At 37.8% G+C, this 126,126-nt stretch overlaps 7 protein-coding genes and 1 pseudogene across 12 annotated transcripts; 4 read left to right on the top strand and 4 right to left on the bottom strand.

The window, feature by feature from the left end:
* Positions 1-9,830: 9,830 nt before the first annotated feature.
* Positions 9,831-13,667, top strand: Dlish (Dachs ligand with SH3s). Its single transcript, XM_067776331.1, has 3 exons — positions 9,831-10,027; positions 10,301-11,418; positions 11,481-13,667. Exons 1-3 carry the CDS (start codon positions 9,982-9,984, stop codon positions 11,643-11,645), a joined length of 1,329 nt encoding a protein of 442 aa, XP_067632432.1. The 5' UTR covers positions 9,831-9,981; the 3' UTR covers positions 11,646-13,667.
* Positions 13,154-16,560, bottom strand: Snx16 (sorting nexin 16). Its single transcript, XM_067776330.1, has 3 exons — positions 15,111-16,560; positions 14,913-15,049; positions 13,154-13,920 (listed from the first exon to the last, which is right to left on the bottom strand). The coding sequence occupies exons 1-3, from the start codon at positions 16,278-16,280 to the stop codon at positions 13,863-13,865; spliced, it is 1,365 nt and encodes a 454-aa protein (XP_067632431.1). The 5' UTR covers positions 16,281-16,560; the 3' UTR covers positions 13,154-13,862.
* A 2,567-nt stretch (positions 16,561-19,127) lies between these two features.
* LOC137245521 (uncharacterized) lies at positions 19,128-54,598 on the top strand. The gene is made up of 9 exons (XM_067776324.1): positions 19,128-19,562; positions 20,181-20,596; positions 20,676-21,636; positions 24,319-25,361; positions 33,091-33,726; positions 43,305-43,559; positions 46,555-47,574; positions 48,759-49,814; positions 50,395-54,598. The coding sequence occupies exons 1-8, from the start codon at positions 19,424-19,426 to the stop codon at positions 49,431-49,433; spliced, it is 5,145 nt and encodes a 1,714-aa protein (XP_067632425.1). The 5' UTR covers positions 19,128-19,423; the 3' UTR covers positions 49,434-49,814; positions 50,395-54,598.
* On the bottom strand, positions 26,422-27,811 carry angel (protein). The gene is given in 2 exon segments (XM_067776329.1): positions 26,422-26,924; positions 26,927-27,811. Coding segments are annotated over 2 exon segments (1,185 nt in total). The 5' UTR covers positions 27,693-27,811; the 3' UTR covers positions 26,422-26,505.
* Pal2 (Peptidyl-alpha-hydroxyglycine-alpha-amidating lyase 2) lies at positions 53,806-63,723 on the bottom strand. Of its 3 annotated transcripts, none has more exons than XM_067776325.1 (8): positions 63,570-63,723; positions 63,268-63,498; positions 62,864-63,201; positions 62,544-62,742; positions 58,656-58,769; positions 58,465-58,552; positions 57,104-57,203; positions 53,806-57,000 (listed from the first exon to the last, which is right to left on the bottom strand). In XM_067776325.1, the coding sequence occupies exons 2-8, from the start codon at positions 63,475-63,477 to the stop codon at positions 56,697-56,699; spliced, it is 1,353 nt and encodes a 450-aa protein (XP_067632426.1). In that variant the 5' UTR covers positions 63,478-63,498; positions 63,570-63,723; the 3' UTR covers positions 53,806-56,696. The 3 variants fall into 3 exon arrangements, with proteins under 3 accessions (XP_067632426.1, XP_067632427.1, XP_067632429.1); XM_067776326.1 differs by having other exon boundaries at positions 63,268-63,484; XM_067776328.1 differs by having other exon boundaries at positions 63,268-63,517; positions 63,570-63,721.
* Positions 63,724-68,035: 4,312 nt separating this feature from the next.
* On the bottom strand, positions 68,036-76,359 carry LOC137245519 (uncharacterized). Of its 2 annotated transcripts, XM_067776323.1 has the most exons (5): positions 76,057-76,359; positions 75,783-75,955; positions 75,582-75,695; positions 73,705-73,787; positions 68,036-69,861 (listed from the first exon to the last, which is right to left on the bottom strand). In XM_067776323.1, the coding sequence occupies exons 2-5, from the start codon at positions 75,789-75,791 to the stop codon at positions 69,774-69,776; spliced, it is 294 nt and encodes a 97-aa protein (XP_067632424.1). In that variant the 5' UTR covers positions 75,792-75,955; positions 76,057-76,359; the 3' UTR covers positions 68,036-69,773. The 2 variants fall into 2 exon arrangements, with proteins under 2 accessions (XP_067632424.1, XP_067632423.1); XM_067776322.1 differs by having other exon boundaries at positions 75,783-76,359.
* A 20,221-nt stretch (positions 76,360-96,580) lies between these two features.
* Positions 96,581-100,335, top strand: l(2)efl (lethal (2) essential for life). Of its 3 annotated transcripts, none has more exons than XM_067776319.1 (4): positions 96,581-96,728; positions 99,458-99,558; positions 99,650-99,942; positions 100,008-100,332. In XM_067776319.1, exons 2-4 carry the CDS (start codon positions 99,458-99,460, stop codon positions 100,181-100,183), a joined length of 570 nt encoding a protein of 189 aa, XP_067632420.1. In that variant the 5' UTR covers positions 96,581-96,728; the 3' UTR covers positions 100,184-100,332. The 3 variants fall into 3 exon arrangements, with proteins under 3 accessions (XP_067632420.1, XP_067632421.1, XP_067632422.1); XM_067776320.1 differs by having other exon boundaries at positions 96,599-96,728; positions 99,333-99,558; positions 100,008-100,335; XM_067776321.1 differs by having other exon boundaries at positions 96,622-96,728; positions 99,347-99,558; positions 100,008-100,335.
* An 8,535-nt stretch (positions 100,336-108,870) lies between these two features.
* LOC137246143 (sulfotransferase 1 family member D1-like) lies at positions 108,871-112,638 on the top strand (annotated as a pseudogene).
* Positions 112,639-126,126: the final 13,488 nt, after the last annotated feature.

Genomic DNA, 126,126 nt, shown 5'->3' with positions numbered 1-126,126 from the left:
GGATAAGCAAATTTGAAACACTTCCTTTATATAAATTGATATACACGCAGTGTCCCTAAACACAGCCTTGTGTCTTTTGTTGATAAAATTTTACTTTGAATTTTTATAATATCTTAAATCATCGAATGGGAGAGAGCAGTTCCCGAGCATAGGTGAATAATTACTTAAATTCCGTCGAGATTGGTTATTCGTAGTAAACAAAATACTAAACGGCTCTCATTGATCTCTAGGCCAAATTGAAAGTTCCAAGATTCCATCCCGCCAGGAAACTACTTAGAAACCGGTCCAAAGATTCCTAAAATTGTTGCTGTTATAGCAATGCTTAGCGCCATCCAATGGGTGCAACCACTCATTAATTGTTATCAATATCCTATAAAGGGAGTCCGAGGAAACTAGCGATTTCAACAGGGTTAGACCAGTGAGATTAGGGTGTTAGAAGCTTTTGTTCTACAGAGCAATTGAAAAGATGATTAGTGTCATGTGAGGATATGTTATAAGCGGGACATACATTGGATATGTCAAGGTTGATTCTGGATAAGTAAGAGTCTAAATTGTTACAGTATCTAGATCGAAGTTGAGCTAGTAACGCGCGTCTACCTGGGGAGGTTTCTTTTCTCAACTGCGACTTGAGGGTATTTGTCTTAAAGAACGAGGTTCGCCCTATCCTAAAGTCGTATTTATCTTTTAGTTATCTTGGCGCGTGTAGTACTTAGCGGAGATTTGCGTCCTCTTAGCATCTCTAAATACCATGTCTAGAAGAATTGATGAATTTTTTATCTTAAATATAGCATCTTTGTGGGGTTCTCTACCTTGCTTACGATTTGAGATGCCTAGGTTATCGGAAAGTTACTTAAAATCCTATCTCAATATTCCTTATATTGTATGCATTTTTTAATTGGACCTGTGCGCCACCTAGCGAAATGTTTTCTCTCTTTGTTGAATTTTCAGCCCCATCTAGAAAAATTGTTTATCCTCAATATTGCTTTGCAATACTTTTCTAAGCTATGATCAAAGCTTTAGGTCTTAAGTTTATCGGGAAGTTACTCAAAACTTCACCGCAAAATTTCCAGTTTCGGACGAGTTTCGTAATACCACGTTCGCAGCGCCACCTAGGGACAGTTTTTGCCTTCATGTTGAATTTGCATTGGTTTCTGAAGTCATGGCTTTTCATCTCAATTCGTAGAGCACACGACTGTGATCCAGAATAGTTCGACTCGAAATCTGCCGGGGAATCGCACAATTTTTCTACTTTTTAAATACAAGTATATGTTTCTCTGGCCGCCGTGGTGTGGTGATAACATGCCACACTGAAGGTTCTGGGTGCAAGACCCAGGATAGAATAGCAAAAGCATTTCCTTTAGCCATTTAGCCATTTTTATACTCAGCTGAGCAGAGCTCACAGAGTATATTAATTTTGTTCGCATAACGGTAATCCGTAACGGCATAAACTAATCGAGATAGATATAGACTTCTATGTATCAAAATTATCAGGGCGAAAAAAAAAATTCATTTAGCCATGTCCGTCCGTCCGTATGTCCGTTAACACGATAACTTGAGTAAATTTTCAGGTATCTTGATGAAATTTGGTATGTAGGTTCCTCTGCACTCATATCAGATCGCTATTTAAAATGAACGAAATCGGACTACAACCACGCCCACTTTTTCGATATCGAAAATTTCGAAAAACCGAAAAAGTGCGATAATTCATTACCAAAGAAGGATAATGCGATGAAACTTGGTAGGTGGGTTGACAATTTTAACAAAAAATTTAATATCTTTACTGTATATAAAGTAATGATATGGTGCAATAAAGTACAAAAATAAAAGAAATATGCAGAATGGGCGTGGCTTCGCCCTTTTTCATTTATTTTATCTAGAATACTTTTAATACCATAAGTTGAACAAAACATTACCAATCCTTGTGAAATTTGGTAGTGGCTTGATTCTAGGACGAGGACTGTTTTCTGTGAAAAAGGGCGAAATCGGTTGAAGCCATGCCCAGTTTTTATACACAGTCGACCGTCTGTCCTTCCGCTCGGCCGTTAACACCATAACTTGAGCAAAAATCGATACATGTTTATTAAACTTAGTTCACGTACTTACCTGAACTCACTTTATCTTGGTATAAAAAATGGCCGAAATCGGACTATGACCACGCCCACTTTTTCGATAGCGAAAATTACGAAAAATGAAAAAAAATGCCTAATATGAAAAAGGGATGAAACATGGTAATTGGATTGGTTATTGACGCAAAATATAACTTTAGAAAAAACTTTGTAAAATGGGTGTGGCACCTGCCATATTAAGAAGAAGAAAATAAAAAAGTTCTGCAGGGCGAAATCAAAAGCCCTTGGAATCTTGGCAGGAATACTGTTCGTTGTATTACATATATAAATAAATTAGCGGTACCAGACAGATGATGTTCTGGGTCACCCTGGTCCACATTTTGGTTGATATCTCGAAAACCCTTCGCATATACAACTTAGGGCCACTCCCTTTTAAAACCCTCATTAATACCTTTCATTTGATTCACATATCTTACAAACACATTATAGAGTCACCCCTGGTCCACCTTTATGCCGATATCTCGAAAAGGCGTCCACCTATAGAACTATGGCCCACTCCCTTTTAAAATACTCTTCAATACCTTCCATTTGATGCCCTTGTCATACAAACACATTCCAGGGTTGCCCTAGGTTCATTTTGCTACATGGTTATTTTACCTTATTTTTTCTCCAAAGCTCTCAGCTGAGTATGTAATGTTCGGGTACACCCTAACTTAGCCTTCCTTACTTGTTAACGTTATATGAGATTCAAGCCGTGGCGACCTACGTAAATTGGCATTTTGGCGTATATCTAATGTCAGGGCCAGTCAACCTTAGCGGGGAGGAATTTCGCTCAGAAGACATCAAGATATTCACAAAGATTTTTCACAAATACTTAATGATATCGTGAGTTCTACTTTTCTGGCCTCGGTAAAAGGGAAAACAGTTAATATGGCAGTGAGCTAAGTCGTGACGAAGTACTTGCTGTCATCAAAGAAATAATCTGAAATGAAAACTGTAAAGGTCATCGTCTTTTGGGAGCATGTATTAACATCGAAAACGATGGCAGCCTAGAAATTTTAACTCACGCTCTGTAAGTCTATTATTACGCCGTATCCCTATGCATGGCCCGAAATATGGATCGGGTTGCGAGAATATGTGGCTTTCCTTATTCGTGAGAAAACTTCTCCATAGGTTAGGTTGGTCTTCCCCGTGATGTCAATAACGTCTATGGAATGCCCACAATGTCACACAAGTGTGAACATAGTGCAATGAGTGAAAGCCTGCAAACTTCACAGGTTCGTTAATGTTAAATGATCAAAACGCTCCAGTCCAGAAGTATTACTATCGGTACCTGTATTAGGCAACAGAGGAAAGGGAAGAAATTCACTGAGTCGGCAAAGACAGAAGAAGAAAAACTTCATTTCACAATTTGAATAAGTGGACGAATGGTCATGATAGTTTGACTCTTAAGTCTTTTTGGTCTTTTGGGAAAAAGCAATAAGACCATGTTAGGCTGATAATCCAGCGTAGTGCTACTTAAAACGGAGTAGGCTCTAAGTTTATTACGAAAGCTAGCCACGACATTACTTAGTAAGGCAAGATAATTATCAAAGTTAAACTAACTGATCTCAAAATCATACTCAGTTAACTATAAGAATATTTATTTCACAAATAAATAAATAAATACCATTTAAGTACAATTGTCTATTGCCACGAAGCAAAAGCTCAACACCTAGGCTTATTTGCATTCTTACTGCACCCCGCCCCTCTGCTGTCATTGGCGTATCGCCAGTATGCTGTGAACATTAGACATACTTAAAACAAAACAAAAAAAGTTAAAATAAATGCAAAAAAAATGTAGATTTCCGCCTGCAAATGAAAAATGTTGGCATTCGTGTGCAAACTTTAACGCTGCCAGTATAAATGTATGTAACTTTGACCACCACAAACTGAGTTCCCAATGCACTATGGGTCAACGCACTGATATATGTTTAGACGAAATGCCAAGGCAATTTAGCGGCAAACAATTGGATTCACATGATCTGTTAGCGAACACAAACAAAAGCATAAAGACAAATATGCAATAAAATAAATTAATGTCTACTGCACATACATATGCACATATTTACTACGAGATGAGTACATTAAGACCGTCCTAGGTACATCCTTCAGCTTATGCACCCTCATCATCATTGATTTGGCCGTTAGATAACACCGATAGTTGACGCTGATTGGGAGGATCAAGGGAGATCGAGTCTTCCTCCACCTATTCCTCCCAACTCATTAATTGAAACTCGTTCTTGGCCGGAGCGTCTTCGTCTATTCGCAGAACATGACTTCGCCAGTGAAGATTTTGGACTTTTATAAGTTGCACTTTGTTCATATCTGCGTAAAGCTCAAACAACTCATAACTCTACCTCCTTAGATACTCGCCGTCAGGATATAGACAGGACAACGTATTTCTTTCGAACACTACATCAGCACAGGTATTTTGAGAGATTTATAGAGACTGATTTTTGTTCGTCAATTTCCTGCTCAGTCCAAAGTAGCACTTGTGGGCAAGACTAGGTTAGGTTAGGTTGAATTGGCCGCTCAATAAAGACCTCGCGTTGACTGGATGTATCCACAGTGTTACCCGAATTTATTTGACGACCAAACATAATAGCCCCAATCAGGTGCCAGTACTTATGTTATAAAATTACTACGTTCTTGGCAACTCTGGTCGGAGCAGGACACGAGCACAGAACAGGTTCAACCGTTTCTTCCTGTAGTTCGCACTTCCTACATCTGCTGTTGCTAACAAGGCCTATCTTATCTTATAAGCATGTGACGCCAGAAGGCAGTGTCCAGTCAGTATGCCCATCGTGAGCCTTAAGCATTCTCTCCTCAGCGATATGAGCCAATTTGTGAGTCTAATATCGTTGGATTTGCACATGTTCTTAGAAAATTTTGCTGCCCTATCCACGCCCTTCGTGCTTGATGTATCATATGCATTGATTTTTCCCAAATGTGTGACATCTACCATCGATTCAGCGACACCCTTCTTTACCAACTCATTGGCCTTTCGTTACCTACTATCCCTTTACGACCGGGAACCCTGTATAGATGTATGCTCCGGCCAGAGCAGTCTACCCACTGCTTCTTTGCATTCCAAGACACTTTTTGATGAAGTACTGTGTATGGTTATTGCCTTAATCGCCGCCTGACTATCAATATATCTGTTGACGCTACTACAGCAGGCACGCTGTCTACAGAATTTCTGCAGCTTTCTACACGACTAAAAATCCCGCATGAAAGACGCTGCGGTAGGATCTACTTATCTGAATCGACACAGTAAACAGCAGACACGACCCCTTCCGTCAACTTAGACCCATCGGTATACACGTGTATAATAAGTTCTGCCATCTCTGCACCCTGGCGCCAACCCTCCGGTTACATTGTGCCACAAGATCTCTTTCGAAGCTCAGCTCAGGACCCATACGGCTAACGCGATATTTTTAGCCATTAGGTCTGCAGGCGGGATGTTTACAATGGCATGCAATACTGATATCGGTATAGTTTTTAGTGCTCCCGTTATGCCCCCCTCAATTTTTTTGATATACGTACTTGTTTGTGTGGCTGCCCACCAAACAAGGACCCCATGGTATAGGTTTGCCAAATGCCGTAAATGAGAGAGTTTGGGTGATAGACCCCACGTGCATCCTAACATCCTATTGCATACAGTGCCGTGGAGGCTTTCTTCGCTATCTCCTCCGCATGGAGTTTCAACGACAACTTACTATCTAGTATAACTCCCAGATATTTTGTATTACTTTTATTTTGTAGGATTACTCCTCCATATCTACGGCTTAGTCCAATTAGTGAACTCATATTTCCTCATAAATAGTGCTATATAAGTTTTTTCCGCGTTGGCGGCTTACCTGACTGCAGTACTTTGCTTGTGTCACTGCCCACTTGGCTGCTACAAAGTAACGGTCTTAGTCACTATTTCCTTCTCTCGAAAGTGCCCACATCCTTAGAAACTGACGCCTTCGATAAAGTCAATCATCGTGAACAGGCAGAGAGATATTACATCGTAGAGGCTGAATTTTTCTACGGTGCAACCAAAGCGTTTTTGAGCGTTTTACAAGTACATATTCAACCTCCCTCACTTTTATATGTATATTGATAGACAGACTTCAGCACTTGGAACGTAATTTGCTATTGGATATAAGCTGCCTCCGCCAACAGCTGGCTGTATAATGAGACAACTAGACAAAGTGGCACGTTCATGCAAATGGTTGTTTAACTGATAAATACCAGAAGAAGTAAAGAAATAGATGCGTTGTCTAGATGCAGATAGACTGAAAATTTCCAAATCTTGGCAGTCACATGATCTGAAGTTAAGTGAATATAAGCAAACTGGAGACTATGCCACTGGGCCGACCATTACTTATTATTGATAACTGACTCCAGTTGGAAATAGCATGGAAGTCCAAGTCCACTTGACCTTCATTTGTTATACATGGCCTAATCACCATAGCCGCAGAATGTAGGTGATGTTCAGGGGTCATAAGGAGACACCCCATTGCAGTTCTGATTGCAGCATTTTAATGGGCCTGCAGCTTTTTCCAGTAAGATGTTAATGCTAGGTTGTGCGAGGTGAAGAAACTAGACAGACTGGGGAAATAGCTGTTTATTACAGAAACTTATCATCTTTTGAAGCGCAAGGTTCCGTTGCCATTATCGTAAAGTCGATAATGATGGGCGGCTAGGGAAGGTTCGTAGTGAAATTAAGATGGTTTCCAATGTCTTCACAACCTACCAGTTAAATAAAACACAAGGGCGACATCTGCCTATCACATCACATTTGTACAAAAATATCACGACCTCTCTTTCTTAAGTCTCCCAATGATCCAGAGCATTCTCGGAAGAATTGAGCGTGATACGGAGCTAGAAAACTCACTGGATGATAGCTATTATTATATTAACACGAAATATATTTATTAGTTTGATTTCGGTCTTTAAAGCTTCGATATTTTTTTCAACATATCCAGGGGCCCTATTCAGTAACTGTGAGTTTTAAAATGTACACTTTTTCTTCATATAATTTGTATGAAAGAAAAATGTACATTTCAAAACTCATAGTTACTGAATAGGGCCCCAGGGCCGGTGAAACATACAAAATTTGGGTGGGTAATTTTTCGAACCGGAAAATTTCCCCTTATTTTAAAATTTTCTGTTATTCTTATAAAATTATAACATTATACTGTTTTCAACCAACTTTATTCATCACTTTAAGTTACAAAAAATTATTTTCGTAAAACTACAATTTAAGCTAATCTCATTGTTGAGGCGTGAATATGCAGCTTGCTTCCAATTTTTAGAAATAAATTTATTCATGAGAATTTCACGATTAAGCTCATCAGGTTCCTTTGAGTACGAACGCAGAATCGCGACATGGTTCAGTCGATCTTGCGCCATAGTCAATCTCAAATAATTGTTTACTCTACGGAAAACAGAGAAACTTCTCTCGTTAGAGCAAGTTGACCCCGGAATAATAGTGAGCAATTGTATAAAACATAAATATTAAGGAACAAGTCCTCTAAACCAATTATTTTCTTTCTTAAATTGCACAATATCTTTCAATGCTTTTGGGAATACTTTTGTACGTTTCATTAAATGTAATGTCACATCTCTGTCACTGACTAACCTGAACTCGTCAAAATCACATTTATAAAACAGGATGACTTTTTCCACGTCATCTGTGTCACCGACTGCAAATTGTTCCAATCTTCGAAAAAATTTGGCGGAATCTGTGTCGAATCTACAAAGTACTTTTTTTACGATAATATTCTTTTGTAGTGTTGAAAACATGGTCGTTATCATTTTTACTGTCAATTCGCTTTTGAAATTTTCCGTCGACGTGGCAAATTCGGTTTCCTGAATGCAAATTTCTTCGATAACTCTATGCATTTTAACCAAATTGATTCAAATTTGGAATAGCGGCAAATTTCCTTCTATTACTTTCTATACGGTTTTTTGTAATAACCGTTTACTTTATAGTACTATGTAAAGCGAACATGGCAATGCCGGCAGTCAGCTGTAACACAATACTTTTTTGAACTGACAATAGAACAAAACAAATGAATGGGAATGCATTTAAGAAACTGTTGAAACTGTCCAGGACCATGGAATATTAATATGTATTTAATACAGGAGTAACACAATACTCTAACGCTATGAACACAATCAAAGCTACATACAAAAATATATCTCTACTTCGTTTTATCAATTGATGAACCTATTAAAAATATATCCATTTGATTTTTTTTTTTTTTTTTGTATCTTTGTATCCACTCCAAATTGATACAATTGTATCCAAATGTTGGCAGGCAAAGGTAAAAAAATGCTGCTGGTAACCATAGCAACAGGCGATCGGCGGTAATCGTGCTCACACGTACTTGTTGTCGGCTTCACGTTAATGAAAATCAAAATTTTAGATTTTTTCGCTTGACAGCTGGTCTATTTGATCGTGGCCAACGTGATTGACATGCATTAGTGTGATAGTTTTGTGAGAACGTGAAATGAGCAAGTTCGCGGAAGAATAAGATTTTACGTTGCGTTTCTTGAAACCTACGAATGCATAGGTCAGATGGGGAAAAAATTGCCAAAAATCAGATAATTTTCTTAGTGGCTTAAGATTAGCATCTTGTTATATTAAAATTGAGTAAGCTACAAAACTGTATACTCGAAAAAAATCTAAAAATTCTTAGAAAAAAGTTCAAAAATTTTTATGAAAATTCGCAAAATTTACAAGCAGTAAAAAATCGGCATCCGATGACATGTTTACGTCTGCACGCTAAGAATTTTCAATACAACCCTGCAAAAATCGCGAGTACTCCATGCTTGCATGTATGTCCTAGGACTGGACCATATACTCCAGCTCCGCATTACATCAGAGTAATCCATGTAGTACCCACAGTCCAATAAAAATCGTGTAATGATTACAATAGTTAAAAACGAGCAATGATCGGCTTACAATATGATTGTGTAGAAACGTGAGTTGATCCATTGCTGCATTACAGTGGAGTATACTGGTAAGTACTCCTGTGGACTACATGATCCAACGATTTTTGCAGGGAAATGGCGTTTGATGCTTTCTGCTTGTGTGGTGGCCGGGCAAGCGATAATCACCCGATACGCACACAACCACCCGTTGCTATGGTTGCAGCAGCATTTTTTGTGCCGTTGCGAGCCAGCAAAAGAGCAACACTGATTGTAAACATTGTTAAGCTGGAGACATTGGTGTTTTATCAGTAACCGTATCGGTAACCTTTTAACAGCTGATTCGACCAACCTTATGAGAATCAATGCAATCGATTATTGGTGCCGCTAAGGTCGTAACCGTATCGTAGCCAACCAATTGGGTTTTGGTTTACCGTCGTAACGATAAACAGCTGGTTACGTTAGGGATACGGATACAGCGATACGACATACGGCACCAATGACTCCGGCTTTAATCGCAAGCACATACAGTGCGCATCATCTGACTGTGGGTAATTACCCACCTTCATGTCTTCCGGGTGGGTAGTACTAACCACCATACTCACGCCTTCCGCCGGCCCTGAACATATCGTATATATCCCTTTTTTTATTAAGAATAAAGGACAATATGTTCGTATGAAATGCTTTGTCAAAACGCGGTCGGTATCTACAATCAATAAACATAGGTTTACAGAACTACTGTTGGGTCCCACATAATTTAATTTAGTACCGAATTCCAATGTATAGATGTCGCTCTCCTCTATGCACCAAATTGAAAGCAAAACATTCCATTTGTTAATACAAACATATCAACTTTGTGGTTTAAATGCTCTGCAAACGAATAAAATGTGAAGAAATGTATTTGTGATTCAGCTGCATTTAAAAGTAAATTCAAAACAATAACAAAATGGCATTTTTGTGTCCAGTGCGCATGCGGCGCGATAAAAAGAAAGGTAATGGGCCAATGGTAGGCAAACTTTATTTGGGTTTTTAGTGGAAAATTTTCTTCTTTAGTTAAAATGTGCGAAAGTAATAGAAAACGCTAGACACATTTAAGAAAATGTTGGTGTGTGTGGGAGTACAATTTTGGATTTCTTGAAATGAAACAAAAGACTTAGGGCACATACTCGATTTTTGGTTTTTTGTTTGTTATTGTTTTGTTTGCGTTGATTTTTATTTTTATAAAATATTTATAATAACATATCTACCTTTACTCACCGCTAAAGCCACAAATGCTAACATCGAACGCGACTTACCAATAACCGGTGTAGGTCTCGGTCGCATAACAGGCTCCTCCAGCATTGAAACGCTCGTGCGTGTTGGCATCGAGAAGGAACACGGACTAAGTCCAGATTCGAAAATGGTTGTTTTACATGATTTCACGCCTTGCGTAGACGATGAGCTTGAGGTGAAGCGTGGTCAGATCGTCAACGTACTCTATCGCGAAAATGATTGGGTCTATGTGATTGGACAAGACACACGACAAGAGGGATTCATACCTTACTCTTACTGTGCGCCATACAATACACAATTAGCTGATCTGGCCATAAAGAAGAAATTACCACGCGAACAAAATATTAATCATGTGCAGGAGCATAGTAATCAAGAGAGTATGCCACTTTTAAGCGCTGAAAATAAAATGGAATTGATCGAAGATGTGATCACGGGAAATGGTGTTGGCAGCAACACTGGTGGTAGTGGTGGTGTAGGAAATGGAGGCGGTAATGGCGGTTCTGTAGCCGTTAACGCTAATACTAACAACGCACATATGGCTGCCTCTTTAAAGACGTCCGAAGTAAATCAGTTAATAGAGCCAGAATGCACAAATTTTCACAAAGAGCCCAGTGGGCGTTATATTGTGCTCTACACATTCATAGCGCGCGATGAGAATGATTTGTCCGTCGAACGTGGTGAATTTGTGACAGTCTTGAATCGTGAAGATCCCGATTGGTTTTGGATTGTACGCAGTGATGGGCAGGAGGGTTTTATACCGGCAGCATTTGTTTTCCCAGCAGAAAGTGTACTACAAACACAACAAAAAATGTTGAATGTATGCAATACAACGCAGCAAGATGGTGTAGGTGGTGGCACAGGTGGTGGCAATAATGCCGTACACAAAGCACAAGCACAATTAAGTTTAGAGTTGACTGCAGCCAATTTGAATGGAAATTTGAATGCATTGAATCAAGCATTAACCTCATCAGCTGCACAATTGGATGGCGGTTGCTTGGGAAGCTTACAGCAGCAACAACAAAATGCAGCACAGCAACAACAAATTGGTAGTATTGGTGCAGATGATTTGCGCTATCATGGCACTGAGCTGGTTATGCTCTATGATTATAAGGTACGTTAGAATAAGGTTGTACTATCTCTATTTATATTATTCACAACTTAACTTCGTTATAGGCTCAAGCTCCAGATGACTTGAATGTGCGTCGTGGCGATTGGATCTATGCTGATTTGAATAATCAAACGGTTGATGGCTGGTTGTGGGCTTATGCTCCGAAGACACGTAAATACGGTTTTATACCCAAAGCGTATGCACGACCGCCCGCTATGACTAGCCTTTAATGGTGTGCGAGATGCGCTCAAAAACCTGCAATCTTTGCGCTGGAATCCACCGTCTACTACAAAGCATGACCCTCTCACGCTGTGCCTTTTGCTCTCATAACTGCAGCAGTTCAGCAAGTCTTCAAAAAGCCTAAAGCCGTTAAATTCATCGTGTCTACCGGAATTTTTATCTGGTGTTGAAAAATCTGGAGCTCGCGGGGGTCAAATTTCTAACGACGGTTCTCGACTTCGTTGTGATCATCCTTAAGCAATAGCGACATTTGTCCTGGTACCAGTAAAATCCGTAAAGAAGTCCGATATCTCTTTTTTCGCTATTTTAAAAGCACTGTTAACACATTAGCACGTCAATGTGATGCCTAGTATTTTGACAATTTATTTTCCAAAATCTTCGGTCTGCATTTTGGGGGTCATTACAACAACCAGCATTCTCATTAAGTGAAATTCTATCATTCCAAAATTTCTTTCCTAAAATCTAAGGTATATAATGATGTTCAGCACTTGGAACTGCCAAGATATGTCTCTTTGTTGTCATATTGTCACCTGTATTCTTAATGAATGGCGGCCACCGTGGTGTGATGGTAGCGTGCTCCGCCTACCACACCGTATGCCCCAGGTTCACACCCCGGCCAAAGCAACATCAAAATTTTAGAAATAAGGTGTTTCAATTAGAAGAAAATTTTTCTAAGCGGGGTCGCCCCTCGGCAGTGTTTGGAAAGCGCTCCGGGTGTATTTCTGCCATGAAAAGCTCTCAGTGAAAACTCATCTGCCTTGCAGATGCCGTTCGGAGTCGGCATAAAACATGTAGGTCCCGTCTAGCCAATTTGTAGGGAACATCAAGAGGAACACGACGCAAATTGGAAGAGAAGATCGGCCTTAGATCTGTTTGGAGGTTATCGCGCCTTACATTTATTTTATTTATTCTTAATGAGGCACTCTTGCTTAAGGTTAATATTAGTTGATCACCATTCTTAACAAATTGTCTCTGCTGGGGCAATAACCTTCTTGGCACTTCAATTGGTATTTTCGAGGTTATTGATGCAGTGGAAACACACAACCTGTATATTAGGGCAGTCGCTTCCAGAGCATATGATATGAAACCGGCTCGTTCCGGTGCTTCAAGTCGGATGTCGTGGAATCCGCTGGTGTGCCGAGAAGTTATCAAATATTTCGGCGCACTTTCAATTTTTTTATAAGCGCTCGTACTGTTTTTAGGTGACCTCGTTGAACATTGAACAATGAAGCTAAGTTTTTTTTATCTGCCATAAGCGTGAAATCTCTCAACAACTTGCTTGCAATAAAATCCTTAGCAATAAGCTTTTTAGATATATTTAAATATAAATCCCTACCATAATTTTTTTCAAAAATTGAGACAAAAACTAGGTGTATATTGCATTATTCAAATTAACTCCCTTATTCATAAAAAAGAAAAACAAAAGATTTATAAAGCCTTTAAAAACACATTTCGATAGAAACTTACAATTAAACGACCTTAATAAATCCGTACTATATTTTATGAATAAGGGGATAAATGTTAATTATTTCATGTTTGTAAATTTACTTTTAAGAAAATTAAGTGTACTTTAAATGAACTGATTTATGTTTTATTGCCTTTTTAATATTTTCCTAGCTTAATAGCAAAATTACGCTAATAAACTAGACTATATAATAATATACAAATATAATTGACGCATTTACAAAAGCTACATACTTTTTAACTATTCGTTTACATGTGTTTCTATTTCTTGTGTTAGAACATTCATAGGTTTAGTATTTTTTTTATTGTTCTATATATAACTACATATATATAAAATAAATCTAATGTGTACAATATTATTATATCAATCGTTAAACTAAAGCACTTAATGGTTCACAATACAAGAAAATAAATTTACGTTTTAAATTAACAATACCATACAGTTCGAGAAAGAGCGCGGCCGCATCACTGGAACACAATTTCTATGAGTTCTTTGAGCTTTAAACTTTTTGAACAATAAATATATATATTTATATTTTAAACTCGCACCATCATTGAAGTTTTATTATGCAATTATTTCAGCAGAATTTCTTTTTTTATGGTTTTTGTTTGGTAAATGATAAATATTATGCTCTGCATAATATATTCAACCAAATTATTAGCATCCTTGTAAAAAATACGTTCGATTTAGTATTTTGTGTAACACAATTACTGTTGTCTTTGAGAATTGTATTGAAATTGTCCTAAGATATATTATGTGAAATAGCAGCTTCACATCGTGGACAATTTTTGGTGGTTGTTCTGAAATAAAGAAGAAAATATTGTTAGCTTTTTTTATTTTAAAATTAATGAGTAGTAATGTTCCAATTACACCTCTTTGAGGAACTTTATTACGAGGAATGGAAAGGTTGGCACAAATTTTGCAAGACTTCCATTCCAAGAAACGGTGGTGCTTTTTAATTAACGGTTATTATCAACCTTTTGACGCCGAATTATCAATACTGGGAGCATTCAGCTATAACAACATACTGGGAGCGATTCGTTTTCTTTTACATTTCATTATTGTCATTCTTAAATAATGAAAATTATTCTTACTATTATTATTATAAAACTGATAATATTAATTTATTTTAAAATGTGTGCGGTTTTTTACATAGAAGCCAAGGACTGTCTCTCTACCCAATACCTTTGGGCAGTTTTTTATCGCTTTCCAAGCAACATGGCCCCAATTGCCTTCAGAAATTATGTGATCACCCAGAATAATACTAAATAAGTACTAAATTGATTCAAAGGGTTGTGTAGCGCAATTTACAGCTTCTCCAACCCAATTGTCAATCTCACCTACTCTTGGCGATTCCTCTTTCTTTAGCAGCCGAGGCTCTGGGGACCCCAAAATCCTCAAGGATCTATGAGGTGGGTGGGCGGTATGGCCTAGGTTTCACACCAAATCGTTCTGGAGATGGTCGGGCTAGTACCTTAATGGTGAAAAGTTACCGGAACGTTATGGATCTGCATCCGGCAAAGCACCATAAACACCGATAAAACTCTCCAAAGCCCTCGGGGAGTGCCTTTATCGCTACAATAACAGTAACAGAATTGATTTGGGAATTCGGTTGATATGATATTAAAAGCAGCTAAGCCATTCACGATATATCCCTTCCGACACATTTTTGGCGCCGTTTGCTCGGATTCATTCTCAACGATTATACATAAAGTGTAGATAGTAAAGGGATTGCCAACAAACGAAAACAATACTTAAGACATTTATATTATCCTAAAAACAGTCCACATACTCTAACGCTTTTTTTAGTTGCTCCTTTTCCGCAAGTTCCTCACGTAGCTTTTGTTGCAAATTTAATATCATTTCGTTTTTGCTATTGACTTGCACCTTTAAATGTGCTATCGTCTCTTCTTGTGCTTCGAAAATAGCCTGAAATAAAATTGTATTCAAATTAAAATAGTTTATATTAGTAATATTTAAGTATACCTACCCTACACTCCTCCATTGATTCTGAATATGATGGCGGTTCATCCAAACAAAAGAATTCGCGTACCAATTTGCATTTGCGCAAATCATCCTTCGCCATTATGGAATTGACAAAAATTTGAAGACCTTGCACCCGATTATCGAGGAAGACAGCATTGAAGTTATCACCAAAGATTTTTTTGCGTGGTAGTAATAGCGCAACATTTGGAAACAATTGCTTCAGTTTTGTATTTAAACGCACAAAGTCTGTGTAACGCCGTAAGACGAGCCAACAATCATTTGTCATTGGATTCTCCACACGTAACTTATAAACAGTGAAACGTGCACGTTCTTCCATTACTTCATAGCCAATTATAGGCACACGCATTACTGTATTTGGTTCATTTGTGGCGGGATAATTGGAGGAAAGTGTTAAAACGCTGCTGGACATAGCACTTGTACGTTGCGAATATCCACCAGCACTCGAATTCAAGCTACATTCGCTTAAACGCCGACGCGTAGGGGCAAGCGTTACATCATATGTATTGCTATTGTTGGCGTTGTAAGATGATTGTGAAAGGTCACGATGTGAACGTGCGCCTGATAACATGTTACCGGTGGAAGTTATAGCTACAGTTGTATGTTGTGACGCAACTAGTGGTTCTAAGCTCGGCGAACACAAAGTGTTAAATGGTGCTTCGTTTGTATAAGCTGACGATGAAGTGGATATTTGTGTTGTTTGGGTGTTTTCCTGATAACTGTGAGAGGAAATTGATTGCAAACAAACTTCTGATTTGGCACCAATTAAAACACGTCCTGTTGTGTCTGCCGCGTTACCTGTGCAACTTTTTAACAATGCACGCAAGTCTCCATCAGATTTTGTGCGAATTATATGTGCGAGGCTCTCAACTGTATCGTCGTCTGAGTTTAGCGGCTGACGTAGTTCCGGGCTAGAGTAAACAGCACGATCGAGTAAAGTGTATTGGTTTTGTAGGTTGCGTATTGTATAAATGTTGTGTGATTGTTGTTTATAGTTGGTGGTGTTAACTTTTGAACTAATACTACTATTAGCACTACGACTTGCCAGTGGTTTTCGTTGTTGTGGTGAAGTATGAGATTTTTTATAGAGCGGCTGGCGCACGCCAGTTGAGGAAGAAAATTGGTTTTCGCGTTTTTTAATTGCTCGTAAAGACATTGCAGTTGATTGGAGTATTTTGTATAGGAATGTATTGGTATTGGGAGACCTTGGTGTGGGAGCAAATAAGCAGAAGATTCTCCGTGCGTGAAAGCATCCCAACTTCTTTTAAACTGGGCAAAAGTGATAAGAATAAAAGCGTAAAAAACAAGCAATTCCTTTAGTTAAGGCAGCACATTCGATTTCACGTATTTAGCACGGCTGCAAATATTTGGATCAACAAAAAATGTACACTGAAAAAGCAACCAACGGAAGAAAATTGTAAATTTTACCAACTAACGCAACTAACAGCTGATCGGTGAAAATTCGCACATTCACACCCACAGTTCTCGACTCAGTTTCAAAAAAAACTTTAGATTATCTAACTCAAATTTTAAAGTGAGATAATCCTTACGAATTTATGTATATAGAATTTATAAGGCCTTTTTGTTGTTATTAAAACAATAGTTTTATTTATATTAAAGCTTTTATCATTTTTTTTTTAACTTTGAAAAAACTCCGAACACCATTCCTTCATTATATGACATTCGACTGCCTAGTCCACTGCCTTCCACTCTATTCGCAACATAACTTCTATTTAAGCTGCTATCAAGGCGAATTCATTACAGGTGGTGTTATCCCATCAGCTGATTGCTTCTTCTTGATAATTTTCCATACAACGCCTTGTACTGCAACATGTCAGTTAATCGAAATCAATGAAAATTTTCTTTTGACTTGACATTCTTCTGTACGGCGAATTGTTTGAATTCGCTTTGCCACCACCTAGTATGGATTCGCCTTGGCTGCTATATAGTAAACCAAGGCTGCTATATAGTAAACCAAGGCGAATCCATACTAGGTGGTGGCAAAGCGAATTCAAACAATTCGCCGTACAGAAGAATGTCAAGTCAAAAGAAAATTTTCATTGATTTCGATTAACTGACATGTTGCAGTACAAGGCGTTGTATGGAAAATTATCAAGAAGAAGCAATCAGCTGATGGGATAACACCACCTGTAATGAATTCGCCTTGATAGGTAACAATGTTGTCGAAAAACAATGGCATTGGCCAATCTCCGTCAAAAGCGAGGCAGCAAGTTGCAAAAAGCAGTGCTGCCACAGTTCGAAAAAGCAGTATTGCCACACGGGGAGAAACTGAGCTCTGTTCAATATCATTATTACCTATGTTAATACAAGAGCTCTGTTGAAATAACGGGGAATATTTTGATAAGGTGCCCCGATTATCAAACTTTTTTTTTCGAGGGGAGAGGGGGTCCTAAAAATCAACAAAATGGAATCCGCAGCTCTAGGAAACTCTTAGTTTATGAAATATAAGCTTTTTAATTTCCAAATTTAGTAAAATTTCAACTTAAGTCCTGCACTTAAAATTCGGGTCGCACATGTCGATAACGGTATTTTCTATCTCGCTTAAAAGTTATTCGCAGAAAACCCGTCGATACTATTGTCGCTTTTTCGTTATTGCAATTAAACAAACGAAACATATGAAGGTGGTGAATAGTGTTGCCAGCTCAGCAAAAATATCTTTTAATCTTGGTAGAACATTGTAAGGTGGTGGCACGTCGACATAAATGCAAACAAACATACACTATCAATGTGTTTTTGTAATTCTCTGAATAATTTGAAATTAATGTATTTAATTTACCGAAACGCGAGATAAATATTAAAATATTTTATGATAAGAATTTAGAAAAAGGGGCTTAAGCGCAGAATAAATACATTTTTCAAAAAAAAAAAAAAAAAATAAAAAATCAGACTTTATAGAGGTTTTTATGCTGATTCCAACGGTATATTTCTTTTTTGGTGCAAATGAAAAGTTTGGGGGTAATTCCATGTCAAATGGCGAAATTCTGAATTTTTCAAATCAAAATATCTCCGAATGTATATATATGTTTAACTTTTTAAGTCTTTATTTACCAAAAATTTTAAAAGGCTCTTTTTTGGTGGTCATGCACAGTAATTTTGCGTAGAACACCTTCCTGCATAGGTGGCCTTCGGCCGCGCTTATAAAAAATAACCCTGGGCTACGCCATGCCAAGTCCGGGTGTGTGGTATAACCGTGGCTATCGCCAAGGTGATGCCCTCTGCGTAGTTCACCCTTCTGCGTAGGCGGCCATGCACAGTTATTCTGCGTAGAACACCTTTAAGAAAATTACCCTTAACCGATCCGACACCGGCAACAAGAAAACTAACATTAAGACTCACCTCCAAACAAACCCGTCAAAGAGTTTTACAAAATCAAAACACATTGATAGGGTATGTTTGTTTGCATTTATGTCGACGTGCCACCACCTTATAATGTTCTACCAAGTTGAAAAGATATTGTTGCGGGGCTGGCAACACTATTCACCACCTTCATGTGTTTTCGTTTGTTTAATTGCAACAACGAAAAAAACGACAATGGTATCGACGGGTTTTCCGCGAATAACTTTTAAACGAGATAAAAAAAAATATAGTTTCTGCTATCGGATTCTGAATCTTGACGCAAATACGCGTCATTTGATGCCACTATCGACATGTGCGACCCGAATTTTAAGTGCAGGACTTAAGTTGAAATTTTACCAAATTTGGAAATTAAAAAGCTTATATTTCATAAACTAAGAGTTTCCTAGAGTTGCGGATTCCATTTTGGTAATTTTTAGGACACCCTCTATCCCTACTAATCAACAAAAGTTTGAAAATCGGGGTACCTTATATAAAATCCAACCGGAAATAACTTTATTACCTATGTTCCTATGTTATTACCTAATACAAGAGCTCTGTTGAAATAACTTTATTACCTATGTTAATACAAGAGCTCTGTTATAATTACAACCCTGCGTCTTTAAGAACTACGAAGAGCAGAGCAAAGCACAATTAAAAAAAAATTTTGTGATTTTGTGATAACGCCAAGCAGTTAATTGGTAAGCATTTCAAATCTATTTGAATAATACAAGAAAAACTTGTTTAGCGCAAGTGCAACGTGCAGCTAATCAAACACATATCGTACTTAAGCGATAAGCAGTATTGGGGGAATATTAATCTATGAAAGGGTTGCGCTACGGAAGCAACCACTTAGGGCAGTGCAATTGTAAAGTTGTGGTCGTGGAGTGCAGTTGTTGCATTTTAATTTAAGCGGTACATACAAATGCAAATAAGAATTGAAATATGACCAATCCGAAAGTAAGAAAATCTAGTAAAAACTCAAAAGATGTAGCAAATGTGCAACATCAGCAAAACGACAACGGGGTTGGCTTGTTGAATATGTTACATGATTCTGGCGATGGTGTTGAATTGAATTTGGATGGTAAGATTTAATACAAAATGAGGGTAATAGTCTAGTTGAGGGGTCGACTGCTAATACGCTACCAAAAATATCGAGAGAGATGTCAAAAGACGCGTATTAACCTCGAGAACAATAATCTGAAGGCGGAAAAGAAAAATTTTATCTCTGTCCGGAGATATTTGCAGTTGAAGTTGGCGATTTCCATGTGGTTGTTGTTGTGTTTGTACCCACCAAAAAAATTGTGCATCACCGTGGCGGTAGCCACGGTTAAACCACACACCCGGACGTGGCATGGCGTAGCCCAGGGTTATTTTTTATAAGCGCGGCCGAAGGCCGCCAACGCCGAAAGGTGTTCTGCGCAAAAATACTATGGATCCGACCCCCGGTTTCGGAGGTACCCGCGGGTCTTTTTTCGGTTTTTTGTTAATATCTTTTAAACGCGTTAATATTTTTATTTTCCGCCTTCGGATTATTAATACTGATGTCAAGACGCGTCTTTTGACACCTCTCTCGATATTTTTGGTAGCGTATTAGCAGTCGACCCCTCAACTAGACTATTACCAAAATGAGCAAGCATAAATTAGTACAAATATAAGTATGTACGAAAACGTATGACCATGGACTTCTTTTAAAATGTAGACTATTCTTTTGGTGCTACATCCGATACTGAGGACGTAGAGGAAGAGGAGGACGAAGCAAACACTTGCTCATCCTTCAGCTTACAAGAGTGCATAAATGAATTTAGAGCACGCCGCATAAGACGTCTATCCACACAAAGTCGTGAAGTAGCACAAACAGAAGATCTGGCTGGAGCTTTTGCGTCCGAGAGATGCGAAAAGAAGGTACTGCCAGCTCCTGGCGACGCTGATTTAATCAATCAGAATCGTAGCAATAAGGAACAAGAACGTAAATGCAAACCTTGCCGTGATGGATTTTGTTATTGCTTCACTAGCGATAGCGGGGAAGGGGGTGGCGTGTGTGCAGCGGCAGCAGCGAACGCACGTGCCCTTCACGTGCGACAAGCTCGTAGACACAGGCGTTCCGAGAGTCATGAGGTGGTTTTATAATCCGTTTTTTTTTTTGTTTTTAATTTTTTTAAATAAAATATGTATTTATTTATCTCCATTCAAATAGCTTGATGCGCTCGTGCCGCAGTTACATGCCAATGGTGTATCAAACGAAAAAGATAAAAGAGACATGCGACGTGATAGTGTTCCGATCAACTTTAAAGTTGCTGCTGAAGAAGAGCCTTGCCTTGCCTTGCCACAAAACAAACAAGAACACACATTTAAACGTAATTCTAAAGCAGAAGCTAAAACAAACGCAAACGAGTTAACAGCTATAAGCCGATTAGAAACAAGTTCTTCTGATGCGCCTTTAATACACATCATACAAGAATTGCACAACAATTGCGTTATATCTGAAGTGCGTGTAAACAAACACAAGTTACAACCTAGTCGTCAACAAAAACATAGTCATAATTTAAATGTCAATCAACAACCAACCAAATCATCGCCACGAAAGCTACCACAGCCGCATACGGCACGAGATATGCGCGAACCATCTGCACCACCTATAGAAGCTAGTACAGTTGTGCAGAAACATCCATCGAACAAAATAAAGCAGGCTTTTATTGGTACTGTGCTAGATAAGATCAGTGAAATAGATTCACTTTCTGATGCTTTTGCATATTCAACACCACTAAGCAATTCAAGTTTTAAGCAAATTGATAGTGGACGACGTCGCCACAAAAGTGGTGGACGTCTGCTACAGAAGCGTTTAAGTCTTTCCTCAGTACACTCCAAACCGAGGCGTTCATTAGAGCCAGCGCCACCTAAACCACCACGCAGTTATTTATGTTTGGAGGATAAATCAATAGCCTCTTCCACCTCGTCAACTTCGCCTTCATTGCGGGAGGCTGAGCGCATTCTAGATGAATTTATAGCTAGAAGAGGTGCTATTATTCGTGAAAGTAGAGCAGAAAGTAAAGCTTTAGCAATCGCTGAAAAAGTGGACAAAGCAGCACAGGTGGATATGGGAAAAATGGTGTATGCAAAGGAGAGAAAACGCGAACTACGCAAATCTTGCCCGACGAGTAAGTTTTATTGAAAAGTCATATTTAGTCATAAATATAAGATGAATAAGTAGTGCAATAACAATTGGATTTTGGTTTTATTAGTTTTTTAATCTATTTAAAGATTTCTTGTTTTTGGTTTTTTTTAAACATGGGATTGAACGAAATAAAGCAATGTACTCTCAGTTCAAATATATATTTGCTGTAGTTTTATTAGCTGGAATGGTTAATGTGAGCTTTAAACACATAACAGCCTATTGTAATTATGCTGACGTTTCCATTTGTATGCATATTTAAGTAGCTGAAATTTTGCGATTACCAGATAAGCTGTCCTACTTTTTGATTGACCGTCAGGTCAGTTGTACTATTATTTGTATACCTATGTAGTATTGCATTGCTTATGCTTTTCTGTAGTTCTATTTATTGCAATGTTGCTGCCTGGAAGTATGAGAATATATGGTAATAAAGCTAATACATGTATGTAGTGTTTCCCTGTATAGTTTTATGTTTGATATTTGTGTTGATTTGTCTATAATTATATAACAGCCTTTATAGCTAACCGAACTAAGAATTTGAAAATAATTTTTAATCACAAATAGTTTGTTACAGTAGGTAAGGGTCGCATAATTTACCATAAATAATTAACTCAAAATAACTTTACTCAGGGTTGTGCGAAAGGGGGGCGGGGGCCCCTGCCCATGGGCTTACAACGACTGAATTTTTTTCATAAAAATTGGTAGATGGAAGAGTGCATTTGTTGACTGATAGCCAATAAATATGGTAAATGTTTCTCTTTACTCCCGTGTCTATTAATGTTTATCGTAAACTAGTTAGGACAATAACGGATGCTTACTATGAGCTTCCCCGGAATAGGCACATGGTCAACCGAAAATTTCCTAAGTGGCCACTATAGCAATTTTTGAAAAGTCCCAAAGTCAGTTGACCTTATGGCTAATTTAAATGGCTAATTGACCTTATGCCCATTTACTTTGTCAGCCCACCATGAAACTATTGCATCGTTCTTTGATACGTATGCAAAGTTTCTCTTCACCTTATGGCAATGTTAAGTGGTCATAAAGTCAACTGACCTTATGTCCGTTGACCTTATGGCACTCCGGCATTAAATTAATGCATTGTCATTGATTCGTCCTTGATACATGTTTAAAATGTTGACAGACCTTAATTCTGTTAGAAGTGTTCATGAGGTCAATTGATCTTACGTCCACTAACTTTATGTCAGTCCACTATGAAATCATTGCATCGGTGTCCGTGCACAAAGTTAAAATTGACCTTATGGCTTTTGAAGTGGTCTTAAGGTCAATCGACCTCACGTCCGTTGACCTTATGTTTATCCCACCATCAAATTATTGCATTGTCATCGGCCATTGATAAGTGTACAAAGTTTAAATTGAATCTGTCCCTTTAAAGTGGGTCGAAGTCGAGTCCGAAGGAGTCGGCTGCATACAAACATACAGGTGCAACTAATATAAGGGCGTTTAAAATATGTTTTATCAGAAATATCAAGTTGTATGTTGAACAAATAAAATTTCTTAGCACGTTGGCTGCCCATGCAGTTATTAACGGTGATCCAAACATAACAAACCTTTCTACTATTGACTGCCGCATGGCAAGTTTTTGGATATCATGACCATTGATACACACGCATATAGAAAGCATGTTTTTTGTATTCGCTGGGGCTATACTGTCGGAAAAGGTGTTAAATATCGGTACAAAAGATCACATCAAAACATCTGATCTCCTACCAAAGTGAAAATATCACATGAATTATCGACAATATCTATTTAAAATACAAAATTTAAAATAACAAGTCAAAATATCACATCAAAGTTCATATCAAAATATGCGATTGAAGATAGCACCAGAAACAAATATAATATCGAGGTTGAACTGGTCGGTCAATAAAACCCTCACATAGACTGAATGAATAGTAGGATATAAAAATATAAAATAAAAATATCACATCAAATAAAAACGTCATATAAAACTTATCAGATCAAACATAACAAAATATCACATCACACCAAATCATAATATGAATTTGAAACATAACATCTAAACTATCGAAAAAAATAAAATAAATACTTGGAACGATTTATCTCGAGAATACTTTTGCCTTACCTACCTATTTGATGCAGACTCCGAACGGCAGTTGCAAGGAAGATACATTTTCAGAAATACACCCGGAGTGTTCGCCAAACCACTGCCGTAACGACCTCGCGTGGAAAAAATATTTCTAATTGAAGAAAATGTGATGTTGCTTTACAAGAGACTCGAACCAGAAACTTTCGGTGTGGTAGCGCGCTACCACCACATCCAAAATACAAAATTGTATAACTGATATCTAAATGTCAAATCAAAATATCACATATGACTTACATATCTGTCAAATATCTCATCCAAAATATCAGACATCTTAGTCTGTGGATATAGTTTCAAAATATTACATCTGAAATTACAACTTCAGTGGGTGGGGTGAATAAAAAATAAGTACTTTTATAGCTTTAACTAAAATTTTGACGTTCTTCCCATACGTTCTTCTTGAAAAAAAGCTTTCACTGTTCGATTAAACTGTAGGGCAATTGAGCTATTCGTATAAATTATTAACATTTAACACATAAATGAATTTATGTGCATGTCCTCTATTAGCTAATAAACGTGATTTCTTTTTCGTATCCCATTTAGGCTTAAACGATCCAAAACTGCGCCGTCAACCTGAGTTACCCTCCTGCCCTTTATTAAGCGATCTCGAGCGTTCTGCTTTGGACTCGACCAAAAAATATACCAATTATGAGAAAAATATACGTCGAATAGCTGAAAAGCCCACCAAAGAGCTTAGTTTTGGATGGAAAGAACCTAAAATTAGTGAAATGCTTAATTGCGACATCACTACTCAACGTCAATTCAAGTCTCAGGCTGTACAAGCTGAACCGCAACAACTTCCTATAGTAGGTTGGCGTGTTCCACATAAGGTCGATCTGGATACAGTCGATGGTGTATGCTCAAATTTGGCCTCCAATATAGCTACAAAAAATACTCCCGTTAAGTCTGCACCAATTTCAACACCTAAAAAATCACGTGATTCACAAAAGTTCATATGGAGCGAGCAATGGCGTAATCTATCACCATGGTGTAATAAACAATCGAAAGGTGGTGATCGTACCAATAAAAGCAATTTGAAATCCTCTTCACGTTCCCTTTTAAGAAGTTCGAAGAAAAAGATTCTTCGCTTAGTTACACCAAAACGTGATAATTTACGAAATGATAACCATCGTAGCTATACAGCGCATAGCATTGGCGTACAAACATCGCAGGATGAGTTGCAGCATCAGCCGAGTTATGAACCGAGTGGGACACCACAATCACCTCCAGGCAGTTATCATTCGGCAGTACAAACTTCAACGCAAACGACAACAACACCTACTTGTTCGCAAAATACCAACGGTACGGAGGTGGAAAATTTTGATTTTTCCCGTACAGTGCATCCACCGTCCAAGAAGACGCTCCGTGTTGATACGCAACGAAAATTGAATTTTCCACTTGGTGGCTGTGTTGGTGTCACGTCATATGATCATGGTACATTGAGTTCAGCTATGAAAACGAAAACATATCGGTCGTATCATGGTGATTTGGATCAAGATGTTACTCTTTCAAAACTCGGCTATATACTTGGAAACATACGCGCAAAGTTGGAGGCTAGTGATGAACATGCGATTAGAACTTTCCAGGTGAGTTTATATATAGTTTATATTTTTAGCTATAATTTATTTAAAAGAGCCTTCAGGCCGATAATATTACATTACTGCTGAGTTTGAAAAGAATAGAAAAGCGTCTCTTAGAGGAAATGTAGAGTTAGACTGCGTTTTGATGGTGTGGTGGTTGTTGAGAGAAAAAAATAGCCAATACCTGGCATACATACCGTCGTACATCCACATACCCTCAAACTGAGGGTTCAAAAAAGTTGTAGGCATATCGATCTTGAGCGGCGTCTAAAATGCACATACCTTAGAAGATTCTACGTGGATGACCACATATGGATCAAATCATGGTAAAAGTCTAGAACAGAGGTCGACTGATAATACGCGTCCAAAAATATCAGGAAAGGTGTAAAAAGACGAAAAATTTTGTTATCAGAGGGACTTTGCACCGATTAAATTTTGATCCCACCTCATTTGTGGACCGGCGGTATTCTGCGCAAAAATACTATGGATCCCACCCTCGCTTTCGGAGGGACCCGGGGTAATTTTTCGGGTTTTCGTTAATATCTTTTGTGAGGCGTCGTTTGACACCTCTCACGATATTTTTGGGCGCGTAGTAGCAGCCGACCCCTGTTCTAGACTATTACCCAAATGATACCCGAGGTGGCCGGGTTGCGTGTCTGTAATATTTTACATGCCCTTTTACGTGGCGAAATGCAGAAGCAAATTGCAGCGTTGCGTCGGCACTTCCTTCTGAAACACGTGAAATTGTAGATCCGTTCCTGGAAATTTATTGGAAGTTATAACGTCTTTCAGGTTTTTCGATTTGAGTAGTTTGCGGTAAGCATAATAATGTATGCTCTCTTTTAAAATAACTACCACCTTGGACTTAGGATGGTCTGTTCAGAACAACTGTGGGGCACTTTATGATCTGTTTGGAATGCTCATTAGCAGGTAAATCGCCAACACCTTAGTACCACTTCGACTTAGAAGTCAAAAGGACTTATAATTTAGCTTTTTAATTCGACCTCTTTTAAGTATTTACATATGTGCATACATATATTAATATAAATTTGTACTTTTGAAAAAATTATGTTTTCAACACCGTTTCAAACGGATACCGTTTTTTTTTAATTTTAAATTTCGAACTTCAAAAACAATAGAAAATTAAATTTTAAAGCAGTGAAAATTTGATGGCTAACGAATAGTGATCCGATCCAAAATACTTATTGGGTATTAATCCTGTACGTATACAATCATTTATCTTCGGTAGACCATATATTGATTGTATTTGTAGTTTTTTACGATATTCATCCGTAGAATGTAGGACGTAGTCAACAGTAATCCAATTGTTCTGGAATGTTGATGCCGTATCCTTACCGAAGTCAAGTGGTGTCATTTGTAGGCGTTTGATTTTTTCGTCCTCACCACCTTGTGCTCTCAAAAACTCCTTTTTCATATTTTCTGCGTCAACTCTGTCCTCCGTAGCGCCACAATATGACGCTTCACTTTCTTCATGATTTTGCACTGCATAACGCGAACGAACTGGCTTAGACAATAACTTATAAGGAGTTGTTTCAGGTTCAAAATTAAATCGCCAGTTAATACTACAGGCAATAGCACGTCTTTACCATTCTCGTTTTCTACCGAAAAATGTTGCAACGCCCCAAGCAGCTTTTCCACTTGCGCAATACGTACATCTTGACGTTTTGGATTATAGAGTAGATGTGTTGTGGCTATAACAAATTTTTGCTCAGGCTTATTTTTAACGGCGAATTTAGCGAACAAGGCCACATTATGACGATTCAATACTGCATGTTCCTCGGTATAATATTCCACTGGACGTTCTGCTAATAAACGAAATTTACTTTTATCATAAATAATGGCACAACCATCTGTACGATGGCCAGTCTTCTTTTTGAACACATATTCTAATTCGCGTTTAAAACTAATATGCTTTACCAGACTCCTCAAATGACTAAATTGCATTTCTTGTAAGCAAAGGATATCCGGTTTTATGTGTTGTATTTCTTCGGTTAAACGTAACAATCGATGATCCCAACGCAACAATGCTGGCTCTATACCAATATACAGGTACAAATGTTCGGCTAATAAATCTTGTGCAAGTATATTATATGATAATAATGTATAAATTTTATTGCCTTCACGCAATGTTATCATGTCAGCTCCCTTTACGCGCTGCCATGTACGGCTCATTTTTTTGCTTGTTGTTGTTTGGCGTTTGCTCCACCTGCTAATTGCGTACTTCTTTGAATGTACTACCACTTGTTTGAAGTTATTTTCTAGTAATTTCACCGCATACAACAAAATATTTGTATTGATGCTAAAATTTCTAAACATTTCACAAAAATAGCATCCAAATGCAATTTCAGCATGGATATTGGCTCGGTTAAGCGTTTGCTGAAACGATAATTTTATTTTACTTGTTGGATACGTTGGAATTTTCTTATTTTTATGCAATTTTTATTCTGTTCGAAGTTGTCAAAATCAGCTGTATTAACAAGTCAAAAGACAGGGCTGTTATATACTGAAACCCAGCAAGACCTGCAGGAAATTGTCAGTACTCATTTCTGTTGATCGTTATTTTCGAATGTTTGAAAAAGTAGAGAACACGAATACGATGCAATAAAAAATCTCTGTAATGGTGTTTTCTTTTCTACACGAAAATGTTGCCTTCACGCCAACCCTTCAAAAAGTTGTGTTCTGTTGTAAAATCAGCTTAGCCTCAATAGAGAGCAACATTCCCTGCTAGACAGCTGTCAGTCATTTGAGGCATCAATTGACAGATATGGCTGATGGAAATTTACATCACAGCGTAAAGCAAAGTTTCTATCAGGTTGTTAGAAGCGACATGACAAACTTGATGTAAACATTGTGCATACGTGTATGCATACACATACACACCATGGTTTTCCATACGAATAAAAGGAAATATTTATGCGAGTGTATTAGTGTTGTCAAAAATTCTGTTAATGTGTTGGGGTTTCTATCAGCTCTGTTTAGCAGAGTTAAAGCGGAGTCATTGGTGCCGTTTTTCGTATCGCTGTAGTCTTATCCCTAACGTAATCAACTGTTTATCATTACGACGGTAAAGCGCCAAATACACGACACGAACATTTCCGCGAACATTCCGCAATCTTGTTCGCAGCTTTGGCCATATACCATACGAACCATTGGCCGAACATTAGTTCTCTTTCAGACAGCGATGAATACGGACAACAATTGTGCTGCAGCAATATTGCTCGCTGTGGCAATTAAGCGTAAGAAAAATTTATACATTTCAATAAATTCACTCAGAAATTTTTTATTGTCCATTTTACTTTTCCGCGCACGTCTGTTCCGTTCAGAAATTACTACGATTATGAGCTATTTCGCCATACACGCACGAACAGTTCGCGCAAATGTTCGCCAAAAACTATAATATTTTGATTTCTGGCGAACATTTGCGCGAACTGGCAAACACCACCATACACGACAGAAAAGGTCACAGAAACATGACATAACGGGAATGTTCGCGGAAATGTTCGTGTCGTGTATTTGGCGCTTAAACCAAAAACCGATTGGTTGGCTACGATACGGTTACGACCTTAGCGGCACCAATAATCGATTGCATTGATTCCCATAAGGTTGGTCGAATCAGCTGTTATAAGGTTACCGATACGGTTACCGATAAAGCACCAATGTCTGCAGCTTTATCTTTGTCAACAACGTACCCCTAAAAATGGCCAAAAATGCAACATTACTTGCCCTCGCTGCCATTGACGGTGCAGAAAACAGCCCTGTCAATTAGCTGATGAATCACACGAAGCTGAAGCGAATGCTATATATGTATGTATGTGTCGCATCATGCCTCACTCAAAAGCAATTTGCGATCACAGTTGATAGCGAACACGAACACGAACTGCTTTTTTTTGTAAACATGGTTACAATTTTTGTTCTTTTCAAGTTATGCAGGGTGGCACTGAACATTTTAAGTGGCTACAATTTCACAGGGCGAAGTGGGAATCTTAAAAATGTTTGCCCTTGAAAGTGGAAGTGTAGAAAAGAAATCACCATAAGTGCAGAACAAAGGTCGATTCAAGCTAAGTGCAATACAAAAATTCATAGCTTCTCAGTTTATTGTTAAAAAACATAAACTGCCAGTGCTGGTTCAGAATTGCCTGGAGAGGTGTTAAATAACGCGTTTTGATCTTGGTTAAGTATTCTACTTCTGTCAAGAGATAGGTTAGGTTAGGTGGTAGCTGCACTGATAAGGAAAGCTCACTTGGACAACAAGAAGGTCCGTTGTGACACCACAGTCAACAAAAATAACGGTGACTTAGATCGAGCTACTTAGAGAATCGTTGGGTAGCAACGATAAAGCTGAGTCGCGACCGAAGTACTTTCGCCTAGTTCTGGCAAAAGCTGGGCAATCAAGCATAAAGTGATTTGGTGATTCCACCTCATCGTACTCCATACCGTTGCAGCAGGATGGAGTTTCCAGTATATTCAGACGTACCGCATGGATACCCATGGGACAGTGCTCTGTCAAAACCCCAATGACCATTAATATGTGAGCCTTAGTGAAATCAATTATTTCAGCAGACCTCCTGCCATCCACTTGCGGCCAGAAAGATTTTGCTAGCCAGCAAAAGGTGGTGTCCGCCCAACGTTTGCTGAGCTGACTCGAGGCCCAGCTATGGAGGATCAATCCACAGGTGGCCAGCGGAATCCCGAAATCCCTACACCCATCTTCATCCGGTTCAGTTGTACCGTTGCGGGCTAAGAGATCCGCTTGACAGTTACCCGGGATATCACTATGGCCCGGGACCCAGATAATCATTATTGTAAAATAATTCGATGCAATCGCAAGCGAGGCCAGACACCCCCAGACCACCCTCGATCGCACTGTAGTTCAGCTCAAGGCCTCGATAGCCGCTTGGCTATCAGAGTAGATGTTAAATTCCCTAACCGTAGTAGCACTGGATAGCATTTCATCCACCGCATCCTTAATCGCAGCAACTTCCGGTTGGAATACACTGCAGTGATCAGCCAAGTTAAACTTGCGGCTTACATTTAGCTCTTGACAAAAGACACCCCTGAAAGCCCATAGCCCATATCACGAAGCCTGACCAACGACCGGACCTCGGCAGCCTTTTCCGCAATATCTACTGGATATATGTTCAGCATGACGTTCAGTGCCAAGGTAGGTGTTGTTCTGAGAGCGCCACTGATACCGATCATTGCAGTCCGTTGCACTGACGCTAACATTTTGGAGGTGCTCGCCGTGTCCAGTGCTTCCACCAGACCAGCATCCCATATAGCAGAATCGGTTTGACCGCCATCTCAAAAAGTCAGTGTACTACTCCTGGCGAGAGTCCCCATCTCTTTCCGATAGCCCCTCTGCAGCAGTACAAGGCAACCGCGGCCTTCCTGAACCTACCTTTCACATTAGGTCTCCAGGACAGTTTCTCGTCCAATACAATCCCCAAATATTTAACCCTATCATAAAGTACCAACGGTACCCCTCCAATCGAAGGAGTTCTGAAATCGGGCATCTTATATCTCCTTGTAAAAAGAACCAATTCCGTTTTTCCCGGGTTGACCGCCAATCCACATGATTCAGCCCACCTAGCCACAGTATCCAGGTAGCCCTGCAGAATATCGCGCAGGGTGCCCAGAAATTTGCCTCTGACTAGGATAACGAGGTCATCTGAAAAGGCAACCACCCGACAACCATTGGCTTCCCGGCTCCACAAGAAGTTCGTTGACTACCACAACCCACAGTAGGGGAGATAGGACACCCTCTGTGGCGTGCCCCTGCACACATTCCTCTCAATTTTGGCCCCTCCCCACTCCGCTACGACAATTCTGCCGCATAGAAGTTTGCTAATAAATTCAACCAGAGCCGCCTCGACTCCCAAACCCACCAGAGCTCTTTCGATTGCCCCCGAGAGCAAACTCTTTGTGTTCTAGAGATCCCTCTATTTGCTTTACAATCGAATGGAGAGCCGTTTCCGTCGATCTGCTCTTGCAGTACTCATGCTGTGAAGCCGACAGTAACCCCGGGGTATCCTTTCCCATCAACCGCGCAAACGTCTTAAGAAGAAACGACGAGAGACTGATTGGCGTGGTCATACATGAGAGCTTCAGCCGGCTTTCGGAATGAAGATAACCCTAACCGTGTGCCAAGACTTCGGGATATTATAATTAAGTCTGAGGCAGTTAGTGTAGATGATGGCCAACCAGCGGCAGGAAATACCTAAAGACTTTTGAAGTTGCGCGGGAAATAGTTAAGTCTGAGGCAGTTAGTGTAGATGATGGCCAACCAGCGGCAGGAAATCCCTAAAGACTTGAAGTTGCGCGGGAATGATTTCTTCCGGGCCCGGAGACTTATAGGGCTTGAACGACCCTATAGCCCAGGTTATTTTAATTTCCCGTAGTGGAATGGCAAGCACTTCTGCATGGCCAACGACCGCGGACCATGCAGGCGAAGATCCTTGCGCAACTGGGACATCGGAAAAATGATTGTCCAGTAAAAACTTTAGGGACTCCTCGCTACTCATCGACCAGTCCCCACCATTATCCCTCAGATACCCCAGAGGAGCGGAATTCCTAGAGAGTATTTTTCTAAGCCTCGCGGATTCATTGCAGCCTTCTACGTTTTCGCAGAAGCTTCGCCACGAATCTCGCTTGGCTATCCTTATTTCATATTTATAAATCCCCAGACTCACTTTATAGAGCTCCCAGTGCGACTGGACGCTCTTAAGTCGTCAAGAGAATCCGACCACCCCCTGTAAGTTTTCAATGGACAGGACAGTTGAAAGGCGCTATTGCTTGCCGAGGTGAAGTTTTCCACCAGAACGCCTATCTCAGATTCGGACAGGTCTGAGCTAACAGTAGGCGCCGCAGGCAATAGCTCTCCCAGCTTCCTACAATAAAAGTCGCAGTTAGTACTTTTAGGGTTCCTAAAAGATATTTTACCGGGACGTTCTTCGTTCACCGAGAACTGAATATATCGGTGATCAGAGAAGGAGTGCTCGTTGAGAACCCTCCAGCCAGATATTCCACTTTCCAGTTCTCTACTAACCAGGGTGAGGTCCAGGACCTCCTTCCTTACCGCAGTAATAAAAGACGGGTCATTCCCCCTATTACATATACAAAGCCCCTCATCTACAATAAAAGTAAATAAAGACTCACCTCTAGTTTTGGTATCCGAGCTTCCCCAGATGCTATGATGGGCATTAGCATCGGCACCGATGATCACGCCAACACCTCTCCGCCTTGCTTCAGCGGTGATTTCGCCCAGTATCGCAGGTGGTGGTCCCGCTACGTCCCCATGGGGCATGTGGCATGGGGCATGGGACATGGGGCATGGGGTATGTTAGCTGAGACCACCCACATTTCATTACTGCCTCGCTCGAGGCAGACCGTGGTTACGTCAGCATTGCTGAAATTAGAGAGAATAAAAGCTTTAATCTCTTTTTTTAACAAGCACCAAGGTGTTGAATTATCCAGTCCTTAATCCAGAAATCTTTATGCCGTTACTACTCAGCCACGGCTCCTGGACATGGACTATATCCACTCCGCCTTTTTCAAGGAAGAGCAACAAATTTGTGGAAGCCGCCTTATAGTGCTGAAGATTGATTTGACGGATTTCCATCAAAACCGCGCTACAAAGTCGAACGTTTTCTTGTGACTATTGTACTTTAGTTTTAACTCCAAAATGCATTTAATTTTTCCCTTTCAATTTCACCAGGAAATCGAACGTCGAGAACAACACGCAGCCGGTTTAGATTTCACGGATGGCCCATCTCGCCGCCCACAAAAACTGCCAGTGCGAGAACGGATTCATCATCAACATGAACCAATTTATTCTGAAATCGAAGAAGATAGCATTCATATAATGGGCACACCACATTTTGATAACAATACAACTTGCGCCAAGCCAATACCAGCAGCAGATAAACCTGATTTGGAAGTGTTATATGCCAGAGTTAATAAAGCCAATAAAAAGCCCAAATGCCAATATTCGTCACCACCAGCACCATCAACACCGATAGCATTGGGCAAAGTATTGCACGATTCACTACGTAGTTTAATTCCGCCTTCATATCTAACTCAATTGCCAACCTTGCCGGAGCTATCTGGCAGCGATACCTCGTATATGTCACCGCCGCAACCGCACGCAACAGATACATCAATTACCCTATCGCATTGCCAATCGTTGAATAATGTACGCTTGCAGGAGCAACACTCCCCACCCAAACGGGATCGGAACTTGAATAAATCGGATTTGTCGCTTCATCGTAGTGCGATCTTTTTAGATAATCTCTGTCGTAGTGAACTGATAGTCGGTCAAGATGAAATGGAAAGAACGGAGAAAATGAACAATGTAAGTATTAATATAAATTTGTTGTCAGAGAGAGGGAAAGGAGTATAATCATCCCGCCCGAACTAATTTAGCGTTACAAAAAAGTTGATTAGATGGTATGAAGCAAACATATAGACTATAAACCTACCATTTTCGGAGACTATGAGAAATTTTCCTTAGGGTTTAAAACAGCTGCCAAACCTTCTGTATGTATGGACCCGTTACCTGGTGGTATTTTCCCGACGTGGTAAACAGATAACCGAATAGGGGAAACATCAACGGGATGAGAACACCTGCATATTCATTTCATCTTGTTCAATTGTGTGCTCAACAACATTCCGTCTAGGAATCTTAAACTATAGAAAGGAAATATCAAATGTTTTGTATCCTTCTGGCACACAATGTGTGACCTTAAGTAAATATGCTAAGCGGTCTTTTTCTTGCTTCGGCGGATGTTATCTGATCTCACCTAAAACGTTGGTGTAATGAACTTGGAACTTAACCATACTCATCTCCATCTCAATTTAGTTGGTTTATGTATGTAGCGATTTGCCCATGTCTTCAATTTGAGCGAATCCGCCATTGTAATACCACAACTTACGAATTAACTAATAAAAAATATTGTAAAAAGACTAGGTTAGGTTGCAGTGACCGGTCCGGAGGACCTCACATAGACTGAATGAGATCATAGTGTTACCAGAAGTTTGTTCAACGACCAAACTGAAAGTAAAAATACTGACTTTTTATATTAAAAATCCTAGTGGATACCCTATGCCATTATATCTATCCCATTAAATCTATCCCCTGTCCTAACATTCTTGATATAGGGAAGACTCTCAAAAAAGGAGCTACCTCCGTCCATGGAATATTGAAGTGCGACATGTGGTCCTGTCTGCCTGTGCTGAGATATACGACCTTGGTGGGAGGGTACAAGGACTTCTTTGTTTCTACGACATCAATACCGGATTTACGTCGTCCTAGCTCATTGGTAATCGCCTTTCCTAGGACTTTAAAGTCCGAAACGCTATTTAGAAAAACGCTTTATCGGTCGCCATGTCCATTGGTCATTCTTTAAACTGATTAATTAAACTTGACATTACCGTTGCTGAATAGCAAAAATAGAGCATTGTTGCAAAGATTCCTATTTGCACTCTCTAAAAAATTTTAATCTCTTTCAAAACTGAAATGTGAAATCTTTGAGTGAACTCTTTATTCCCTTACTTACATTCGTTCTTTGTAAGAAAATGAATCATTTAGTTCGTATCGAAGGCTGTGATAGGACAATTATGGTTCGTTTTTCTTTTGCAAGATCGCCCAAACTCGTATGTATGCTCTTTCCAGAAACTGGGCTTTATAAAAAGTCTCTCACAGGCATTATCTCATCGCACCACAGACACAGTTCACCTCGACTGCAGTGCATCACACCAGTATAAATAAATATTTACGAGAAAGTAAAGATTGTACAATACAATACAATTTAATTTTTCTATAATATCCAGTGGATTTCCGAGTGAATGGAAAACGGCGGATCCTATTCTCCGGATTCCTGCAAATACTTTAGACCAATTAACCTGCTGCCTGCTTTATACAAAGTATACGAAAATTTACTATCAAAGCAGATAATTGACAATATGCATGACATCCATTTGCTGTCTGAAGTCCAATCAGGTTTCAGAAACGGGCATAGTTGTGCTACATCCGTGTTGAAGATTCTTGAAGATATACGTCCAGCTTGCGACAACAACGATCTTACGTTATTAGTACTTCTAGACTTCTCAAGAGCTTTTGATATGGTTCATTTTAAAATACTACTTCGCAAGCTCGAAAATTGTTATAATTTCAGCCCTTATGCAATTAAGTTAATGCAAAACTATCTCACTGGCCGATTCAGCGAGTTCAGTGCGGTGATAGACTCTGTTCCACAAGGATCCATCCTAGGACCAGTATTGTTTACACTCTTCATCAGTGACATAGTCACCTGTTGCCGCCACGCATCTATACATCTTTACGCTAACGATACCCAACTCTACATGTCGCGCCCGATCGGGCGCTCCGAAGACTTATTTGTTAGGTTGAATAATGATTTAAAGCTCATAAGTAACTGGGCTCGCTCAAATAAGCTACATCTTAATGCGTCAAAATCTAAGGCGATTGCAATATCGAACGCAGCATACGATTTAAGCAGCCTTCCTGAAATTGTGCTGAATGATGATAAGATAGGTTTCCAGGATGTGGTTACCAATCTAGGCTTCAGAATTAATTCTAGACTTACTTGTGCTGACCATATCAGCATTGTGGTGGGTAAAATCTATAACACCCTTCACAATCTTTACAGAACTGCCTACTTACTACCGCGAGACACTAAACTGAAGCTGGTCAAAACTCTTATAGTACCTCAAGTTTCTTACAGTGAACTTATATATGGTAACCTTGATTCGGTATCGTTTAACAAACTTCAGCTGATCATAAATAATGCCGCCCGATTTCTTTTTTCTAAAAGAAAGTACGATCACATATCTTCATATGCCGTGCAAATACTCGGTAGTGACATTTGCAATTTCTTAAAAATGAGAAATCTATGTTTCTTACACAAACTTCTGCATCAATATCCCCCTTACCTATTTAATAAGCTAACCTTGTGTCAGTCCACTGGAACTTTGAATCTGTTGATACCGGCTTTTAAATACTTGACATCCTCTAGAATGTTCTTTGTCAGTACAATCCGTCTATGGAACTTAATTCCTTCCAAGACAAAAGCAATTCGTAAGGCAGGATGTTTCAAACAAGCAGTATTATGTTTCCTAAACTCTTAACTTACCCTAATTTAAGTACATATCTCAAACCTTCATTCTTCAAACTTTGGTCTGGAATTGTTTCTATCACACTATTAACAAGTAAGGAAAGCTAAGTTCGGGGTAACCGAACATTACATACTCAGCTGAGAGCCTTGGAGACAAAATAAGGGAAAATCACCATTTAGCAAAACGAACCTAGGGTAACCCTGGAATGTGTTTGTATGACATGTGTATCAAATGAAAGGTGTTAATGATTATTTAAAACGTAGTGGGCCTTAGTTCTTAGGTGGACGCCTTTTCGAGATATCGCAATAAGGGTGGACCAGGGGTGACTCTAGAATGTGTTTGTGTGAAGGCGTTTTCGAGATATCGACCAAAATGTGGACCAGGGTGACCCAGAACATCTTCTGTCGGGTACCGCTAATTTATTTATATATGTCATACCACGAACAGTATTCCTGCCAAGATTCCAAGGTCTTTTGATTTCGCCCTGCAGAACTTTTTCATTTTCTTCTACTTAATATGGTAGGTGTCACACCCATTTTGCGTCAAAAAACCAATCCAATTGCCATGTTTGATCTCTTTTTTCATATTTGGTACAGAATTATGGCATTTTTTTCATTTTTCGTAATTTTCGATATCGGAAAAGTGGGCGTGGTCGGCCATATTTTATACCAAGATAAAGTGACTTCAGATAAGTACGTGAACTAAGTTTAGATCGTTTTTTGCGCAAGTTATCGTGTTAACGGCCGAGCGGAAGGACAGACGGTCGACTGTGTATAAAAACTGGGCGTGGCTTCAACCGATTTCGCCCATTTTCACAGAAAACAGTTATCGTCATAGAATCTATGTCCCTACCAAATTTCACAAGTATTGGTAAATTTTTGTTCGACTTATGGCATTAAAAGTATTCTAGACGAATTAAATGAAAAAGGGTAAAGTTACGCCCGTTTTGAAATTTTCTTTTATCTTTGTATTTTGTTGCACCATATCATTACTGGTGTCGAATGTTGACATAATTTACTTTTATACTGTAAAGATATTAAATTTTTTTTTTAAATTTGACTTAAAAAAAAATTTTTTTTTAATCATTCAAGGTTCGAATCGAGCTCAAGGCCAGAACAATAATTTTTTTCTAATGATAATTATTGTTATTTTTTAATTTTTCTAAATTAGAAAAATTTTATTTTGTTTTTGGAATAGTAAGTAGAAAATTTTTCAGACAACCTGCCATAGCTGCGCAGATAGATCCATTTCGAAGGGTGCTAAGCCTTCATCATCAGTACGCTTTAGGCATGCTGCGCTAACCATTTAGCTATACAGAATAATTTAGAAAAAAATTATTGTTCTGGCCTTGAGCTCGATTCGAACCTTGAATGATTTATCAATAGGCCGATAAAAACAAAAAAACAATTTTTATTTAGCACACATATAGTAATAGGAGTAACGTGCCTACCAAATTTCATTATGATATCTTCAACGACTGCCAAATTTCAGCTTGCAAAACTTTTAAATTACCTTATTTTAAAAGTGGGCGGTGCCACGCCCATTGTCCAAAATTTTTCTAATTTTCTATTTTGCGGCATAAGTTCAACTCATCTACCAAGTTTCATCGCTTTATCCGTCTTTGGTAATGTATTATCGCACTTTTTCCGTTTTTCGAAATTTTCGATATCGAAAAAGTGGGCGTGGTTGTATTCCGATTTTGTTCATTTTAATTAGCGATCTGAGATGAGCGCCCAGGAACCTACATACCAAATTTCATCAAGATACCTCAAAATTTACTCAAGTTATCGTGATTACAGACGAACGGACGGACGGACGGACGGACATGGCTAAATGAAATGAATTTCTTTTTCACCCAGATCATTTTGATATATAGAAGTCTATATCTATCTCGATTAGTTTATGCCGTTACGGATTACCGTTATGCGAACAAAGTTAATATACTCTGTGAGCTCTGCTCAGCTGAGTATAATAATTATATACATATGTATGTGCTTTTTATTATTTTTATACTCAGTTGAGCAGAGCTCACAGAGTATATTAAGTTTGATTGGATAACGGTTGGTTGTACATATATAAAGGAATCGAGATAGATATAGACTTCCATATATCAAAATAATCAGGATCCAAAAAAAATTTGATTGAGCCATGTCCGTCCGTCCATCCGTTAACACGATAACTTGAGTAAATTTTGAGGTATCTTGATGAAATTTGGTATGTAGGTTCCTGAGCACTGTTGTTGTTGTTGTTGTAGCGATAAGGTTGCTCCCCGAAGGCTTTGGGGAGTGTTATCGATGTGATGGTCCTTTGCCGTATACAGATCCGGTACGCTCCGGTACCACAGCACCATTAAGGTGCTGGCCCGACCATCTCGGGAACGATTTATGTGGTCACATTAAACCTTCAGGCCATCCCCTCCCTCCCCAACCCCAAGTTCCATAAGGAGCTTAGGGTCGCCAGAGCCTCGTCTGTTAGTGAAACAGGATTCGCCGCGGATAGGTGAGGTTGACAATTGGGTTTGGAGAAGCTATATGTTGCGCTGGCAACCTGCAGGGTTGCGCTACACAGCCCCTTGAATCTGGTATTTTAGTCGCCTCTTACGACAGGCATACCTACCGCGGGTATATTCTGACCCCCCTAACCCGCTGGGGGAGTTCCTGAGCACTCATCTCAGCTGTTTAAAATGAACGATATCGGACTATAACCACGCCCACTTTTTCGATATCGAAAATTTCGAAAAACCGAAAAAATGCGATAATTCATTGCCAAAGGCGGTTAAAGCGATGATACTTGGTAGATGGGTTGACGTTATGACGCAGAATAGAAAATTAGTAAGATTTTGGACAATGGGCGTGGCACCGCCCACTTTTACAAGAAGGTAATTTAAAAGTTTTGCAAGCTGTAATTTGGCAGTCGTTGAAGATATCATGATGAAATTTGGCAGGAACGTTACTACTATTACTATATATGTGCTAAATAAAAATTAGCAAAATTGGATGAAGAACACGCCCACTTTTTAAAAAAAATTTTTTTTAAATTCAAATTTTAACAAAAAATTTAATATCTTTACTGTATATAAGTAAATTAAGTCAAAATTCAACTCCGGTAATGATATGATGCAAAAAAATACAAAGATAAAAGAAAATTTCAAAATGGGCGTGGCTCCGCCCATTTTCATTTAGTGTGTCTAGAATACTTTTAATGCCATAAGTCGAACAAAAATTTACCAATCCTTTTGAAATTTGGTAGGAGCATAGATTCTATGACGTTAACTGTTCTCTGTGAAAATGGACGAAATCGGTGGAAGCCACGCCCAGTTTTTATACACAGTCCACCGTCTGTCCTTCCGTTCGGCCGTTAACACAATAACTTGAGCAAAAACCGATATATCTTTACTAAACTTAGCCCACGTACTTATCTGAACTCACTTTATCTTGGTATAAAAAATGGCCGAAATCCGACCATACCCACGCCCACTTTATCGATATCGAAAATTACGAAAAATTAAAAAAATGCCATAATTCTATACCAAATACGAAAAAAAGGGATGAAACATGGTAACTGGATTGGTTTATTGACGCAAAATATAACTTTGGAAAAAACTTTGTAAAATGGGTGTGACACCTACCATATTAAGTAGAAGAAAATGAAAAAAGTTCTACAAGGCGAAATCAACAGCCCTTGGAATCTTGGCAGGAATACTGTTAGTGTTATTGAATATATAAATAAATTAGCAGTACCCGACAGATGATTTTCTGGATCACCTGATCCACATTTGATCGATATCGCGAGAACGCCTTCACATATACATCTAAGGGCCACTCGCTTTTAAAACCCTCATTAATACCTTTAATTTGATATCCATATCGTACAAACACATTCTAGAGTCAACCCTGGCCCACCCTAATGGCGATATCTCGAAAAGGCGTGCACCTATAGACCTAATGCCCACTCCCTCTTAAAATGCTCAGTAACACCTTTCCTTTGATACCCATATCGTACAAACATTCTAGAGTCACCCCTGGCCCACCCTAATGGCGATATCTCGAAAAGGCGTCCACCTATAGACCTAATGTCCACTCCCTCTTAAAATGCTCAGTAACACCTTTCCTTTGATACCTATATCGTACAAACATTCTAGAGTCACCCCTGGCCCACCCTAATGGCGATATCTCGAAAATGCGTACACCTATAGACCTAATGCCCACTCCCTCTTAAAATGCTCAGTAACACCTTTCCTTTGATACCCATATCGTACAAACATTCTAGAGTCACCCCTGGCCCACCCTAATGGCGATATCTCGAAAAGGCGTCCACCTATAGACCTAATGTCCACTCCCTCTTAAAATGCTCAGTAACACCTTTCCTTTGATACCCATATCGTACAAACATTCTAGAGTCACCCCTGGCCAACCTAATAGCGATATCTCGAAAAGGCGTCCACTTATAGACCTAATGCCCACTCCCTCTTAAAATGCTCAGTAACACCTTTCCTTTGATACCCATATCGTACAAACATTCTAGAGTCACCCCTGGCCCACCCTAATGGCGATATCTCGAAAAGGCGTCCACCTATAGACCTAATGCCCACTCCCTCTTAAAATGCTCAGTAACACCTTTCGTTTGATACCCATATCGTACAAACATTCTAGAGTCACCCCTGGCCCACCCTAATGGCGATATCTCGAAAAGGCGTCCACCTATAGACCTAGTGCCCACTCCCTCTTAAAATGCTCAGTAACACCTTTCGTTTGATACCCATATCGTACAAACATTCTAGAGTCACCCTTGCTCCAGTTTTATGGCGATATCTCGAAAAGGCGTCCACCTATAGAACTAAGGATTACTCCCTTTTAAAATACTCATTACCACCTTTCATTTGATACCCATATCGTACAAACACATTCCAGAGTCACCCCTGGCCCACCCTAATGGCGATATCTCGAAAAGGCGTCCACCTATGGACCTAATGCCCACTCCCTCTTAAAATGCTCAGTAACACCTTTCGTTTGATACCCATATCGTACAAACACATTCTAGAGTCACCCCTGGCCCACCCTAATGGCGACATTTCGAAAAGGCGTCCACCTATAGACCTAATGCCCACTCCCTCTTAAAACGCTCAGTAACACCTTTCATTTGATTCCCATATCGTACAACTAGAGACACCCCTGGTCCACCTTTATGGCGATATCTCGAAACGGCGTCCACCTAGGGAACTAAGGGTCACTCCTTTTCAAAATACTCATTAACAGCTTTCATTTGATACCCAAATCGTACAAACATATTCTGGAGTCACCCCTGGTCCACCTTTATGGGGATTTCTCGAAAAGGCGTTCACCTATAGAACTAAAGCCCATTCCCTTTTAAAATACTCATTATCACCTTTCATTTGATACACATATCGTACAAACACATTCTAGAGTCAGCCCTGGTCCACCTTTATGGCGATATCCCTAAATGGCGTCCATCCATAGAACTATGGCCTACTCTCTCTTAAAATACTCTTTAATACCTTCCATTTGATACACATGTCATACAACCACATTCCAGGGTTACCCTAGGTTCATTTTCCTACATGGTGATTTTCCTTATTTTGTCTCCATAGCTCTCAACTGAGTATGTAATGTTCGGTTACACCCGAACTTAGCCTTCCTTACTTGTTAATGAAAATTTTGTATTCATTCTTTATTAAGTTTATTTATATGTAACTTAAATTTTTTGATGTGATTGATGTACTACCTAAAAGACAGAGTCTTACTTGTACAAATAAGTTTTAAATAAATAAGTAAATAAATATTAGGATCAGTCAGATCATCGCCTTGTAGATCCATGCCAAGAGTCCTGGCATCAGCATTATCATTTATTCTCAATTTACACTCGGCAAGTAGGACAAGTTTCGTTAGTATCCTGGTAGATATACTCCTTTATTATTTGGACTTAATTTGCTATTTTATTAACTTAGGCTGGGTGCGAGTTCGCCTAAATTTTAGGTACCTAAACTTATATTCCACTGGAACTTTCCAGCACTGCAATAATATAGGAAAAAGCTGTCAAAACTGTGCGAGTTGATTTGAAAACCTAAATTGTTTATTTCTGCTAAGAAAATAATAACAATACGGGAAATTTAGTATTTTTGATGCGTTTTCACGCTTAAAAAAACATAGGTCAATTAGAGTCCGCAGTAAGTACCTATCCCAAGATAGCAGTTCAAGAAAAAGCAGTGGCTCCGTTTTATAAGGCCTTTTTTCGGACATAGTGGAGCACGTGCACAATGGCCTTTTCCACAATCTCGAATTCAATACTGTGATGTTGGTACGCCTCCAATAACTTCTTTAGGCCAAATAGTGCACTTGGCTGCCAAATATGTTCAGATTGCGGTCCATATTTGAGAAGGATCCAATTCTTGTGTCGCCAACATCAGCTTGAACAAAATTGAACTCACCATCACGTACAGTCGATCGGACCTTAATCGCAGCAGAGATCATCGCTCTATGATCTATGATTTACTTCAATTGAATGGACCAGAGCCATTTATTTACATATACAATATTGGAAAATCAATATTTTTGTTTTTGAAATTTGATATTTGAATTTAGGTTGAAAAGTATGCTCATAAAAATTCTAAATTTTTATTTTGCACTCCCTTACCGACAGTTTCCAGTAATTTAAGTTTTTTCTCTATTTAGGTAGAAATTTAGGCCAACTCGTACACAGCCTTAATTGTGTTTCCTAAATTTTAAATCAATTTTACTTTATTTATTATATTTCTTTATTTGTACGTATATTTTTTCTTAGAATGATTTAAATCAATCATGCAGTTCATTGCGCACCGATTCAATCGGTCAAATAAACACATATCGCCACTTTTCAACATCGACGCCAACACCGAACGATTCAATTTCCTATGATACACCAAATGATGCAGACTTCGAGAATGAATCTCAGGCAGTTATAAATAGTCAATTAGGTTTAAGTTTGACTAACGAATCGATGACTTCTGGTGGTCAAAATTCACCAAAGAAACGGAATGCACCAAAGTTTACAACTAAGGTAGAATTTTTCGTTGATTCATATTAGGCGCATTATACATACATACATATTAAATATATATGTATCTCTATATATATCTTGGGTCCTAGACACGCTTAAATATTTACTAAGTTTAAAGTGTAAATACAAATTTTCGTTTTTATTTTGTTGTTACTAACATTTTGATATTCATGCGCTTAGCGTTCAAAAAAAATTGTTAACTAAATACTGGTTCATATCATTGCTTACTTAAAAAAGATAAAATATATACATAATTGAATTAAATAATCATGCTTCATCACACTCTGTTTATTCTCATTTTTTGGTTAAAGGGCGCTTTCCAAGTACGATTATTTTCTTTATTATTTGTTTGCTTCCTGAACCCTAACCAAACTCTTAATTTAACTATACTTTGTCTTTAATTATTTAATTTTTACTGACCAAAAGATCCATTTTAACCATTCTTCGTGGTTAAAGAGAAAAACAGTAGAGGCTCACAAATTAATAAGGAAGGCAAAAGATCAGGTAGTCCTGGAAACAAGGAACCAAAAGCCAATAAACACTGGTGAAGCAGCAATTAAGGCAATAATCTCACATGGCACAACATCTAAAAGTGTGTTAGCATAGTGTGGGCATATGGAAATATATGGAAATTAAAAGGGTGATGAGCTAGCTAAACAGGGCGCATCCCTCGAGGCCAATCAGATTAAAAGAAGATAAGATGAGACTAATCAGATTAAAAGAAGATGAGAGCTGCACACGATCGACCAAGCAGGAAAGTCGTGTAACCAAGCTCGGTTTTGCAAAGTGTCGAATATCCTGTGTAGATCTCACACTAACAAAATTACCCTTACCAATAGGAAGAAGGCACTGTTGGTTGATGCTGGGTATTCTGTATGTCCCCTTCTGGCTCGACATGCTTTTAAATTAGCCCTTGTCAGTGATAGCAGATGTGCGGGCTGGAGGAGGAAACGATCGAACACGTTTTACGCTCGCCGGGTCAAGCCTCCAGCTATAAGGAGTGACACAGCTATCAGATCTAGAAGTCGCAAGTAGCATAGGTCATATGAAGCTTTTAATATTTGCCAAGAGGAAGGCGTTTTTTTTAACATACAGTACTGGTTTAGATTAGGTTAGGTTGAACTGGCCGGTTCGTGAGGATCTTATATAGACTGAATGAAACCATAGTGTTAACAGAAGTTTGTTTATCGACCAAACTGAAAAACCCTAGCAGAAACCAGGACCTAAGTTTTACAAAAACTCCATCCTCGTGGCAAATACTATAAGCTTTTTTATGACCTATACTATCTGCTGCTTACAGATGTGATAGCTGTGCCTCTAAATATAGCTGGGATCTAAGCCTTGCGAGCACATAACGTACTTCCTACATCTGCACTACAGAAGGCAGTGTCCAGTCAGAATACCCGTCATTAGTCTACAGTCCCCTCTTCTCAATTATGCGAGCAACTTTGCTAGTCTAAGATTGTAAGACCTACACATGATCTTCGACACAGCACCGCGCTTGGGTCTACGCCTTTCCCGCTTGGTCGATCATTAGCAGCTCTCGCCTCTCAAGCTTCGATGGATGCGCCCTTTTTAGCTAGTATATCCGCTTTTTTATTCACATTTAGATGTATGCTTCTCCCTATCCCGATTCTTTCCAGGGATTGATTTCACTCTGAACTTGAACATACTGTTAGATGCTGTGCTATGTGAGACTATTGCCTTAATTGCTGCTCGGTTGTCAATTAAAAGTTGACGTGGCTGTGAATACGCTACAGTCGTCTGGCAGCTGGTAGGATATGTTTATTCCCGGTTTCTGCTAGGGTTTTTCAGTTTGGTGTCATTGTTTATGTGAACTCATTCAGTCTATGTGAATGTCCGTAAGTTCAACCTAACCTAGACTGAACTGACCGGTCAATAAAGGCCTCACATAGACTAAATGTGTCCATAGTGTTCAACATAACTTTACCTAACCAAAAAAAAAAAACACTTACAGACTATTGATGAATACAAAAGTCCTTATTTAATTTTTTTTTCTAATTACGTTTGAAGTAATCATAATTGAGGATGTCTTTAATATTTCTATGCTAGATGGAGCTGTAGGTAAAATTTTATTAAATAAATTTTATGTGGGATTTTATGGACGAAAAGTTTAATTAAAATAGTTGTGAAGTTATTAAAAATAAGCAAAGGTAAAAATTGGGCCCACAATGGCACATATCGCATATCGAAAATTTTTATAGTGTAACGAATTTAGTGCAACCGCTTATTTGCAACCTTCTACTAACGCTCGTTTCAATAAACTGTTGAATAAATAACTCCAATATTTAATAATGCAAAATGATCTTTATTAGACTACTTTAATAACACTTATATTTCGCAATTGATAGCGTGCTTAAATCAAACTGATTACTGCGTACTCAGCTTTAACTCCTTTTATACTCTGTGATGTCTCGTTCGCATACTTCTAGGCGTTTCTTCTTCTAGAATTTACTAATTGTTTACCAGCTATAAACTCACCGTGTATATGTGAGTGATAGATACTTCCACCGATGATTGTATACTTTTGTGAGTATCTCAGATATAAGCATGTGTTTGTGCATATCTCTCCCCTTCTTGTATGTACATATGTGTAGACGTAATGATTGATTTATTTATGTAGATACAAGTGACTGCTTAGTATCGGCTTAGAGATGATAGTATGCCTTAGTGTTGCTAATATTCGTCACAATAGTAAAAGTTAAGCCAGCACATTTTTCAATACCTGCATGTATATATATGTAGATTTATAATCTTATTTATAAAATGATTTAATTTTTGAGCTTCTACTGTTATGTTTTACTAATGTTTTAATAACAAACAATGAAAAAAAAGAAGTTATTTGCAGTTTATTTGTTCCCTAAATTAGAGCAATACAAAAAAAAAAAAAAAACAACAAAACATTTTATATTGGGTTATAGCATTTTTACCATTTAAAAAGATCTATGCTCATATCCATTCCACCAAATTTCAGTCACTTTTAAGCACTCAACGATCTTCAAATCATAATTTATCCGCCGAAAATGCCTTTACAATGCCTTCAACTCGTCGCCAGCTACAAAGCAGTAGTTGTCCAGCTACACCACAAAAAACTAAAACGACAAATTATGGAACCCAACCACCACATACCTCCAGCCTCAGTGAACTGCATAAAGTAACAACAATTGCCAACGTAGAGCAGACATTTAAACCAACACAACAACAGCAACACTCAACACCAAATGCAAGCTTGTGCGATGAAATATTACATCGCCCAGCAGGGACAGCAGCAACTTGCATTGAAAAACATTCGAGCAACAACAATTTTGCACGTTATCAACGTTTAAAAGATGTGTTACGAAAATCTTTTAAATGCAGTAAAAAATTTGTACGTAATGAAACACGTCGTCTATCAAGTTCTTTCAATTTTCCTGCTCCAAATTTAAGTATACTGAGAATCAAAAATAATGCACACAATGAAACCGATCCACAAATGCATGCTGCGTCATCCAGTTATGATTTGGATGCGCTATTCGCTTTGGATGAACAAGCACCAGTTGTAGAGCAATTGGCACAAGCCGTAACGATATGTCGTCAATTGCCGGACGTGGAAATTTCACCAGAGATGGTAGAAGCTGAACGTTTACTATTATTCTCACGCTTACGTCGAGAGACATGGCCGGAGAGGAGATCGAATTTGCATGTGCGCACTGGTGCTGGAGCCGCCACTGAGCATACGCAACGTTTTTATGTCGACAGCATGCGTTTGCCGATCAAAATGGATGTTAATACCGATTTCTTTTTCAACTATTTTTATATAGTCACTTTTGAGTGTGGTGGTGTAATTAAATCGACACAATCGGCAGAATGCCATAATGGTCAAGCGATATTTAGTGAATGTGGTATTGAATTTGTTTGCGGTTTGGCACACGAAGTGGCTGAGATGCATTGCGAGGTGTTCATGCTGCGTTTGCGGAAAGTTTCAACGTTATCGCTGGAGCCGCGACGACCTATAGTAAGTTGAAAATTTAGTAAAGTAACAGATGTAGAGGTAGAGGTGCAGAGAGATAGGTGGCATGAGGCATAGTTAAGGCGGAGGTATTGGTAAAGGCAGAGGAAGGGGTTATTAAAAAAAAAAAAAGAGAAAGAGGTAGGGTTGGGGGAGGGTTAGGCGTGGGGTCGATGCAGAGGTAGAGTTAGAGGAGGTAGGGGAAGAGGTAGAGATATAGGTTGAGGCAGAGTTAGAGGTGGACCTATAGTAAGTTGAAAATTTTGTAAAGTAATAGATGTAGAGGTAGAGGTGCAGAGAGATAGGTGGCATGAGGCATAGTTAAGGCGGAGATATTGGTAAAGGTAGAGGAAGGGTTTATTAAAAAAAAAAAGAGAAAGAGGTAGGGTTGGGGGAGGGTTAGGCGTGGGGTCGATGCTGAGGTAGAGTTAGAGGAGGTAGGGGAAGAGGTAGAGATATAGGTTGAGGCAGTGTTAGAGGTGGACATATAGTAAGTTGAAAATTTTGTAAAGTAACAGATGTAGAGGTAGAGGTGCAGAGAGATAGGTGGCATGAGGCATAGATAAGGCGGAGGTATTGGTAGAGGTAGAGGAAGGGGTTATTTTTAAAAAAAAGAGAAAGAGGTAGGGTTGTGGGAGGGTTAGGCGTGGGGGTCGATGCAGAGGTAGATTTAGAGGAGGCAGGGGAAGAGGTAGAAATACAGGTTGAGGCAGAGTTAGAGGTGGAGGAAAAGACATAGTTAGAGGTAGAGGTTGTTGTAGTAGAGGTGGGAGAGGTATAAGTGGAGGCAGAGGTTAAGGCATAGGTAGAGTTACGGGTGGGAGCAGGGGGAGAGGTTAAGGCATACGCACAGGTTGAGGAGGACGTGAAGGTAGAGGTAGCGGTAGAAGTTGAAGTTCAAGTACAGATAGAGTCCAAGTGAGACGGAAAGGAAAGGAGAAAAATTAAGGTGAGGAAGAAATTGCGTTTGGATGACGTCCAGGCGGCTTTCTATTTGCAACCATAGAAACGATAGATGGGTTATGATTTAGCAACGAAATGAAACCCTTGCGAATAGCCTAAAAGTTTTTGTCCAAGTTTTGCTTCAAAAAATTTCTATTGGCTTTACTTTAGCAAACTTTTAACCATAATCGGAAATATGCCACCCTCATTCACTGAATATCACTGATTTCATTACATTCTCTTTCCAGAAACTACCCACCTTACGCACGCCCGGCACAGCATCCTCCTCCTCATCTGGCGATGAAATTGTTTCACGTTTTCGCTTACATGCCAGTTTTACAATTAATGCTCGGGACTTTCTGCCATATGAGTATGTCGAATGTGAATCACAGACCACGAACAAACTTTGCTTGCGTGCCAAAAGCAAAAATTGTACTTTGCCACTCACACAACGCACCAAATCTACAAATATTGCCACTGAAATTGAATTATGTGGCCGTGCTGAATTGCGATTCCCTAAACAAAAATATAACGGTTTCCTCAATGTACAAGATCCACATACGCTGCATAATTGGAATCGCCGCTGGTGTGTACTGAATGGTATACATTTAGGCGTATGGGCAGATGAAAATCAAAATGATGATAAGCTCTTACTTACCTTGGATATGCGTACGAATGTGCAAACTCTGCCGCTACAAATGGCGCCACGTGAACTATGTGCACGCGCACGCGCTTTCTGCCTGCAGTGTTCGTTACAAAAGGGTGGCGAGGAAGTAGATACCGCTGCTGTCTTTTTTGCTGCAGATACACAGAATGAATTGGAAATGTGGTTGGAGCAGTTAAATGCAGTCTCGCAATTTGTAAATAAGTGGTTACGTCCCGCTGAACCAACGGCTGAAGAAGTATCAGATGTGTCGGAGTGACGTGATGTTGATTTTTTTTTTAAATTAACATTTCGTTTCGTGCTTTTGCAATGAAACGCTATTGTATGCCTTACGTAATGTATATATGTAGATATATGTACCATGTATTTTCTAGTTCGCCTTATTGTAATAGATTCAGGGGAATCGTCTGGGTTTTAAACTATTGTATTTTTTAAATGTAGAAATATATGTAAATTTTTTATTATAAATATAGAAGTTGTTGATTAGCTTTCATGGAATAAGGTTAAGTTAGACCCAATTTAGTTTAGAGGAAGCTAGGTTAAGTTAGGATAATTTAACAAAGACAATTTAGGTTGTACAATTCAAGATAATCTAAATTTGCATTTAAAACTGAAATAGTTAACTCACCTCGAAATTGGTGTGAAGTGTGTTTAAGCGACTTAAACTATGAACATTTTTCGTTCGTTTGTTTCAGTAGCCATTGAGTGTGCTTGTAATTCTCAACTGGTTAGTGAAATATTCTAAACACATAGTTTGAGTTTTTCAATTAAAATCGAGGTTCTTCGGATGGTGTGCTAATACATCAGAGCCAGTGCTCGCCTCCATATCACACTTTGACGGGGTTCTTCAAATAGAAGATGAGGTGGCTCATTAGAGCGAAACCTCAGAGTGCCCAACTCTCGCCCCAAATTAAATAAATAAAGGTGTACTGATGCTATGCATCCTCCCATGACTTAAATACACCAATAACACTAAACCTACCCAACTCAATAAATGGAATACATTAAATCAAAAACCCCATAAACTCAATACAGTCCATTAATAATAATAATTTATAAATTTAAAAAAAAGGAATGCTTGATGGGAGTTGAACCCGCAACCCCGGGCGTTTGGTCGGGTACGTCAGCCACTGTGCCACGACTCATACGCTTACAAGCACATAAAATTACTCATTTATAACTCTTATTAAACTGCTCGCCCTCAATTGCCCAAAGCTTAGACAAAGTGTTAGATAAGTGTTTTGAAGGCATGCATCTTTCACTTGCTAGTATTAAGGCATTATGCCGCCTGGAAACGCTAAGATCTTCTGCCTAAGATTAGACTCTAACCGGTCAGAGAAACTTAAGTATTAATAAAACTGCAATTTTTATGATAAAGGGAGGTGGGACAAGGTTGGCAAATCACATCAGTATCTGCTCAGATGTCTATCGATGCAATGATAACTTTTGTTTCAAAAATCGCTGACTGTCAGAAAGCTTCCCCATCTCAATCCATATCAGAATTATCCACCCTATATTTACTAGGGCTGGTAGATGAGGCCATTTTTGAAAACTATGTGATTTGTAACTGTGATTTCTCAGTGTTGTTGTTTCGGTAACAAACACCATTAAGGTACTAGCCCGAACATCCCGCCCCTCCACACCCTAGTTCCACGAGCAACTTAGGGTCACTAGAGCCTCGCCTGCTTAATATGTGTATGATACATGCATACTTGCAACAGGATTCACCTTACGTGAGCTAAGAATTGCTCGTATCAACCCCTTGAATCCCGTGTTTTGTAAGTCGCAGCGATTTGTATTCACGGCTGTGACTGAATAGTGATAGTAGAACGAAATGATGTAAGTCACAGTTGAAAATCGAATCACTCATACCAGTTATCGTTATCACAAACCCAATCACAGTTCTCGCAGAAAAACTAGCTGTGGTAAGGTAAATCAAGGAATCGGTAATTTGTGATACTGCGACATCTAGCAGTGGTTAGTAAGTCGTAATATAGTAGTGATGTATACCGCTATTTAGTCACAAACAAATCACAGAACGTTGGTTTATACTATCGATGCAAATCAGGCCTTTGACTAGAACTGTTATTGGTTGTGGTTACCACTATTGGGAAGCGTGATTGCGGGCGAGAAGCAGAAATATATACATAACTAGCAGAACCGGCAGACGTTGTTCTGCCCTAAATTTTTGGTCTATCTGGATACATTTTAATAAGCTTTTTCCGTCTAACTCTGCCCTCGCCCCTCTACACTTTTTCCTAATCTTTGTATTCACTCCTCCCTCCGTATTTTTCGCTTCATCTATCACCATCTTCGTCTCATTCTATCTCTTTCTCAGTCTTTTCCTTCTCTCTTTTCTCTTCTCTCAAGTTTTTCTCATTCTTGGTGGTATGTATTTTGTTCCAGTCCCATTCCGAGTCTCAGTCCCAGTCTCACTCCGAGTCTCAGTCTCAGCCTCAGTCCCAGTCCTAGTCCTAATCACAGTCCCAGTCCGTCTCTGGTCTAATTCCCGGAAAAAAGCATCGTAAATACTAATATAGGCAAATTTATATACTAAATTTCAAGCAAATCGAATAGGACGTATTTAAATAGGTATGTGGGTATTATTAATTAATGTCTTTATTTCGGTTTCGCATGCATGTTTATCAGTTTTGCCAGGTTGACGCGACTAAATCGAATATCACAATGAAAATTACTTAATAGCACTCATCAACAGATTTCATTTGATATCCATATTGTGTAAACACATTCTAGGGGTGCCCGGTCCACGTTTTGGCCTATATCTCGAGACCCTAGTCACCCAGGGGTACGAAAAATACCCAGTATCAAATTACTCATAAACAGCTTCCATTTGACACCCATACTCTACAAACATGTCCCAGGATTACCCAGGTCCACGTTTTGATCTCAAGACCCTAGCCAAAACGGGATAAAAAGTATCCCATGTCCGTTCCCTGGTTCTGAGCTACCTCTCCAATTTTCAGCCAAATCGGTTCATCCGTTCTTGAGTTATGCGTAGTGTAACTAACACCACTTTCTTTTATATACATATTTGAATTTTTTCTAAAAAAAAAAATCATAACTCAAGAATGGCTAAGCCGATTTGGGATTTCAAAATCAACTAACCATCATCTCTCCTTCCTGTATCTTTCCTAAAAATTTCATGGCAATCTTTCTATCCGTTCTCGAGTTATGGAGTGACAATCAAAATGTACACTTCTTTTTATATACATATATAGATAGATTGAAAAATGGTCTCAAAAATGATTTCCATGTATTCCGGGTTTAATCTCAATATGAATTGGTCTCGAAATATTCTCAAAACTGTTCGAAAAAATTCGAAAAGGAATTCATACCGAGAATTCGAAAGTATAAGGAACTAATTACAGTATCGAATACTTATCAAAGATATTTAAAACTCATTCCTGAACGGCACCGATATGCACCAAAATAAGTTACACTGCAGGGAACATTTCGAGTTCTAAACTCGTGCCATTCTATTTGATTCGTCATAAATATATTTTGCATGTAGTCAACAAGGTTTACATCCTAGGCCTTGGAGGTATGTTCTGCTGCATAATTTTTTCTATAGTTATGTCTACTATTTCGTAGATTCCAAACCAGCCCAAGTTTATTGTAAGAAGGTTAGAAATTTCCTATATCGTGATGTGAGTAGAAGTCACCATATCACCACTGCAGGTTGAAAAGCTTTGTTGTTGTATTAAACGTCAAGCAAATGATTGAATCTCCCTATCTCAGAATTTGTTTGAAGAACGGCCTATCTCAAAAATTTGTTCAAACATGTGATATCTCAAAAACGAACTAACTTATTTTAAACTGAATACTTTTTCAGCAGGATATTCTTCAAGAATATATTGAGAGAGTTGATCTATGGCATGATTAACTTTTTTATGGGAGAGCGGACCAGAGACCGGTATGTTGGAAAAAATTGTATATATGGTGTCTTTGTGAATTTTAGGTATAACGTGGCACAGCGAACGATTTGTGCATAGAGCTACATTCCCATTAGTTGTTTTTCATGGAAGTGGTCTTGGACCAGGGACCGATTTGGTTCGAGTGTGAGAGAAAGTGGTAGAAGGTGAGGATGATAGCAAGGGGGATCGTGTTATTGGCAGCCTTTTTTTCGAAAAGTAAAGCAGGATCTACTTGAATTGATGTACTTATAGTTCGTTTTTAGAAAGAAAGGGAGAAGAATTAAGAGAGGAGTGAGCGAATAACCGAGGGAACGTGAGAGGTCGGTGAGAAGCGCGAACAAGAGAGAGGTATTTGAAAAGAGTGAAGGACAGAGAGAAAATCTAAAGAGCGAGAGGTAGTGAGAGGGTGAGTGTCTTTATAGTTAATACAACAACAACAACAGGGTGAGATTAAGAGGGAAGAGACAGAAGGGAGGAATTAATGTAAAATGCAGTGGTATCAAAATTGGTGCAAGATAACGTCGAACGTGATATTTTGCTCAACAAAATATTTTAATCAGAGAAACAAATTTTACTTTTAAATTGGTGACTACCAAATAAAAACCATCTAACACTTCTTGTTAGGTATGGTTTGACTATTGATTCGACTTCCTAAATTGTCACTAAATTCTCGTAGCCAAGAAAACTTCGTTTGGATTTTGTGGGGTAGACGACAATTTTATTAGTTAATGTATATTTCTATTTTGATATAAATATGAGAATGGAACGTTTTACTTCAGATAAAAGTACAATAATGCTATGCATATATCATTTCAAAGTATATGTACAAGTGCGTATGTGTGGTTAACAATATATGAACAAATCAATTTTGAATAACAATGTTTATAAAACCAATTAAAAATGCAGATAGACAAGCTTACGAATTTCATTACCACAAGGGAGCACCAAAAAATTTCAAACATGATAGATTATAACTATGTAGATATACAATTATTTTGAGGTTAAGTTAACATTAAGAGGTTAGGGCTGATCACTTATTTCATAATATATGTGTTAGAACTTACATAAATTAAACTTGATAACTTTGCTATTATACATTATCGTTTTTTCGCTAGATATATTTTTATGTTTGTACGCTAAATATTGGCTTTTCATTCACCGCTATATTTTATTAATTTCATATGTGCTATGTAGTTTGGTAAACACATAGTAAATGTAATCTATTTGTTCTATTGTTTTTGTGCTTAAATTATTTAGTATTTAATTTATGGTTTTGGTTGCATATGTATGTTTTTTTAAGTTTTCTATATTTAAGAAGTTTTTGTTTATTGTAATTTTAGTTTTAGTTTTAGCTATAGTGGAAATAGATATATTTTGGTTGTGGTTCATATCTGATTATATGTAGTCAGTGTATCGTAATTTTCTGCACAGATAGATTTTTGTTTATTTTACGAATAAATATAAGGATCATGGATGTTCCTTTTGCAATGGAATAATGTGATATTTATTTATTTTTTTTTTTCATACGATCAGGAAATATGATTTGAGTTTTTTTTTTTTTTTGTTATGCGTTTTCATAACTTTGTGTATACTAAATACGAAGGTAAAAATCTGTTTCTTTTTTAAAGTTTGGAGTTTTTTTTGCATATTTGATATATGTATTTGAATCATATTTGTTTTCGGTTGTGCAAATCGAACGCGTCGCTCGGCTTCTTATTATTATTATTTTTTTCTTTGATTACTGTCAGCTATCAATTTTGATTAATTATATTACTTGCGTATCAACTATATATGTATTTGCTATGATATATCGACGCCTAAGTGGAATATGACCCTATCTCGGCTTCCAGGTGAAAAACGCTTTATCTCTAAATTTCTTTGATGATCGACCGATCCTAGAACCCGTTTCAAAAACGCTCTACATCGCACAAAATGGAATCGATTTATGCTTAGATAGGGCGCTTTTGAACTACATGACGCCGCCATGCAAGCTTCTCGCAATAGAAACATTTCGTCAATGTATTCTGCTTAGCTAACTGTTTCACCACTTTGAGCGAAGTTATGGACGTAGCTTTCGTGAGGACTTACGATCTATTATAGAGTGTTTGATTTTCTTTAAATTCCTTACGGTATCAGACGAATGGCTTTCGATGAGAGTTGGGATCCATTTGCAGAAAAAGGAATGTATAGTGATCGACATACGTCTTTATTCCTAACCAATAAAGAGGCTTAGAATAACTGTCGAAATCAAACATCGTGCTGGGACCCATACAATTATGTCTAATACGGTATCCTATTGCCTTTCGATGACAGTGCGGATCAATTCGCGAGAAACCCAATGCCTTATGATCGACCAAAGGTTTAGAATAACGGTCGAAATTATGCGAATCGATTCCCGAAAGTAGATTTTATAAATTTTTTCTGAATTGATAGTTATTGACGATTTAAAAGAATTTAAAAGATTAAATTAAGTTTCATTATTCTTATACTCAAAATTATAACTGTTTTGTCGTAAATTAATTCTCAATATCTCCGCATCCGTCGGATTCCTTAATTGGCGTAAATAGATACAGAACTCTTTTTTATTCTGTATGCCGCTGTTGTACCATTTGCTTTGAGTACCAACCCACCGCGCCAAAATAGCTGACCCTGGCTATCAGCTTATCTGCGTATGTGGTTATAATTTTTATAAAAGTTACAAAAGGGAAATATAACGGAGACAATTTGTAGGCAGATAAGCTGATAATGAGGTGACGTGAATATCCCAAATGAATTTAATTTTAAATTATGTGGTGACTATTTTCTATATTATTCATACGAAATCGATTTGTTGAGTCATTTGCCGTTTTTCAGTGAGTTTTACAGCTCCGGCTCAATTCTCACGGGAATCATCTGGATCATTGAGAGACTTGAGAAGCAGATGTCGTGAAATTTTCGCACACGTGAAATGTGATAGGCAGATGTCGCCGTGGTTTTTCATTTAACTCATACGGCGAAAGGCTAAGCAGCGACATCTATTTTTGAAAAAGTAGGTATATTAAAGGCCGCGTTGCCAACCTAAATAGAAGTAATTAACAAATTATCTGGCTCACAAATTGAACCATACTTCTATCTGGATTTATCTGGCTCAAATCGTTGTTGTTGCATTTACATGCAAAATTATTTATCTGGCTCAGGATTTTGCCACCGGATGATAGCTATTGTGATGTTGTTGTCCTTAGAGCTATTAGGGCATAGTCATAGTCGAACTAAAGCAGGTGCCAAAGTTAGTGCTAGCTGATTTTAGTACCCACTTTATGTTGGCTATAACTAAGCCTAATTGTTTGGACATCCTTGATAGATAGCACGTACATGCGTCTGTATGTATCTGTATGAATAATGGATCTTTCTATTTAATATTAAACTACGTGCGCACTGGATTATTGTTGGTTTGTTTGCTTTTTTTGAGGTTATTTAATTTAAATTTGTTCGCATGCTTCAACATGCTGATCTCCTATTTAATAGTTCATGCGATTTCTTGAAGCTATTTAACTTTTGCACTTTCTCCTCCTCCTCCTTTGTATTCTTATATCTCTTCCTCCTCTCTCTTAAACCAATACATATTTCCATACTTTATTGGTTTGGTGATTTGTACCGATTTCTGTTACATACAACGCTGAACCATTCACGCACACTGCAATGGAATGTGGATTTTTAAATTCACCCCAATGTCCAATAATCGTTTCCGAACGTGGATCGATAGTAAACCCGCGTACTGGTAACATTGATGTTGGTCCATTAACAGCATACACAATATCACCATAAGCAGCAACGCCATATACGCGTCCCAAATCTGGCTCCTGTATAGTAGCGGCGGGTTGACCTTCACCCTGTGACGATTTCAGTCCGGCTCTGTGAGTATGAGTGTATTGAGCGTGGTGGGAAATATTTAATATATATGTAGGTTAATTATATATTTTTACTAAGTAAAAATATTTGTATTGAAATAACTCACTTTGGACAAACTACACGCATATTTTCACGATCAGCAATACATAAGAGATCTAAGTGTTCCAATAGCGTAACGCCATGCGGTACTTGCAGTGAGAGGAATTCTGTAAAAATTTTAGAGGTATATATATTTTTTTTTAATGTTAACTTGAAGCTTATCTAATAATTACACTATGCGACAAAATCAACTTTTTTCTGGGTATTGGACCAAACCCACTTTTTTGTAGAGATTGAGGCTTAAGTAGACAAAGTACTATCTCCGTTTTTCGAAGTTAGCCTCCAAAAAATAGATATCGGCTTTCGAAGTTCGGAATTCGATCTTTCGAAATTTTATTTTTTTGTTAACGCGTTCAGCAAATTAAAAAATTAAAAATGTGGTCGTGGTCCACTCTTTTCCCTTATGTGAAGGGTTGAATTCTTTTTTTGAGAAATTTAGTATAACAGCTGTTATACGAGGTGAAAGGTCAGATAGTCCCATAATAGTGGCTACTACTTTCATGTCTGCACATACTCTCCACTGGAATTGCTCGTACTGTTGTCCAAGTGAGCTTTTCCTACTAGGGCAGCCACCACCTGGCCCAATCTAACCTATAAGGGGCAATATCTCTTTCAGAACCAAAGTTGCCACTTTTCTATTTTTCGTAAAAGTTGACCAAAAAGTCATGTTGACCCCTAATGTTTAAGTACACATCAAAAAGAACTCTGACTGCTGGACTATAACAATGTTCAGATATAGTAATTGTCTAATTATAATAAAGTGTGTTATACTGTTTTCACACAGACGGCTTATTGAATAATAAAGGCAGTTTTCTACATTAAGATGCTTATTGAGCTCAATCTTCCCTACAAAATTCGAATCTATAATTATTTCATTAGTAGCTAATCGAATGCCTACTGAAGTCAAAAGCACAATGCAACTCTGTTGGGAGCGTTCAGTTTCTTAGTTTTTGGTGTGTTCAGTGCTTAAAAATGTCATTTGTCAAAGTAAATGTCATTGTCTGCATGGCGGAACGATACAATGTGGCCGCATCGAACAGCTGATTATAACCCATTTTTATTTGATTTGATACATCAACTTCCGGCGCAGTACGATTTTGACATTTGCCCATGGAATTTACAAAAACAAAGTACATGGAATTCTTATTTATGTATGTAGGTATGTCACCATGCTGCCACCTTGTATCGTTTCGCCATGATTGGCTGTCATATAACATTGCCATTTTATTCGCTTGACATTTCATCCTTCATACTAATCGAGCAGTTACTTCTGTGTGAAAGCAAAAAATTTACGATTTCACTAGAAGGTGAAATGAGACCATTAAGTTTCTGTGTGAAAACAGTATTATCTTTTGTACTTTTTTGTACCTGGTGGTTGTGGTATGGTGCGTAAAATACGCCCAGCAGCATTAAACTTCAATATTCGGCTATTGCAATAACCATCGGCAACAAAGAACTGAAATTTATATAAGAAGAGTATGCGGCCTGTGAGTAAGATTTTTGTGATGCTTGAAAAAATGTTATCCTCTTCAATTTTCTTCCCTCAGAATATTACTTACCTCGCCAGTTGTTGCGACGGCCACAGAAGTGGGCTTGCAGAGATGGTTAACAGAGGAGCCGGGCTTGAAACGTTTACCAATGGTAAGTAGTGGTTGAGTGTCGAATGGTTTGAACTGAAAGAAATGGTAATACGTAAGTAATAAAAAATCTACTTTATCGAATTTCGATTATTCAGCCTTCTGTCAGGCGGGAAATTTTGTGTAAAAAGCTTTGTGTAACAGCGCGAGTCCCGTCCCACCAATATGCTGGAAAACTTAAAAACTAACACAATGCAAATTGGAAGATAAACTCAGCATATAAGGCACCAGGGCCTGACGATATCTTATCAGAAACCGTTAAGGAAATTGCAAAAATGCGTCCAAAGGTAATGCTGGATATGTATACACATGAACACGGAAAAAGCGGCAGCTATTGTTAATTGGCAAAGAAAAGGGGACCTGAACTCGCCCGCAGCATACCGGCTGTTATGCATGCTCCATACCGCCAGAAAAGGCTCCTTAAACCACCTATCGCTGAAACCGTAACACGAGCTGGAAGACTATCACCCAGGCAACATGGCATCAGTGACCATCATCATTAGTTGGCGAATAACTGCCTGAGCTTTTTTCGCAATAACTGACGCCAATTGAAAGCTAATTTCAGGTCAAGTGTTCCTGTGCAGCCGAACTGAGGTTTTGATTAAAATACTTTCTTAGCCGCACCGTCTTCGAAAAGCGCATAACATGACTTAGCCAGCGAAGCCTTCAGGCTTTTATTCGTTACACTATCTTCATATCTACATAAAGCTCATACATCACATCATTATACCTCCTTCGACATTCGCCGTCGGTATAACGGACAGGACAATAAATCTTGCGGAGAACTTTTCTCTTGTTCTCTCAACACCGTCCATGATTCCGAGCTAGACATCAGGAAAGGTATTGTGAATGACCGTGATTTGTGTACATCGGGAGAAGACTTTACTTTTCTATAGAAACATAGAAGAAGCACGTACAAAGCTCAATCAGGTCTTGATACGCACAAAGGATTGGCTATACACGCGCGAACTCCAGCTGGCAGTAGAAAAAACGTTGATACCTAAGAGAATAGCGCATATCGCTCGAATTTGATTTTCAAACCTTAACAGGTAAAATAACCTCCCTACCAACATACTGGCATCTTTGCTAAGCAGATTGATGGCAAACATCGCAGGACCCACAAAAGCAAAAAAAGCTGCTGATGGATATAACCCTATCCACGTTATTGTACGGCTCCGAACTGTGGGCAAAAATACGAAGAAGAATTGGCGTAAGCTTACATATATAACTTCTGTGCAGCGAATGGAAGCTCTGAGAGTAGCCTCTGCTTATCCCACTTTAGCAGTACAAGCCGTACAAGTAATATCCGGAACAATCTCCATCAAAGTAAGGTTATTAAGCAAAAAAGGAGACTGATCAAGAGCGCATGAAAGTCGTTAGCAAAGAGGGTAGGGGAAAAAACGGCTGTGGCAAGAACGCTGGAAAAATAAACAACGAGCGAAACTAATCATAGATGTTGAAGTATGAAGCACCAGAAGCTTTGGCGATATTAACTAGTACGTTACCCAAATACTCTCTGGACATCGGCACTTTAAAAAAATCCTTAGTACATTTACGGCGTTACAGACGAGGATGATGCTGACACACCATCTCAAATGCTCGCGATGGAACCAGTACCGACAAATGCTCGAATAAAGAGTCGATAAAATCGCTTTCGACAATGTTACAGAAAAAATGGCGCGCTGCCCAGAAGAGAAGGCTCTTAAAAAATGAGAAATATGGAGCTCAACACCGAAGTGGCAGAAATTCGGTCCCGGGGGTGGAAGACGTTTCCAATAGGGGTGTTTTGTAGTAGACTGACACACGGTTGCTCGTACGGATGCAATTATGATGCTTTAGGCATTTTTCATCCTAAATTTTTTATTTCTTGAACTTAAAAATAAAGAAATACTTTGCGCAAATTATCTCCGAGGAGATTAAGGCCGAGCTTCTCTTCCCCTTCTAATTTTCCCTACAAATCGGCGGGACGGGCATCTGAATTTTCACTGAGAAGGTTTTCATCGCCGAAACACACTCGGAGTGTTTGCCAAATCACTGCCGAAGGCCGACTTTGATTAGAAAAACTGAAAAACGAGAACGCTACTATCACACAAAGGCGGCCGCCTTCCGGTGAATATTGCGTGGAAAGGCAGCGGCCCAGGTTGTTCATCAGGTTTCGTGATATCCCACTAGGATTTTTGACTCCGGGCACCACAGTATTTTAACCAACTTCGACTTTATCCCTGCCACGACCAACTATTGTGTGTGGGCAGGTTTCGGCAAGTTATGCGAATACAAGCTTAAAAACAGTCTTTCCCTAGGGAAGCGGAATACGGTTAGAACATGTAATGCCTACTCTGAAGCGGCTTTTAATGTCGTGTGATTTCAAAATAAAAAACTGGTCGTGCGGTAAATAAGAACACGACGAAGTACTTTCGGTCATCAAAAAAAAAAAAAAACATCGCAATTGCGCCTTGGCAGCTGCGTCGCTGTTGAGTATAAAATCAATATCAGCGTACAAATGCTCCTTCGAACTTAGTCGGCAGTGGAAAAGTAAAGTACTCTCTCGACTAACAAAAATCACGCTCTTCAGGTCACTCATAATACCTTTCCTGATGTCAGGCCCGGAATCCTGGACGGTGTCGAGAGAAGATTAGATGGCTCTTGGAGTGTTCGAGAAAAAAGTTCTCCGGAAGATTTGTGGCCCGTGCGGCCGATAGCGGGTAGCGAAGGAGGCTTAATGATGAGTTGTGTGAGCTTTACACAGATATGACTATAGTACAGCGAATAAAAACACACATTTTGCGCTGTCTGCATCTTGTTATGCGAATGGACGAAAGACGTTCCCACCAAGAAAGCATTTCAGTCGACACCGCAGTTTGGAAGCAGAGGAAGGGAGGCCCCTCCACTGAGTTGGGAGAGGCATGTGAGGAAGAATTGACCTCCCTTGGTGATCCAAATTGGCGTCAATTTTTGCGAAAAAGGAATAGCTATCGTGACTTGTTACGAAACGGCCAAAATCGCGTAGGAGGTTAAGCGCCAATTAATGATGATGATTTCATCGAACTCTTTCCGTTTGGAACTTTGTGCTAAGTTTCAAGAGTCTAGCTCACCTACAAGTAGAAACGGGAAAAAATAGCGATCTTAACATTTCGTTCCATTCGCGACCAATTGCATTTTCCTGAAAGCTACTTAAAATTCCATTGAAATATTCCACCCCTTTTGTGGAAGTTAGCAGACTTCCCTAGCGGGTTAGGGGGTTAGAATATACCAGCGGTAGGTATGCCTGTCGTAAAAGGCGACTAAGATACCAAATAGGTTCAAGGGGTTGTGTAGCGCAACCCTCTCAGGTTGCCAGCGCAATATATAGCTTCTGCAAACCCAATTGTCAACCTCACCTAACCGTTGCGAATCCTGTTTCATTAACAGTCGAGGCTCTGGCGACCCCGAGCTCCTCATTGATTTAGGTGGTGCGAGGAGGGGATGGCCTAGAAGGTCGCATATGGTCATAACGAATCGTTCGCGATATTGTCGGGCTTGGCACCGGAACGTACCGGATCTCTATCTGGCAAAGGACCATCAACATCGATAACACTCCCCAATGCCATCGGGAGTGTCCTTATCGCTACAAAAATAATAACAAAAACATGTTAGCAGACTTTATACATAGGTATTTGGAGGAGTAACCTATAACTCTATGATATAAACGAAATTCAATTTTTATCGAAAGCAAGATTGAACCCAAAGACTTGCGATATTTGACTCCTGAATTAAATTAACTTTTTCAAGAATAAGATTAACTTAAATTTTATTTGTCATCACACCACTTACCTTAAAAGCTTGGTGCATTGCGACGTCAGTAATCCAATAATTCCCATGTACATCGATGGTCATACCATGTGGCATATAAAACATTTCCTCACCCCAACCGGATTTAATGGTGCCCGTTTTTGGGTCCAAAATATAAATAGTTTTCTCCTTAATTGGGCCATATTCGATCAAATAGAATATGTTGCTCTCGTTGAATGTACTACAAATAGCAAAAGAAAAAAAAAAAAACGTTACTCAATACGTGTCCTCATACCCAGTTATCACACACACACACACACAACGAAACGACATAACTGTATGCGTAACAGCTGTTGACCTACTTTGCATCCCAATATCTATCGGCGCGATGAAAGATGACCGGATTACCATGTGGATCTATAGCGACTGCAGTAACTTGACCAAAGGAATGGCTTTCAGTGGGCCAATTCTCCACTAGTACAGGGGTGGGCACTACATTTGGTGTCGTTACCACATTCATGCTACCACGGCTACTGTCGCTGTTGCTGATGCTGCCAGCGCTGATATGTTCCAAATTGGATGGTAAGTCATTGCTGTCACTGATGCTGCTACTGCTGCCCCTACCACCATGGCTGTTAATGCTGGCTGCCCCATCACCAATACCCACAACATTTTCGCTTTCCATACGCAATTCTTGTAACTTTTTTGGATGGGAGAAGAAAAAACTATCACTAACAATAAATTTTTATATACGAAAATAACTTACTGCTGCATTTTCCTTGAGACGTCGCTTTATTAGTGCTCGCACATCATTAAAAAAGCGTTCATTTACAGTCAATGCATCCTCCGGATATTCGAGTCGATGATTTGGCAAATGATTGCTTGAACTCAAATCGATGGAAACTGCAACCAAAATGAAAACCAAACCACACAACAATTCCATATATTTTATGCCCATATTGTTGTTGTTGCTCATCCTATGGCTGTGAAGTGAATGCTAATAATATTTGAAAATACTATTCCTGGGTACAGAATTTTGCCAATGTTATCTATTATTTTGGTGCTTACAGCTGGTTCGAATTATTTTAGCTAAAAATCCTTAATTTACCATTGTTGGCTAGAACATAGTTTTCCCTTGCAGTAAATTTTTCCGACAACGCACTAATTTCTTGCAGCTGTTAAATACTTTTGCTTTTTAAATTTGTTTTTGCTGTTAATGTGAATAATAATGTTGTGGTAGATTAAGGTATTAGGCCTAGCGAGTACTTATGCGCATGCGCTTAAAATGCTGAAGCATACAGTGGGATTTGGTGGGAATAGTAGGAATCTGAGTTGGAAATAACAGAAATTGAGAAACAAATAATTCCAGTATATTGATAGCAGTTCTAGAGTTGTCGACCCCATCTCGCAAAGCTTCAAAGTCCTTAACTTCACATTTCCTTTAACCGGACATGAATCCGGTACGCCCCGGCGGCAATAGCAGTTAGTGGTACCAGCCCAGCCACCTCGGAAACTGTTTTTTTTTTAATACATCGTAACCGCGAGTGGATTTAAGTTGCCTCTTACAACAGGCATGGCTACCTTATAGAATTAGGGGGTGAGGAGCGGTATCGCCTAGAAGATGCAATGTGGCCAAATTAAATCGTTACCGAATGGTCGGATTAGTACCTTTACAGTAAATAAGTTGAATGTATTGCATGATAGTGTTTCACCTCGCTTGAAACTTCCCATGGGCATAAATGGATTGGAGAGGTTTTCCTCCTTCTAAAGGGATCTAATTGTGTTGCTCAAAGTACTTAATATGTTCGCGTACGTCAATGCTGCAGCATTAAAATTAATATATATTAATACAATAATCCCTGAAACTTTTGGCGTCCGCGAACGTGTTAAGCATAGTAACAGCAAAATAAATAAATAATAAATAAATAATAAATAAATTATCAATAGGCCGATAAAAACAAAAACAATTGTAAACGGTTCGCAGATGGTCCGAATTCAGACGTAGTCAGCTAACAAAAGGTATTTGGATTCCAGAAAAGTTGTTGACTTCTCTTCTCATAAGTCTTCTAAAAGAATTAGGATATCGTCTTTGGATCGTATTGGAGTTAGAAGCCGTTAACTGACGCTAATTGTAAGCATCAAAGGAGCCACATGGTTCTTCACTTCGTCCTTCGATTGTAGTGAGATTATTACTGTTTTGATACTGAAATGTCATACTTATTATATTTTCGAAACTTTTCACATCAAGCAGTAGAAACCCCCAACGTGGACACAAAGGAGCTTATGTAACTTTTTTTTTTAATATATTACATTACCAAGATTTACATCAGGATGTTCTACCTTCTCTGAATTTAATAAAGAGGCAAAAAAGGGCGTGGTGTTTTGAATGCCGACAGGACTAAGTACTTGCTATCATCCAAGAAGAAAACGGCTCATTCGTCCCTTGGCAGCCTCGTAACTGTTGACGGATATAAATTCCAAACTGTGAGGGACTTTGTCAATCTGGAAACCAGCTTAAACAGAGAAAACAATGTCTGCCAAGAAATGGAACGAAAATTAACTCTTTCTATCAAATGCTTCTTTTATACTGGGTAGGCAAATAAGAAGGAATGCCCGCTCTGGACGAAAATCGCCCTCTACTAATCGTTCATCATACCTCTCCTGATGCATGGTCTGGAATTGTGAACAATGTCGAGAGAACATGAGATGGATGTTGGAGGTTAGCTTCAGTCATTCGTACAATACGCTTAATAGAACCCCAAATGCAAAAATTTGCAAGCTGACTCCGCAGTTTTGCCACTTCCTTTTTTTAGTACCTTGCCCTGCTGAGGTAACACGTCCATTATTATCAAGATTATCTAAAGCAGTCCAATAAAACGGAATCTTTTACAGTGTCGGTCTACAGTGCCTTTTTTGGTATAGATGGATTTGTATCAGATAACACTGAAGATATTTACATTGGGTATGTTCCCACTTAGTATGGATAGATATTAATTTAACGCATTACAGTTTCTGTATCGAAGTAAAAATAAACAGAGTTTCTCCCAGGCAAGATTACTTTAGTCTTCTGCGAAAGATAAAACGGCTATCTTTCATGTATTGGCTGAATAAATCGTTCTGCTGAAAATAATACCTTGTTTTTTCTGGTCAAGTCAAATTAGTGTGTATATAAAAATTTAAATAAATTGTTTAGTGGGAATTATCTTGGCTCTAAATTTAACAGATGCCTTCCTACCACCCAGCACTTACCTTTTTAATAGCGAGAGCTTGAAGGTTTAGAATTAGCGTAGAATGGAAAGCCCATAGGTTATCTAGGTTTTAAGGAGTTTATGACGTTATGGAAAGACGTCGTAGTAGATTAGCAGAACCACTTCTAGATTATTTCCAGCAGACAATTTTGGGAGAGTGGGCATGAAAATACAGTCTAAGCCTTAATTTTCAAAAGCTTTGGTCTAATTTAGGACAACTTGAACATCTGGAAGGAAACATTTTTATGAATGTGCTCGCTTTCGGCAAACCCTTTGAGTACATTTCTCCCATGAAAAGAAAGCTCGGTAAAAGTTCGTCTGCCATCATCTGCCAAGTAGCAAATTGGCTTTCGGCTTTAAATTCCTCGCTCTTAATTTTCTTTTTAATAACTTATCCTACAGAACTAAAATTTTAACATGTTTTAAATTTTCGATATAAATTTTTTTCTCATATTTGTTCCACTGTGCGTTATCTCTACAATTAGAGAGTATTGATTTTCCAATATGTTGCTGACGTCGACGGTCGATAATTATGTGAGTACTGCCTGACAAATGATGATATATTATGTTCTTGATGGATATTTATATTCAATATAACTAACATTGGTAGGTACATACATACAAGCGCATTAGGCCATAACCAGAATTAAAAGTACTTCGTGCAATAACTAACATGAAGTATATCAAAAAGTATATCAGAATACATCAAAAATTACATTTTGTTTTAAATTAAAAGTTTACCAAGTTAAAAAAATGACAAATTAGCGAGTTAAATAAAATTTGAAAAATTCATTACATTCCGACTGACATGGCACGTTATCCCGAAGCATTTAAGAAAAGTTGTTCAGTACTGTATAGCGCGAGCACAATCAACCATTCTCTTACGAATGATTTTATATTTACCATAAATATTAAATTGGATTGAGCATTGGGGCGTACTGTTACAGATCTAAAAGAGTTGCTTATTTGTTATGAAGGACTTCATATAACTCTCCGTGCAATGACTTAGTAAATCTCTCAAAACGTTGCCTACCGTCATCCCCTTCATTTAAAGTTCTTGAGCCCTTTCCGCAGATTCCCCTTTTTTGAATGAGCCACGACGCATTTCCATCAAAAGCACACTTTATGTGCTTATATCACCCTTATGTTAATGGAGGCAAGAAGATTTACTTAAATTTTAATAAAAATTATTTACTTTTTCACAGTTCACAGCATAGTAAAAAATTAATTTTTGCTTGAATTTACTGAAATATGAGTTTTCTACACGAATGTTATTTTCCTAAGAAACTTTCCGGTTTTCCCAAAAATATTTGAGATTTTCGGAAATACATTTCAGCTTTTCTGAAATACGTTTCGCTTTTTCTCAAATACTTTTTCCATCTTCTGAAATACATTTGCGGTTTTCTCAACCATATTTGGTGTTTTCTGAAATAAGATTGTAGTATCTGAAATACCGTAGGCTTTTTCTGAAATACGTTTTGACCTTTTCCGAAATAAAATCGAGATTTTCGGAAAAACAATTGGAACATCTATATGAAAGTTTGATTTTTCTGAAAAACATTTGCACTTTTCTGATATTCATTTGCGCTTTTCTGAAATACAAACGCTTTTTCTAGAAAAGGTGTAGATTGTATTTTTGTATTTCGTTAGTATTTTTGAATATGGTTTACACACTTACACGAATCTCGGAACCTTATTAGAAGGAAGGGTGACAAAAATTACCAAAAAAAAAAAAAAAAACCGGAAAAATCATGACTGTCATATATTAAGGTATAGTTCGGGGTGTACGGTTATTTTTTTGTTTGCATACGGTCTCATGTGGAAGCAGCGGTGCTTAAAGAAAGGATGTATGTGGGTGCATTCAAAGTTACAGCATAAGAATTACTTAATGTTTATAGTCACAACAAAAAGCCGGTTGATTGGTTTTATATACTACAGGCTTTATATAACGAACGGTCGCTCTTTAATTTTGGCAAATTTGAGTAGGCCGCATACAAACTCTCAGACGCATACATACACGAAGATACTCTTTAACCAGAATATCACAGAAGTTTGTATAATTATTGAGAAGGTGTAATACCAATCTAATTACTTATATGAGAAAAACTGTACGTAATAAGCTCGTTTAGGAGCTACAGAAATTTACTCCAGGCCCTCCTTTTTACTAGAAGTTTCTTTAACTAATCCAATAGATGTGCATACGCTCGTCCACGATTCCTCTTTAACCGCTTTCTAAGTGGACCCCCAATGACAATACAATGAGTCTTTTAATAATATTTATTATTTGAAGTTTAATAAATTAATTAACATTTGTAAATACATACCTATGTACATTTGTAAATATGTATGTATACACTGACATGGAATTAACGTTCAGTATCTGTACTTAAAGCACGTTCTATTTTTATCTAAATTAAATCTAGTTATGTTACATTGTTGTTCTTTGATTATTAATACCCTAAGGGCATTTACATATGAGGCATTCCAAAGTTATGATAAGGACGTATTGACTAGATATTAGCGGTGTTCTTTTTTTCATGTATATACATCTACATTTGTAACTAAAAAACGCTCATTGAGAATTACACATCATAGTAGCAGTGAATGGAGAGATAGTGAAGACTAAATCTTTTTGGCTCTTGGTATATAACGCATACCAGTATTGTAAGTGGGTAATAGTGGATATACACGTATTCATTTTATGCGCAAAAATTTCATAAATGTAGATAAAGTTATGCACTTAGCAGTTCATATAAAGTTTTAGTGTATATACATGTAAAAAAACACAGCTATCGCTAGAACTTCATGTAACTTTTTCTTGAGCAGTGATTTTAAAAGTAAAAATACTATTTCAACATTTATACCCCCTTATTCATAAACATTTTTTGTCTACATAAAATAGTCAAAATATATTTATTTGAAAATTCCTCATGCTTTAAATGATTTCAGAGGTCCTTGATGGCCAAAACTTGGTAACCGTAGCCAAAAACATCGAAAAAATATTACCCCCGCACAAGTGCCACCCCTGAATCTAAAAGCTGTTTATCGGGCAAATATAAACAAGTGGATTAGCGTCAATCATTACCGTTATAAATTAAAAATAATCTATACATATTACAAGTGAGTCCAATTAGAGAATCACATTTGGGTACAAGTTGTGAACTATCTTTCTCGAAACTTGAGAAACAGCATGTTTTCCATTTAAAAAATTATCTATTTAATATAAAAATGCTACAGCAGCACGAAAAGTTTGCTTGTTGCGTTGATACTAACCATTGCCCAGGCTTTATGGCATCACCGTCAATGAATTTGCGTCAACACGCAGCTCTAACTTGTTCACATTAAGTAATTTTGTTACGGGTGGATTCAAAATTGCACAGGAAATATAATTTTGTAATATAACTTCATAGAGGCCCGATTAGTCTGTTTTTTGTCAATGTCACAAATTTTTCATCTAATGTTCTAATGGAATCTGGAGTCTTCGTGAAAACGAATCAGAGCTCAAAGAGACATTAGATGGATGCATGGAGCTTCTCAAGACCAAAGTGATGAGAAACATATATGTAAATTAAAAAAAATCGGATGTCAGGGAATCAAAATACAATAAAAATAAATTTTAACTGTTTTAAGAAAGATGAAAAAATTAGAAAGTTTTTTTCTAGACCCTATCAACATAAGAAAAAAGTTGAAGAACAATTTGTTGCTTCTTTTAAATTTTATCAATAATTTTTAAGACAATTCCAAATATATGACAAACTTAAAAAAACAACCTCACATAAGAATAAAAGTTAGTAAATATATAACAACTTATTACTAGATTAGGAGTAAATGTATTTCAGACGCACGTTCTGAAACACAATTTATGTAATTCTAATTTTTGTTTTTCCAATTCATTGTGTTTTTTTCGGTGGAATGACCCATATGTTTTTCATATGAATATACTTTTGTGTTAACTTGTGCTTAGCACCTATTTAAATATAAGTATACATATATATTATAGGCAGCTGATCTACAATGTCGATATTCAAGGTACCCAATCCCATGTTGGCTGCGTCCATATATAGCCGGTATCGGTCATTGAACAATACGCATTGTAATAGCGTCCTGGTGAGCTATAGGAAATATTAAAACAAACATTTATTAGGCTCTCACATTACATGACTGTTTGAAAAATTTAGTAAATCAATTTTTAATTCATAAATGAGTTCACAACTCACGTTTCGAATGGGTTCACACCGACGTTATATACACCGATTTTAGTAAAGCCTTCGATAAATAAAGTGTTAAAACCAAATAAAGTGTTTTATTTGTGAGAAGTGAAGCAGTTTCCATGCACCAACCAAACAGATAAAAAATTGGTGATCGAAAGAGATCAAAACATATGGCTGGACACCAGTTACACTCAGTTCTATAAGCTCCACATGCTTGGCTTTCAACCTAGTCTCACTCGTTGCATTTCCTTCTATCTCTGTGGCAGAACACAAAAAGTAATCTTTAAAAATATGTTTTCGAGTATCATTAATGTCACCTCTGGTGTTCCTCAGGGCGATTTTGCTAATTATAAACGATCTTTGCAACTATAAAATATTCTAATACCTAGATGTATGGCGATGATGTAAAACTTTTTAGGAACCACATGTCGCTTAATCTTCAAAAAGGTAAATTTATATGTTTTTCGCTTATGAATTTATAACCAGCTTCTTACATAATTAACAACAAAAACCTCGAAAGTGTAAATGCTTTTGTAGACTTGGGAGTTACATCGAACTGCAAACTTAGTCTCAACTCTCATATAAATGCTACTGTCAATAAATCTAAAGTTGTTTTAGCATTTGTGAGAAGGTGGTCAAAAGAGTTCAGCGACCCTTACGATACGAAAACCCCCTTCACAACATTGGCTAGATCGATATTAGAGTATGGCGCAATAGTCTGGAATTCGCATTTTCAAGTCCATATACTAGACAGGCTCGAATCAATACAAAATGATTTTTTACTATTTGCCTTAAGGAATTTTCAATGAGACTCTTTATTTAATCTTCCACCTTACATTAATCGATTAAAGCTTATCAATCTTCCCAATCTTGCTAGGCGTAATATGCATGAGAAAACTACTGAACGCAAATTGGAAGAGAAGCTCGGCCTTAGATCTCTTCGGAGGTTATCGCGCCTTACATTTATTTTTTTTTTATCTCTCTTAATAGTTAATACTGTATATGTATTAGATCTCGACGCTTGACAGACCACTGCCCAAAAAAATTACAATAAATTATATTCTATATTGAGTCCTAGGTTAGGTTGAACTGGCCGGTCCATGGAGACCTCACATAGACTAATTGAGTCCGTAGTGTTACCAGAAGTTTATTTAACGACGAAACTGAAAAACTCTATCAAAAACCAAGACCAATGTTATAAAATAACTCTGTCCTCTTGGCAAGCTTTCCTATGCCACTTGCCGCTTCTAGATCTGACAGATATATCACTTCTAATAGCTGGAGTCTGGCAAGCGTAGAGCACGAGCACAAAACGTGCTCGATCGTTTCCCGCTCCAACCCGCACTTTCGAAATCTGCTATCACTGACCAAGCCTAATTTAAAGGCATGTGACGCCAGAAGGCTGTGTTCAGTCAGAATACCCGTCATGAGTCTACAGTCCTCTCTTTTTAATTATAGAAGCAACTTTGTTAGTCTAAGGTTGTAAGACCTACACATAATTTTCGACACTTTACAGCCCCGCGCTTGAACTCACGCCTTTCCTGATTGATCGATCATGTGCACCTCTTGCCTTCGCTTAATTTCGCCCAGTCTAATTGGGACGTCTATGGAGCAAGCTTCAAGGGATGCGCCCTTTTTAGCTAGTTCATCCGCTTTTTCATTCCCATCTATTCCCATATGCCCTGGGACCCAATATAGATATATGCTTTTCCCTGTCCCGATTCTTTCCAGGGATTACTTATACTCTAAGCAACTTTTAGATGCTGTGCTATGCTGGATTATTGCCTTAATTGCTGCTTTGCTGTCAATATAAAAGTTAAAAAGGCTGCAGTTCAAACTATTCTCTTCCAGTGTTTCTAATGCTTTGGTTACGGCTAATACTTCCGCTTGGAAAACACTACAGTGATCTGGCAGCTTATAGGATCTGTTTATTTCTGGACCAGCACAGTATACCGCAGACCCTACTCCTTCCACTACTTTGGAACCATCTGTGTATAAATGCGTCGCCTCGTCGGCGATTTGGGCATCCCTGCACCAACCTTCTACCTCTATTTTGGCTTTGAGAGTCTCCTCGAAGCGCAGATAAGGTATCAGGTAGTCTGTTAGTCCTGTAATTGATGACGCTATGTTACTACGGCCGTATGGTCTGCGCTCAAGCTGCCACGAGGCACTGAGCCTCGTTGCAGTTGTTAACGCAATGATCTTTTCCTCCAGGTCTACAGGTGGAACAGTGCAGCCATTGGGGTTGTTTTCAGGATAACCTGAATATGGCGTTTGAATCCTCCAATTTACTGGCTACTTGGGTTTATTTCAAAGTAGCGTGGAATTGAAATTGGCTTTACAGATCAACCCACGCTTAGGAGCACTACACGACACTACTAAATATTCTTTTCATGTGTTCTTATGAAGCAATTCACTCATACTCGTAGCAGCATTACGCTATGTTGAAATAGATAAAAAGAGTATCGTAATATTACTATTATTAGCCCTCGATGCACTACCAGCTTAATTTACCTATTGTGCTTGACTTTTTAGCCTTTTATATGTGTAATGTGTTTAAGTACCTCTTCAGGTTTTTTACTCCATATCAAAAAGCGATTTAGTGTAACGCCACCAAGGTGGAAGAGTCTGTGCCTTTCCAGAGCGACGCGTTCGCGTTGCACCATCCAGCTTAAAAAAGCGATAGATTGTGCATTGAATATTGTTTAAGTGACTTAAACTATGAACATTTTTCGTTCGTTTGTTTCATTAGCCATTGAGTGTGCTTGTAATTCTCTACTGGTTAGTGAAATATTCTAAAGACATAGTCTAAATTTTTTATCCTAAAGCGGGATTTTTCAAAGCAAAACAAGGTGGCTCAACCCGCAGCCAATACCTTGGAGCCCCCAGTGCTCGCCCCCAATGAATACATACAAGGTGTAATAGGCGCATAGCGACATCTCTCTAAATAAAATAATATACAGCCCACTAAAATTAACAAAATAATATAATAACAAAAAAAAAAATATTCGCTCGTCGAATCACCAAAGCTTAGACAAATATATTTAATTTTCTAAGGTGATATCGTATACTATAATACTAGTCCGTAGGTCCGTTCTCTCGAGTTAAATTAATGAGTTTGGCTGATACTACTGTTGCTGAGAGTTGTGGTGTCTTTGAGCAGCTGCTGTAGCACCCTGCTCGGCTAGGTGCTCTGCCTGTTTATTACGCTCATGTTCCTGATGCCACAGAACCTATCCTAACCTCGTTTTTGCTTTCAAGATCATTTAGGACTTAAATGCATTCATCCCCTAGCTTAGAAGTAATTACGTAAGACTGCAAGACACGCAAGACGTCCGACTGTTTGACATAATGAGGATACACTTCGAGGATAAGGCCCTTCGGAGACTTTCTCTGACGCAAGCTTCTACTGGTGGGGTAGCTTAAATATGTATGACTTCTTGAAGTTCGGCCATAGACTCCAGCACGCGTTTTTCTGTCATTAAACTTTAAACCATCTGTGAAGCAGGCCTCTGAATCGGGGTCAGCATATGAATTTCCTGTTTCCCAAAGAGTTCTCTACTTAATAGACACCTTAAAGTGAAACTTGAAATTCCGGCCGTGAGGGCCATTGCATCACGTGGTTCTTGCTTTTGGCAGAACATATACTAACGTATGGATCAGAGTGTCGCAAAAGCATTGGCCCACCCTAATGTACATACATTTACATATTTATTCGAAATGTTATTTATTCGTAGCACTTACCGGCAGTATGAAAATTGTGGACATTTACAGCGAAAGAGATTTTGAAATTCCTCCTTGCATACTTCATTCCACCAGCAGGTGCGCTATTATTATATAAAATAATTAAAAAAATCATACTTGGCATACACAAATGTAAATACATATTTGGTACCATATTAGCCAGTGTAGAAACAAATAGTTGTAATATACTGCCACTACATTTCAAACTTATGTTGAGAGGGCCTCGAAACAAATTTCTTTTGCCCAAACTTCTATAACTTGGTTGTAAGTTATTTTATTTATTTTTAAAACTGTAATTTCTTTCGAATTAAAAACTCTATAATTCTTTTTAAAGTCCTTTTGAGCTCAAAGGTTGTTCTTATATACGTAGTTTTGTCTACTGACCGAGTTGTACGCCCGTAAAATATGCTTCTCGTTTCACCAAAATATGAAAAAATGTAGTAATTTTTAAAACGGGTTGGTCTCCATACAAAAAAAAGTTGTGACAGTCCGCCCCTTAATATGAAGCTCATGTTGAAAGAGTTGCGGGAAAAGCTTTTTAATTTTCCTTGATCCTTCGAAATAGTAGAACCCCATTATCTGAACGAATCACATGAAAAGTACTTAATAGCTCGAAAGGATATTAAAAAGTATGCAGATTTCAAAAAGGCCAAAACAAAGATGTATCAATATCAAAAATTTGATGCCATATAATCAAGTTACAAGAAAATGGCTGTATTTCGAAGGATCAAAAAAATTTTTTTTTAAATTTTACGAAACCCTCTCAACATTTCTCATTTACAATTTTTTTATTTTCCTCCCGGTCTACTACATATATACACATGTGAAAAAACTCTTTTAACGAAAACGTGTCTAAGTTCGTGTGTAACCGAACTTTATATACTCAGCGTGAGCTTCAATTGTACATTTCATTTCAGATAAATTACTTTTCTACATAACACGTGGCACCGCCCATTTAAAAGAAAACTGTCTCCCCATTTCCTCTTACAATAAAACTTGATAAGTGAAATATCATTGATTAAAAAATATTTTTTGCTAAGTTATAGCTTACTATTCTAGCCTACGACTCTTTTAAACTTGTTTTATATTAGCTTATTTTATTCGTCCATGACCCTTTTAAAAATCTCTTATATAAAATTGGGCGTGGTCCTTAACCGATTTCGTTGATTTTTCTTCAAAGCATTCCGTATAGTAAGGGCAACCTCTCTGCCGAATTTTTTTACGATAGGTTTAACGATTTTTGATTTATGATTAATAATATTTGTAAAATTGATTTTATCACAAGTGGGCGGTGCCACGCCCATTTTAAAAAATTTTCAAATTTTTATCAAGAGTCTTAACATCAGTTCACACGTCAAATTTCAACATTCTAAGTGTATTATTTACTAAATAATCAGTTTTTTTGTGTTTTCCAAAATGTTATATATATAAAAAGTGAGCGTGGTTATCATCCGATTTCACTCATTTTCAATACCAATCTATTTTGGGTCCAGATAAGCTCGTGTACCGAATTTGGTGAAGATATCTCAATATTTACTCAAGTTATCGTGTTACCGGACAGACGGGCGGACGGACGGACATGGCTCAATCAAATTTTTTTCGATACTGATGATTTTGATATATGGAAGTCTATATCTATCTCGATTCTTTTATACCTGTACAACCAACCGTTATCAAATCAAAGTTAATATACTCGGTGTGCAAAGCACTCTGAGTATAAAAATCGGTTGACAAATAGCCAAGTTGCTATTAATAATGAATTTCTTCTGTACTTACAAGAATAAAGAAACATATTTTTTGTTCCGAGATTTCCTCAACATAAGCTTAAAATTTAGGTGCGACATTTTTACACTCAACCAATATATATGACATCTCACCTCTGCCTGATAGCCATGCACACTTTGATCCGAATAACTACGCTTTACAACGTTTCCTGACAGTGCTGCTGTATGCCAAATCAGCAAAGTGCTCACTAATATGGCTATCGATAGCTGCAAAGAAATAAACAAAGAAATTGTTTATCGAATATTCCTCTGCATTTATTTATTATATTTGACTATCACACAAATCACACAAACCTTTCTCATCCTGCCTCAACACACTCTCAATTTATGTGCTCTAAAAATCCTTACCCCACAATCGCAACGCCTAAATGCACACTACAATTTCCTTTATATTTATGTATTCAACTTTTTGTATTTATTGCTTTTTTGATGATAAATGCCGTTATCCTTGTTGTTTGCTGCTGCGTCTTTTTATTTCGCCAATGAACAAAGGAAATTATGTAATTCAATTGAATTTGTTTCATCAACTTTATATTGGTTTTTATGAAATTTATTGCTTGGATATTACTTTCATTTATTTGCAGCTATTTTTTTAATTCCTTGCATTCTCATGGCACCTCTTTGTATTTTTAAACATTTTTTTTATTATTGTGTCAATTGTGCGCTTTGGCTTTTGTATTTTGTGGCCTGCATCCACAGCATTAACCTTTGTTGTCTAATTCTCTGTTGTTTGTTTTGTCTGCTTTATATCAGTCGGCTTGTCACTTGAACCCTTCCACTTTGATTACGGATGCTGCATTCATTATGACATCATGTCGAGTATAATTGTTACAGTTCTTCGTATCCTTCTAGACAGCTAACTGTTAACTAATACTCGTAGAGTAGGCGAATAGCGCTTTGAGCACTGAATTGTCAATTTAATGTTATCTCGCTCATGCACGTGGTCGTCGATAGAAATATTATGCTGTCAGAATTATATACATATGCATATGTACGTGTATATATGATGGTCTGCTTTAATGGTGCACACACGAATCAGGTCCAAACGAAACCAAAACGGTTATAGTCTAACCGAGAACCAGTACTAAAACAAAGTATAAAGGGTACGATTCTCGATACCAAAAGAATCGAAAATAGGTGCCACTCATCCGAGACGGCTGAAAAATATATTTATTCTTGCGAAAACTTGGATGTCAATGGCTGTTTTGTGGTATAATTAACTGGATGTTTTATGAGAGGCGTTCTTATTTAAATGTGCGATATCTACAGGTAGACAGCTAAGCCTGCCTTTTATTAAATCCCCATATCTTTATCCATATATACAAATACGACTTGTGGCTTGTGGATTAGGCAACTATATATGCATTACCAAATCTTGACATCTTCAAAGGCTACTAAGATAGTATCATTGTATTAAAGCTTTCTGGGACTATCATTGTCATACAAGAGGCGGCAGTTTCAAAATAGAGCTTTGCCATTGCTTAGATTGCAAAAATCGATAACTTTTCGATAAGAAATCGATAACTATTCGATAAAAGGTTAGGTTAGGTTGAAGAGGCTTCCTGAGTGGACACATTAGGCCCATTCTAATACCACGAAAATACAACATTCTCTTTTATTTTCGAACTATTTTGAGGGCCTGATAAAGGCTACAAAGTCCTTTATGTCATACTCCACGATCTGGCGTAGATTATCCAGAAAGGGAGCTTCCAGAAAGCGATGCCTTTGCGCCAGTGTTAGTGCCGGACAGTCTCAGATGAGGTGAACCATTGTTTACTCCTCTTCGTCCCCTTTAAAATTGCTCCCACAAGCTACCTATAAGGCAATGCTCAATTAGTACTCCTACAAGTGTGTACATTTTACCACTTCTTAGAGTCGAAACGTTACGGGATCTTTTAGGATCCCATTTTGGATAGGTTTCCTTCGATGTGCCTAAAAACGAAAGATGACTACAAATAGCATCTTTCGTTGGCTTGTCGGTGGATGTGCTCCTTTGGCATTAGTTAGTTTGCATATGGAAAAAGCCATGCCTTAGCGTTCTTGGTCAGGAAGAATCTGTTTGGTTTTAACCAGCCTGGCGAGTTCATCTGCAATGCATTTTCGATATATGTCCCTGTGCTTCGTGACCAATGTGAGGTGTACAGGGTTAGCGTAAGAGGCATGACGCTGTCGATGAATATAAAGATTACGTTGCCGACATTGTGTGTCCTTATCATAACTCCGACTTCCATGATGGCTGATACTTCTGCCTGGAGAACGCTGCAGTGCCTATTCGAACTTCATAATAATGCCATAATTTTGAGATGAAAAATTTGAAAACATTATGGCAGTAATTAATAAATTTTTGAAAAATAATCGCTATTTTCTCGATAACAAATCGAAAGCGTTTTGAGAACATATTGCTAACTTTTCGATACATAATCGATACATTTTTCATTATGAGTCAGTAAGCTTTCGATAACAAACCCGTTTATAAACAATCGATGACGCATCGATAACCTTTGCCATCAATGGCTAATCGATAACTTGTCTATACCTCATCGATAATACAGCTAATCCAGCTAAAGTCGGGCATTTACACATAAAGTGTTCTACTGTCTCTCTGGCATTTGGATCTTTGCAGCTTCTGCAGTAGCCGTTATACGGAATGCTTATCTTTTCCGCATGCGTACCTACTGCCCAATGACCGGTGCAGACTGCTATCAGTTTGCGTGTGTTAGCCCTGGATTTGTTCAGAAGGCTTCTCGTCCTCTTTCCATCATAGTTTGGCCAAATGGATTTTGATATTGCACAGGTGGTGATGTTATTCCACTTTGTTTATGCTTTCTTCAAGTAGAAGCTTTGGATATTCCCCTTGGCTATTGCTAGGGGTATGCCTACTTCGACACTTTCATTCATTTTCCTTTACTTTATTATATTTTACTGACCTTAGCTTGAAATGCTGACTGATTTCTGAGATTCGCCCACACCATGAGCAAATATGTATGTTTAGACATGAAAAATATGAAATTTCATGAGATAGCAATCGCTAACTTTTCGATTAAAAAACCGATAATGTCCACTTTTCACATTTTCCCGTCAATATGGACTGTCCTACAAGTGGTAATTAAAATTCTTTACAAACATTTTTCTAAACGCTGTGGTCTTCGGCAATTATTTGGCAAACACTTCCACTGTATTCCTGCTTAAAAGCTTCTCTGCAAAGCATCTGCCTTAGCAAATACCGCTCGGAGTCCGCATAAATGTGTGTGAAGTGAGGCACAGCCTTATATATGGGGTATTCGCTCCCATTTCGACCAATTTTGAACCCGACCCCTTTAGAATTGGCTGAAAGTTTTTCTTCTTTTTCTAGCTGACGAAAGACGTTTTTCAGAATTTTTTCAAATTTTTTCATCCAACTAAAAAAAAAGTTATGAATGTTTAAAAAAACACCGGTTTTGTTTTCAAAATGCTATAACTTTTTCAAAAATTGACCGTTTGGGATCTTTTTTTTTTAATTTGTTTTTAAATGTAATTTTCGGAAAAAATACAAAAAAATTTTTAAAGTTTTTTGTTTAATTTTTCAGTTTTTCGAGATTTTTCGAATTTCGCCATTTTTTTTTCTCATAAAAAACTTCAATCCATCCTGCAATCATCCCCACTAATCCCGGAGTGGGCCGATTTTATTTTTATTTTTTTTATTTAATTGAAAAAGAAATTTTCAAAAATAAAAATTTTTTTTATCAATTTTATTTATATAACAAAAAAATGTAAGAAAATGATTTTTAAGTATTCTTTTCTTTATATATTATGGTAATCTACGATTAAAATAACCAGGATTAATGACTGACACAGTAAACATGTAAGTTTTCTAAAACATATATAAAGAAAAGAATACTTAAAAATCATTTTCTTACATTTTTCTAAAACATATATAAAGAAAAGAATACTTAAAAATCATTTTCTTACATTTTTTTGTTATATAAATAAAATTGATAAAAAAAAATTTTTATTTTTGAAAATTTCTTTTTCAATTAAATAAAAAAAATAAAAAAAAATCGGCCCACTCCGGGATTAGTGGGGATGATTGCAGGATGGATTGAAGTTTTTTATGAGAACACAAAAAAAAAAAAAAAAATGGGCAAATTCGAAAAATCTCGAAAAACTGAAAAATTAAAAAAAAAAACTTTAAAAATTTTTTTGTATTTTTTCCGAAAAGTACATTTAAACACAAATTTAAAAAAAAAAAGATCCCAAACGGTCAATTTTTGAAAAAGTTATAGCATTTTGAAAACAAAAACGGTGTTTTTTTTAAATTCATAACTTTTTTTGAGTTGGATGAAATAATTTTAAAAAATTCTGAAAAACGTCTTTCGTAAGCTAGAAAAAGAAGAAAAACTTTCAGCCAATTCTAAAGGGGTCGTGTTCAAAATTGGTCGAAATAGGATGGAATACCCCATATACATACATACCTATAAGCAATATTCTAACCAAATTTAAGTTAGTGAACCAGCCTATTGCTGGTCAAATGGTTGACACAAAATTGCACTGTAGCGACACCTAAGAAATTAATCTATTAACTCGTTTCAACATTGAAGGAATACAAAACTTAAAATGTAGTATATTTAATATATATATCTATATATATAATAATCAAATTCTGTGTGTGTGCGTATGTGCTCCATTGTAAAAATAGCTGTCTATATGAGATGATAGACAAAAATTGTGCAGCTAAAATATTTTGATTAAATTATGAGATTTTGAGTAAGAATTGTGTGTGACAAAAAAAAATTTGAGAAATAAAGCAAAGAATGATAAATCAGAGGAATGAGGGATCTAAGAAAAAAGAAGAAGAGAGGTAGAGGGTGTAAAAAAGATGAAGGAGAGATAAGGAAATTATAAAGGGTAAAAATGAGAAAAATTGGGAGATACATTTTGAAGAAGTTCCATAAAATCTTATGTACTGATTGCTTCACTTTGAGTAACGGGAAGGAATGCGTTAAAATAAATCTTCTTATTTAGATTAGTATCTGCCCAACCCGAGCAACGCCGGGTACCCTGCTAGTATTTAATATAACAAAACTATTGTTTCAGCAGCGTTCCTATTAAACTGATCTGTTGTGTTTTCGCACGAAGTTTTGTCATATAAAACCGGCAAAAATAAACAAATAAAACTAAATGTGTACATTAAATATATGAAAAACTATGATCTTAAAACACACAAATAAATATTGATTTACATAAGCAGATGTTTATCTAAAAAAAAAAGATATTTTTAAAGTTATTTTTATGTTTAAAACGTCATGTTAGCAAATCATTCAGCATTTGTGTGTCGGTAAATATAAATATTTTTCGTATTATATATATACTAACAAAAACTATTAAATAAATATACCTTACATATGTTTTTATATGTACTGATTCAATTACACTGTACAACAGTAATTTTGCAACAAATGGTATTTTGCTGAAAGGCGGCAATGTACAGATAAATTTTCCCGTACAGACTTAAAGTCCTGCTCGTCTAGTTTATTTTCAATTCGCATTTAAAGATTAAACTAGTTACAAGTGTTCCGTTTGTCATTTGAGCGAATCCTAAAGAGTTTTAATATTTGTCCTTATGAAATGCGTAACATTTATTCTTCTACCACTTTTCATATTTTTCCGGAGGCATCATGAAGTTGTTACGTATTTGTGCAACTTGTTGCTAAAGATTTACTCAGCATTTTCACTTCTGGTGTAAAAAATAGTATCGAAGAACTAATCGTGGAGGAGGAGTGACATAAGGTAGGTGTTGTTTTTGTTGTTGTAGCGATAAGGATACTTCCCGAAAGCCTTGGGGAGTTTGCCGGATGCAGATCCGGTACGTTCCGGTACCAAGCCCGACCATCTCGGGAACGATTTGTTATGACCACATGCGACCTTCTAGGCCATACCGCCTCCACCCCTAGATCTATGAGGAGTTCGGGGTCGCCAGAGCAATTGGGTTTGGAGAAGCAATGTATTGCGTTGGCAACCTGAATGGGCTGCGCTACACAAACCCCTTGAATCCGGTATTTTATTCGCCTCTTACGACAGGCATACCTACCGCGGGATTATTTTAACCCCTGACATAAGGTCAAGGGCCATAACGTCAATTTACACTATGACTACTGCTAATGGCCACAAGGCCAATTGAAGCTATTACCAAATGGAATAAGTCACAAGGTCAAATTTGAAATGTTTAAAATGTGAGCAATATACATAGACAATATAACCATTCCGCTTTTTTTTAATAGTCATAAACTCAACTCACGTTTTCTCATGAGGCTAAAAGGTCAATTAACCGTTTACACGGTCATGGCCTTCCAATAAGGCGCGCCAGTCGCTTCTGCTCTCTGCTAACCGGCGCAAATTGGTCACACCAAGTGAGTTGAAATCGTTTCCCACCTGGTCCTTCCAGCGGAGTGGGGCCACCCTCAACGTCTGCTTCCATAGGCGGGTTGCGATAGAAACACTTTCTTGGCCGGTGCGTCATCTTTCATTCGCATAACATGGCCTGGCCAGCGCAGCCGCTGCGCATTAATTCGCTGGATTATGTTGATGTCTGCGTAGAGCTCGTACAGCTCATCGCTAAATCTTCTTCGGTACTCGCCATCGCCAACGCGTAGAGGTCCATAAAATAAATTATTACCCATAAGATCAAAAATCAAATGGTCGTAGGCTCAAGCTGAAGTTTCCTAAATGGCCAAAATACCAAATTCAAAAATGGTCATTTGAAGTTGTCATAATGCCAATAAACTTTATGGCCTTTTTAAATTTGGCACTATAGCCGTTTAGGAAATTTCCGTTTGAGCTTATGTCCTTCTCGGGAAAAAGTCCATGGAATTGCTAAAAGTAATTAATGTTGAGCTATGTTCAGAGAGAGATTTTTACAACTTCACCAAAGACCCTTCGCCATTCCTTAAATTTTAAACGTAAATAAAAAACAAGTAAGAAAGTCTACGTTCTGGTGAAACCGAACATGCCACACCCAGCTGTGCACTTGAAATGCTGTTGTTGTTTGTTTTGTGTGCTTAATACTGTTACAAGGCTGCGCAACAATACATATACATATGATTCTATTCTGAATTAATTTTTCTTCGAGTTATGGCTCCAGAAACGTAGAAAATAGCTTAGTCATAAAAGGGGCGGTGCAACGCCCAATTTTTTCCTATTTTTTGTTATAAATCCACTTGGGAAATGAAATACCATTGTTATAAAGCTCTTTTTTTGCAAAGATATAGCTTATTTTATTCGTCCACGACCCTTTTACAAATCTTTTTTATATAAGTGAGTGTGGTCTTTAAGCGATTTCGTAAATTTTTCTTCAAAGCATTTCTTATAGTAAAGGCAACTCTCTGTCGAATTTTGTTATGATAGGTTTAAAGATTTTTGATTTATGATTAATAATATTTGTAAAATTATTTTATCACAAGTGGGCGGTGCCACGCCCATTTTACATTTTTTTTTCCAAATTTGTATAAGCTCGTTTACCAAATTTGGTGAAGATATCTCAATAATTACTCAAGTTATCGTATTAACGGACAGACGGACGGAGGGACAGACGGACGGACATTGGTCAATCAAATTTTGTTTCGATACTGATGATTTCGATATATGGAAGTTTATATCTATCTCGATTCCTTTATACCTGTACAACCAACCGTTATCCAATCAAAGTTATAATACTCTGTGTACAAGTACAGCTATTATACAACGCAGATATATTGGTACATCCAGCGAAAATGATTTCTACGAAGTCCGATTTGAAAAATTTACCATAGTTGTTCCAAAAAAAGTTTTTATTTCGTTGAACAATGTTATTAATACATGTACCTCTTCTTCACTTAATTTATATATATCCATTAGGGCAGGTCGATTTAAAAATCGCTCATTGCTCTGTGAAAATCGTATTCTAGGGATCAAAATAAGAAACTTTGCCGAAGGAATCATACCTCTAAAACGAATTCTGATGTCCCCCCCTTTGGGTCGAACTTTTGGGTGGCAATTTCAATTCTACATGCTGTGTCTTGTGGTGGCTTAAAAAAAAACAACACAAGCAATTTTACGATCTGCAATTGTGTCACAGTGATACCTTCATTTTTTAAAATGGTTGAATAAAAAACCCACACAACTATGTTTACGACATGCAAATGCATCACAGTGATGCCTCGGTTTTAAAAGGGGGTTGAAAAACGCTAATTGCTAATAATTTTTTTTAAAGTTCTTTTCTATTACTAAGTTAAATTCATTTTTTCATTTACATATGTTCTGAATATATAAATTTCTAAAGAGAAAAATAAACTCCAAAAAGAAAAAACATGGCATTTCAAAGTGGGATTTTTCAAAATTTGCCCCTTCGACCCAAAGGGGGGACATCAGAATTCGTTTTAGAGGTATGGTTCCTTCGGCAAAGTTTCTTATTTTGATCCCTAGAATATGATTTTCACAGAGCAATGGGCGATTTTTTTGCCTCCCCACAAATCGACCCGGGCTAATATACATATATGTATATTGGTCTGTTGAGACATCACTTTAGTCTTTTATATAAGTATGTGAGAAATACTAATAAATTTACCTTATTTTTAGGCATTCTTGTTTTTAATATTTGTTTTCGCCAACCTGTGTAAAGGGTGTTTGTTTTTAGCAGGTTGGATGTATATATGGGCAAAGCTACAAACCCGTTTCCTTTGAGCAAATAAACAAATAATGTATAATTCCCGAAATTACTCCGAAAATAATGAAATAATATATGTAAAATAAAACTGGAGTGACCTTAAACTGTCACAAATTGGTCCCGATATAGTTTCGAAATGATTCCGTAAATAGGCCCGAAGAGATCCTGTTACAATCCCAAAATATTTTCGAAATAGGCTCGATCATAAATAATCTTGAAGTCATCGTGAAATTGCCAGAAAGTTTTACCGAAATCTTTCAAAATCACCCTTAAAATAATCTCGAAGTGTTCCTGTAAGCATTGCGAAATACCCTGGAAACAGCCCCAAAGTTGTTCCAAAAGGGTCCACGAATATACATACATTTGTTAAAAATTTGATCGAAACCAGACAGTTCTTAACTTCATATTAGTTTAAAGGGATGCGCATTCAACCGATTTACTGGTAACATGATGTTTCCACCTCAATTTGAATGATTTTCATTTTATTGAAAAAAAACCGATAAGCCCCGGTTTTACTGCCCTTTATGTCGTTTTCCGCGAATTTACAGATACATATAAGTTTCATTTAGATTCACTCTGCGGGCGAGATGTGTGTTGCCACCATACATTTAAGCCTGCACGTATTGCTTGAATATTTCTTGGACCCTTGAAGATAATTTGTTCGAATAGACCTGTTCCTGATTCACTTCCTGAAAAAAATGTCGTAAATACTAATCTGTACAAGAACTTACCTGTATACCAAATTTCAACCAAATCGAACTGTTATTATAATTTTTTCGAATAGATCGGTTTCTGGTGGACTTATCGGAAAGAAACTATAAAGGAACATTCTCCGAACTGCTGTGAAGCTATCCTACAAATTTGAGTAAAGCTCGCGGAGTGGCTTTGAAGACCATAAGCTTCATACAAACATATGTACATCCTTCTTTGTACATATATGTATTGTAACGAATTTACTGCAAATCCTCTTATTTGCAACCTTCTACTAACGTTCGTATCGCTAAACTGTTGAATAAATAATTCCAATATTTAATAGTGTAAAATGGCCGTTATTAAAGTACTTCACAATAACACTCTACTATTGCTCGCCAGATAGCGTCTTAAATCCAACTGATTGTCGCGCCTCTACCGTTTCTGCTTTTATACTGTGTGATTTCCTCGTTGCATCTTCTAGGTGCTTCCAGAATTTACTTATTTGCTGGTATATAATTATAACTACAGACGTACGTGTGTAGCTCTCATATGCGCGTGTATTTGTGAGCGACACTTCCACAATTATAATTGCATTCTTTCGGGAGCATCTGAGATAAGATATCTGCATGTGTTTGTGCGTTGCTTCTCCGCTGCGTGTACGTACATATGTGTAGACATAATGATTGAATTATTGATGTGCATACAAGTCACTGCTTAGCATCGGCTTAGAGATGACAGTACCCCTTAGTGTTGCTAATATTCGTTACAGTATATATACATATATGTGTAAACAAAAAATGTATGCGCAATAACCTTCGAAGAGATTTTAAGCCAAGCTTCTCTTCAACTTTGCGTTGTGCCCCTTTTTGATTTGTGTTAAAACCTGTTAAAATTCAACTCTCATTATTTTTTGTAACGTGCCCAAAGAAGTATAACTCCAAAAATAAAAGTTTGCTTACAAGAGGAAAATAAGAAAATTTATTGGGCGTTTTCTTATGATCTGGACAACACGCTTTGATATAATAAATCCCGCGAAATATCCCAATGGAGAAGTGAATGATTCGAAACTTTGGACAGCCAAAGCCGTGTTTACTGCCATCGTAGCGGTTTTTTGTTTTTCTTCATTAATCCTACTTCTATTCTGGTTCTTGCCAATTGATATTCACAACACTGCGACATCTGTTGCAGAATGAATGTGAAAATTGGACTTGTATGATGGCAATATTTTATTGACACTTTTTCTCCATGCTCTGAGATGTATTAACAATTTTTGTTGTTATATCGGCCTACTGATTTGTAAGATCGCGGGTTCGAATCGAGCCCAAGGCCTAACAATAATTATTTTATCATTATTATTGTTATGATACATTTTTTCTTAATTGATTAATGAAGACAAACAAAAAACCGCTGTGATGGCTGAATGGTTATAGCAGCGGCGCCTAAACGTTGCCGATGAAGGAATTTAGCAGTTCCCGAAATGGATTTATACAACGAGCTTTGGCAGTTGTCTAAATTTTTTCTTTCTTCTATTCTAATTTAATAATTTTTTCAATTAAGAAAAAATTGATCATAACAATAATAATGATAAAATAAAAATAATAAATTTTCAACCTGTATTAAATACATTAATTTTATCTTTTTAAAATATACCGTCCTCTTGATAAATATTAAAAATGTTTAACCATATTTATTGCTCTGAGATGTAATAGATGCGACACTTCTTATTGATGGCATAATCCGACATGATATTGTAACGAATTTTGGGAAATTCCACTTATTCCAAACCTTCTGCTAACGTTCAAATCGCTAACCTGTTGAATAAATCACCCCAATGTTCAGTATTGCAATATCGTCTTTATATAGTCTACTTGGGAGTAGTACAATTATACTTCAATATCACGTATTTAACAACAGCGTATTTAAATCAAACTGATTAGTTATTCCTCAGCTTGTGCTGCTTTTATACTCTCTGTTGCCTTGTCCGCATATTTCTCCAAAGGTCTAGACGTTTCACCTTCTAGAATCCTCTGCTGGGTTACCAGCTATATACATGTATATTTGTAGTTTACGCGTTTATCATAGTCATATGCGTGTCTATGTGTGAGCAACTACTTGGGCTGATGACCACAAGTTTGTGCGTGAAATATCTCTTCGTTACCTTCTATGTATGTGTGTAAATGATGATTGATGTGTTCGTGCACACATGTATGGCTCGCTTTGATGTTTTTGTTGCTGCGTGATTATTTACTAACAGCCTAGTGATATTATAATTCGCCACAATATGAAAGTTTAATCATCGAGCTTGGTAATTTTAATGGCTCTTCATGTCAAATCAATTACATCAATTTTGCTATGAGATTGTACTTCTAAAAATAACACCCTTTACAATCATCTTTAAAATCTTTACAAAAGTAAACTCATTGTTGGGTTCATAACATAATTGTTCATTATTAGTCACTTTGACAAAAAAAAAATTTTGCAAAATGACCCGCACATTCTAGAAATTTTTGCATTTAGGTTCTTCAACTTTTGTGTTTTGTCGCTTTATAGCTAACTTTTGAGTACAACCGAAATGCAAAGAATATTTAGAATTTTGATCTTCATCTGCATGCGTCATGATCTTTTTTTCATGTTTAAAACAATAACATATATTTGGATCGATAGTAGCACAGTGAAACAAAATTAGAAATTTTTCTTGCAACAGAGTTAAAGCCCCGTCACATAAGCAGTTTTTCATATAGATGCGTTCAACGCAATCGAATGCACCTTTTTTATGGAGAATGCCAGATCGAGAGACACTGACGCATCTGACATGGAAAAGTAGCCAACTTCCAACTTTTGTTGTAAACAAAGCGTAAGATGAAGTATTCGATATTTGCTTTGGCTAAGAGTACTATCAAACTTTGATAGTGAAATTATTTTTCCCACTCGTTGGCACTGTTAGAACATTCTCCACACTTAAAAACTGCAATTTAACAAATGAATAGAACACAAAATATGTTAGTAAGTAAAGTAATTTTCTTTTGTAGTGAGAATGTTTATAACAGCGCTTCGCAAAATTTTGTATGTAAATGGGCAAGATGAAATAAAACTCAATTGCTAAGTCTGAAGTTCCTTCATATTTACAAACGCAACATCTTGCTTAATTGTGGCGATTTTATGGGCATGTAAAAGATTGCGTTGTGGCTAGGCCTTTATCATGGCATTTTTCATAAAATGGACTTCGTATAGATCATTTTCGTTACATGTCCAGCACGTCTGTGTTATTTTTTATTTGAAATAATAGGGAGTAACATGTGTCTTTGGTCTAGTTGTAAAAAATCTGGAAGAGTTACAACTTTGGTGCCCTAGAAAATCTTGCTTTCTGTAAACAGCTTAACACTTCATACGAACACTTCAACTCTCTTCGATTAGTTCTTCAGTAGTTTTTTTTTGCCCCAGAAGTGAAAACGCTGAGTAAATGTTTAGCAACATGTTGCATCAACACGTATACAATTCCTACTGCAATCGGAAGAAATATAATAAAGTGGTGGCAGAAGAAATGGTGTAATTACCAAGTGTGGTAAGAAATATTACTTATTTTATAAGGACCCATTTCTTAGGAACCAAAGCTTAAAAAAGTCTTCAGGTTTTTGTACACACTGCCGAAGGACACCAACAGTTTTACTTTTAAACGCAAATTAAAGATAAACCAAACTAGTTGAGACAAATTTATTTGGGCGATGTTATGATAACTTTGTTTCAAAACTACTGTTAAATAGTGTATTTTTTTTTACTACGGGCCTTATTAACCTAACAGATACTTAGCATGTACATAAGATTTATTGGGTAGAAATATTTTTTTGTTGTTTTCAAAAAAATATATCATTGGACCAAAAATTACTCTGTGACATTGAAAAGTCAATTTTTGCATACATATCTTAATACTAAACACTTATATTGTTTTGAACTGAATGAGATTCTAAAATTCGTTAGCTGACCATACTTTACTTATTAACCCTTTCGCTACGGAGTTTGATCTTCACTCTCCTCATAGTTTTTGGACATCTCTTTTTAAAATGTTAGAATAATTAAAGACCCAACCGATTACTCACCAAAGTCTGCCCAACCGACACGAGGGGTGCATCCACAGCAGAGATCTGCTTTGAGTACTAATAAAATTAGTGCACTTAGTCATGAGCAAAAAAATTGTGTCTAAATGTGTACTTAGTCAAGTACAGACAAATACTATGAGTGTTTAGTACACAAAATAGAAAATACATACGAGTGCCCCGAAACACGTATGTCTCATACATATATGACATTGTTGAGTATAAACAGATATCATTGTCGCTTTAACTCAGAAGCACTTTGAATTCGTGTGTAATACACTGTATACTTCGTTTATCATCGGTTTTACTTTGGCGCTGTATTCAGTTTAGTTTCGTGTGCATCGTTGTGTTGCTAGCGTCAGAAGACTGATATGACTATATTCATTTTATTGTACTATTAGTCTTACTTATTCCAATTAGTGTTTTCGTACAACACAGTTGAATTTCTTGCTCATTAAGTCAATTGAGTACTGAACTGCTTCGTGGCTTATGAGCGGTTATTCATTTTACGAAGCAAGACTATGTAAATGTGTGTCAGTGTATAGTGAATAATTGCAACTCACTGATCCACAGGCTTGTTATTTTCGTTTGCTGAATTGTTAAGGCTGGGTATGGCAAGAGTAGAGATCTTGACTTGACTTTCGCCCTACAAAATTGATCACGTTGCGATCAAAAGAAGCAAAAAGAATACAGAGACCAACGCTATATGAATATCAGTCAAATATAAATAACCATAAAGTTATTGAAAACTTTTTTAAGGTTAGACCTTTAGGAAAAGTGGGCGTGGTCTTTAACTGATTTTGATTATCTTCACTCAGTATACATATTTTGAAAAGTATAGTGTCTCTGCCAAATTTCAATGATATATTTTTAACGGCTATTGATTTACGGCTCGTTAAACTTGCAAACTTTCTTTTACTAAGTGTGGATGGTGCCATTCCTATATGCCAAAATTTTTTGGAATTTATGTTTTGCGTCATAAAACCAATCCACCTACCAAATTTCATTAGCTTGGCGGTATTCAGTTTTGAATTATCGTATTTTTTCAATTTTTCTAAATTTTTGATATCGGAAAAGTGATAACTAATATCCGATTCATTTTTAATACCAATCTATTTTGGATCCAGGTAAGTCCGTTTACCGAATTTGGAAGATATCTCAATATTTGCTCAAGTTATTGTGTTAAGGGACGGACAGGCGGATGGACGCGGACATAGCTTGATACAATTTTTCTTCGATAGAGATGATTTTGATATATGAAAGTCTATATTGTCTCGATTCTTTTATACCTGTACAAACAATCGTTATCCAATCAAAGTTGTAATATCCTGTGCAGAAGTACAGCTGGGTAATAGTAAGATATGAGTTCAAGGAGTTTGCTGGCTGAAATGATACCCGTGAAATTTCGCCGGATAACGAAAACATTCAAGACCGTGGCGAGCTCATGCAGAATTGGGCAGTGCATCTTAAGCTATGGAAAATTAATTCCACTACGCACTGGATATGGGATCTTCACTTTCTTCTTCTTCTTCTAGTAACAATGAGACTCCCCAAGGTTTATCGATGTTTATTTGCCGAATACAGATCCAAAACGTTCCCGAAAAACGCACAAATATAATACTAACCTGACCATTTTATATCATTACTTTGACTCTATTAGATCATCCAACACTCATATATCGATGGGGATCTTGAAGAACAGGATTTACCGCGAGTAGTTGAGGTTGAAAATTACACTAACAACCCTTCGAAATGGATACGCTACACACCCCTTTGAATCCCCAGGTATCATACTTGGTAGTCGCTGATCCTCAAACATTTCGGAGGCGGTTTTTGGAACGTTATGGACCTTTTTCGGGGACAATATGCGTCTATTACGAAACTATCTACAATACCAATTTGTGATCGTATTGTAACGAATTTAGTGCGATTCCGCTTATTTGCAACCTTTTACTAACGCTCGAATCACTAAACTGTTGAATAAATAACTCCAATATTCAATAATTCCAAAATGTTCTTTATAAGACTACTTTCACAATAACACTTCACAACCAATCGCGTGATTAAATGAAACTGATTACAGCTCACTCAGCTTTAACTCCTTTTATACTCTGTGATGTCTCATTCGCATACTTCTAGGCGTTTCTTCTTCTAGAATTTACTACTTGTTTACCAGCTATAAACTCACCAGCTATAAACTACAGATGCACGTTTATAGCTTCTCATATGCGCGTGTATATGTGAGTGATACTTGCACAAATGATTGCCTACTTTTGTGAGCATCTCAGATATATGCATGTATATGTGTGAGAAATACTTTGCTGATGATTGCATGCTTTTGTGAGCATCTCTCCGCTGCTGTATGTACATATATGTAGACATAATGATTGATTGGTTTATGTACATACAAGTGACTGCTTAGTATCGGCTTAGAGATGATAGTATGCCTTAGTGTTGCTAATATTCGTCACAATGCCCTCCGCCTAAGTCTCATCGTCCCGATCAGACAAATTTCCTGATCTAAACGCCGCCAGCCTTTCCAGATGAACAACTTTCATTTTGGTTCGTGGTTTACTAATGATTTGTATGCGGTAAACTACATCGTTGATCCGTTTTACAAATTTGTATGGGCCTTCCCAGTTACACTGCAATTTCGGGGACAAACCTTTTTTTCGTTGTGGGTTGTATAACAGTACCAAATCTCCTTCCTGAAAACCTTCCGAAATAATTGCTTTATCGTATCTGGCTTTCATCTTGTCACTCATAATCTTTGTTCGTTGCCTTATCAGATCGTGTATTTCTCTCAGCTCTTCTTCCAAGACACCAGTAGGTTTCTTGACATTTCTCTCCGCATCGGCACCTATCCCAAACTTCAAATCAGCTGGCAATTGCCAAAAATTACTTTTGCAGGGGTTTGGCCCGTTGTCTCGTGCACTGCTGATCGGTAAGCCATCAAGAATAATGGTATGCGGATATCCCACTCTTTATGGAACTTGTCCACTACTTTCCTTAAGTGCTCCTCCAATGTTCTATTGAATCGTTCCACCATACTATCGGACTGAGGATGCAAAGCAGTTGACCGTTTTTTTCGAATGCCCAATGATTTAAACATTTCCTGGAACACAGCTGATTCGAAATTCCTGCCTTGGTTAGAATGCAACTCCATTGATACACCATACCTTGCAACCCAATTGTTTATAAACACTTCTGCTACTGTTTCCGCTTCTTGATTTGGGATTGGGTATACCTCTGGCCATTTGCTGAAATAATCCATCACCACCAGTATATATTTGTTTCCGCAGTTGCTAGTAGGAAATGGACCTGCGACATCCATAGCGATCCTTTCAAATGGCGCACCTGAGTTATATTGCTTCATCTGGCCATGACTTCGGGTTTTGGGCCCTTTCGCTCTGCTGCAAACCTCGCAGTTCGCAATCCACTCAGTTACCGACTGACGGTAACCAACCCCATAGAACCTCTGTTTAATCTTCCCGAGCGTCTTCGTGATTCCATATGACCTCCGCTTGGACCATTATGCAGCTCGCTTAGCACGTCAGGAATCATTTTCCTGGGAACGACTATCAGTTTCTTCTTGCATTGACTTCGCAATGAGACTCTCTGCTGACATCTCCTCTCTGTTTGGTCTTTCGTTTCGTTCGAGCCCATGCATAACATGAGACAGATCTGTATCTTCTAGCTGACATTTCCTTAGTTGTTCCTTGTCCCATTCATCCGTACACGTTATAGTAATTAGCCGGACATCTATAATATCTTATTTAGCCTCGGCCTTTGAACAGTGCTTGCATTCCAAACTACATGGTCTTCGTGACATTGCTTCGGCATTCTCATGGGTACTACCTTTCCGGTGCTCAATGGAAAAGTCATAGCTTTGTAGCCGCTCGATCCACCGTGCCAATTGTCCTTCCGGATTACGGAACTCCAGAAGCCACTTCAACGCTGCGTGATCTGTCCTGACGCGGAATCGCTGGCCGTAGAGGTATTTGTGAAAAGGTTAAATACACACTACCAATGCCAACAGCTCTCTCTGTGTAACGCAGTAGTTCCTCTCTGGTTTTCCCATTGAACGGCTGTAATATGCAACTACCTTCTCCTGTCCATCGACCAGTTGTGATAATACGCCTCCTATAGCATATCCACTCGCATCTGTTTTTAGAATAAATGTTGCTCCTGGAATCGGATATGCAAACATTGGGGCAGTGCATAAACGCTCTTTCCATGTTTGGAAAGCCACTTGTTGCTCCTTCTTCCATGCAAGAGCTTTTTTTTTTTTGTAAGCTCGTGGAGGCTATGGGCTACGCTGGCAAAATTTGGTACAAACCGCCGGTAATATGTGCACAGCCCATGGAAACTTCTCCATTCATGTAGGTTCTGATAGGTAGGATTTGGCCAATCTTTTACAGCCTCTATCTTTTCGTTCGCAGTGCAGATGCCCTCTGTCGTTACCTTGCGACCCAAATAATTTACTTCCTTTCTAAACAGCGCACACTTTTTGGTACTTAGTTTCAGACCAGCGCCAGCTATTCTCTGGAAAACTTCCTCCAAGTTTTTAAGATGTTCATCAAAGTTCTTGCCCTATACTATGATGTCGTCCAGGTACACAAAGCATGTTTTCCAATGTAGTCATTTCAATACCTGATCAATGAGTCTCTCAAAAGTACCTGGTGCATTAGAAAGTCCAAAAGGCATTACTGTAAATTTCCAAATACCATCTCCGACGCTGAAGGCTGTTTTCTCTTTGTCTTCCTCCTTCACCTCCACTTGCCAGTAGCCACTTTTCAAATCCAGTGTAAAAAACAATTTCTTACCAGAGAGCGAGTCCAGAGTGTCGTCAATTCTTGGCAATGGGTAGCTATCCTTTTTTGTGACGTCGTTCAACTTGCAAAACAAAAAGCATGTTTTCCAATGTAGTCATTTCAATACCTGATCAATGAGTCTCTCAAAAGTACCTGGTGCATTAGAAAGTCCAAAAGGCATTACTGTAAATTTCTAAATACCATCTCCGACGCTGAAGGCTGTTTTCTCTTTGTCTTCCTCCTTCACCTCCACTTGCCAGTAGCCACTTTTCAAATCCAGTGTAAAAAACAATTTCTTACCAGAGAGCGAGTCCAGAGTGTTGTCTATTCTTGGCAATGGGTAGCTATCCTTTTTTGTGACGTCGTTCAACTTGCAAAACCTCATTTTCCCATCCTTCTTCTTAACAAGTACCACCGATGAGCTCCATGGACTAGCTAATGGTTCGATGACGCCACTGTCGCTCATTTCTTGTACGATTTGACTCACGACTTCCCGCTTCGCCAGTGGAACACTACGAGGAGCTTGACGTATCGGCCGCGCGTCTCCAGTGTCAATTTGATGTTTCACAACATTGGTGCGGCCTGGTTTGAAACCATCTGGTCAAATATGTCCGAGTACTTTAGGGGCATGTACATATGTGTAGACATAATGCTGGCATGTACATATGTGTAGACATAATGATTGATTTGTTTATGTACGTACATGTGACTGTTTAGTATCGGCTTAGAGATGATAGTATGCCTTAATGTTGCTAATATTCGTCACAGTATTAAACTTGTTTGGAGCTTTTTCGTGCTAGTTTTGGCATCGTTTTTGGATTACCAAGAAAATATTTAGAGATGTTTTTAATGATTTTTTTTATCTTTGTGGGCCCAGTTCGCGATATTTTACTTATCATTGCTAGTAAAACTTTAGGATCATATTATTATTATTTCGAGATCATTTTTTAACCATTTCGGGACTGCTCTCCACACCGTTGGGTGCATTTCGGAATCACTTCGCCATTGTGTTCCCGATAACTTATTTTCCAGGCCAATTTGAAATCATTTAAAGATTATTTTTGAAATCAAGCTGCGTGCATTTCGGAATCATTTTATCATTGCCTTCGCGATCACTTCAGTACAAATCGGGAATTACTTCCGGACTTTCAGTTCCATTTTGGAACTCATTATGAATTGATGTATATTGCAACGATTTTCCGTCATCCCTTGTCAAATTTTGTTTGGAGACAAACCGGTTTCGGCGTTATGCCATCATCAGTGTAATTTTTCGTTCCTTGTCTCCAAACAAAATTTGACATAGTATTGTTTTCGAGTTCAAAGTCGTACTGGTTTAAAACCACTTCGGGTTTGTTTTCGAAGTCATTTAGTTCTTGCTTTGGAAAAATATACTTTCTTAGATATCTATGTAAGTGCTTAGGGTTTCGATAACTGTTATGCTGAGTTATTTCCATAGTGTTTGTATAATGACTAAAGCTAATTCAGAAAATTACTAGGAATGACAAACATTTTACCTTCCAAGCTGCAAAAACTTGCTTATCGACAGAATTCTTCTTAGATGATGCATTTTTTCGAACAATTGTGTCTATAAATATTGATGTACATAAGTATGTACATATGTGGGAAAGATTACGCTATCTTTCTTGTAACGATTCAAGTGCCCTGCACGGCATTCTAAATACGCCCCCCCCCCCTCCCCTCACATACAATTTATTTATTATTTTTATAGTTCCGAAAATGCTGAAATCGCACTAAAACATCCCACATATTGTGCACACCTTTCTCCACAAAAAAAAAAAAAAAAAAAAAAAAACAAGTAAGGATGGGACTGTCTTCGGCTGTGCCGAGGACTTCATACCTTTCATGAATGGGGCTGAACAATAATCTTATCCCATTCGTAATCTCCAAATAATGCGCTGTATAAGATAAGAAATATATAGTGAACAGATGTACATACCTAAACGATTTTAAGATAAATATAAAAAATGGCAATTATCTGAACGATCGGTTGTATGGGATATATATCATATATAGCTCCGATCGAAATGATTTCTTCTTGAAATCTTCTATGATATATTAGAAAAAATATCACCAAATTTAACGTTTTTATATTTAAAATTAAGGGAGAAATTGCCAAACATCTTTCTATCTCAACGATCGGTTGTATGGGATATATACTATATATAGCTCCGATCAAAGTGATTTTTGCAGGATATCTTCTATGATATATTAGAATATATATCACCGAGTTTCACGTTTATACTTTCTAAATTGCGGCAGGAATGACTAAAATCGTCTTATCTGAACGATCGGTTGTATGGGAGATATATGTTATAGTGGTCCGATCCTACCGGATCCGACAAATGTCTACTATACTGCAAAAATACATCCTTATGCTAAATTTCATTGAGATATCTCAAAATTTGAGGGACTAGTTTGCGTTCAAACAGACAGACGGACGGACGGACAGGCGGACATGGCTTTTTCAACTCATTTCGTCGCCCTGATCAATTCGGTATACTTAATGGTCAGTCTATCTTCTATATTTCTCAACGTTACAAACATCGGACCAAAGTTAATATACCATTTCATGTTCATGAAAGGTATAAAAACACAAATAAGTTCAGAATCACCATTCTTCTCCTAACATATAACCCTTCACCAACCCTCGCGGTGGCACAAGCGCCCAGTGGAAATGGCGTGAAAATGTAAACAACATGAAATGACGCTAAACTAAAAATAGATACAGAATTTTTCATTTAATATTTTTAAATGATACTCATCTAGAAAAGCGTATAGAAAGTATAAATATGAATATATCAACAATTTTCGATTCAATATAAAATAGACGAACACACAAGGATTTCAATTCAAAAATATTTCGAACGCGTAATAGTGAAGACGCGACTGAACTGAAAAACTATAAATCGCTAAAAGTGCGAGGGTGTTCATATTTGAATAAAAGGTGAATAATTGTGAAAGGTTTAATAAAAAAAAAACAGATTTCAAATCTAAATTTAGAAGGTTAAAAATCCGTGTACAAAAAAACTTAAAACTGCATAATTTTAAAAAATCTATGAAGCAAATTTTTCGGAATTTCGATTTATTATATACAAAAGGAGTTATTCGAAAATTTAACAATTTTATAACTAAAAAATTTTCTAAAATGTGTTTTAAAATAGGAAATTTATTATAAACCTATATTTATTTATAGCTAAATTTTCTATACACATGTTTGAAAAAATTTTAAAAGGAAATTTTAAATACTTAAGTGAACATTGCACAATTTTTAAATTCAAAAATTTAACAATTTTTGTTGTTATATCGGCCTACTGATTTTAAGATCGCGGGTTCGAATCGAGCTCAAGGCCTAACAATAATTTTTTTTTTTTTTTTTATCATTATTATTGTTATGATAACTTTTTTCTTAATTGAAAAAATTTTTAAATTAGAATAGAAGAAAGAAAAAAGTTTAGACAACTGCCAAAGCTCGTTGTATAGATCCATTTCGGGAACTGCTAAATTCCTTCATCGGCAACGTTTAGGCGCCGCTGCTATAGCCATTCAGCCACCACAGCGGTTTTTTGTTTGTCTTCATTAATCCTACTTCTATTCTGGTTCGTGCCAATTGATATTCACACCACTGCGACATCTGTTGTAGAATAGCTGTGAAAATTGGACTTCTTTGTTGGCAATGCTGCCATAGTGTCATATTTTATTGACACTTTTTTTCCCCGTGCTCTGGGATGTATTAACAATTTTTGTTGTTATATCGGCCTACTGATTTTAAGATCGCGGGTTCGAATCGAGCTCAAGGCCTAACAATAATTTTTTTTTTTTATCATTATTATTGTTATGATAAATTTTTTCTTAATTGAAAAAATTTTTAAATTAGAATAGAAGAAAGAAAAAAGTTTAGACAACTGCCAAAGCTCGTTGTATAGATCCATTTCGGGAACTGCTAAATTCCTTCATCGGCAACGTTTAGGCGCCGCTGCTATAGCCATTCAGCCACCACAGCGGTTTTTTGTTTGTCTTCATTAATCCTACTTCTATTCTGGTTCGTGCCAATTGATATTCACACCACTGCGACATCTGTTGCAGAATAGCTGTGAAAATTGGACTTGTTTGTTGGCAATGCTGCCATAGTGTCATATTTTATTGACACTTTTTTTCCCCGTGCTCTGGGATGTATTAACAATTTTTGTTGTTATATCGGCCTACTGATTTTAAGATCGCGGTTTCGAATCGAGCTCAAGGCCTAACAATAATTTTTTTTTTTTTTATCATTATTATTGTTATGATAAATTTTTTCTTAATTGAAAAAATTTTTAAATTAGAATAGAAGAAAGAAAAAAGTTCAAAAATTCAAAAATTTAAATTTTTTTAAAATTAATTGAGTAAAATTTTCCAATGTTTTTTTTTTAATAATTAAGAAATCAAAGTGACAATGTATTAGACAGTCTGACGACTTCAGAATTTAAAACTTCATGTTCGAAACAATTTTAAAAATAATTTTTTTTAATGTTTCGGTAATATTTGAAACTTTAATGGTTTTGCAAATTGCAACAGTTTTTATTACTTTTAGAGTCGAGCCTACGAAATTTCGATTTAATAAATTTTCAAAAAAGCATATGTGACCCGGTCTATGAAAAGGTGGCTTATGACTCAAAAAAGAAATTGCGAGAAACAGCTGTTTTTTTTTGAGTCATAAGCCACCTTTTCATAGACCGGGTCACATATATGTAATACTCCTATATTGGTACAAAAGGCTAGGTACATTCCCAAACATCAGAGTGCCGATATATTTCTATTTAAAAGTTTTTGTTTTTGTATTCAATAATCGAATGCGCCTAAATTAAAATTTTTTCTTTTCACACTTATGCTGCTCCAATCACAACAATTTTATGGCTGTCTTGTTTTGATTTCGAATTCAAAACACCTAGCGAGCATTTTCTATTAGCAATATAGGAGTATCACATATATGTAAAAAGCCAACAGTGAACAGTTTACTCGTATTCGAACAAACAAAATTTGAAATTGTAAATTTTTAAAAATTAAAAAAAAAAAAAAAAAATATTTAAAAAAATTCCAAAAAACAAGTTTCCACAAAAAAAAAAAAAAATTTAAATGAAATTTCTCATATTTCAGTTAGAATTAAATTTGTTGGGTTACTTGCAGAACGACAAGCTATATTTCTCACTCAGAGTTAGCAAATTTTAAAATCAGTTCTAAGAAAAAGTTAACTTTCTGCAAGGGAGTCTTCAAAACTACACAATTCTAAAAAACTCTACACCTGTTTATCGATAACTTAAATTAAAAAACTAAAACATATTCGATTGGCAATACACAAGAGGGTCTTATTCATGGAAAATTTTACGGTTTGAGTTGTTTCCATGGTTTCCAATATAAAATTTGATCAAACATACGAGATACGGCGAATAGAAGACCTTGGGAATAGCCTAAATATTTGAAATTTTAAAGGCTTTTGTAAAAAACAAACAAATATTATAATATAGTACCTAGTTTTATTTGCATTAATGATTTTAAACCTTTCGTGGTGATTAAGTTAATTACCATTAGTGTTCTTATCTACTTTCAATTTCCAACAATAACGTAATTGGATTCTGGAATCTTATTGAATTGCCACCGCATCCAACCAAACCAATTTTCAAATTTTCACCTAAACCGTAGATGTCAGTAGTTCCACTCATGTTCCGTGACTGGTGGGATGATTTGGAATTTCCAACGCGCACTTCGCGCCTCTTGGATCAACATTTCGGCACTGGACTGAAGTAAGTAGAGTAGAATAAGCCAAAACAAATACCTTCGCGAAAGCGATAATTTCCTAACTTTTTAAAAAATGTTTCTCTTCCACTTTCATAGACGCGATGATCTTCTCTCATCCGTTTGGAGTTCACGTCCCACAATGTTGCGTTCCGGTTACCTGCGTCCATGGCATCGTTCACCAACCAGCTTGCAAAAGCAAGAATCTGGTTCCACATTGAATATTGACAGTGAGAAATTCGAGGTTATTTTGGATGTGCAACAATTCACGCCCAGCGAGATCACTGTCAAAGTCAGCGATAAATATGTGCTTGTCGAGGGTAAACATGAAGAGCGTCAGGATGAACATGGTTACGTGTCTAGACAATTCTCTAGACGTTATTTGCTGCCAAGTGAGTTAAAAAAAAAAAAGATTTTTATTTCATATTTTTATACTGATATTTTTCTTTTCCTTCAGGTGACGTTAATCCCGACAATGTAAAATCTTCGCTCTCATCTGATGGTTTGTTGACCATTACCGCACCCCTCAAGAAGGCGCTACCGCCAAATACTGAACGTGTTGTACCTATCGCACAAACTGGCCCATCATCAAAGGAAGATAATGCCAAAAAAGTCGAAACCACCACCGCCTAATCTATTGGTTTAGCGAAGTTCAATTAGACTGTTTTCCATTTTTCACAAATTTAAATTGATTATATTTCTCATTATAACAATTTAGCATTTAATAATCATTTATTATTTGGTAATCATTTTTATACTAAAGAAAATAAAAAAAAAAAAAAAATAATTAAAATGGAAGAAAGAAATATTTCTTATCGGCTTAACGTTTTAGACGATTTTGGTCGTCTCTTTGCTGCTAACTATGTCTCAATTATATGGTTGGCTCATCTCATCAGCCAGTTTGTTAAGGCCGGTTGTAGGTCAATCGAGTTGAAACAGCAAAATTTGAGTTTATATTGCTTTGTAAAGATAAAATTTGTTTTCTTAAACGGTCTAGTGTACCTACGCTAGGGTGGTCCTTATACATCAAATAAACAGCGATTAGAAACACCACATATAAATTCTGATCTCGATTAGAGACGGTAACACAGACATTAAAGTTAAAAATGATCTATGAAAACTCAAATAATTAAACTTAATTTTTGTTTATATTTTCAATAACAAAACCGGTAAAACTATAGTTGGCGATAAGGCGATAAAGTGGTAAGACTGGAAAAATCGTTTATTTATTTTAGAAGGACCACCCTAGTCTACATATATATCGGCGTGTTTTGCCTTCCATGAATGGGGTTCAACAATAATCTTATCCCATTCGTAATATCCAAATAAACGGCTGAAATATATAGTGAGAAGATGTACATACCTAAGCGATTTTTAAGATATATAATATACTAGGGTGGGTCGATTTGTATGGATAATCGATATCGCGCCATCAATGTTTCGATAGGATTTGAGCTTAGGAAAAAAGTTCCACTACGCATACCCAAAAAAATAATTTTCGAGCCTGCGAAAATTCGTTTTTTTTACTTTTTTTCGACATTGATTTTTAAGGGTTTTTTCTGGACATTGACAAATTCGAGACTTGTATACTGTTCATAATATTAATGAAACAATTTCTAATATTTTGTTATTGTATAAATTATCTAACTCCAAGGTTTATTTTGTTCACGAACTCTACTCACATTCCAAATAAACAAAATAAGTTGTGAACTTTAACCAATACCTCTTTGATTGGAAAACGGTTGATTGTACAGGTATAAAAAAAATCGAGATAGATATAGACTTCCATATCTCAAAATCATCAGTATCAAAAAAAAAAAAATTTGGTTAAACCACGTCGATCCGTCCGTCTGTTCGTCTGTCCGTCCGTTAACACGATAACTTGGGGAAATATTGAGATAAGGGCTTATTGGTATAAGGGCTTATCTGGACCCAGAATAAATTGGTACTGAAAATGAGTGAAATCGGATGATAACTACGCCTAGTTATATGAATAGCACTTTGAAAAACACAAAAAACCTGATTATTTAGTAAATAATACACCTAGAATGTTGAAATTAGACATAAGGACTGATATTGAGGCTCTTGATAAATATGTGAAAAAAATGTTTAAAATGGGTGTGGCACCGCCCACTTCTGATAAAATTAATTTTACAAATGTTTTTAATCATAAATCAAAAATCGTTAAACCTATCGTAACAAAATTCGGTAGGGAGGTTGCCTTTACTATAAGGAATACTTTGAAGAAAATTTAACGAAATCTGTTAAGGGCCACTTTTATATAGAAGATTTTTAAAAGGGTCGTGGACGAAAATAATAAGCTATATCTTAGCGGAAAAGATCTTTGTATCAATAGAATTTTACTTTCTAAATTGAATTATAACATTAAATCGGAAAGCACTAAAATTTTTGAAAATGGGTGTGGCACCCCCTTTTTATAACTAAGTAATTTTCTATATTTCGGGAGCCATAACTCGAAGAAAAATTAACGGATCGTAATAAAATTGGGTACGCAAATTTTCCCTATAGTAGAAAATATTTCTGGTAAAAATTGACGGTATCGGTTAAAGACCACGGCAACTTAGATATAAAACAAGTTTAAAAGGGTCGTAGATTAGAATAATAAGTTATAAATTAGCAAAAAATAGTTTTGAATCAATAATATTTCACTTATGAAGTTTTATTTTAATAGGAAATGCAGACGTTTTTTTTTAAGGGCGGTTCCACGTGTTATGTAGAAAAGTAATTTATCTGAAATGAAATGTACAAACACGCTGAGTATATAATGTTCGGTTACAACCGAACTTTGACACCTTTACTTGTTTGGAATTAAAATAATTTTTTTGTCACACTTGTCGATGCTGAATCACAAAAATTTTGTAGGCTGTCTTGTTTTGATTTCGAATTTAAAACTCATTGCGAGCATTTTCTATATACATACATATTGTCACGGCTATTACCACCCCTAAGTTATCCCATCACTAAGGCGATGCTAAGGCCATGCCAAGCAGTATTTACGTTAATAATCAAATCAAGTATGCACATATATAAGGCAGCCCAGAGAGATGTCACACACAGATGCATTTACTTATACGGCTATGTGCGCGCGAGAGACTGTAAACTACAAACATTCACATCAATAATTCAATCTTTATGTGTTTACATAAACGAATAAATAATTGCGTCTACACATATGTACGTATACGAGCAGCGGAGCGGCAATGCACAAACACATGCATATATCTTATCTCAGTGGTCACAAGAGAGGGCAATAATTTGTGCACGTAGTTGTGGCTGGCGATTTTGTAGCCGAAACAACTAGTAACTTCTGGAAATCGAAGAGCCTAGAAGTATGCAGCGTAAACTATAAAAGCAGTGCAGGCGAGTAAGAAGTAATTCAGTTTGAGTTGAGCCATCAATCAGTTTGATTATTAAGCCAGCGAGTAGCAAGGTATAAGTGTTATTGTGAAGTACTTTAATAAAGGCCATTTTTCCATTATTCAATATTGGAGTTATTTATTCAACAGTTTAGTGATTCGAACTTAGCAGAGGATTGCAAATAAGAGGATTTGCAGGAAATTCGTTACAATTACTCTTACTCGCCTGTCCCGCTTTTATAGTTTACGCTGCATACTTCTAGGCTCTTCGATTTCCAGAAGTTACTAGTTGTGTCGGCTACAAAATCGCCAGCCACAACTACGTGCACAAATTATTGCCCTCTCTTGTGACCACTGAGATAAGATATATGCATGTGTTTGTGCATTGCCGCTCCGCTGCTCGTATACGTACATATGTGTAGACGCAATTATTTATTCGTTTATGTAAACACATAAAGATTGAATTATTGATGTGAATGTTTGTAGTTTACAGTCTCTCGCGCGCACATAGCCGTATAAGTAAATGCATCTGTGTGTGACATCTCTCTGGGCTGCCTTATATATGTGTATACTTGATTTGATTATTAACGTAAATACTGCTTGGCATGGCCTTAGCATCGCCTTAGTGATGGGATAACTTAGGGGTGGTAATAGCCGTGACACTGGAATAGTCTGTAAGATTTCGGCAGCTGGTCCTTTCAATGCTACGAAGAGTGCGGCAACTTTATCTTCCACATTCCAATTGTTCACTGCTGCGGTCTTTTCAAACTGTAACTTAAAGACCTGGAAAGGAACAGAACCGTCAAAGGATGGTGTTTTTACCTTTGGATTACTCGCTGAAACTGCTGGACGATTTAATTGTAACTGCTGAATCCGATCTTTCAAAGCATCCATCTCAGCTTCCATTTTATCTTGTCGTTCACTAAAACCCTCCAACTGCGATGAATGCGATCCTCTTGCGCTTTCAACTGCTGAGCCAACTGAGATATCATATATGTCTTCTGTTCTTCCAGTTGCGATGCCATATATGTCTTCTGTTCTTCCAGTTGAGATGACATTTGCGACGACATTTCTGAAATACGCGTTTCTTGTGCTTCAATCTTCGATGTAATCTGTGTCGACATTTCTGAAATACGCGTTTCTTGTGATTCCATTTGTGATGACATATACGTTTTCTGTTCTTCTAGTTGAGATGACAGTTGAGATGTTATATCTGTCTTTTGCGATTCCAGTTGAGAAGCCACTGTCGATGTTTGAGCAGATATTGCAGCCAAAATCATGTTCAAGTCTGTGCTGGTAACCGTCTGCGATGTTTCGTTTTTTTCTTCAATTTTTGTTGTCTCCTCGCCATCAAGGTGAAAGACATACTCTTCCACATCAATTCCTTCTGCTTCCATTGCCTCTCGTAGCCGTGCCTGAAGTTCGAGTTTAACGCCGCTTGTATTCAATCCACGGCTCTCCAACTCCTTCTTCAGTTGCTGGATCTTTAATTCACTGAACTTTGCCATATCCTTGTTGTCTTCTGAAATTTATTCAACAATTCCTCTTCTGACACCAATTGTAACGAATTTGCTGCAAATCCTCTTATTTGCAATCCTCTGCTAAGTTCGAATCACTAAACTGTTGAATAAATAACTCCAATATTGAATAATGGAAAAATGGCCTTTATTAAAGTACTTCACAATAACACTTATACCTTGCTACTCGCTGGCTTAATAATCAAACTGATTGATAGCTCAACTCAAACTGAATTACTTCTTACTCGCCTGCACTGCTTTTATAGTTTACGCTGCATACTTCTAGGCTCTTCGATTTCCAGAAGTTACTAGTTGTTTCGGCTACAAAATCGCCAGCCACAACTACGTGCACAAATTATTGCCCTCTCTTGTGACCACTGAGATAAGATATATGCATGTGTTTGTGCATTGCCGCTCCGCTGCTCGTATACGTACATATGTGTAGACGCAATTATTTATTCGTTTATGTAAACACATAAAGATTGAATTATTGATGTGAATGTTTGTAGTTTACAGTCTCTCGCGCGCACATAGCCGTATAAGTAAATGCATCTGTGTGTGACATCTCTCTGGGCTGCCTTATATATGTGTATACTTGATTTGATTATTAACGTAAATACTGCTTGGCATGGCCTTAGCATCGCCTTAGTGATGGGATAACTTAGGGGTGGTAATAGCCGTGACACTGGAATAGTCTGTAAGATTTCGGCAGCTGGTCCTTTCAATGCTACGAAGAGTGCGGCAACTTTATCTTCCACATTCCAATTGTTCACTGCTGCGGTCTTTTCAAACTGTAACTTAAAGACCTGGAAAGGAACAGAACCGTCAAAGGATGGTGTTTTTACCTTTGGATTACTCGCTGAAACTGCTGGACGATTTAATTGTAACTGCTGAATCCGATCTTTCAAAGCATCCATCTCAGCTTCCATTTTATCTTGTCGTTCACTAAAACCCTCCAACTGCGATGAATGCGATCCTCTTGCGCTTTCAACTGCTGAGCCAACTGAGATATCATATATGTCTTCTGTTCTTCCAGTTGCGATGCCATATATGTCTTCTGTTCTTCCAGTTGAGATGACATTTGCGACGACATTTCTGAAATACGCGTTTCTTGTGCTTCAATCTTCGATGTAATCTGTGTCGACATTTCTGAAATACGCGTTTCTTGTGATTCCATTTGTGATGACATATACGTTTTCTGTTCTTCTAGTTGAGATGACAGTTGAGATGTTATATCTGTCTTTTGCGATTCCAGTTGAGAAGCCACTGTCGATGTTTGAGCAGATATTGCAGCCAAAATCATGTTCAAGTCTGTGCTGGTAACCGTCTGCGATGTTTCGTTTTTTTCTTCAATTTTTGTTGTCTCCTCGCCATCAAGGTGAAAGACATACTCTTCCACATCAATTCCTTCTGCTTCCATTGCCTCTCGTAGCCGTGCCTGAAGTTCGAGTTTAACGCCGCTTGTATTCAATCCACGGCTCTCCAACTCCTTCTTCAGTTGCTGGATCTTTAATTCACTGAACTTTGCCATATCCTTGTTGTCTTCTGAAATTTATTCAACAATTCCTCTTCTGACACCAATTGTAACGAATTTGCTGCAAATCCTCTTATTTGCAATCCTCTGCTAAGTTCGAATCACTAAACTGTTGAATAAATAACTCCAATATTGAATAATGGAAAAATGGCCTTTATTAAAGTACTTCACAATAACACTTATACCTTGCTACTCGCTGGCTTAATAATCAAACTGATTGATAGCTCAACTCAAACTGAATTACTTCTTACTCGCCTGCACTGCTTTTATAGTTTACGCTGCATACTTCTAGGCTCTTCGATTTCCAGAAGTTACTAGTTGTTTCGGCTACAAAATCGCCAGCCACAACTACGTGCACAAATTATTGCCCTCTCTTGTGACCACTGAGATAAGATATATGCATGTGTTTGTGCATTGCCGCTCCGCTGCTCGTATACGTACATATGTGTAGACGCAATTATTTATTCGTTTATGTAAACACATAAAGATTGAATTATTGATGTGAATGTTTGTAGTTTACAGTCTCTCGCGCGCACATAGCCGTATAAGTAAATGCATCTGTGTGTGACATCTCTCTGGGCTGCCTTATATATGTGTATACTTGATTTGATTATTAACGTAAATACTGCTTGGCATGGCCTTAGCATCGCCTTAGTGATGGGATAACTTAGGGGTGGTAATAGCCGTGACAATATATATGTTCCGTACGAATTTTTTAGGTTGTTTTTTTTCAAGCTGATACTAATTTAAATTCCTTCTACCCGTTACTTTGAGGTGTGATATTTTAAAAATATATTGGCATTAAAAAGTTATCAGGGGAACAATTCGAAATTCGGCGAAAACTAACGATTTTCCATGGATTTCGCGTAATACATATAGACTTTGTCATTGTAAGACACGTGAGATAACGATGTGGCTAACAATGTGCCAAATAGGAAATATTCATGCAAAATCTGGAAGAAAAGTACATACAGGAGCTGAAGTCTAAAATAGGCGTGTTATTTTATGCTAGATACGTGGCTGACATAATATGCGTTTTAACTACAAATAACGAAGAATTTGTACTGGAGTACCTCAACAACCAACACGGAAATATAAAATTTACAACGGAAACCGAAAAAGACGGAGGAATCAACTATCTAGACCTCACGATAAATATATATAAAGTTGCCAAAAAATTAAACCATGACATATATAGAAAGCCAACGGCCACCGACACAATAATACATAATACCTCAAATCACGCCCGACAGCATAAAAATGCAGCATTAAGGCTTTTGATACATAGACTTGAAAGAAGACCTCTTACATAAGAGGCATATAAGAGAGAGCTTGAAATCATATATAACATTGCTGCAAACAACGGATATAAAAAAGCATTAGTAGATAAGCTCAGAAGGACGCATGGTGAACCAAAAAGAAATAATGAAAAGGAAAATAATAACACCTGGACGACTATGACATATACTGGAAAAGCAACATATAAATTGGCAAACTTCTTTAAAAAATACAACATTAACACACCATTCAAAACATCGCTCAATCTAGGGCGGAAACTAAGAACTAACACTAACTCAGAGGATCCATTTAGCAGCCACGGCGTATACAAGCTTACCTGCGGATGCCAACATAGTTACATAGGACAAACAGGACGGCAAATAAGAACGAGGTTCAGAGAGCACATTAGAGATTACAACAAAAAAACACGCAATCTAAACATCATACCAGAGTCTAACTTCGCGAATCACATGGTCGAAAATGAATGTTCCCCAGCAAATATCAATAAAACAGTTAGGGTTTTTCCATACAAGCAAAATGCCAACGTGTCAACGTACCCGAAAACATGGAAATCTAAAAACAGAAAACATTCGACGGTAGAATAATAAACGAACAGATAAACATAATTTCTGACACAATATTCGAGCCTTTAAAATTTGTTTACAAGAAACAAGGTAATCACACAGGTACAACAGACAAACAAATAAACACAAAACAAATAACGCTCAAAAGCAACAAACCCACAATGAAGGTCAAACGACTAAAATCGCGCACTTTTACCTGCCTCAGTCAGCTACACAAATCGATCAGTAAGACCCACCCTCGGTTGTGAATGAGCACACAGCACATACACATACCTAAATATACACAAGCATCAACTTTGACAATACCTGTTCATGTTCTTACGAACTATAAATACAGGACAAACGCCAAAAACAGATCAGAACGAAAATCGACACTGATGATGGCACAACGCCGAAATCGGTTTGTCTCGAAACCAAATTTGACAAGGGATGACGGAAAATCGTTCCAATATACATCAAATATGAAATAAATACTCAAAAAATTTTTCTTCTGAAGATAGACATTGCGGGGTATTTTTGGTAATAGGCAAAGAAATTTTTTCCTCAATTTTATACATGAATTTTTAAAATAATGAGAAAAATTTCTATGGATGTAAAATTGGTTTTTCTTTTGTTTTTAGAAAAGTTTTATTATTTTGAGAAGAAATTCCTATGACGAAATGGAACAGATTTACACAGTCGCGATCGCTTTTTGGAGAGGGGGAGGGACTCTCCCCCATTTAGCCCCGCCGTGAATACGACCCTGTTTAAGCGTGAAACACTAAAAGAAAAATCTTAAATCTTGTCCGTAAATGTCTAAATGGACTACCTTAATTCGCAATCTACAAGAATTCATTTAAAGGCCTTAAGAACATATTTAATCTTTATAACATAAATGTATGTATGTAACATAACTAGTAGTGAACAAGTTGTTGAAGACTAAAGACTTTTGGTTTTATATTCCTAGCCCATTATATATTCCACGCCTCATAGTTAACATTGTCGGTCAAATTTATCGTTTAAACTTTGAAGCCACAAAGTCCGTTTAAAAATGCTACAAGTAGTACCATTGAAACCGAAAAGCTTTCCAACAAATTTGATACCAAAAGATTGGTCCAAGCGTAAAATGTTTGGACGTTTTGGTTGATAAAGTACACGATATGGAGGTGAGGGACGATGACGTTTGGTTGGTGACACTACCAAAGTGTGGTACCACTTGGATGCAAGAGCTGTTGTGGTTGGTGTTGAACAATTTCGATTTTGAAGCTGCGCGCAATGAGCATTTGGAAGTGAGAACCCCCTTTTTAGGGTAAGATAAGTGGGAAGATGTGTTACTGTGTATTTATATGAAATATTTGTATAAGTATGTAGACTTAGAAATTGGGTACCCTAAGACTGAGTTTTTTGTGGTTTGTCTTTGAAGGTTTTGATAATTAAACTACCCTGTAGTCAAACCAGCTATGTAGCTATGGAATATCTCTAACCCAGCGAATGTCCAACTAGGCACGCGCTGACTCTTGCATACGTAAGTTATTGGTATTTTGAACATGGATTTTCTATTACAGCTTTGTGTTTTTATATTAGGCCCCACTTGGAAGGTCCCAGGATTATACTGAAGCATTTGATCACATTAGTTTGCTAAGGTTGCAACCAGAGCGACTCAATATGCATACTGCACGGGCAGAACGGAAAAAGGGGGTATGCCACAGCTGGGTGTTCTTTCTCCCCTGCTTTGGGTTGCCGGTGACTTGGAAATTGCTATTGGGAAGAAATTTTCAAATACACTGAGTGTCGTTTTAAAAGGTTGCCAGGGTCTCGTGACCAGGTGCTCCGAATCTTTGCGACTGTTAACCCTAGACGAACGATATTTGTTTCCCTTCAATCGGAAATGCAAGATTCCTGAATTTGAACCACCTTTGATTGGACAGGTCAAAGTAACCTTTAAGGTTAATTTCTAAAAAGAAAATTGTCAAGGAAGCTTGGTGTCGGATGCTGTCGCGTGGCACTTGGCGATCGCTGCGATTCTCTCCAAGAGCGTTCTGGTCTGATAGGGAGCACTATCAAACACAGACAAAAGAATAGAAGAGGAGCAGCAATTTACGGTCCCTGTATTAAACGGGACCCTTCGGACAACACGGAATGGGGTTTGCTGATATGAGATTTGTGTCAGCCGTTGTCTTCGAGGAAGAGGTTGCATAAACATACATATTCCAGTTAGTCTGGTGGCTGTCAAGAAACATACCTCTACCGCCGCGAGGTTGGAGATTGTTTGATCTCACTCCTTTTTGGTAAAAGGACATGCTTGGCAACTGGCTGATTTCATGATCCACGCAGGTACTGGCGAACTCAACTTGTATACCATAGAGCATTAGCGTATAAAAAAGCTGATCTATCTATAGTTGTTAAAGTGTTGACAGGGCTCAAAGGCAATCTGAGTTGGCCGAATGGAAGACGGCGAAGTGGAATTATCCAATTACTTTTTTCCATGGGTCTACAAAAATTAAAAGTGATAGCACTTTCGAACGCAGACTCGTACTTTATTCTTAGCTTAAATCCATTGCGAGAACGAGGTGTAAATATCTCGGTAGGGTTATATTCTACTCATAAATAACCAACTTTCCAGTATGTGTATCTCATTCGTAGCTCTATCCTTGCCAATCAAGGATTTGATGATGCTATGATGTTTAAAATTGACCGAGTGTCGTTGGACAACTTATCTAGATATTATATTATGACGAATATTAGTGACACTAAGTGATACTCACATCACTAGTGTGATGCTAAGTAAATGGAGCCACAACAACAATAAAGCAGACAGTAACTTGTATCTACATAAACGAATCAACCATTATGTCTACACATATGTACGTACACGCAGCGGAGAAGCAACGCACAAGCACATGCATATAGCTGAGATACTCCCAAAAGTATGCAATCATTTGTGCAAGTATCACTCACATATACACGTGCATGGGCTATGAGAGAAGCTATAAATCGTGTGTCTGTAGTTACAGCTGATAACTAACTAGTAAGTTCTGGAAATAGAAGCGCCTAGAAATATGTCAACGAGGAAACAGCACAGTATAAAAGCGGCAACAGTTGAGGCACGAAAAATTAGTTTGATTTAAGCACGCTATCTGTCGAGCAATAGAAGTGTTATTTTGAAAGTAGTCTAATAAAGACCATTTTGCATTATCGAATATTGCAGTTATTTATTCAACATTAATGATTCGAACGTAAGCATAAGGTTGCAAATAAGCGGAATTGCAGTAAATTCGTTACAATATGTACGAAAACTTTCGCTAGGAATTAACTTCGAAATTAAATAACTTAATATTGTCGATGCTCTTGCGGTTTTTTCGGATGACATTTCAATCAAAAAAAGTTAAGAGGTTCGATTTCAATCAAATGGAAACGATTTAATATGACCACTAAAAACCTTCAAGGTTACTCTACACCTCCCTTCCGCGAGGAATTCGGGACCGCTAGAGCTCCACCTGCTATACAGCCACAGAAGCACATGGAGGTGGCGGTTTTTACAAGACTTGTACCTTCCTGAAAAAAGATGTGAGTACCAAGACCTTGTGCAGTTCTATATGTATACATACAGGTGTTAGCCTTAGTAAACTAATATCTTCGATTTAACTATAGCGTGTCCGTGGGTTGAAGCAAAACCATAATAGAGTTTACTTTACTAGAAAAAACAATTCTGGGCTTTTTGAAAATAGCTTCGTGGGCTACCTATCGATAACAACCGAGAGTGAAAAGTTATTGCTTTATTATATTATCATTATTGGGCGCTTTCAGCGAACACAAGTGTTGATCAATCGTTGAGTATTTTTATTTTTATTTATTTATTTATTTACTCAAAGGTTGGGATTTTACGTCAAATTACTCAAATACATTTTTTTGTATGATCAACAGCAAATTTAGCCGCACGGCGCGTGTTTGAAGCGAAATCCGCGATAAATGAAGCGTTGGATGAAGTGCTTAGGGAATTTACTATCGAGAGTAGTCTAATAGTGATTGGCATCGCTTGCGATTGCATCGAATTATTGTATGAATAAGATAATCTGGCTCCCGGGCCATTCCGGGAAACTGTCAGGTAGATGTCTTAGCTCGCACCGGTGCAGCTGAACCGGATGAAGATGGCTGTACAGATTATTCCGCTGGTCACCAGTAGTGTGCTCCTGCATAGGTGTGCCTCGAGTCAGCTGAGGAAGCGTTGGGCGGAGACCACCTCCCGCTGGGTAGCAAGATCCTTCTGTCACCCTTTTTAAGTAGATACATACATTTTGTGATAAATTGCTCTTACTAAGCAAATGTGCATGCTGGGACCAATCCATACCCTAAACCGAGGTTTCTGTAATATGACATAATAACCAGGTCTTGGTTCTATAATTCTATAATTTTCATTTTTGCAGATTTGACTACCTTTTGCACGAGGATTTGGATCGCAGTCTTGAAAGTGTGGAAACACTTAAGCCACCACGTCTCATAAAATCGCATAATCCTTTACCGCTATTACCACAACAGCTCTGGTGCAAGAAACCCAAGGTAAAGGTATATTCGTATTTGCGTAATATAATGTTTAATCAAATTTCGTACTTTATAGACTATATACATATGTTTATCGCAACCCAAAAGACTACATTGTTTCATTATATTACCAAATACGTAACATTGGATTTGGTTTAGAACAAACGCTCGAACAATATGCTCTCGAGTATATTGGAGAGGAAGATAAAGCAGTGAACTATTTCGACCATGTAACCGAATTTTATGCATTGCGCAATGAACCCTGGATTTTCTACACAAGTTTTGAATGTATGAAACAAAATCTGAGAAAAGTTATAGAAGATGTTTGCCAATTTTTGAATAAGAATATAACCGAGGAACAAATGGAGGGAATGTTGCATTATTTGTCGTTTGAGGAAATGAAAAGTGAATTATTGAGATATTTCGAGATATGCCGATATGGGTATCAAACGAAAGGTATTTCACCCCGCATTACAATAGGGACATTTTTGAGTAGGGTTGCCACCTATTCGAAATTAAAAAAAATTGCATGAGATATGCCGATACGGGTATCAAACGAAAGGTATTTCACTCCGCATTACAATAGGGGCATTTTTGAGTGGGGTTGTCATTTAGGGTTGCCACCTATTCGAAATTAAAAAAAAAATGCACGAGATATGCCGATATGGGTATCAAACGAAAGGTATTTCACCACGCATTACAATAGGGACATTTTTGAGTAGGGTTGCCACCTATACGAAATTTAAAAAAATTCCATGAGATACGCCGATATGGGTATCAAACGAAAGGTATTTCACTCCGCATTACAATAGGGACATTTTTGAGTAGGGTTACCATTTAGGGTTGTAACTATTTCAAATTAAAAACAAATTGAATGAGATATGCCGATATGGGTAGCAAACGAAAGGTACTTCACTCCGCATTGCAATAGGTGCATTTTTGAGGAGGGTTGCCATTTAGGGTTGGAGTATTTAGACGGAATATTACTCTACTTACTCACATCCTATTAAAGCTTTAAAGGAGAACATTAAAGTTAAAAATCTTCGTAAAAAAATCTTACACATGATTCGACTTAATTTTCTTAATTTCACACACGCTAATAAAATTTAAATCCAATATAAAGGCACCGTGGCAAATTCTAACAAAATATATTTAAATCCATATTTTGGCAAATATGAAATGAATAAATGCAATTTCTCACAGATTACTATTAGAAAGATTTCTCACCCGTTTTGTAAAACTTTCGCTGTGTTTTTATCAGCCGTCAATTTATAATTTATAATTGAGTGCACAATCTATTAATTAACATGAACATATTTATTTAAAGACAATTTACTTAATTTGGGTATTAAAAAATGATTTAAATCTCGCAACATAAACGAATAGGTAGTTAAAGAGGATTTGTGCTCCTTACAGCAAAGGAAGCAACAAGGCGATCCACTCATACACTCGTATTCATGTTGAATACTTTATATAGTTTGTAAGAATGTTATAAAGACAAGTTGTTTGCATTAATTGACGACGCTGTCATCATTTTTATCATTTTCAACTAGAATGATGCTTGGACGATTTTGTAATGACGATTTAAGAATGCCTCTAACATTTCCGAGTAAGAAAAAGTCAAATTTAATCAAGATTGTGCTCATGTCAATAACATATTTGACCTTTACGAAAACAATGTTGATAGTCATTTCTGCGTTTTGGGTGATTTCAATCTAAGTAAGGTTGTATGGTCCAAAATTATTAATGATAACGTCCTAACGCCTACTAATATCAATCATCCTCATGAGATCAATTTCTCGAACACCCTTTTTGGGGCTAACTTAATTCAGATTAACCACTTCGTTAACCAGTTAAATAATATCCTGGACCTTATTTTTGTTGATGAGAATCTAATTACTCACTTGACCGAATGTACGTTTCCTATTTATAAGTCTGATATACATCATGTACCATTATCGTTATCTATAGAATTCTTCGACCTGGTGCCGAATAACAACATTAATAATACTGTCCGCTCCTATAATTTCAAGGATGCAAATTATGATACTCTTAACTCACTCATATCTGAAACTGATTGGAACTCTATTTTCTTTGCTAAAAACTCTGCTGAATGCTTTGATGCCTTCTTGTGTTGTCAGACATCTTCAGTACGAATCTCGCTTTACTCCCGGTTAAAGTTCACAAGCTACCCTGGTACAGTACTAGGTTAAAAAAACTGAAAAATCAAAGAAATAAGTACCATAAATTATATAAAGCGACTCTCGACATTTCTTTTAAAGATCAGTATACCTATTATATGACTCAGTTCAATGTTCTGGATAAGCTCTTATACAGTAAATACATTTTTCGATTTGAGGATGAGTTAAAAGCAAATCCTAAATCTTTTTGGAACTATGTTCGGTCTAAGAAAGGTTGTACCAATATCTCAACCTGTGTGAAATTTAACGATACCAGTTCAGAGAACCTGGGTTACAGTAAACCTTTTTGCTGATTTTTTCAAACCTACATTTGTTGTTGATGCGGATGATACTAACAACAGGTATTCCTTTGATACACCAAAGCCTTTAAACTTTGGGTCCCTGTCTGTATCTGAAATGGACATTATTAAGGGTATCTCCTTCTTACAGTCCTCACTGAAAACTGATATAAATGTTTTGTCCTGTTCTATATTTAAAAAGTGTAGTAGTTCCCTTTGTGTTCCATTGCGCCATATTTTCAATACTTCTCTTTCGACCGGAGTTTTTATTGATCGCTGGAAGCTGGCGTCCATCACCCCAATCTTGAAGTCAAGCAATAAAAATGATGTAAAGAATTATAGGCCAATATCTAAATTGTCGACCTGTTCCAAACTTTTTGAAAAGGTAGTTATGGACAAGTTATCATTCGCTATCAATAAAATAATCGATCCATATCAGCATGGTTTTATTGCAGGGCGTTAACTGTCACAAATCTAGCGGTTTTTTCCCAGTTTTATGTCTCAGCGTTCAAGGATGGATGTCAAGTTGACACCATTTATACAGATTTTTTCAAGGCCTTTGACACAGTTTCGCATAAACTACTTTTGTGGAAACTTGAAAACATGGACTTTCATTCAAGTTTTCTGTTGTGGCTGAAGTCTTACCTAGAAAATAGGATATATTTTGTTGAAATCGAGAAAACTAAGTCCTACAAATTCTTAGCAACTTCCGGTGTACCACAAGGTAGCATCCTTGGTCCTATTTTATTCATAATTTTTATTAATGATGTTGGCTCTTGCCTAAAATATTCTAATTATTTACTTTATGCAGACGATTTAAAACTCTTCTGTAAGATCACCAGTATTTCTGATGCTTTGCGTCTGCAGGAAGATCTGAATGCTATCAATGATTGGGCTTCACAAAATAACCTGCGACTCAACATTAGTAAATGCACATAACGTTTACTAAGTCAATGAATATCCTTTCGTCCGTGTATTCGATTTCAAAAGTAACGCTTGATGAGTTTCGTGATCTTGGCGTAATTTTTGATTCGTCTTTTACCTTTGCTAATCATGTTAACTTTCTTATACCAAAAGCTTATGCCAACTTAGCTTTCTTACGACGATATGCGAAGGATTTCAAAGACCCGTATACCAGAAAGATTTTTATAATTCCTTAGTACGTTCAAAGTTAGAATATGCCTCAGTCATTTGTTATCCGATATACTCGTCACACTCTTTAAGAATTGAACGAGTTCAGCGGAAATTCATGCGGTTTGCTCTTCAACCTCTACATTTTGATAATCCCATGCCACCCTACAATGCGAGATGCATGCTTATAAATGTCTGGGTCAGTAAACTTCTGGGTCAGGTAACTTTCAATGTCCCTAACAGAGCCCTCCGCTTTCACAATACATTCCGTATTGAAGTGTTGCGTTCAAATTACTTCAGCTTAGCGTCTCTTCTCAGAGGATTTGTAGAATTCAATCACTTATCTAGGAGTCTAGATCTTGACTTTGCCATGTCTAGGTCTCTCTTCAAGGCATGCATTGAGTCTCACCATCTATCACATAAAGTAATACTTAAATTAATAATTTAGTTCTAAGTACACTGTAATCTAGTCAGTAAGGCATGTTACCATTGACTCAATAAAGAAATGAAATGAAATGAAATGAAAGATTGTGATATTTTTTTTAGTGAACTGTGTGATCAAATTAAAAAGCGTTTTGATTTTAACAATGTTGTACTACAAAACTTAAGTTTCATGGATCCCAAAGAAGTTGTTCTTTGCATATGATCTTGCAACATTTTTCGCACACAATCGATCAGCAAATTGTGCAGGATATTGTTAGCGAGTATAGGTAATTGAAGTTTTTAGAATTTAAGACATATTTTGAAGACATTTCTAAGGTTCCTTTAGAAGTTTTTTGGAAAACTATTTCTACTATCAAAAGAGCTGACTCTACATACGCTGCATTCGTTGCAGATGTAATGTGTTTGTCATAGTCATCAGCGAATGTAGAACGAGTTTTCCTTAAATAAATTTTAACAAAATAAAAATCAGAAATCGTCTGGAAACTGATACATTAAAAGGAATATTGCTGGCTCCAGATTACAGTTTTTGTTGTTATATCGACCTAATGACTTTTAAGATCGCTTGTTCGAATCGAGCTCAAGGCCTAAAAATAATTATTTTATCTTGTTATTGAAAGAAAAAAATATATTTTTTATTTATTCTAATTTAAAAAAAATTTTCATTTAAGAAAAAATTTATCACAACAAGAATAAGATAAAATTATTATTAGCGAAAATTAGCTAAGAAATGAAATTGACTGAAAACAAGTACCTTTTATATGTAATACAAAATTTATCTTTCAAAACGTTTTATATTATTTATTTATAAAATAAAACGAAATTAATTAAAAAGGATTTTATATGTTATATGTGGCAACAAGAAATACCAATCAAAGACAATTTTCAGGAAAGCGCTTTTAAAGATAATAGCCGTGTTTTTTAACACGCGCGTATACGTTTCGTTTGCGCGTGTTAAAAAACGCCTATCTTCGCTTAGATAATGCTTAGGAGACCCATCTAGCGGCTGTGGTAAAACAACTAGCTACAGCAACAGGGTGTACCGAAAAGCGGAGACGCAACGCTCTGATGGCCATAGGGTATAACATATAGCTGAATCAGTTGCGATGAATTGTGGACACACATATAATACATAGAATTAGTGTAGAGGGTGAAACAAAGACACATATTTCAGTTACATCTGAGTATAATGCGTATTGAAATTTAGTAGGACAAAATTTATGCGGTGTATTTATAGTTTGTCTCTTAGCAGTCAATATAAAGTTTAAGCGTAAACGGATATACGCGTGTTAAAAAACACGGCTAATATTGTAGATTATTTTTTCATCATTTTGGTTCTCGGCGAATGGCCCCTGGTAATAACCCAATTTCCTCCGAACTCGACTTTGGTTGTTTCCATAGAAATTACGTTTTTTCATGATTTTTTGAGAGGCGTTTGACGACTTGGAAAAAAAATATGTGGCAACGCTGCCTGGGAGGACTGAATTGCAAAATGCAAATTCACTCCTTTTATACGGTTTGCGCCGCAAAATGCTGCAAAAATACATCACGAATGTAGTGGTTGTCTTGTTGCAGGAAAATTACACCACTGGCCCGTCATCCGCTGTTGGCTGCATATGGTCAGTTACCATATGATGGTTGTTGGCTATGCTATATAGGTACAGTGCGGCTCAGGCGTAAGTGAAAAGAAAGAAGTACAGGGGATCTCAAGCGTAAGTGAAAAAGAGTACAGGGGGGTTATGTTATTGTAACGCTACGCGCTACATTACACATTTTACATTAGAAAATCATTAAACTCAAGTCGATCATGACATAGACTAAGAGGGCGAAAAACGAAGGAGGTAGTACAACAGCGCCCGTACGAAGTAGCTCTTAAAATTTTTTAAAATAAAAATTGTATGTATCTATTCTCTCATAGCACAATATTTAAAAGTGTACTAGAGTGTAAGAAATCCCTGGAAGAGACTTGAGTTTATAAGCAGCCGACATGTATGCCTTGAGTTGCTGTTTGGTTTCGCTCATTTAGACTTTACCACGTACCTTGATCCCACATTATATTACGCTACATACGCTTCTGTATTACTCCATACGGCATAACAATACCATATACTACACCTACGCTTATACATTCTCAAGAACTAGTATACCAATATTACACACTACACCTGCATTTACATTCACCATGTATCTTCCATACAATATACCTCTTATAAAGAATACTCTTTCACTTACGTCCTACGCCTACGTTCAGTTTTCCACCATACAATGAGCAAAGATTACGCAAAGTTTACATATCAAAAAATTACGAAAATGAAAAAAGAAATATTTCTTAACCGCTTGGCTTTCTAGATGATTTTGGTCGTCTCTTTGCTGTAACTGCTAACAAATAGATCCACATAAATCCTAGTTGACAATTACGCTTATCACAGCAAATTTTGTATTCAATGAGAAGAGTAAATAGCGTTGCACATTTATCTCCATACAAAATTTAGTCGCAAATAAAAGATAATAAATATAAATTTTATAAAATAAATCCTTGCTCTTGAAATATATTATAAGTTTTCTAGGTCTTACCGTGTAAGTCTTATATCAGAGGATTCGCAAATGATCTTAAAAATTTTGAGGACCCGTGTTTCCTGCTTGATGAACATATGCAACTTCAGTCTCCTTTTGATTTCTTCCAAATAGATTGGGACGTCTACAGGCAGTTCCTCGAGTGCTGCATACTCATAAGCCTTTTCTTTACCTTCTATTCCTTTAAGGCCGGGAGCTCTATAAACATGTATGGACCGGCTTGAGTGCATCAGAACACTGTTTGATGAACTATCCATATATATGTATATTGACCCGACTGGAGCTTAAGCAAGCTATCTCCAGAATGATGCTTGCTTCTTCAGGGCTACAACTCCCACGTGAAGAACACTAGGGTGAGTTAGAAGCATGTAGGTTCTAATAATTTCTATATCGACACAGTGAACAACAGACCTGGCCCCTTCCGTTAATATAGAACCGCCGGTATACACGTTTATGGTATGTCCTACCAATTTCGCACCCTTCCACCAACTTTCCGACTCTAGTATAGCCATAACATCTCTTTCGAAGTTCGGATACGGGGCCATACATGATCCATTGGAGAGCTGATTGTTGGCAGAAATCCATCACTTTTGACGGCTGAAATGTTATCTGCATACGCCGTAAGTATGTTCCACTGTCCAACCGCCTAAGAATAGTCTCAACCTAAAGCCGGAGTCATTGGTGCCGTATGTCGTATCGCTGTATCAGTATCCCTAACGTAATCAGCTGTTTATCGTTACGACGGTAAACCAAAACCCAATTGGTTGGCTACGATACGGTTACGACTTTAGCGGCACCAATAATCGATTGCATTGATTCTCATAAGGTTGGTCGAATCAGCTGTTATAAGGTTACCGACACGGTTACCGATAAAGCACCAATGTCTCCAGCTTAAGAAAATGTTTATGCTAGTTTTGCTCATCCATTCATCGGTTTATCCGTCAGCCTATTTGTCCGAGGGTTCACCCGTTTTTTTGCAATAACTTTCATTCAAAGAAATGTATTGCAATGAAATTCAATACACTACTTCTTCTGACCTCTACACATACTCCTGTAAAAAATAAATATTATTTTAAAATGGAATATATATCTGTGATAAATCAATACTTTACGGTATATTTTCCTCATTTATAAGGCTTCACTGCTAAAATTGTGTGTCATCAACTTCGTAGCTGTATTTAACTATCCTGAAAAAAAAAACGCATGGCGACGCCTACAAAAGCCGCTAGAATCTTTTGAAAATCTTGGCATCGATTTCAAAAACGGTTGAAGATGTTGTGATATTATTTATTTTATTTTAAAAATAGAATTTTCCTATACAAAAATCATAAAATCTGTTAAATACCACACCCACAGATATAAAATTCGAGATCTGTAGCATCTACTGCATTTTCCTAAGTATTTGGCGATGAAGAAATTTACATATAGTAACGAATTTAGGGAAGTTCCGTTTATTTGCAACCTTCTGGTAACGTTCGAATCGCTAAACTGTTGAATAAATCACTCCAACATTCTGTCTTGCAAAATGGTCTTTATTAGCCTACTTTGGGAATAGTACAATTATACTTCACTTCGCAACTGATAGCGTGCTTAAATCTAACTAATTAGTTATTACACAGCGTGCGCTGCTTTTATACTCTCCGGTGCATCATACGCATTTTTCTCCAAAGGTCTAGATGTTTCGCCTTCTAGAACTCTTGTATCTTCTGCTTGGTATTTAGCTATATACATGTATATTTGTAGTTTATGCGTTTCTCATAGTCATGTGCATGTGTATGTGTGAGCATTACTTCGGCTGATGACCACATGTGTGTGCGTGAAATATCTCTTCGTTGCCTTGTATGCATGTGTGTAAATGATGACTGATGTATTCATGTACACCAGTATGGCTTGCTTCATGTTTTTGTTGTTGCGTGATTATTTACTATCAGCCTAGTGATGTCAACATTCGCCACAATATTGTAACGAATTCTTGGGGATTTCTGATTATTATACACCTTCTGCGAAAGTAATGTTCGAGTCTCCGAACTGTCGAGGAAATATCTTCAATATTCAGGATTGCCAAATGATCTTTATTTAAACTAATTTGGGAGTTGCACTTCACAATTATACTTGTCAACTAGTAGCGTGTTTAAATCAAACTGATTGACTATTCATCAACTTACCCTGTTTTTATACTCTCTGTTACCTCGTTCGCATATTTCTCCTAAGGTCTAGATGTTTCACCATCTAGAACAGTTGTATCTCATACCTGGTTATTTAGCTATATACATGAATGTGTGAGTAACAACTTCTTCTCTTAGCTGATGACTACATTTGTGTATGTGAGATTTTTTTCGTCGCCTTCTATGTACGTGAGTGTTGCTTGCTTTAATGTATACATGTACATAAGAGTGGGTGCTTGCTGTTTTTGTTGTTGTGATTATTTACTAACTGATGCTAATATTTGCCATAATATGTACATATATTGTTCACAAAAATACATGTACACAGCAATTTCAGATGTTAGTGAAGACGATCGACTTCGCTGTTTCCCGAAATGTTTTCATATCCAGCTCAAAGTTTAAAAATTAAAAGATCCATAAAGCACCATGGCCTTCATCCGATCGAAAAATACAACACAGAGTATAGGAAAAATGTAAAATGTTACCAAAAATTCGGCGAAATACGGAAGGCTTGAACCCTGGGTCAGATTTCTGTCAGAACCAAAAGGACGACCATGTTCAGAGAGAGCTACGATTCTAAAGGGAAGTCGTTTACTTACTTAATTGGCGCTTAACCGTCTAAACGGTTATGGGAAGTCGTTTACGTCATCCTAAGCACACAGCGAAGGTGACAATGTTTCACCTTGCTACTGGAGCATTCAAGGGTTGGTGCGGGACAAATCGTACACATTTTTTAATTTTTTAGAATTAAACTGAGGAAAATCCTTAATACAGTATTAATTAATTATTATTATTATTATTTTTTTTTTGTTTTTTTTTTTTTTTTTTTTTTTTTGTTACGTGGAAGGAGGAAGTGCTTTATGCACTAACCGGGTTGTTAAGCTTCGGTGCTACTCTCTGTAGCAGCGAGCCTCTCCGAGTGTAGGACTCCCTTTCTTTTTCTTCATGGGCTACCCACTAAACCCACCCACCTGGAACCGCGTTTAGCATAACTGAGCTCTTTGGCTGCTCTCACGTTATTGGGCTAAGCAACCATCTTGCCGTTTAGCGAGGAGAATATTCTTTGCATATCTGCTGACCACGTCCCATCTGTCATTTCCGCAGGTCATTTTATGAATGACGCTGACTGGGGATAGGTCGCCTAGTGTTACTTCCACTCTTCTTCGTTGCTGTGCGAAGTGATCGCATTCGAAAAAGGTGTGGCGTACGCCGTCTATGAGCCCACAGTATAAGCAATTCGGATTTTCAACCTTGCCCATCCTGTGGAGGTATTCCCGGAAGTAGCCGTGGCCATTTAAAAACTGTGTCAGGTAGAAGTCGACCTCTCCATGTGGCGGTTCTAACCATGGCTCCAGCTCGAGAATCAGTTCCCTGGTCCACTTGCCTGCAGTACTGCAGCTCCATTGCTGTTGCCAGCGTCGGATAGAAACATCTCTACGTACTTCGGAGGTGGTAAATTGATTTCCTCTCCTCAGCGAGAAGATGTATCGGTATGGTTCCCGCAATAACAAGAACTGCGTCTGCGGATACCGTGCGGTAAGCTGAGGCAATTCGTAGCGCACCTCTGCATTGGACAGAAGTAATAGCTGCTCGATGCTTTCGGAATTTCATTGCATCCGCCCAAATTTCTCACCGTACAAGAGTATAGAATCCGAAGCGGAAGCAAGCAGCTTTCTTATACATGGCCTTGGCCCGCCTGTGTTTGCCATTAATCGACTTAAGTATCATATGGTCCGTGCAGTTTTCTCAAAGGCTCCTTGAAAGTGTTCCGAGAAGGTTAGTTTGCTATCTAGCCTCACCCCAAGGTATTTCGTGGAGCTGCGTGTCTGTACTTGTTGTTCTCCAACCATCATATTCATAATGGTGGGAATTCGTCTCTTCGTGAGGATTACGATCTCAGTTTTCGCTGTCGCGAGCTGAAGTCCATGGTCACTCGTCCATCTATTTACACTACGCATTACTTGGTTTAATTTAAGCTGCGCCAGCTCGCAGTTCCGTGCTGTAATTACGGCAGCCACGTCGTCTGCGAAAGCGACAAGAAAAGCACTTTCTGGCATGTGCAAACGAAGGAGGCTGTTATACGAAGCATTCCAGAAGTTGGGACCATAACACCGATCCCTGGGCTGCTCCGCCTGTTATCCTCACCTTTCTCTGACCTTGATTTGTTTCGTACGTGAGCCAGCGATCTTAGTCCCTAAATATGGCTAGTAGATAAGGAGGTACCTTGAAAGAGTGTTTCAGCGCATTGAGCATGTCGTCCCATCTGACGGAATTGAAGGCATTTTTCACATCCAGCGTGACCAGTAAGACAACTGGCCTAGCTTGGTGGCACGCGGTTTCGGCTTTCCTTACCGCATTTATAACCTCGGCTATGGCATCTATTGTGGAGCGACCTTTCCGGAACCCATGTTGCCGATGGGACAGACCACTTCCATCTTCAATGGCTGCTATCAGCCGTTGTTTAAGGAGGCTTTTCATCATTTTCCCGGCCGTGTCGAGCATGCATAATGGTCGAAAAGACGATGGGGAGTTCGGGTCTCCCTTGCCTTTCGGGATTAGCACGAGGTGCGCTGTCTTCCACCTTGTAGGAAAGATCCTGGCTTCCAGGCATTTGTTATACATGTGCAACAGCAACTCAGGACTGCTCTTAGCAGCCAGTCTTATTGCTTCAGCTGGTATCCCATCCGATCCTGACGCTTTACCGGGCTTCATTCTGTGTAGGGCCGCTTTTAGCTCACCTTCACTGAACGGCTGCACGTCATGGCCTTCGTGGGTGACGTGGTCACCCTCTTTGCTTGTGCGAGTGAGGAACAGAGCATCTACTATGCTTCGCATCTTTCCCTCATCCATCGTTTTGTTCTGTGGGTGGAATTTCCCTATTACTATTTTATACCCTTGTCCCCAAGGATCACGACCAACTTCTTTGCAAAGCTTTTTCCAGCTATCAAGTTTGCTTTGCATTATGGCGGCACAGAGAACCTTTTTTGCTCTTTTGTATTCCTCCGCATGCTCTAGCGCGTCAGGCCTGCTGCGTGCGCGGGTTGCCAGCCTTCGCTTTCTGTGGCATACCCTGCGTAATTCGGCGATTTCGCTACTCCACCAGTGCACTTGTTTTTTAGCTCTCCTAGGTCCTTTTCGTGGCATTGAGGGCTTGCATGCGTGGTTCAGGCAACGCATGGTGGCTTCTACCGTAGCGTTCACCACTCCGGCACTGTCGACTCTCTGTCGTGCGCTCGCTTGTATAACAGCGGAGAACTTTGCAGCGTCAACCTTAGAGGCGTCCCATTTTGTTTTCTTACGGGGCGGTCTCCCTGTCCGACTTTGCCCTGAGTCATTAACATGGAAGGTGATGTAGTTATGGTCACTACCCGTGAGATCCTTCATCACCCTCCATCCAGCCGCCTTTGACAGCAGGTTTTCCGATACTAATGTAATATCAGGGATAGAGTGTCCAAAGCCTGGTCGCCGATATGTCGGGGTCGTGCCGGTATTCAGAATGACCAATCCAAGTCGGGCAACCATTTCTAGCACTAGCCTTCCTCTGAAGTTAGTCTGGGGAATTCCCCACTCAACAGCCATAGCATTGAAATCTCCAGCGACGACCACGTTACCGGTTTCATCACGCAAATCGTCTTCCACTAGTTCTAGCTTATCTTTAAACCCTTGAATTGGATCGTTTGGGGACAGGTAGCAGCTCACTAGTGTGGTGTGCGCCACTATCACGCGTACGTAGCCGTTTCCGACAACACGGCTTCGTACGTGGGTGCCAGGTCTAGGATCTAGATCGCAGCAGCATCTGTTAAGTCTACGTGGCAGTCACTCCTTACTCTATAAGGTTCGCTGATGATGGCATAGCTGGCTCTGTTTTCAAGAACCAGTTGGTCCAGCAGACTATCGGCTAACCTGCTTCGGTTCAGGTTGCCTTTGATGAACCTGGTCACTTGCGCGCCTGTTTGGCCTTTGCGGCAGCGAGTGCCTCCCTGAATATGCTGCATGCTCCAGACCCGGGAAGGCGGTCGCCCTTCTCTGACTGGCATAAAAAGCACTTTGGAGTTTCCGTGCAGGCCGAGGCCTGGTGGCCACTCTGTCCGCACTTCCAGCAAGCACTGTATAAGCCTGCATTGCAGCCAGCCGATACAGATCTTGCCCTTGGTTAGTAAAAGGACGCCAACAGCTTCGTCCACTTCAATGGCTGAAATCTTCTGTTCACGCTGGTTTGCCGAGAAAATAGACACACGGGCCTGTTCCGTCATTTCCCCGCCAGCAGCTTTCCTAACAGCCTCGGCAACTTCTTCGGCGGTTGCCAGACAGTCCATGCCCAGCACCTTTATCCGCATTCGCTGTGTAAGCTGCTTGGTTTCGCACGCTTCTCCAACCGCGCTTCCTATCGCTTGGATGAACGCTGATTTACCGCCGCAACGTGTTGTTTCGATAAGTACACTCCCGGATTTGGTTTTTCGGAAGGAGCGTATGACGGTCCCTGTATCTTCAGGCCGAAGCTCGTCACGGATGGCTCCTCCGACTTCGGCGTAGTTCTTTCCCTGGGCTGGTTTAACTATGAAAGTTGGGGCCCGTCTGTTTCTGGGCTTGCCTTTTCTTTTTGCCTTCTTGGCTTGCCCAGGTGGTGTCCTTTGTTCTTTCTCAGGGCGTGGTTTGGCTTTCCGGTTCCTCACGGTCATCCAGCCTCGCCCGCGACTGTCTTCGCAGAACCCTCATCGCACTTTTTCTTGGCCTCCGAGGCCCCCGGTTGCGAGCCAGAGTTGGTTCGTGCTCTTTTGTTCCCACGAGCCGCTTTCGGTTCGGTTTACTCTGCGCTTTTACCCTCTAATAAAGAGCGCATGCGACTCAGTGTCTCTTCAAGTTGTTCCATGCCGTTCTCTATGTCCATCGACACATTTTTCTGTTTGGCCGCAGCAGCCTGCATGCTGCGCAGCACAACTCTTGCATACTCGAGGAGGTCAACTTGACTTTTCCTCCC

Source organism: Eurosta solidaginis, chromosome 3 (genome assembly GCF_040869045.1).
Source record: "Eurosta solidaginis isolate ZX-2024a chromosome 3, ASM4086904v1, whole genome shotgun sequence".
Lineage (NCBI taxonomy): Eukaryota > Metazoa > Arthropoda > Insecta > Diptera > Tephritidae > Eurosta > Eurosta solidaginis.
The sequence above is the reverse complement of the archived record's forward strand: the minus strand, read 5'-3'. Positions and strand labels throughout refer to the sequence as shown.

Coding starts and splice junctions, on each gene's coding strand:
- Dlish (XM_067776331.1), top strand. CDS start 9,982: ATGGCATTTTTGTGTCCAGTGCGCATGCGGCGCGATAAAAAGAAAG. Junction 10,028..10,300: donor GCGGCGCGATAAAAAGAAAG/GTAATGGGCCAA, acceptor TCACCGCTAAAG/CCACAAATGCTAACATCGAA. Junction 11,419..11,480: donor TTATGCTCTATGATTATAAG/GTACGTTAGAAT, acceptor ACTTCGTTATAG/GCTCAAGCTCCAGATGACTT.
- Snx16 (XM_067776330.1), bottom strand. CDS start 16,280: ATGTCTTTACGAGCAATTAAAAAACGCGAAAACCAATTTTCTTCCTCA. Junction 15,050..15,110: donor AATCAATGGAGGAGTGTAGG/GTAGGTATACTT, acceptor ATTTTATTTCAG/GCTATTTTCGAAGCACAAGA. Junction 13,921..14,912: donor CAACTAAAAAAAGCGTTAGA/GTATGTGGACTG, acceptor TCTTTATTTCAG/AACAACCACCAAAAATTGTC.
- LOC137245521 (XM_067776324.1), top strand. CDS start 19,424: ATGACCAATCCGAAAGTAAGAAAATCTAGTAAAAACTCAAAAGATGTA. Junction 21,637..24,318: donor ACGCAAATCTTGCCCGACGA/GTAAGTTTTATT, acceptor TATCCCATTTAG/GCTTAAACGATCCAAAACTG. Junction 33,727..43,304: donor GAACGGAGAAAATGAACAAT/GTAAGTATTAAT, acceptor ATTTTTTCTTAG/AATGATTTAAATCAATCATG.
- Pal2 (XM_067776325.1), bottom strand. CDS start 63,477: ATGAGCAACAACAACAATATGGGCATAAAATATATGGAATTGTTGTGT. Junction 58,770..62,543: donor CAATGCACCAAGCTTTTAAG/GTAAGTGGTGTG, acceptor CATTTCTTTCAG/TTCAAACCATTCGACACTCA. Junction 57,001..57,103: donor ATGCGTGTAGTTTGTCCAAA/GTGAGTTATTTC, acceptor TCATACTCACAG/AGCCGGACTGAAATCGTCAC.
- LOC137245519 (XM_067776322.1), bottom strand. Junction 73,788..75,581: donor TGCATGGCTATCAGGCAGAG/GTGAGATGTCAT, acceptor ATATAATAATAG/CGCACCTGCTGGTGGAATGA. Junction 69,862..73,704: donor CCACAATTTTCATACTGCCG/GTAAGTGCTACG, acceptor TATTTCCTATAG/CTCACCAGGACGCTATTACA.